General features: G+C 33.9%; 7 protein-coding genes and 4 pseudogenes across 12 annotated transcripts in view; 9 read left to right on the top strand and 2 right to left on the bottom strand.

Annotated features, from left to right (window-relative positions):
• The first annotated feature begins 29,437 nt into the window (after positions 1–29,437).
• LOC147388733 (uncharacterized) lies at positions 29,438–34,445 on the top strand. Its single transcript, XM_086418886.1, has 5 exons — positions 29,438–29,605; positions 30,040–31,153; positions 31,246–31,376; positions 32,254–32,593; positions 33,329–34,445. Exons 2-5 carry the CDS (start codon positions 30,080–30,082, stop codon positions 34,010–34,012), a joined length of 2,229 nt encoding a protein of 742 aa, XP_086275012.1. The 5' UTR covers positions 29,438–29,605; positions 30,040–30,079; the 3' UTR covers positions 34,013–34,445.
• Positions 34,446–39,736: 5,291 nt separating this feature from the next.
• Positions 39,737–43,616, top strand: LOC147388732 (putative glycosyltransferase At3g07620). The gene is made up of 4 exons (XM_086419390.1): positions 39,737–41,804; positions 41,907–42,037; positions 42,174–42,531; positions 42,623–43,616. The coding sequence occupies exons 1-4, from the start codon at positions 41,307–41,309 to the stop codon at positions 43,280–43,282; spliced, it is 1,647 nt and encodes a 548-aa protein (XP_086275516.1). The 5' UTR covers positions 39,737–41,306; the 3' UTR covers positions 43,283–43,616.
• A 9,543-nt stretch (positions 43,617–53,159) lies between these two features.
• Positions 53,160–87,977, top strand: LOC147388726 (putative glycosyltransferase At5g03795). 3 transcript variants are annotated; one of them, XM_086417477.1, is made up of 6 exons: positions 81,031–81,109; positions 81,523–81,583; positions 82,712–83,667; positions 83,760–83,890; positions 85,664–86,012; positions 86,823–87,977. In XM_086417477.1, exons 3-6 carry the CDS (start codon positions 82,759–82,761, stop codon positions 87,489–87,491), a joined length of 2,058 nt encoding a protein of 685 aa, XP_086273603.1. In that variant the 5' UTR covers positions 81,031–81,109; positions 81,523–81,583; positions 82,712–82,758; the 3' UTR covers positions 87,492–87,977. The 3 variants fall into 3 exon arrangements, with proteins under 3 accessions (XP_086273602.1, XP_086273603.1, XP_086273605.1); XM_086417476.1 differs by lacking the exons at positions 81,031–81,109; positions 81,523–81,583 and adding an exon at positions 53,160–53,231; XM_086417479.1 differs by lacking the exon at positions 81,523–81,583 and having other exon boundaries at positions 81,043–81,109.
• On the top strand, positions 55,969–59,297 carry LOC147388731 (uncharacterized). Its single transcript, XM_086418374.1, has 4 exons — positions 55,969–56,937; positions 57,016–57,146; positions 58,523–58,735; positions 59,024–59,297. Exons 1-4 carry the CDS (start codon positions 55,969–55,971, stop codon positions 59,295–59,297), a joined length of 1,587 nt encoding a protein of 528 aa, XP_086274500.1.
• Positions 59,128–59,865, bottom strand: LOC147388730 (uncharacterized; annotated as a pseudogene).
• LOC147388729 (uncharacterized) lies at positions 67,152–73,434 on the top strand. 3 transcript variants are annotated; one of them, XR_015170651.1, is made up of 4 exons: positions 67,152–69,509; positions 70,533–71,397; positions 71,500–71,628; positions 73,424–73,434. XR_015170651.1 is itself a non-coding variant. In XM_086418515.1 (4 exons), exons 2-4 carry the CDS (start codon positions 70,618–70,620, stop codon positions 71,831–71,833), a joined length of 978 nt encoding a protein of 325 aa, XP_086274641.1. In that variant the 5' UTR covers positions 67,154–69,509; positions 70,533–70,617; the 3' UTR covers positions 71,834–71,978. The 3 variants fall into 3 exon arrangements, 2 of the variants coding, with proteins under 2 accessions (XP_086274641.1, XP_086274642.1); XM_086418515.1 differs by lacking the exon at positions 73,424–73,434 and adding an exon at positions 71,767–71,978 and having other exon boundaries at positions 67,154–69,509; positions 71,498–71,628; XM_086418516.1 differs by lacking the exon at positions 73,424–73,434 and adding an exon at positions 71,811–71,978 and having other exon boundaries at positions 67,156–69,509; positions 71,498–71,628.
• LOC147388728 (putative glycosyltransferase At5g03795 pseudogene) lies at positions 73,437–74,263 on the top strand (annotated as a pseudogene).
• On the bottom strand, positions 74,168–74,668 carry LOC147388727 (uncharacterized; annotated as a pseudogene).
• Positions 87,978–100,487: 12,510 nt separating the features above from the next.
• On the top strand, positions 100,488–106,522 carry LOC147388725 (putative glycosyltransferase At3g07620; annotated as a pseudogene). Its single transcript, XR_015170837.1, has 5 exons — positions 100,488–100,603; positions 102,024–102,867; positions 102,961–103,091; positions 104,880–105,228; positions 105,342–106,522. The product of XR_015170837.1 is annotated as a putative glycosyltransferase At3g07620 (transcript).
• Positions 106,523–117,712: 11,190 nt separating this feature from the next.
• On the top strand, positions 117,713–129,801 carry LOC147388724 (uncharacterized). The gene is made up of 10 exons (XM_086417662.1): positions 117,713–117,735; positions 118,684–118,745; positions 124,948–125,080; positions 125,272–125,536; positions 126,329–126,433; positions 126,555–126,683; positions 127,701–127,750; positions 127,860–127,957; positions 128,139–128,423; positions 129,116–129,801. Exons 2-10 carry the CDS (start codon positions 118,698–118,700, stop codon positions 129,632–129,634), a joined length of 1,632 nt encoding a protein of 543 aa, XP_086273788.1. The 5' UTR covers positions 117,713–117,735; positions 118,684–118,697; the 3' UTR covers positions 129,635–129,801.
• Positions 129,802–132,785: 2,984 nt separating this feature from the next.
• Positions 132,786–138,198, top strand: part of LOC147388723 (uncharacterized) — a 6,454-nt gene continuing 1,041 nt past the window's right edge. Inside the window, exons 1-3 of the mRNA XM_086417981.1 lie at positions 132,786–133,116; positions 133,794–133,928; positions 134,040–134,110. Coding sequence (XP_086274107.1) covers positions 132,946–133,116; positions 133,794–133,928; positions 134,040–134,110 — 377 coding nt within the window. The 5' untranslated portion in view covers positions 132,786–132,945. The remainder of the gene's footprint in view (positions 133,117–133,793; positions 133,929–134,039; positions 134,111–138,198) is intronic.

Here is a 138,198-nt window from a genome sequence, read left to right as displayed (position 1 = left end):
TGAAAGAAATAATCCTATAATAAAATCTTGGTGTTCACATGGTACAAAAAAGCTTCCTTAGTCACATTTTTTTGTTAGAGTTTCGACAATATTTTTTATGCCTTTATGAGTTAGCTTAGCAATAAAACTAGCGACATGGATTTACTCACTCACGTCGTGTACTTGAAACTAGTTGGCCTACTAAATTACCTATTACATTTTGGGAAATTTCCATGGTGCTGGGACATGTGATTGTCCTAAAAAGGTGTGAGGAAATCTATGTTATCAGGGAAATTTTTTTTTCCTTTGATGGATTTATACTCAACATCATCTTGATAGGTGTCGTCACAAGGATCATGACACAAAAGATTTTTATTATAATTTCGGAGTACTTTTGTGGCAATAGAAATTGGAGTTAGTCTAATGGAGATGTGAAGGTTTTATTTAATTTTAAGGAATGATATTACCACACCATTATTTATGACTATACCCTAAGCTTATAATATAATGATTAGACATCATCCTATTATGAAAGAACAGCGTTATTACGACCCTTATTACGACTCACATTGCGACACACCATTTTGTCTTATATGGGCAAAAATGTTTGGAATGGGCTGATTTTTTGTGAGGATGATATCTGTAATGAGGGGATCATCCTGGCAAAAAATCATCCAATTCCAAAACTTCTAACCCCATCAAAATTGATTTACAAAAATTGGACGGTCTAAAATTTTTCAACTTGTAAATATGGGGCTAGGGGTTTCATAATGAGTTGATTTTTGGCAAGAATGATCTCCTCACCATAGAGATCATCCTCACAAAAAATCAGCCCATTCCAAACATTTTTGCCCATATAAGACAAAATGGTGTGTCGCAATGTGAGTCGTAATGTGAGTCTACGGAACCCGACCCATTATGAAATTATTCAATTTAGAGATGAAATAACTAATGACTTATTTTAGAATAATTTTGAAAAACCCATCCAAGTTTTAGTGTGAAAATTATATTACCGCACCATTATTTATGACTATACCCTAAGCTTATAATCTAATGATTAGACATCATCCAATTATGAAATTATTCAATTTAGAGATGAAATAACTAATGACTTATTTTAGAATAATTTTGAAAAACCCATCCAAGTTTTGGTGTGAAAATTAGAAATACTTGTATTTTCAAACAAATGACATACCTCTTGATTTCAATCTTCCAAAAGAAGATACTATTTTTTATTTTTTTTCGATGGGTAAGTTGGACTGGAACCCCCCGACCTTAAAGAATTGAAATACCCACATTTTCAATTTACATGGGAAACCCTTGATTTTTCTTCTAAAAATGCATTATCTTATGACACGAGACAAACAAATTTTATCTTCAACATAAATATTTTATCTCTTCCAACCATAAAACCTCGAGAATAAGATGAGATTTTGTGAGAGATTGAAGACGATAGACCTTTGACAAGAAAATTCAGGGTTTTTACCAAGAGGTTGAAGATAAGTTTGAATGAGTTCAATAGGTTAAAAAATTATTTTGCTAATGGGATTTTGGGAAAGAAAAAAAGAATCTAGTGTTTTTATCATGAGGCTGTGTTGGTCATTTTATATTAGTCTCTTGTGCACGATCAAAGTCAAAGAGTATGCTATCGTCTTGAAAATTAATATTTTTAAAATTTTAAAATATGTCTTTCTACTACTTTAATACAACATGAATACTTACTTTAGTAAAGAAAAATGCTAAATGGTCTAGAATTATCCGAATCAACCTAACCCGAATCAATCAATTTGGATCAGGTTGAGACATATTCAATTTAAGTGGACATGATTTTATCCAATAAGACCCGAGCCTTATTCTGATCTAGACAAAAAATTTGAATATAAACATACTCAAATCCACCCCGAATTTAACCCATTTTAAACCCTAGGAGAGGAAGATTTGATACGATAAGGAAATGATTACTTGCAAATCACCTAGGTGATTTGCCCAATATTTTGAAAATATCACACAAGTCAAATGGTTTTTTTTTAATGTAAAATAATCAATCTTTTATTATTTGAGTGTTACCTGTATAGAACAAGATCTCGTGATTAAGCATCTTTGGTGTGTGCTTTTGTGTGAACTGAAAAGTCATCAAATCTAGTGAAAATTAAGCCATTTGCTCTTCTAATGTGATGAACCTTTTCCTGTACTGTTATAAATCTCTTGCTTTTCCTTTTTCTAAAGGCAAGCACAAACAAGTGTAAATAAAGTAAAAAAAATTATATTGCCACACCAACTTTTGCTAATACCACCCCAAGATGTGTGATTTACATATGACTCGAGTTGATGTAAGCAAAAGTTGGTGTGGCAATATAATCTCTGAGAAAAAGCAAAAAATAAAAACAAATGCTAGAATGACATTAAAATTTACACTAATTCACACATTGTTGACATGAATGTGTCTAAGGAACCCTAAAAGCTTTTCATCAAGATATGAGTGAAAAGCATCTATAGTTGTGTGTGAAACGATGTCAATTTTCATGTCACTCCAACACGACTCAACAAAAAAAGAATAAGACATTTATTGCTTCAGCCTCCCACCATAATAGACTCCCATGTAAAATTTTATTTGCCTATCATTTGTATTCATTGCTTCAACTTCCTCTCACCATTCCAAGTATGGTGGATTCACTCATTTACATTATATTAGATCAATTGAGCTCCATCATCTAACAAGAGATGAGACTGGTGGTGGGTAAACTTAAGTGAATAAGATTGGTCCCACTTGTTTATTGATCCTACTTGATTTTCTAAACCTACCACCTTAGTAAATTAGATGAAAAGGATGAAATAACAAAACAGTAAATAAAACAACAAAAAAAAACATGAAACACGCAATAATTTATGTGATTCGATAGTTTGCCTACGTTCACGAATCAAAACCAATCTTTTTCACTAAGAAATCAAAGGAGAATAGTATATATAAAAAAATACTTAAAGTTTTAATTCCAAACCCAAGCCAAAAAATTCTTGTACATCCCTCTCCTTTTCTCTCTCAATCCCTAGAAGAAGAAAAACTTTTGTAGTTTTTTACAACCTTAAAGATCTCTATTTATAAATTGGGAGTTACTAAAACATGTCTCTCTCCCCCAAAAACCCAAAAGAAAATCTTATTTAATTTCCTTTTAATAATCTAAAAATAAAATACCTCAAAATTAGAATACAAGACAATTACTTAACAAAATATTGGATTCGGCTTTGACTTTCAATCACAGCATAGTATTCTTAGCATGCGATAAAGAAAATAAAGAAGCCAAACTTGTGTGGTTGGTTTCAACACAATAAACATAAAGAAAGTAAATAATAAGAAGTAAAAGAGAAAAAAATATTTAAAATGAGCATGTGTGGTATTTGATAGCCCCAAAGAGAGCCAAACACTTTTCAAATATATGGGTTAGAAGTTTCAAAATGGACTGATTGATTTTTATTTTTTTTAAGATGACCTCCACACCAAAGAGATCATACTCACAAAAAATCAGCCCATTCCAAAACTTCTAACCCTAATTTACAAGTTGAAGAAATGTGAACCATCAATTATTTGTAAATCACTTTTGATGGAGATAAAAGTTTCAGAATGATCTGATTTTTTCTGAGGATGATCTCCTCACCATAGAGATCTTACTCACAAAAAACATAGCCCGTTTCAAAATATCTAACCCATTTTTGAAAAAATGTTTGGCACAATATTTGGGGCCTTTGAATGCTCCCCATATCTATCTATATATATATATATATATATATATAGAATTGTTCAAATATCAAACTTCTTAGTTATCATTGGTCACATCTAAAATCAAAACATAACTAGTTACCCAATACACCAAAGCAACACAGATGGTGCCTCTCAAATCTTGAAAATTTTAAAAATAATTCCAAGAAAACAAATCATTAGTGTTTAAACTTTCATGATCTGCATAGAAAATCTCAAAATCAACTCTAATCGTAAAAGGAGTATCGAGGGATTTGAAATGTAAGAAATTCTTGGACTCAAATGAAAGAAGAGATGGATTAGACATATGCTTTCATTAATCTTCACCTTTAAAAATTATACTAAGGAAATTACAATAGAAGTCTCTCTTTATGGTTGTCAATCAAAAATTAAAATAACCGATAATTTACTATTTTGATTTTTGATTAAAGGTTTAGTTGGAATGGTGTATTAGAGTGTTGATATGTGCATATGAGCGTTTCGACGAAATAAGAGTTGTTGAAGTTGTTGATGTTAATGACTGGGATTTTCAATCAAAACAAGAACAATTCGCTTAAGGTGCACCTTTCTTCATGATTTAGTCTTAATCCAACAATCAAAATCAAGCAATCAAATATAGCATTAAACATAATGAATTATAGAAAGTCTACACAAACTCAAGAGACATGCTCAAAGCCAAGCCATCCCAATCGGATTGAATGGGATGACCGTTAATCATTTGTTGATTAGTGGATATGAAGATATAAATGCAAATGTGATACATCAAACTGACATGTCCAGTAATCCATGTGTGGTATTTGAGATGTCTTCCTTAATGTACATGTATAAAACATTAGACAAATAGAACAAAACAAAAATAAAACCAATATTACATTTAAAGTATTTTAACCAACCCATGCACTTTTTATTAATAAGTAAGCATGTTTTTAATGAGATCGATAACTTGGAGATGGCGGGAATTCAACAAAGGTCTCTAATATCATCGGCATCACCCATAGAGGCTACCAACTAAGCTAAAGTGAGATTCTCCCTCACATGAAAAATCTTAGTCGAGTCAATTGGGCTTTTCTTATTTTTTGATGTAAGTAGAGCAAGATTTCGAACATTTGGTCATTGAATGAACGATTAAATATACAAATTAGGTCGATTTGAAGGAAAGATTTGGGTGGGGTTAATATGGTTTGTTCCACGCCTATGTGAAATGTTTGGGATTGGGCAATCGCTCAAAAATGATGGTTATGAAGGAAACGATTGGGTCTCACATGGTGGTTTTGAAAGAAACTAAGTTGAGTAACATTGTCTTTGAATTATGGGGCTTCAACTTCAAATCTATGGCGTGGATTGCTCTGCCAGGATGACTCATGGTGTGTGAGTAGTGATTTCAATACAATTAGATTCTCGTCTGAGTGTGAGATTTAGGGAAAAACTCAAAGTCATCAAAGAAAATCTTAAATCTTCGAATAAGGTGACCTATGATCTGTTGAGATCAAGAAGCAATCCATTATGTAGGAAATAATGAAAAGAAGAGGAATCAGAGAGGTAGTCCACTAAAGATAGGGGTATCCCAAGTCAATTTAAGGGCGGAATTTTAGAAAATATCCATGTTTGAAGAGATTAGTTAAAGATAAAAACAAGTGTGAGATGGGTCAAAGAAGGAGATAATAATACCAAAATTTTCCATTAAATGGCTAACTCACATAAAATTCGACGACTTAAACTGAAGATGAAGATTGGTCCTTTAAAACTTATCCACAAAATCAATAACAATGCTTATATTGTTGATCTCCCAAGCAACTTGTCCATAAAAAAACTGTTCAATCTTATGGATATCTTTTCTTATCATGGTGATGACAATGTTGAACTAAGGGACACTTTTTTTTAGAGGTGGGGGTGCTGATATAAAACATCTAGCTCTCACTTTTCTAGAGACAGAGAGAAAAAAAAAAAAGACAAGAAGAATCAAGAAAAGTTCATAAATGGTTAGAACCAAACCAATCCAGTCGGTTGATTAGAACCAACCTAGATCCAGATTGAAACTGCAACCAAATAAACCTGTTTTGAACAGGATTTATATTTTGAGTTTGTTTTATTTTAGTTTCCTAAAAATATTTAGTAGTTGTTATTTGCTTTATAGACTCAATTAGGAATGTTGTTTACTTATTTTTTTCCTTTTTAGATTTGGTAGTTGCTTATTATTTTCTTGATTAATCAAAATAAATATTTATTAAAAATTATATATTCAAAGTGATGGAATGCTTATAACAAATATGATTACATTTTGCCTAGAGAAAAAAAATTTAAATTTTGGCATATTTTCACATCTTAAGGGGTTAGGTCATAACTACTACTTTGTTTTCATAGGACTATCTCACAACTACTCGGATGGGTGGCCATTGTATCCCCTATGAAGAATATACAAAATAAAGTTATTTTCAAGCTGTCGATGAATCAAACACACTTTTACTAAATCACAAATCTTTCAAACTGAAGACACAAATGGTATGGATGTGTGCTTGTCTGTCCCAACATTGTTCAAAAAACATGTATAAAAGATTATATGACACAAATAGTAGATATGTAATGATTTTCTGACCCCCCCCCCCCCCCCGCCCTCTCTGACATAGGCCCCATCACAGAATCGTAGATCATTTGCATTGGGATACGCATAACCACACATTTTTTTCTTGTGCATCTCGAGGCAAATGATCTACAATTCTGTGATGGGGGCATATGTTAGAAATGGGTGTTATATTATCATGACTCATTGGCCCTGCTTGGTACGAAGCAAATCATTTGCAAATGCAAATAATTTGTAGGAATCTAATTTACAGATGTTTGGTTACATTTTAAATTTTGTTTTTTTTTTTTTGCATTGCAAATTATTTGCACGAACCTCTTAAACCCTTCACAAATTTTTGCAAATAGTTTGCAGCTCAAAAAGTGATTCAAATCATTTGCGGTGCAAAAGCTTTTGGATTTGATATATATAATAATATAAGTATATTATATTATATAATAACTATTATATCTATTTGGGTTTGAATTGAATGTTATCGAGAGAGGATATTTCAATATCCGAATTCGAATCCATATCCAAAAACTTCGAATAATATTTGATTATTTGAATATCAATTTGGATAATTGACTATCCATTGATAGACCTACTAAAGGTAAAAAATTGGGTTTTAAAAGTAACAAATTTCGACTTGGATGGCCATCCAGTGGAGTGAAGCCTAACAACTTAAAATAATATAAAAATTGACTTATAAAAGTATTTAAAAAAAAGTAATTTCTATTTTAAACTAAATAAAAGATTTAATTTTATTTCTCCACAAAAATATTATGTATAATCAAATAACACGATCAAGTTTTTGATTTGACTTGGTGCATTTTCAAGTTTTACCAAGTTGATTACACTTTCCAAGTTGGTTTCTTTGAAATTTTGGGGCCATGTCACCTCAAAATCCGATCAAGTAACCAAGTTTGAAGTTAACTCAACGATTTTATAACTATGCTAAAATCAACTCTCTTTTTGATATTTTTCAATGTTTCAATCAAACAATGGAATTCATTTTCCCATGATCATTTTTTCAAGGAATTCTTATTCTTTGGAAAACGAATTTCATACAATGAAATAGTAGGTGACCTATGATCTGTTGAGAATTTCATGCCAGGAGCATTCAACTTTCTTGATGTCTTTCTTTTGACAAGGGACACTGGCTAAGAGTTAAAGTGATGACTTCTCTATATTTAGTATTTTAAACCTTTAAAATGTTTTTGTATAGTTTTTACAATATGTCATTAACAGTCATAAAAAATATTTGCTTTGTCTAGGATAAAGAGCAAATTAAAAGGATCTAAATTTTATGGAAGATGTTCCTAAAGAAGAAGTTATAGTTGTTGTCGCAAGTTTCATGGCTATCATCGTGTTTTAGACTCGTCTATGATATTTGATATATAGTTCAGCCTACACTCACGTTGACTGAAGCCCTCAAGCCAAGCTACATGGAGTCCCGCGTGTCATAGGATCATCTATTGCTTTGTAACGCATTTTTATGCTTTTGTAACGTGTTATCCCGTGTAATCATATTATATCAACAAAGTTGCCTCCAGGCTTTGCCTCGTGTTGCCTCATTTACTTGTTTGCTAGTTACATTTGTGGTGTACGATAATTTTTATAGGCTTGCTTGTGGATTAGCACCCCCTTGTACCGCACGAACTCGCTTCGAAAGAACACGACTGTGACAAAAACGTTACGTGATTTGATTTGTTATGTTTTTTTTGTGTCCTGTATTTTTATTAGTGGTAATGGACTATAAATCAAGAGAGATTCAACAGATTTAGCTTGTGATTTCTTCCAATATTTTCGTAACTTTTTTCCTATGGACGGCTTTGAAATCTTGTGTTAGGGATTTAAAAACATGTCCTCATTGAAGATTTGCTATAGTTGGAACTCAATATTAAAAAGATAAAATAAGTAGAGCATGATTTCGAACATTTGGTCATATTGAATGAACGATTAAATATACAAATTAGGTCGATTCGAGGGAAAGATTTGGGTGGGATTAATTATGGTTTGTTCCATGCCTATGTTACCATATTTTCTCTTGAAATATTTGGGATTGGGTAATCACTCAAAAAGGATGGTTATGAAGGAAATGATTGGGTATCACATAGTGGTTTTGAAAGAAACTAAGTTGAGTAACATTGTGTTTGAATTATGGGACTTCAACTTCAACTCTATGGTGTGGATTACATTGCCAGGATCAGTCGTGGTGTGTGGGTGGTCATTTCAATACAATTAGATTCTCATCTGAGTGTGAGATTTGGGTAAAAACTCAAAGCCATCAAAGAAAATCTTAAATCTTAGAATAAGGTGACCTATGATTTGTTGAGATCAAGAAGCAATCCATTATGTAGGAAATAATAAAATTTTATAGAAAAGAAGAGGAATCAGGGAGGTAGTCCACTAAAGATAGGGGCATCCCGCATCAATTTAAGGATGCAATTTTAGAAAATGTCGATGTTCGAAGAGATTAGTTAAAGACAAGAAAAAGAGTGAGATGGTTCAAAGAAGGAGATAATAATACCAAAATTTTCCATTAAATGGCTAAATCGCACAAAATAACCAATTTTATCTATAAAATTCGACGACTTAAACTGAAGATGAAGATTGGTCCTTTAAAAGTTATCCACAAAATCAATAACAATGTCTATATTGTTGATCTTCCAAGCAATTTGTCCATAAAAAAAAATGTTCAATTTTAAGGATATCTAAATGGTTCGAACCAAACCAATCTAGTCGGTTGATTCGTACCAACTTGGATCCATATCTAAACTGCAACCAAATAAACCTATTTTGAACAGGATTTATATTTTGAGTTTATTTTATTTTAGTTCCCTAAAAATATTTAGTAGTTGTTATTTGCTTTATAGACTTAATTAGGAATGTTGCTTATTTATTTTTTTCCTTTTTAGATTTAGAAGTTGCTTGTTATTTTCTTGATTAATCAAAATAAATATTTATTAAAAATTATATAATCGAACTGATGGAATGCTTATAACAAATATGATTACATTTTACCTAGAAAAAAAAAAGATTAAATTTTGGCATATTTTCACATCTTCAGAGGTTAGGCCATAACTACTCCTCAGTCCTCACAGGACTATCTCATGACTACTCGGATGTGCGGCCATTGTATCCCTTACGAAGAATATACAAAATAAAGTTATTTTCAAGTTGTTGATGGATCAAACACACTTTAACTAAATCACAAATCTTTCAAACTGAAGTATGGTTTGTTACTTCATTCAGTATGGATGTGTGCTTGTCTGTCCAAAAATTGTTCAAAAAACATGTATAAAAGATTATAAGATATGTAATGATTTTCTGACACCCCTCTCTAACATATGCCCCATCATAGAATCGCAGATCCTTTGCATTGGGATACGCATAACCATAAATTTTTTTCTTGTGCATCCTGAGGCTAATGATCTACAGTTCTGTGAGGGTGGCGTATGTCAGAAAGGGGTGTTTTATTATCACAACTCACACGCCCTGCTTGGTATGAAGCAAATCATTTGCTAAATGCAAATAATTTGTCGGAATCTAATTTACAGGTGCTTGGTTTCCTTTAAATTTTTTTTTTTTGCTTTGCAAATTATTTGCATAAACCTCTTAAACCCTGCACAAATTTTAGCAAATGGTTTATAGCTCAAAAAGTGAATTGAATCATTTGCGGTGCAAAGCTGTTGCATGGTACCAAGCGGACCATAGAAGATTGTGTAAATTTTGAGACACAAAGCAAAATCAAATTGAGCAGTACAAGATATGTGGCGCCCCTCCGAACACTAACACAAATCCCTATATCAGATCTCGAGGTATTATGTACCACCTCAAAATTTAGGCATGGTCCCCTCTGTTTATGTTAGCATTCCAAGGCGTTCAACCTGCACCTGATAAACGACATACAATCCTGCATACATATACAAAATATAATACTTGCGGAAGCTTATATACGTTTAATAACGTACAAAAGATCAGAGCGCGAAAGAATAACCGGAATACAGGATTATACAAAATTTCTCACTCTAACAAAAATCCTAACACTCAAGACAGAATCCATAAAACTACCTGGGGGAATTGACACCACTAGGGGGTATAGATCTAGTACTTACCAGGTGACGAACTCTGGTTGTCTATCTCACCAACCAGATGATCCTCATTCGTACTCTATACTTGCCTCGCCAAGCTCTAAATCTGAAACTAAAAAATAGAGAAGGAAAATGTGAGTAACAATGGTTACCCAGTAGGGAAACAAACAATTTCTGCCAATAACCCCTCCTAGCATGAACGAATAAGCAAACTGAATCATTTTAAAATAATCAAAGTTTTACATAATAAACTACGATTAACTGGTACATATAGCCAGGGATAAGCAACTAAACATTTTAAAACTGATATTACATCAATCAACAGTACTCATTATACCATTTTCTTTATATACAAATCTAATTGATCAAATAGAAACATTAAACATGCATTTCATTTTATATATCAAAGTAAAGCAACAGATACATAATACACAATGGTGAAGTATTAGAATTAGAGTGTTGGGATTCACGACTGGATCGCTCCCAGTCGGGACATGATGTTATAATTTCTCTCTGACTTTTAGTTCCTGATTTTGTGGCCGGTCGCTGCACTTACCACGTTTTGTTGACCATTTATCCGGCTCAGGCTGGCCGTTTGACGTGACCGTAAGCAATGGGTCTCTTTTCGATGTGTCAGAACGTTCGACTACTATAGATTGTTAGTAATCATTGACCAATCATCTTCGTCTATGCCTATCAGGCGTGCATGTGATTCCCAAATATACAAACCATTCGTATACGACCACCTTTACATTACAAGTTCACTGGTAAAGATAGAGAGGAATATCCCGAATTTCAGTTGTGACTCCACTCTCATACGCGTCCCATACCACGTATAAGCTTGGTGGTCCCTACCGTACATCCCAGGATAGTACACCACTCCGAATGATATGATGCACTATCCCTTCAGGCATTCACAGACTCATTAACAACTCACAAAATAGCTACATATATATATTATTTTCATTTGAAAATAAAAGAGAAATTAACAATATAAGGTTGAGAATATATATCCAGTTTCCTACCATGCAAGTGTGGCCACCCGGCCTAAAATAAATAACAAAACGAAAATGTAAACAACACCTCGCGCTAACAGAAATTTAAATAAACATGCAACCAACAATATTATCCCTGGATATCTGTTCACCAACCTGCACACAACACAACAACGTAAAATGCAGACATCACCCCTCGGGTGTGACTCTAACATTTTACCGTTTCATACCATTTTTCTCTTTTTTCGATTTTTACAATTTTCAATCTCTTCAATAAAACATATATTTTCTGATATTCATCAACTCAATATGAGTTCATTGAATATTAAATCACATTTTCCAACTAAAGAATTTATTTTTTTATCAATAATATTGAAAAAGAAAATAAATTTTATATCAAAACGGGGTTCGAGCAATGCACAAGACCCAATTTATGGAAATAACCCTTTAAAATACTCTACCCACGTATAATTTGTTAAAAATACAATTAAACATATCAAACATGCAATTTCTGACGTGAATTTTTGAAATAACAAAAGAATTCTATATTTTAGAAATACATCCAAATTTTTTCGATAAAATCCTAAATGCAATTTTCACAATCTACGATTACTAATAGAAATTGAAAGTTCCTTACAATGTCTAGGCGAAAGATTCAAAGCGTGTGTGTGGAAATCGAGGCGATCGGCATGAAAATCGAGATGGACTGAACTTCGAAGCGATTGATTTTCGAAATCGACCTAATGGTTTCGAAGATCTCGATGTGGTCGTCCTTTCTTTCTTCTGCGTCGGAGGACGGTTTGACCCCGAAACTGATGAAAATCGAGGTCGAAGTTACGAAATCTCCATATAAAAATACGACTGATTTTTTACTATACGGGGTGAAAGACACGAGAAAATTGAAGGAATTTGGGTGGGTTATGTAGAAAATGAGGTTGCGGACGTTTCTCCCTTCTGCGTCGGAAGACAGTTTGACCTAAAAACGGACGAAATCCGAGGTCAAAGTTTCAAAATTTCTGTATACAAATACGGCTGATTTTTGACGATATTGGATGAAATAGAAAGTGAAACGAAGAAAGGTTGGGTGGGTTTTGTAGAGAACGTAGCTACGGACATTTCTCTCTTCTGCGTCGATCGTCGATGGCGAGCCGTTTGTGAGAGATCTGAGGTGGAAGATCGAAGAGAAAAAAGAAAAAATTTGTTTTTATATGTCTCGGCTGTATGGACGCGTTGGGGAAGATGAGTTATATATAATAAAAAAATTAAATTTTATTTATGTAAAAGTTGGGACGAAATCGGTATTTCGCCTATTATTTTGATCGATGATAACTTGATCATCCAGACTCCAAAATTAATAAATGAATACTCTATTTCACCTAATTTTTTGTTTTGGATCTAATGGTGCAGTTAATTTCTACAATTTTTGTTTCCATCCAAAAATTTACATTTTTAGCCTGAGGTGACCCCTAAATTTGATGTCGTTTTCGTTTTGGACGATAATTCGACTTCCTGATCTTCAAAAATGGCAAATAAATAGTCCATGTTGAATAATTTTTCGTTATAAATCCAATGGTATAATCGAATTTTAAAAATTATTGCTCTAACAAAAAGTCACTATTTTAGCCTGGTCCGACCTGATAATCGAGGATTTTGTAACTTTTATATTCGGACTCGCATTTGAGCGTGCTTACAGGCTAAACTATGTTTTTTGATCATTTTGAATTTAATGGTGCGGTCAGATTCTATTAAAAATGATCAGAAACATCCTAAAGTTTTACCCCTAAATCCCATTTTCAAGATTTTATTAAAATTCCACTATTTATTTTTTCCTCGAGATACGAATTAAAAATTCGGAGTGTTACATTCTCCCCCCTTAATAAAAATTTCGTCCTCGAAATTAAAATCATACTTCTCAAACTTTGTCGCGATTCCACTAACACGATATGTATAATAAACACTACCTATTTTTTATTACTATCTATTCTTAGTCCCAAGCCAATCTCATTTATAACTCGTAGACTTATGTCTCCCATATTTTGTCAGTCCAATACATTCATTAATTAATCACTCTATTTCAAACTCATACTTCAACTAATCCATTATTTATATAATCACAAGATAATAATAAATTCACATTGTATCACTTCCCCACTATGTTTATCAACCACAATCCTTTCACATCTTCTTTATTCTTCATCTTTACTTCTCTCATCAATTACATCGTCTATTATGTTTTACTCATAATTCTTATGAATATTACTCCCCAATGCATAGTCTTACCGCAATGCACCACTATCCTTATATTCGATTCAATATTACATTTTTTACTTATTGCGATATTTCCTCAAAACCTCTGTCATAACCTTCATAATTTAATATCTTACTCGAGGGGATAAATTCTACATCTGTTTTCTCACAATTCTATTGAGTCACCATTAATGCAACATTGTCACAAGATTATTCTTTCTCACATTTTACATCGACCCCCTCTTAACTTATACTCTACTAAATCTCTTTAGGATGGATGTGGGCACAGACAGGTGGTAGTCGCTACTTCTAAGAAATTATTATCTTTACTTATAGCGCTTTCATTTCTATGAGTGAAAAGGAGCCACAATCGAAATCTCAAAGTGAGTGCTTGTCTGTAGAAAGCATTGATCATGTAACGAGAACGATAATAATGAATCCCTCTACTAGAAGGCGATCATGAAATAATAAGGTAAAAGAAGAGTTAGAGCCGACACCGAGGATAGAAAGATGAAAGGGAAATGATGATCTATCTTTTTAAAGAAGGAGAATCAATTCAAGAAGTCGTAAAGCAAGAGTTGCTTTATCTAATAGTTCAGTCGTTAGGCCTCCCAAAGTTAAGCCATCGTCAATCGAAAGGAAAGATACACGACTCCCTACGTCGATATTCAAGGAAGTAGCTCTCGACACGAAGAATATACAATTAACACCTGCTTATCTACTAGCGTAATATACGAGTAATTGACTAGACTATTGATATAAAGACTAACGTACCAATTGAACATCACTTGTCTTTTCACACTTTACAATTATTCTAATACCTATTTTGCAAGTTCTTAAATGATCTTCTAAAAATCTTATGCTTTCTTCGCAAGGCTTCCCAATGGTATAAATAATTTCATTACTTGACCTGTGTCAGTTGTTTCTAGCTCTAGTAAGTGTGCAAACTCTTCACAAAATTATATAATCTAGAGGAATCAATATTGAGTAAAACTCCACATTCTAACATTATAATTAGAAATTGTACCTTCCAAAACTTCGTTGGAGACAGGTACTTTCTCCTGGGTCACAATCATTGCTCGCAACTATGATAGAGGACATTCTCTCTTGATATGTCCAACCTGATCACACGCGTAATATGTCATCCATCTTGTCTTCGTAGGTTTCTATAGAGTAGGCAGTTGGTAAATTGGAGCCTGCATGTTCTGAACCTACCTTGTTGGTTCCTTCGGTTCTGTTAGCATCATTAGAGCTCCAACTACTCTATAACTCAGCGATTAGGGAACTCTACAACTTGATAGTGGAGGAGTTCTATATTGTGGATACACTGATCCGAGGGAGATTGATCTCGAATATATCAGCCTCTTGCCCGAATCTGATCTGGGAAGAAAAGAAATCTAAGGTCAACTCATTTGCCCCCTGGAGGTCTGTAACTCTATCTCCTCTCATTCTATCCTTTAAGTTCGATTTACCGTATGTCTATAATTGGTAATCTCAATCATCGACCTCCTGGCCCTTAGGTAAGTTTATAGTCCTCTAAAGAATTTACGGGCCTTCTACAGATCTGTCAGGATAAGCTCGGGCGCATATCGTGACAACCTAATGTACATCATATCTTAGTCTCTGTAATTGATAGATTACCCTGCACTAATCTCAAAAACTCTTAGTATTTGATTTCTCGAGCAATCTCGGATATAAATCTATCGAGAAATATCCTCTCGAAATTTACCTACTCAAACAATCCATCTCCCAATACATTCATCTCAAAATGTTACTAATGATTAGCATCCTCGTCCAACTAGAATGTAATCACCGTCATCCACTGATCTCTTGGGCACTACATGATAATCAAAGTCTTTCAGGTCTTTAAAACCCACTCATTGACCTCAATCGGATTGGAAAAGTCCCCAAATCTTGATAGACATAATCATTGAAAATTCTACAACCACGTCCTTAGATTTACATGTCCTTTGGGTGGGGAAATTTTCTTATTCTTCAAAGGCACGACCTTGTGGTAATGGTCTTTAAGGTGGAATAGTAATTGTTTCTTGCGAAGAAGTCCAACACTTCCTCATTTCTTGGATTTAGTGATGCACCTTGCAATTGTGGTAAGTCTTATACCATTTCTAGTTTCTGACCACTAGTTTTATCTATTCAGGGTGGCACGAATACGTTATCCACTTTATTAAAATCTGGTGGCCTTATTATTCCCTGAATTGGCTTGCCTACATTTTCCTTAGCCATGGATCTTTAATTGGTTGACGTCAACCTGAACATTGCTTTCTTTTATGTTTCAATTTGCCACATTCGTAATATATAACAACTCTTTCTTCCGATTGATTTAGTAGTATATGTTGTTGTTTCTTATAAAAGTCTTCTATCCATTGAGTGGGTATGTATATCATCTCGCTCCTCACGTATGATTATTTTTCCTATGAATTTGCTAGTTTTGTAATTATTTGTCTCTTATTAAATACTAATTGTCTTCCTTCCATTTGGCTTCGAGGTGGTGGTGGTGGTGTTATTCATATTTCTTCTCTAAACTTGTCATGAGACTTAGCCACATGTCCAATGAATGACATTAGCTGTGCTATCAGGTCAGTGGTCTAATCCAGAATCTATCTAGTCTCTGTTACGTTTCGGCCTCTACCTTGTCCATTCCTCTCGCTTGTGTTTATTCGTAACAAGGCACTTATCATAATAAGACCAAAACTACTCTTACGTAACTATGAATTACTATCATAGATTGGAACTTAGTAATGGACTCCATTTCCATTACTAAAGAATAAACTTAGAATCCTATCTTAGGCTTACAAGGCTCTATAAAATTCTAGACACGGAAGAACTCGTAATTCCGATACGAAACTACTAATGAGTTCAGATATCGAATTCTTAGTGACATTCTATGATTATCACTTTAATATTTGTGGTATCAGCCAAATCCTACAAACATAGTAGATCTGTATCCCATACGGATCTAATACTATGCTCTGATACCATCTGTGGCGCCCCTCTGAACACTAACACAAATCCCCATGTCAGATCTCGAGGTATTATGTAGCACCTCAAAATTTCGGCATGGTCTCATCTGTTTATGTTAGCATTCCAAGGTGTTCAACCTGCACCTGATAAACGACATACAATCCTGCATACATATACAAAATATAATACTAACGAAAGCTTGTATACGTTTAATAACGTACAAAAGATCAGAGTGTGGAAGAATAACTAGAATACAGGATTATACAAAATTTCTCACTCTAACAAAAATCCTAACACTCAAGACAGAATCCATAAACTACCTGGGGGAATTGACACCACTATGGGGTATAGATCTAGTACTTACCAGGTGACGAACTCTGGTTGTCTATCTCACCAACCAGATGATCCTCATTCGTACTCTATACTTGCCTCGCCAAGCTCTAAATCTGAAACTAAAAAATAGAGAAGGAAATGGTGAGTAATAATGGTTACCTAGTAGGGAAACAAACAATTTCTGCCAATAACCCCTCCTAGCATGAACGAATAAGCATACTGAATCATTTTAAAATAATCAAAGTTTTATATAATAAGCTACGATTAACTGGTACATATAGCCAGGGATAAGCAACTAAACATTTTAAAACTGACATTACATCAATCAACAGTACTCACTATACCATTTTCTTTATATACAAATCTAATTGATCAAATAGAAACATTAAACATGCATTTCATTTTATATATCAAAGTAAAGCAACAGATACATAATACACAATGGTGAAGTATTAGAATTAGAGTGTTGGGATTCACGACTGGATCGCTCCCAGTCGGGACATGATGTTATAATTTCTCTCTAACTTTTAGTTCCTGATTTTGTGGCCGGTCGCTGCACTTACCACGTTTTGTTGACCATTTATCCGGCTCAGGCTGGCCGTTTGACGTGACCGTAAGCAATGGGTCTCTTTTGGATGTGTCAGAACATTCGACTACTATAGATTGTTAGTAATCACTGACCAATCATCTTCGTCTATGCCTATCAGGCGTGCATGTGATTCCCAAATATACAAACCATTCGTATACGACCACTTTTACATTACAAGTTCACTGGTAAAGATAGAGAGGAATATCCCGGATTCCAGTTGTGACTCCACTCTCATACGCGTCCCATACCACGTATGAGCTTGGTGGTCCTTACCGTACATCCCAGGATAGTACACCACTCCGAATGATATGATGCACTATCCCTTCAGGCATTCACAGACTCATTAACAGCTCACAAAATAGCTACATATATATATATATATATATATATATATTATTTTCATTTGAAAATAAAAGAGAAATTAACAATATAAGGTTGAGAATAGATATCCAGTTTCCTACCATGCAAGTGTGGCCACCCGGCCTAAAATAAATAACAAAACGAAAATGTAAACAGCGCCTCGCGCTAACAGAAATTTAAATAAACATGCAACCAACAATATTATCCCTGGATATCTGTTCACCAACCTACATACAACACAACAACGTAAAATGCAGACATCACCCCTCGGGTGTGACTCTGACATTTTACAGTTTCATACCCTTTTTTCCTTTTTTCGATTTTTACAATTTTCAATCTCTTCAATAAAACATCTATTTTCTGATATTCATCAACTCAATATGAGTTCATTGAATATTAAATCACATTTTCCAACTAAAGAATTTATTTTTTTATCAATAATATTGAAAAAGAAAACAAATTTTATATCAAAACGGGGTCCGAGCAGTGCACACGACCCAATTTATGAAAATAACCCGTTAAAATACTCTACCCACGTATACTTTGTTAAAAATAAAATTAAACATATCAAACATGCAATTTCTGACGTGAATTTTTGAAATAACAAAAGAATTCTATATTTTAGAAATACATCTAAATTTTTTCGATAAAATCCTAAATGTAATTTTCACAATTTACGATTACTAATAGAAATTGAGAGTTCCTTACAATGTCTAGGCAAAAGGATCAAAGCGTGTGCACGGAAATCGAGGTGATCGGCACGAAAATCGAGATGGATCGAACTTCAAAGCGATTGATTTTTGAAATTGACCTGATGGTTTTGAAGATCTTGATGTGGTCGTCATTTCTCCCTTCTGCGGCGGAGGACGGTTTGACCCCGAAATTGATGAAAATCGAGGTCGAAGTTACAAAATCTCCGTATAAAAATACGGCTGATTTTTTACTATACGGGGTGAAAAACACGAGAAAATGGAAGGAATTTGGGTGGGTTATGTAGAGAATGAGGTTGCGGACGTTTCTCCCTTCTGCGTCAAAAGACGGTTTGACCTAGAAACGGACGGAATCCGAGGTCAAAGTTTCGACATTTTCGTATACAAATACGGCTGATTTTTGACGATATTGGATGAAATAGAAAGTGAAACGAAGAAAGGTTGGGTGAATTTTGTAGAGAACGTAGCTGCAGACATTTCTCCCTTCTGTATCGATCGTCGACGATGAGCTGTTTGTGAGAGATCTGAGGTGGAAGATCGAAGAGAAAAAAAAAATCGTTTTTATATGTCTCGGCTGTATGGACGCGTTGGGGAAGATGAGTTATATATAAAAAAAAAATTAAATTTTATTTGTATAAAAGTTGGGACGAAATCGGTATTTCGCCTATTGTTTTGATCGATGATAACTTGATCATCCGGACTCCAAAACTGATAAATGAATACTCTATTTCACCTAATTTTTCGTTCTACATCTAATGGTGCAGTCAATTTCTATAAATAATTTCTCCATCCAAAAATTTACATTTTTGACCTGAGGTGACCCCTAAACTTGATGTCGTTTTCGTTTTTGACGATAATTCGACTTCCTGATCTTCAAAAATGGCAAATAAATAGTCTATGTTGAATAATTTTTTGTTATAAACCCAATGGTATAATCAAACTTTAAAAATTATTGCTCTAACAAAAAGTCACTGTTTTAGCCTGGTCCGACCCGATAATCAAGGATTTTGCAACTTTTATATTCGGACTCGCATTTGAGCGTGCTTACAGGCTAAACTATGTTTTTTTTTATCATTTTGAATCTAATGGTGAGGTCAGATTCCATTAAAAATGATCAGAAACATCCTAAAGTTTTACCCCTAAATCCCACTTTCAAGATTTTCTTAAAATTCCACTATTTATTTTTTTCCTCGAGATACGTATTAAAAAAATTAGGGGTGTTACAAGATATGATTTTTCTAAAGCACATAATACAAGAGATGACAACTATCATTCCAGCTAAACTGCAATTCACCACACAAAATGCCAGCTTCACGTAAATAACTGACTGACTTGGTAAAACTTTGATATCTCTCAATAGGGTTATGCACATAAAACCCACTAAAACATTAAAATTCAAACAAAATGCCCTACAACATCGGTTTTATTTTCGGTTTTTCTGAAGTATATATGAGTATAAATAACATAAATCAGATTGAAAAGGTCAACAACACTCACAAAATATCAAACACCAAATTATTGAGGATACGTTCTGATATAAAACATGTTTGGACAAGTCCACTATTCATTACGGTGCAGTGATGGTTAGGGGGATTCAACTTTACAAAAAGAATAACCGCCAAACCATGACCTACTACGAATCACATTGTTGCCTTTCTTCTTGTATAGACCAAAAAATCCGAGCCACTGACTCAGTAGCAGATCTAGCATTGATAGGCACAACCCTTATCACTAGTGTCTGTTGGCTACTACTTGGAGTCTGGGGCGGTTGGTGCGAACGGAAAACCTCAACAGCTGGAGCCATGGGAAAGAGATGGAGTGGTGCATCCCGTCCTCCCAAAACTTGACCCACAACCGCTCCAAGTGCCATTTGTTTTGAGAGAAGGTATTGATACATGCATACATCCTGTTTTTCTATCTGGAATTTCATCATATGCTTGTGTGTGACTAAAAATGTACAGCTAATCCTTCTTGTACTTGCTACTAAATGGTGAATCTTTTTTCCAGATTTGTAGGGGGCTAGCTTATATTCACACTGTTCATGGAGTTTTCCATAGGGATGTGAAGCCACATAATCTTCTGGTGCGTACTTCTCTGAGAGACATAATTCTAATTGAGGAAATATGAAACCTATCATCGTTGCCCTAATATATACCTCAAATTCTACATTCATAGTCTTGCTTGTTTAAAATCCGACTTTTAGTGTTGTATCTAGTTTATAAGTAGGGCCGTAATCAGCCTTCACGAAACATGCATAACATTCAACACCATAAGAATCCAAATCGATTGTTAGTGTTGTTTGTTGTTTGGAATGTTTCATTTTCTTCAAGGTACTCTTTCATAGAATCATTTTGTTTGGCTGTAATATTTATCAATGACCCTTGACTTTATCTAATTAGCCTTAAAATCCAAATCGATTTTTAATCCCTTAAACTTTCCAGCCGCCTAATTGAATTTTTTAACTTTGTGGGTCAAGCAACCAGTATACTATCGCAGCTTAATACTTCAAAATAACAAATATAAATTCTTCACAGAGGAATTCCTAGATATATATATATATATATATATATATATATATATATATATATATATATAAATTGATCATTGTTGCTTGCATACCTTATAAAGCTTGAGATTGATTATATTGGGGCACACCACCTTGACCAATAACCTCTATTTGTGTATCAGTCTCGACATTTGATTCTTCTAATTTTGTCTCTTAGTCTTTCCCCTCACCCATTTCAACATCCTCGTTTTTTCTATGCTCAATTTATTAAAATGATGCTTCTTTGGATTACCCAACATTCAGCTCCACAAAGCATAGTTTAATTTAGTAATTGTTGAATGGATTTCAAGTCTTGATGATCCATGGTTAGTTATAAATTCTTAAAGCTACATCGTTTCTATATGTATTCATAATGATTTACTAGTTTGGTGTTGGAAAAGTTGAGATAAGACTAATCTTTCCTGTGTGCAATCATGTACTAGTTTTTTTTAGCTTTCCTTGAAGATTACCTTGTGATTGGGCTGAATTATTGTGTGTTTATATTTGCAGAGCCTAGGATTTGGATGGTACAGTTGCATATCTTCTGTTTCCAATTTTTAAGTTTTAGTTGTCCCATATGTCACCTCTGGAGTTTATTTAGGCCACGGACATACTTTGTTTGGATAAAATAAAAGAAAGTTATTTGAGGTAATTTGGACATTTAAAAAGATTAATATTCAATAGCAATACTATTGAGAATGCATGCCTGGTGCAAATGGTGTGGATGAAGGTAGTAGGAAAATGTGTAAAGGCATATGCCACACACTTGGATGGGGGCTACCTTAAAAAAATACTTTCATGAGCAAGAGACTGCATTGCTATTACTGCGTTAGTAGTAAATGTTACTTGTGTTATATTTCACTGAAACAATATATATATTTTTTCAATGGTCTAATATACAAAATTAAGGTCTTGAGTACATTGGAGATACTTTAATGCATATTTTCTCTTTACACATTTTTTTTTTCTGTTCTTAGTTGTCTTATGTCTTATTCGTTCAAATCAGTAAAATAGACTCTTACATGTCGTATCTTGCAGAATAGCTCCATTTAGAAACAAGTCCATAGATAAATGGCACAAGAAGATTCAGGTGGCAAGTAGTGTGGTTGGTGTTACAGGAAAGTTGCAAGCCTTTATTAAGGTTTGCCCTAAATACAAGACTGATAATTTCTAATGTCTCGCAATGACAATTTCTTCTTTGGTCGAAGTAGTTTTTTTTTTTTATAGATCTTTGGTTGGGATAGTGACCCATTACGCGTAGACAAAAGTAGATTGACTTTAATGTTGCAATCAAGGAAGATTTATTTTCTATTTCTTTTATTTCATTTTTTCTAATGTCGTGTATTTTTTCATAGAAAATTATTAGGCTTTCGTTGCGATTCAACAGTTGAAGACGTATATGCAATTATAATGTGTGAATATCTTATATTATCATCACAAGACTTGTTATATTGTAATAGCAAAGAAGTTGGTCTTGATAGAAAAGGTGGAGCGTGCGATTAACTTTTCAATGGATAAGAAAACGTGGAATTTGGTTGGATAGAAATCATGCATATGTTGAAATTTGAAGACCGGGGTACAATGTAAACAAACGCTTGAAATTGTTATATATATAGATCAATCAAAATTGATTTTAGTAAATTAATGATTTTCTCGATCAATTGTTTTTCCTATAGAAAATTTGGCAGTCATTTCATTCTAAAGTCTCCAACAAAAATAAAATTATGAATCATAAAGCTTGTTCTTTTCCTAAAAGACCTGGGCTTAGCAATTATAAAATTGAAGGGTATACTTGGAAAGAAGATAGAAAATAAAAGGCAATAAAGTTGGAAGGCTCACTTTCTATCTTTATTGTGTTAATTTTTGTGTTTTCTGAGCTTGGCTCGTTACCAATTTCCTTATGAAGAAAATAATTATGTGTATCATTTTATTGTTTATTGTGGGCTTTAAGAAAGAAATGATCGTGAAGTTTTCTAAGGGAAAAATAATAGATTTAGAAAGTTATTAGTTTAGTAGAATCAATTGTGTTTGGTTTATATAGAGAACAATTTGGAATCAACTTTGTTTACATTGCACCCCGGTCTTCAAATTCCAACATATGGGTGGCTTCTATCTAACCTAATACCATGTTTTGCTTTCCATCAGGGCCAACTTTTTCTGTATTGCAATCTAACAACTCATGTGGTGAGTTCTCATGTAAGTTTTCAATTGCTACAATTGCATCGAAAGCTTAATAAGTTTCTGTGATAAACATACACAAGATATTAAAGAATGTAACAAAAGTAAGAGAAATTAAATCTTTTTTGATTAATTAAAGTAAGACATTAGTATGTTAATATCGACTTATAAGTTAAAGAGAAGCATTTTGTTAGCTTGATATTTATTTTCTATTGATTGTAACATGAAAGTCCATCTACTTCTGTCTATGCTACTATCCCGAGTAAAGAAGAAATTGTTATTGCAAGATATGACCAATACACTTTGGCTCATCTATCCTGGACAAGGTTAAAGTTCGCAAAAAATAATGTAAAATACTTTAAACCTACATTTTTCACTTATTTGCAATTGTAAAAGTATTATTTTGTTTTATTGAGACACTTTTTTATGTTCCTTTTTAAGGATTACTACTATATGCACTATTTGAAGAATATATGAGTTTGGTTGAATTTTTTATACATTAAGTTACCTTTATTATGTTATGCCTTGAATTCCAATATCAAATTCAAACAGTATTGCAATTTAAATAATCACCATACTATTATAAATCGTTCACAATCGTAACTATCCATTACAATATTGTATTTACACACAACAATATCATAACTAGAAGCTATTATTTTGTAGTTATATGCTATAATATCATAACGACGCAATTCTATATCGTTGATACTCAAGTTCAAGTTTTCATCTTTGGCCTGTTGAGGTCCATGTCTCCTATATATGAACCTCCTCTTTGTTAATGTGTGGATCAAATCAACTTTCTCTTACCCAAACAACTCTAGATTCTACTTTTCTCATGTCATTAGCCACAACTCTCCACCCCATGAGATCCAATCCTTTTGGAATCAAAATGTAAATTCTGTAGTCTTTTTCTCAAGTCTTTTGCAACTCTTAGACAGTATGAGGTCTCCTTGGGAAACAACAATGTATCTATCTACTTTTTACTTCTTTCGAAAATTAAGATTGATTTTCTATTTTTCACCAACAAATGTCCAAAGTAAATGATTTTTGGTCAATCGAAATTGCCTCCAAACATCTATACAATGATCATAGACTAAGAAAACATAAAAATAAGCCTAAGATATTAACCTCAATCACTAAAAAAGATACTCTTAATCGTAAAATTAAATAGAACATAAAATTTAAATAAGACCCCAATGGAAAGGCCCATGATCTCAAATGTCCTCACCAAGAAAAGAGTTTCAATGGAATAAAGAAGGAGATGAAAACTTTGAATTTATAAAGGAAAAGATTTGTATAATACCTATCCTTAATTTGCTTTGCTTTGACAAGGTATTTGAAATGGAGTTTGACACTTTTAGAGTTGGTGTTGGGGCTGTTTTGAGTCCAGGAAATTGTCTGGAGACACTATGTGATTCAGCAGGAGTTTGTATTATTTTAAGACCAAGAAGCATTGAAGCATGTCAACCAAAAGTTGAACCGAAGGCATGCTCATTGGGTTCCTTATTTGCAAAGTTCACGTTCGTATTGAGGCACAAATCAGGAGCTAACAATAAAGTGGGAATGCATTTAGCCGATGAACTTTGTTTTGATAACTATGTCAACAGTGGTTGGGGTACTTGGGTTAGATTTCTTTAAGGATTTGTACCCAGCTGACCCGTACTTCGGACATCCTGGAGAGGATTGCTCTGGTTGGCAACAAGGAGATTATGTTCATCATAATGGATTTCTCAAGGGCAATCAACTGTGTACTAGATTGTATAAATTGAGTATTACTTCGGAAGCATGTTATACAAGATAAATATAATATACCGTATAAATTGAATATTACGTCAAATACTATCAAAACTATATATATATATATATATATATATTTTGGGTTATTACTAAAAATATTATTATTAATTTAAATAAATGTAAACTATACAAAAGTTGACTTGGTCCCGAACATGGATTACTACCCTTTCTTTTCTCCAGTCAAACACTATTAGAGCATTGCATCTATATACAAGACTTATCATCCGAAAATAGAATAATATACTTGTTAATTGAGTAATTAAACATAGCCAAATATTGACAATTTTTCATTTTGTTTTTATTTGTATATTAATACATCCTTTTAACTTTTATTAGACTGGCCATCTAATTTTTCATTTTGATGTTATAAATACATGATACAATATGACACTAATCGCCGCATGGATTCTTCAAATTATTGTTAAAACCATACGAACAACAATAGGCTTGTGTTTTCTACTCAAGATTTTCAAACCTACTTCAATGATCGTGGAATACTCCACCACCATCATTGCACGTGTATCTCTCAACAAAATGTGGTGTTTGAGAGAATACACAAGAATTTGGTTGAAACCGCCCGAGCTTTGAGATTTCAAGCCCAACATCACCTAATTACAAACACTCCTGCATACTTGGTTGTTTTTAGTATGCCTATAACTCCAATTGTAAGCATAAATTTAATTCTTTCAATCTTCCTTGTGTCTTCGTAAGATATTCTTAATTATGGCCAAAACAATTACAAATGCTATGCCCTTCAAACTTAAAAGGTACTTGTTTTAGAAATAATGCCTGTTTTCATGAAGAATTCTTTCCCTCACCCCAACAACTAGTTTATAATACTTATAGTGTTGTCAGTCCATTCCTATCCATGATCATCACTCGATGCTGTTACTAGAGATCCATTGCTGTTTATGTTCGACTTGATTTATTGGAATGTTTTCCAAAGTGGGTGACTTTTATTTTTTATTTTTTTATCGAAACGATGTCCTAAGATGCCCTAAGAACCAAAGGGAGTTACAATTCTTACATGCCCTTCATTGATCCCCTTCTACCCTAGCCATTCTTTCTTTAACTTATATGTGTAACTAGCTCTTTACCACATTGCACTTTGATCATCCACTGATGATCTCATGGCAATTTTAACCTCTGAAAGAAAAGGGCATCCGCATATCTTACTCCCTTGATCGTCTATCAGATTTGTCATCCCCCATTTTTTGAACAACTTTCCACCTGTCTAACAACTAAAAAATAAAGGGGACATTTATCACATAAAATTGTGGATTCCTCCAAAATTTTGAAGTATAGCTGCTTCAAAGTTGACTTGTTTTACATGTCAAAATTTCTAAGTTTACACTTTGCAACATACAACAATTTATAGTAGCATTTTTTTCCACCGAGTTTTATAAAAATTTATAAAAGTTGTAAAATTTTTTCAAGAATTAAACTGGAGATTGCTAATAAGGGTCTTGTGGAATCTTTGTTTGGAGTTTGGATTCACTATTGGCAGATCTTATACATAAACTGGAACTTGATTGGTGTCTTAATTAACATAAACTACAAAATCATACATGTAGATTGCATTTAATCGGATCACATTAGGTTTTGATTGAGTGAATATTTATTCGGTTTGATTAAGAAATTTAATGATTGATTTGGATTTGGATTATATAATAAATAAATAAATAAAAATTGGATCGGTAGCAATGTGGAATTTATAGTGCATTTGTTGTCTTTTTATTCATTATCTACCAAAAAAATTCAAAAGCAATGCTTTTGCATTTTTATTAAATGGTGTAAAACAAAAGTGGGCTGCTTTTTTATGAGAGAGATTTACCCGGCAGACCTAACTGTTGCATTTTTATTACAAAAACTCCGTTAGAAGGAACCGTACTTTATGATGTTTGTTACCCAAGAAACCTTATAGTAGGGATCCACATCATAAAATTCAAAGTGATGGTAGTTAATTTATTACTTAACATACCTTAGAGAGGATCTAGGACAAAATCCTAAGAAATTTGAAAAAACAAAATTGAAAAAAAGAAAAAAGAAAAAGTTTCACCGTTGAAAACACATCTAATGAAGTTAAAAAATGATTCTTTTTTTAATTTTGTTCTTTTGGAGCTGAGTTTTGCCATGAAATCTAAAAGAATGTGGTGTTAGATTCTACCATAAACAATTTTTCTTGAGTTTTCTATTAAATATGATACACACTAAAGTATTTAGAGGATGGGGGATAGCCCTTGCATGATAAAAGTACTTCATTGAACATAGAACATGTTATACTTGCAATTGCTAGGTTACTATATATTTTAGGGACAATGACCCAAAGGACCTATTTTTTGAAAATATGTATAAAAAAAGTCCCTTCTAAAAAATGACTACTATTTTCCAAATGGGTCAAAAAATATTGTAGAATTGGGCTGTAAATGGATCAGATTAACTTTGAAATCTGATCCATTTTGATAGTCAAATTTTGGGTCTAGATCAAGGATTTTGATTTTGATAAGGATCCTATCCAATAAGATATTGGATTGGTTTTGTCTCAATTTGATAAGGGTATTTTAGAAGCACCCCCCCTATTAAATATGTTATATAATTAGGTTTACTCTCTTGGAAAATGTAAGATTAGTTTGACCCCCCCTTGACCTTAAGTCAAGGTTGTGTTTTCATGATGATTTTGTTAGAATTTAGAGGGTTGAATTTGAAAATTCTTTAATATTCAATTAGTTTTAATCATATAGTAAATCAATTTATTAACTATATGATATTTTAATTCCATGTTTGCCTTTATACTTTATGCTTTTTATTTTATTACTTTAAATTTAGTTGATAGTTTTGTTTTTACTTTGAGTAATTTTAGTCTCACATCGACTAGGAAAAAAATTGATTTACAATTCTTAAATAGTTATGCTTCAAATAGCTTTAAAGTGGATAGAAGTAGTGGGCGGGCTCACACGCGCATACGGGAGCCCAAGAGGAAAACCCAAGGTTCCAATTGGAATTTGGATCCAGCGGTCTGAAAATCTTAATACGTGCGTGCAGGAAGGGGTGAAAAATCTCCAATTTACACCTCACGTGGGTGCACGCAAAGGCCCGTTTTGTCTTTAATTATCAAGGTCCGTTGTGAGATCACACAATCATTTAGTTTGAGTACCCAGAACGAACGCCTATAGACTGTGGTACCATAACATGGGCGAATTTCGTTTTAGAACAGTGCTTTATGCATGTCTCAACCATTTCTTTTTTAGGTAATATTTTCCTATTACATTCAATTTCAAAATCAAGATTTGTTCTAACTTTTTCTCTCTGTCATAAGAAATCAGTATTCAGTAACAACAGATTTAACGATGAAATTTTGATTTTTTTTTAAGTGCTCTTCAAATACTTAAAATACTAATATAATTTTAGAAAAAAAAATAAAAATAAAAATTTCACCGTTAAGTCATAATGAAAACACAACCTTAATGACTTAGGGTTAAGGGGATAAGCCTAATCTTGCATTCTGCAACCTAATATATTACCATTTTAACACGGGGTTGTTACTATGATACCCATTCAATAAAGCTCAATCTGACAAAATGTATAAATTATATTAGGGAAATGTTCAGCACCCTAAGTTTTACCACACACTTTAACAAACGTTTTTTGTCCTACATGGGTTAGAAGTTTTGGAATGAGCTGATTTTTGGTGAGGATGATCTCTATGATTAGAAGATCATCCTCCCCAAAAATCAGCCCCATTCCAAAATGTTTAACCCCATGTTTACATGTTGAAAAATTGTGGACCGTCCATTTTTTGTAAATCAATTTTGATGGGGTTAGAAGTTTTGGAATGAACTGATTTTTTGTGAGGATGATCTCCTCACCATAGAGATCATCCTCACCAAAAATCAGCTCATTCCGAAACTTCTAACCCATGTAAGACAAAATGCATTTGTTAAAGTGTGTGGTAAAACTTAGGGTGCCGAACGGGACCCATTATATTATATATTTGTTCTAATATACGATGATTATTTGAATTACATATGTCAAATTGGGTTTGACCCGATCTGTTGTGCATGTATCCGAAATCAAGGGTGTGTCATCACTCAAAAGTTTGAAAACACAGGTATCTCAAATATCTCATCAAATCCTAGGGGGTCATGTTCATATGAGTCATCATGGAAAATGCTAAAATGACTATATATTGACACTGCCTTACATACTGAGCTGAGGGGAGGATTCTTTTCCTCCAGATACAAGTCAAAAAAATATTTATGATTTTATGCACATCTCCACATCAGCTCAGTGTCTAACGCAATGTCCTGCATAGTCAATTTAGCACTACTCTAACAATGTAAGTTATAACTGCATTATTGCAACATAAATTCACTGGAAGCTAAAGCCACACTTGGTGGAAGCTAAAGCCACAGTTGGTTTGAAAACTAAAAGAGAAGTCAAATACTCATACAGTCATAGCTGGGACTGGCGAGCGAACGAGAGGTACCTTCTCAAACCCCCTTGTAGGGTTTCTTTGATTCCCTAGAAATTTTATTTTGATTCTACTGGGTTTTTTCGTTTTCACATAATTACACAAGTTCTGTTTTATTTTTATTTATTTATTTTTGTTTCAGTCGGTGGAGAGATTTTTGAAGTAAATTTGCTACTTAAAATGAAATTTTATGATATGGGTTTTACTGCTCAATTTTCATAAGCTTTTTCAGGTTGAAGCCAAGATATTGATTTTGGTAATTTGGGTTTTTTTTTTTGTTGTTTGTTTTTTGTTTTTTGTTTTGGCATAATTACACTAATTATGATTTTATTTTTATTTTTTTATAGTCACTCAATTTGATGCTTGAGATGTTTTACTTTGCAAATGGTACCTCAAATCTGTACATTTCTCTGCTTCAATAAGTTAGCTTATCTTTGTTTTGCAGTTAATGGAGTGATTTCTGAGGTGAATTGGGTGCCTAAAAAATGATATTTCATGATATGGGTTTTACTGCTCAATTTCAAAAGCTATGTCAGATTGAAACCAGGAGATTGATTTTGGTAATGGGGGTAATATTTGCTGCTGTTTTAGTATTTCAGTCTTCGTCGCTTCCGTATGGAAATGTTTTATCGTCTCTATTTAGTGTTAAATCTACAATGGTTGGTGAGTTGCCCCCTTTGCATGATTCAAACTCTGCTAATTCGTCTGTGGTTCTTGCAATGTCGAATAATACTGAGGATCTTGATAGGAGGAAAGAGAAAAATGAACAAGAGAATGAAACAAAAAGAAAGGATAGACACCCAGACGAGAATGTTGTAGTACTTGATAAGAATTCAACCTTGGAGAATGTTGGATTTGCGGACAATTCTTCTTCGCTAGAAAAGCGTAGGGAACCCGAAGAAGGATTTTCGCTAGAAAAGAATAGAAACTCAGATAATGAAGATATGGGTTTGAAATCAGAGATGGTTGGAAGCACAAAAACTAATTTAACGTCTCAACCACTCGCTTTGGCACCAGTAGTAGATTCGGCCAACTTGACATTGTTGGGTGAATTGGAGGCTAAAGAAGATATGGGTTTGAAACCAGAGACGGTTGGAAGCACAAAAACTAATTTAACGTCTCAAGCGCTCGCTTTAGCACCAATAGCAGATTCGACCAATTTGACATTGTTGAGTGAAGTGGATGCTAATGAAGATATGCGTTTGAAATTAGAGACGGTTGGCAGCACAAAAACTAATTTAACGTCTCAACCACTTGCTTTGGCACCAATAGTAGATTCGACCAACTTGACATTGTTGAGTGAATTGGATGCAAATTCAAGCAATACCGACATGTCTATGAACTCCAAAATATCTCCAGATGGCAATCAAAAAACAGAAACGCTTTCCAAGGGTGAACATTCTGTGTTGTTGCAAAGTGGTTTGGTTACTTCGAATAATAATTCAACCATAACTAGCGTTCCTATAACGAAGAAGAAGGGGAGGATGCAATTGCAACCGACATCAATATCGGAGATGAGTGATTTATTGCGTCAAAGTCGTGTTTCTTCCAGGTCAATGGTATGGATTTAGAAATGTAATTGAACATGGGGATTGGTTTGAATTATTTGAACAGAAATTGGTTTAACCCTTTGTTTTTTATTGGGTTGTAGAGACCACGATGGTCTTCAGTACATGATCAAGAACTTCTATCTGTGAAATCACAGATTGGGAATGCACCTATTTTGAAGACTGATCCAGAACTTTATGCTACAATTTTCCGAAACATCTCAATGTTTAAAAGGTGAGCCAATTAGTTGATGCACATAAAATGTTCTTTTTTGCAGAATTTTATTTTTATTTTTGTGGTTTCATAAGATATTTATTAACATTTATAGAGCTGACCTTGTTAACTTTGTGAATTAACCATCATCTGTAACCAAATCGATTTTTAAGCCATGCATGAATGATAGGGTTAATGCCAAATTATTGAAAATTACTGAATTTTCCATATGTTGGTAGATTGAATGAGCATAGAAACATAAATTAGAAATGAAGACACTCATGAAAATCTACAAGTAGCTCCAATAGATGGTAAAGTAAGAGAAAATCGATTGAGATGGTTTGACTATAACCACCATTGTTAGAAGGAACATGCAAGTTGAAGGTTCTAAAAGATCGAGTTAAAAAACAAAAGTTATGTGGATTGAGGTAGTTGGAGCAGATTTGAGGACTCTTGAACTAACATACGACATGGATTTGGATTGAATTAAATGAAGAAACAACATTTGTTCAGCTGACCGGACTTTTGGGATAAGACTTCGATGGTGATGACATCTTATGACATATATCACATATACTTAAGATGGGAATGAATGTTAATTTTCTACCGGTAAAATTTCAAGTTGAAATGATAGAAATTATCTAGGATAAAATGCTGATTAGTATCTTTAAATAAGGAACAAAAATAATTCGGGGTTGCTGCACATGAACTAGAGTCCTTTGTTTTAGTTCAGATCCATCGCGAGACTACTTCACTCTTATGGTTCCATGCAACATATCTTCCTAATAGTTTACAGATTATAAATTGCTTGGTTTGTGAAAACCCAACCATCGTTCTAATTATAAAGACTTTCAGATTATTAATGTTTCTTAAAAACTTCTAAATGACCAATTTGCAGGAGCTATGAACTGATGGAACACTTGTTCAAGGTCTATATATACAAGGAAGGAGAAAAGCCCATCTTCCATCAACCAATACTAAAGGGAATTTATGCCTCCGAAGGATGGTTTATGAAATTGTTGGAGAAAAACCAACACTTTGTTGTGAAGGACCCTCAAAAAGCTCACTTGTTTTACTTACCTTTTAGTTCGAAAATCCTACGTTGGACGTTTTATTCACTCAATCAGAAGCAATTATCTGAGTATTTGAATAACTATGTGGACATGATTGCAGCGAAGTATGATTTCTGGAACAGAACTGGCGGAGCAGATCATTTTCTTGCCGCTTGTCATGATTGGGTATGATCCCACGTGTTTCCTCCATATTTAAATTCCTTTAAGTTTAATCACTAAAGATTAGAGAGCTGTTATTGACACTCCAACTTTACTTATTACACCCCAATTTCTTAAATTATTTATAACATCCTAATTAAAGATTAAAACACACCAATCAAACATTACAAAAGTTTGGTTCAATTTATTACTTCAATAATACAAAACATTATAACAAGTTCAAAAAACTCAGCAGATGTTTACAATTAGGATTAGGCCAATATAAAATCCTAAATCTAACAAATATATATATCTTAAAAATGAAAAGGAGAGAGAGTTTCTATTTGCACTCCAACCTTTACTTATTCTCAACCATTGATTTATTATTATTATTTTTTATTTTAATTGGGGTGTAATAAGTAAAATCTGGGGTAACCATCTCAGGAATGGTTGAGTGGTAGACTTGGGTATCATTAGGTTTGCTCCCTAGTTGGTCTCAAGTTCAAATCCCAACAACTATATTCCTGTGGTGGCCATGCGCTGGCTTGGACCAAGCAAGCACCAGCCATAGCCTGGGTGCGGGGCGTAGGGACTAGTTAGGATGCGTGCAAGCTGGCCTGGATACCCTTTGTTATCAAAATAAAAATAAATAATAAGTAAAATCTGGGGTACCAATAGCAACTCTCTATATTATTCAAGGTGGGAGCTAAAATTATCATTATATATGACATTGATCTTTCTGATAAAACCGTGATTTCTCAGGCTCCACGAGAGACAAGTTACCGTATGGGTAATTGCATCAGAGCCCTCTGCAATGCTGATGTCTCCAAAGGCTTCAAAATAGGTAAAGATGTGTCCCTTCCAGTGACATATGTCCGGATGGAAGAGAAACCGTTAAAAGGTATTGGAGGCAAACCTCCTTCCAAGAGGCCAATTCTTGCCTTCTTCGCAGGAAGCATGCATGGGTATCTTCGTCCAATCCTTCTACAATATTGGGAGAACAAAGATCCCAGCATGAAAATCTTTGGCCCATTGCCTCGTGATCATGTTGATGGAAAAATGAATTACGTACAATACATGAAGAACAGCAAGTATTGCATATGTGCTAGGGGTTATGAGGTCCATACCCCACGAGTGGTCGAGGCCATTTTCTATGAGTGTGTCCCGGTTATCATATCAGATAATTACGTGCCTCCTTTCTTTGAAGTTTTGGATTGGGAGGCATTCTCAGTATTTGTTCCAGAGAAAGATGTTCCCAACTTGAAGAACATACTTCTTTCGATCCCGAAAAAGAAGTACCTCATGTTGCAAATGAGGGTGAAGAGGGTTCAACAACATTTTCTTTGGCACACGAAGCCCGTGAAGTATGATATCTTTCATATGACCCTTCATTCGATTTGGTACAACAGAGTTTTTCAGATAAATGCAGATAAGGATGTAGTGTGAAGGTTATGGATTATGGTAATGCGAGAGCAGGAAACTGAGCAACCTCGCTAAGAAGCATTCTTTCTGAGGTACAAAGAAGTAACCAGAGGCACGAAGGAAAACAGGATAGAATTGTAGCTAAGAGATGATTAAGCGACTCAGAAACTTGCTCAATAATCATCGGTCTTGATGTCCATGCAATAAAATGGTTGTTATGTTTGATTCTGAAGAAGAAGTACAAAAACAAAAGAGCCTGAACATGTTGCGAAGGTGTTGATCGGTATCCTCAACTCAAGGGCTGTTCTTTCCATTTGGTAGTCAAGTTGGTATTGGATCATAAACCAATTAAGGTATGGGCTCGAGCTCATAACCATCAAATTGCAACAATAAATTGATCTTGCTTTTCATGTGTATTTAATTATTTATTTATTATTATTATTTTTTGAGTGGTGTATTTAGCCCGTTCAAAATTTTTAGCTCTAAGTTGTTAAATGTGTATGTATCAGGCATCACTTATTTGCAATATTGGCTGGTAACTCCATTGTTTTTTGAAATATAATTAAGTCAATTTTGTTGAACTAGTTTGTTATTGAATTCAATGTTTGTAGATGGCATGCTTTTAGTGATGTTCCACATGGAACAAATTGCCACGTGCACACAACTTATAACAAGAATGCCACGTAAGCTGGTAGGTGAGGTAATTGGGTCAACTCCAAGGTCCAACACTCTTGGGACTAGATAGAGGGTATGGTTTGGTGGTTGAGATTCATTATGGATATCTTGCAATGTTGTGGGACATATTGGCAAAGTTGCGTACGTTGAATCACCCTTTGGGAAGGAGTTGATGACATGTCAAATTTAAGTGATTAGGTTGATATACTTTCCATCACCAAGTCTTGATACATGTCAGCATTGGTGAGGTTAGACATAAGGTGCTAAGGACATTATCGTGCTTTAACATCATCTTAAACTTCTATAAATAGGACTTGGGAATCTTTTTGAAAGGACAGAACGCAAAGAACAAAAGCTTTACTAGAATCTTACTTCATTTTTTCTTTCTGATTCTCTCTCTCTTGGGTTAAACCATTGCCTGTCTTCGTCTCTTGGTGACGCTATTGATGTATTTTTATCTAAGTATATATGCTTGGACTCGGGACCGTGTACAGGCTTGAGCTCTGTCCGAGCTACTAGATGAACTTGGGCATGGCAGAAACATACCACCTTCACTTGAAGGAGTGACGCACGTCACAATTCAACCAAAATTGGTGTGCATGCATCAAAAGCCAGGTGTCAGGTAGAGGCATGGGAGTGGTCCTCTCGAGGAGTGATGCCATCAACAACCAAGAGCCGCCAAAGGTGCTCATTGCAAAGGACAAACCTTGATCAACTGCTGCACATTGTGACCCCAAGTGGACTAGTCAGAGCTAATAATTGTCTTCGTAGCTCCCACTAGGTGGAAGTCAATACATGTTGCATGCATGTGACGAAGAAATCCCAAGGAATGACATCATAGCATGTGCACGCCCAAGAGAAATTATCTCTCCAAGAACCCAAATGATTTCGAACATGAAATCCATTACACTATAAATACAGACCCAATGCATGAAGGAAGGTATGAAATCTTTGTCTCTCAAGCCTAAATTTTACCGAATGATCATGGAGTGTTTTCAAGTAGAGGACCACCAGATGATTCTTCATAGTTGAGTGATAGCTGATAAATTTGGGGGAGCAACTCAAAACCAATTGACAATGAGGGGAGAGGCTCAGGAGCTTATAAGGAGAGAGATGGCAACGAGTGTCCGATGTGGGACTAAAATCAACATGCCTCTGCACGTGTGGGCCAAATTGGGCCAAAGCACGTGGAGATATGAACTGGGTTACGTCGAGGAGAGAGAAGCCCGCTCTGATACCATGATAAGTTTGGGGTTCAACTCGAAACCAATTGGCAATGAGTGTCTGATGTGGGACTAAACTCAACAGTAGCTATCATCATTCGGGAGGAAGAAGTATTAACCCACAAAACTACGGTTTTCAAATGACTGTAAACTCAATCTATGTTGGAATTAGACTTAATACATCACCCTACTACTTGACTGACGCATATAATCACATGCGGCTAAATACCAACATGTATGTGCATTCTCATGTACTCAAGACCTTATCCACACGCCTTACTTTTGGCAACTCTGCTGGGGAGGGTGACTTTAATCGCACAAGAGATGATGATGAGATGAATGAGATGCTCACTGGCATTAGCGAGGACTACCCCAAGACGATGCAACTAATGTAACAATGATGTTGGCTATCCATGCAACTAATTTGTATCACAACCATTGGAGACTCTAGTTCGTGAACAAGGTGATCGTAATGCTTGTACAACAAATGGCTCAGACTTCACGGTTAATACAACCCCCTAATCCAGCCTCACCACCAACACCAAGAGTTACTTCTTAGTCTACACTAGTTGGTCAACAATCGAATAATCCCAGAGACAACGAATTCATAACTATCACCATCTTATTCACAATCCCATTGTGAAACCAAAATAGATAGATATGGAAAGAAAGATGTCCAAATTGAATCAAATAAGCCTATGTTCGTGCTTGCTTGTTCGACCGTTGAAGTCACGTGCCCACATGTTAGATTGTGGAGGTCACATACGCTCGATTGGACAAGTCACTCAGTCTCAGCATGGCTGGCATTGTTCACACATTTGATTGTAGAGGTCACATGTCGACATAGTATAATACGTATGCCATTAGTTTGAAAACAAAGATGGCATCCCAAATATTCACCACAATGTGGACAAATATAAACGGTGAATAACTATTTTGTGAGCTATAATGAGTTATTTACGATTTTGGCTCATGGCTCACTGATCATTTTAATTACTAAAATGTGAACAGTCACATTTCATTAAAAAATATTCAGAATGAAGTGATTATTTCACAGATTCAAAGTGAAATAGTCACTTCAAACCTGCGAAATAATCACTTTGAAAATCTCCAAATTCGTTAAGGTGCACATTTTGGTAATTAAAATGAACAGTGAGCCAGAATCGTAAGTTCGTCAAAAGTTGATCACTTTTTCATAAATATGTCAAATATAACTCACCGCCCGAGTTGGTAAATTGAAAATATTCTCTGTTTGAGGGAGACGCATCAAACAACGTTTCAGATTTAAAAAGTCCATTACAATGGCTTTGACTCATCCCGTCAAACGAGAAAAAATCAAATTATAATGGCTGCTCACTAACCGATAAATTCCTTCTCTTCCCCACACCCCCCACCACAGGTTTTTCATTTTATTATTATTATTATTGAGAGTTGCTATTAACACACTAACTTTTACTTATAACACAAATCTATAGGTAAATAACTGTTTAATTTCAAACGGATTGGCATGTTAAAAGTAAAACTTGGTGTGGCAATAGAATTTCTCTTTATTGTTTGTGAATATTTCAGATCCCCTTTTAATGTTTCAAGCTGATAGGATGTTTGCCTCCTTGGTCTAGTCTAGAAGACTAATTGAAAAAGAATTAAATGCCTGATCATTCAATCTCTACGCAAAAATCCTTAATTTCTTTTAAAATCAGTCATTTTCAAGTTCTTCAATCACTTTTACAGTAAATAATTTTTAACCTATTCAGCCTAATCTTCAACCTCCTACGAAAAATCCTTTATTTTAACATAATGATTATGGATTTGTAGAGAAAAAAATTTAAGGGATTTTAGTTAGAGATTGAAGATGAGAGTATTTGTCACTTTCTATTTACCTTCAAGAGTGGACAGAGATCAAGTTTTTGATAAGATATTGAATATGATTTATCAGAAAAAGAAAGATGCCTCACCATTAAGCTATGATTATACATCAAACTTATATAATATAATGGCTGCTTACCAAAAATAATAAATAATAATAATATAATGGCCACACATCTCAAATTATAAAACCATATGACAAGATAAATAATTTTTAAAGATTATATAACCAATCCTTTGGATATTTTTGGAGAACCCCTCCAGGTTTTGTGAAAATTAGATATACCTCTTGTGTTTTCAATCAAGTGACATCCACAAGAGGCTAATGTAAAGTGATTGAAATGCCCTCATGTTTAACTTCGGGGGAAAAAAAAAAAGCTAAAAAAAATTATTTTTCTTGTGTATCCCAAGGAAAATGATCGAGGATTCTGTGATAGGGGCGTTTGTCAAAGGAGAGCGTCATATTATCATGGTTCTTTTTGTAATCATCAAATTTCATGAACAAGATGAGGTTTAGGGGGAGGTTGAAGATAATTGATTTTTGCTAAGGAAAATCAGTATTTTTGCCAAGAGATCATAAATGATTGTGTTGAAGTCAAGCTTAAAAGAGATTCAATAAGGTTAAAATTTATTTTAGAGGTTGAAAGCAATGGATTTTTGAAAAGAAAAATTAAGGGATTTTTGCCATGAAATTGAAGATGAGGGTGTTTTTGGTCATTTTATGATATTTTTTCATCTTCTATCCTCCTAGACGTACCTACAACACAATTTCTCTGACGTTCAAGTCAAACAAAAATAAAAATAACAAATAACAGATAGTGGGTGCAAAAAGCATTCCTTTGAATGTCATTACCCATATATTTAGAGTAATGGAATCCTGGAATCTCGTGAGATTTTGTCTATCAATTATATCCTTGTTTGATTTTAGAAAACGTATCTTAGAGTTGAGCGTACCTATCCAAGATCTTACCTCTATTCATTCCTTCATTTTAATGATTTTTCCTTATCAACTTCACCTTCAAAATCAAAGGATTTTAACTAGATTTGCATTCGACCAGTCCCAGATTTTTTAGGATTTGGGTTGACACCCTTCTTGTAGTATTCTTACGCTATATCCCAACTTTCGAGGTTCAAGTATCCGATCATGAATAGAAACATGATCTAAGCTTATTGTAATTGTAGGGATCTGAGTTATCCGAATATTAATCTTTTGTTAGTTGTCCATTGGCTTGACTTGAATCTTTCTTCTTTGACACGGATTTGTAGGTACCATATCTTTGGTCATGGGGCCTTGCAAAAAATATCATCCACAACACTCATTCAAACAAATTTAGTTGTTGTTTACTATTAGAATTGGGCTCATATAAAATCCTAAACCTAAAAAATAGAAATTTAACGAAAAAAAAAAAAAAGAGCTACGATTGACACTCCAACTTTTACTTATTCTCAATCATTTGCTTATACTTTTATTTTTAATTGGGGTGTAATAAGTAAAAGTTGGAGTACCAATAGCAGCTCTTTAATTTTTTTTTTTAAATTAAAAAAAAAAAAAAAAAAAACCAGAATTAGATTTAGGTTTGACGATTTATTTCAAGTTGAAATTTGAAAATACAAGGGTTTTATGAAAAAAAGATAGTTGAAAAAATGTATAGAGGTGAATTCAGTTTAATATCCGAATGTCTACTTAAATTAGGCCAAAATGGGCACATGATCCCTTTTTTGGATAAAAATATGTTAAAAAGTGGCGGATCCAATAATTTCGGCAAAATACTTCATGCCTTCGCTAAGATGCGCCGACTCTATGTTTGGTATTAATGTAATTATATGCAATAAATAAGGGCACTTTCAAGGGGACAACAAAAACTTCAAAGCTGGGTTCGCCACTTGTCATACAGAAACGAGTAACGAACAATATGAAAAGGAAGCTCAAACAATGGCGAGATCCAAACTTTCAGAGATACTCCCTCAACTAATGTAATCTCTCGAAGCTTTGGATCTTTGGGTTTATTTTTTTTAAATGATTAAATCCAAATTAGTTTCTGCAAGAATTGTTTTATATTTGGTTTACTTAAGCAGATCGAATTTTATTTTACGTAAATTGAGCTCCTCTTACTTCCATTTCTGTAGCTTAAGCTCTCTGTTTCTAGACCAGAATCTTTTATTAAATCTTGTAGGGTTCATTTTATGGAAAAAGATAACATTTTTCTTGATTAAATTACTTTAGTTTTAATTCTGTTATTTTGTCAGTGTTGAGAACATTTTGATCTTCTAGGGTTTTTCCCTAGATATTATATTGAGATGTGAGAAGATATGAGGCTTGTTTGATTTACCAAATAGGATTTTAGATAATTTGGGATCTAATTTAGGTTCAGAATTATTTAGATTTTATTTGAAATACAGTTATTTTTACATGGTACTTGAACACTAATTTGGAGATATATAGCTGTTATTTATTTATTTATTTATGGAAATTGGGTTCAAACTTGCAAGATAGGTTTTTTGAGGGAGGTTGAAGATGATGGATTTTTGGAAGAAACCCAAAATCATCATTTGTATAATTTCCAAAATTTTTATGGAACTTTCCATAACTTTTCAGAATTAAACAAAATGGACCCATACCGAATAAACAAAGAGATGGTTAGTATTTTGGATGGAAAATTATGCTTTTGAGGTTAATTTGTTAAGCTTCTGCTCCTCTATATTTGTTGTTCTTTGGTTCTATTTTGAGACAAAGAGTTGGCTTTTTTTTTTTTTCTAAGGAAGTTTGTATTGTTTTTATTTAGGTTTCCATGGTAAGGATGTGTCTTGTGTGTTGTTTTTTTTAGTGTGTGTGTGGAGATGAATGAGTGGAAAGACTAAAAATGAACTTATTTGGGAAAATGTAGGAGGAGATTCAATAGGCAATAAACTAAGAGAAAGTCGACTTAGATGGTTTGGGCATGTGCAATGAAGGCCAGATCACAGCCCCAATTAGAAGAAATATTCAATTTGAAGGTCTTAAAAGAGTGAGAAGAAGACCCAGAAGAACGTGGATGGAAACAATGAAATGAGATATGAACTCACTCTCATTAACAAAGTGGAATGGAAGAAGAAGAATCATTTAGCCGAGTTCAAAAAACTTTGACTCTTTTTTTATTTTATTTTAATTTTTTATAATTTTTATAAATGCATGTTTAGAAAGTCTTAATTGCTTGCAGATTGGTGAATTTATGTGATGAAAGGTAATGTTCTTGATATTGAACTCTTTTTATTTTTTATTTTTTATGACGTTAACTCTTTGTTGTCCATTTATTTGGGTTCTCTATTTATCTTCTTAAAGTATCAATTTCTTGTTTTTATGCATGTTCATGATTCTTATGCACATTTTGTAATAAAGTAAATCTTCAAATTTTTTATGTTCCTTAGATCAGAAGCTCTCTCATTTTCATTCTCTCAGACTGATTTTTGGGGTATCCAGTTGTTTTTCAGGCTTGATATTGGAGAGTAGAAGTCTGTGCTCCAAGATGATTGAATCATTTCTAAGCTAGAAGGAAAGTTTGTGCGTTCTGTATGACATGGATCACACATTTCAAATTCAAAATCTATGCCAGATCGAAACCAAGAGATTGGTTTTGATGATGGGGTTAATAGTTTCTGTTGTTTTAGTGTTTCAGTCTTCCGCTCTCCCCTATCAAAATGTTTTGGGGTCCCTATTTCCCTCTAGTAATGTTCAGAAAAAAGAGACGGATTTGACATTAGATAAGGTTGGAAGCTCAAATAGTGATGCCCCAGCCACCTCACCTGCATTACCACCAGTAGTGTCTTCGAATAACATGGTCTCAGTGGGAAAATTGGATGCAAACTCAAGCACTTCTGTCATACCTATCACCTCCAACACAACCTCAATTGGAAACCAACAAACAGAAATGTCTTCCAAGGATGGAAATCCTGGTCCGATTAATAATCATACAATGACCAATAATCCTGAAATGAGTAAGAAAGGGGCACCACAAACATCAATATCCAAGATGAACAATTTATTGCTTCAAAGTCATGGTTCTTTTCATTCGATGGTATGGGTTCAGAAATTTAAATTTAAATTTGAACAAAGGAGATAGAGTTAAATTTCTTGTCCATGGGAAAGATGTTTTATTTTTTGTTTCATTTGATAATAGAGACCACAGTGGTCTTCGGAACGCGATCAGGACCTTATATTTGCTAAGTCACAGATCAAGAATTCTCCTATTATAAAGAATGACCCAGAGCTTTATCCTTCTATTTTTCGGAATGTTTCCATGTTTAAAAGGTGAGTTATTAAAATTACATACTTTGTATTCTAACATGTTCTTTATGCAGTAAAATTTGTTTGTCCAGCATTTCAAATATGGACAATTAAGGTGTTAGATATTTCTCTTGTAGCATCTCATCTAAAGGTTTTGCAGGAGCTATGAACTTATGGAACACATTCTCAAAGTCTACATCTACAAAGAAGGAGAAAATCCCATCTTTCATGAACCAACAGAACCAATACTAAAGGGAATTTATGCTTCCGAGGGATGGTTTATGAGACAGATGGAAGAAAACAAACATTTCGTTGTGAATGACCCCAAGAAAGCTCACCTGTTTTACATGCCTTTTAGTACACGAATGTTACAGTTAACATTGTACGTACGTAATTCCCACAATCGAACGAACCTAGCTGAGTATTTGAAGAACTATGTGGATATAATTGCAACAAAATATACCTTTTGGAACAGAACTGGTGGAGCAGATCACTTTCTTGTTGCGTGCCACGACTGGGTATATGCTTCCCATACATTTTACTCTTTTACAATATTAAAACTTTGATCTAAAAAGTTTATTAGTTTACGGTGTAGAATTTCTTTCGCAGGCTCCATTTGAAACAAGGTACCATATGGATAATTGCATCAAAGCCCTTTGTAATGCCAATATTGCTAGAGACTTTAAAATAGGCAAGGACGTAACTCTTCCCGAAACACAAGTCCGCAAAATGGAGGACCCTCTTCGAGATCTCGGAGGCAACCCACCTTTGGGGAGGCCAATTCTCGCCTTCTTTGCTGGGGGAATGCATGGGGATTTGCGTCCAATTCTACTACAATATTGGGCAAACAAAGACCCCGACATGAAAATCTTTGGACAGATGCCTAACGGGTACAATGGAACACAGAACTACATTCAGTACATGAAGAGCAGCAAGTATTGCATCTGTGCTAGGGGTCATGACGTTAATAGTCCACGTGTGGTTGAAGCAATTTTCTATGAATGTGTTCCAGTTTTCATATCTGACAATTATGTGCCACCTTTCTTCGAGGTTTTGCATTGGGAGGCATTTGCGATATTTGTAGAAGAGAAAGATATTCCCAAATTGAAAGATATACTGGTTTCGATCCCAGATGAGAAATACCTTGAAATGCACATGAGGGTGAAGAAGGTTCAACAACATTTTCTTTGGAATAGTGAGCCTTTGAAGTATGACATCTTCCATATGATCCTTCATTCTGTTTGGTTCAACAGATTGAATCAAATATAACTCAAATGAGTGAGTGGTAAAGGTTTTGTAATATGGCTACTGAGAGGAGGAAAATCAACACTTCTACAGGACTCAAAAGGGCTATTCAGGGCTCATCAAAGGGCACCATATACAGGGCTCATCCTCATCCATCGATCAATACCGTTCAATGGCGGGGCTATTCTTTTTTAAACCACCAAATGAGAAATTCACACTGATAAGGTGATCCAATCTGCCATATGTATCTAACAATTTTTTTTCATCATTACTTAGCAGTCACAAAATTTTATTTCGACATTAGTTGTGGCACAAAGAGATAAGCACAGATAATGTTTAAAGAAAATTATGTAACAAAGTGTTTAAAATGAGTTTTGAATTTAAATTTTGAAATTATAGCTTAAATAATATAAATAATAACTGTAAATAGTGATATTATGTTGGGCAGTCGAAAAGTGAGTGTGTGAGAGGTGAGAATGATGAGATGGATTTGTGGAAAAACTAATAAAGTTAAAATTAGAAATGAATGTATTTGTGAAAATGTACAAGTGACTCCAATGGATCATATACTAGAACAAAGTCGATTGAGATAATTTGGATAATTTTGATGAAAATTGAGTTATACACGCACATATTGGCTTATAAAAGTAAATTGATATTAGACTGCCATCATTTTCTTAAAAATGGAATGGGTCTAGGGTGTTATTGTAATAATGACCATTATTTCCACTCAATATTTATGGTCAAAATTAAAATCATAGGTTTTTTTCTTTTTTTTTTTTTTTCAATTTTTTTCTTCTTTTTCAATTACGCAAGGTGTTCCACATTCAATAGGGTAAATTAAGAGATCACCCAATTTCTTACAGGCGAAACTGAGATGTCTATTAAGTTGAATCAACTTAATAAGCATGAGTGAATGAGTCATATAAAAATATATTAAATTAATTAGAATTGAAATATAGATTTTAATATTTTAAAATAAATAAGATATTTAATTTTTGTTCTCCACAAATATATATATATATATATATATATGGGAAATGTTCAGCACCCTAAGTTTTACCACACTTTAACAAACGTTTTTTGTCCTACATGGGTTAGAAGTTTTGGAATGGGCTGATTTTTGGTGAGGATGATCTTTATGATTAGAAGATCATCCTCCCCAAAAATCAGTCAATTCCGAATTGTTTAGCCCCATGTTTATACGTTGAAAAATCGTGGACCGTCCATTTTTTGTAAACCATTTTTGATGGGGTTAGAAGTTTTGGAATGAGCTGATTTTTGGTGAGAATGATCTCCTCACCATAGAGATCATCCTCACCAAAAATCAGCCCATTCCAAAACTTCTAACCCATGTAAGACAAAACACGTTTGTTAAAGTGTGCGGTAAAGCTTAGGGTGGTGAACGGGACCCTATATATATATATATATATAGGGAGCGGTTCAGCAGCCCCTTATGGTGCCACACATGGTGCCATGCATTTTTTGTAAATTACTTTTGATGGGGTTACAAGTTTTGGAATAGGCTGATTTTTTGTGAGGATGATTTCTACGGTGAAGAGATCATCCTCACCAAAAATCAGCTCATTTTGAAACTTCTAACCCAAGTTTACAAGTTGAAGAATCGTGGACCATCCAATTTTTGTAAATCACTTTTGATGGGGTTAGAATTTTTGGAATAGGCTGATTTTTGGTTAGGATGATCTCCTCATCATAGAGATCATCCTCACAAAAAATCAGCTCATTCCAAAGCTTGTAACCCATGTTTTGAAAAATGCATGGCACCATGTGGGACACCATAATGGGGCTGCTGAAGCGCTCCCATATATATATATATATATATATATATATATATAGGGTCCCGTTTCGGCACCCTAAGTTTTACCACACACTTTAACAAACGCGTTTTGTCCTACATGGGTTAGAAGTTTCGGAATGGGCTGATTTTTGGTGAGGATGATCTCTATGATGAGGAGATCATCCTCACCAAAAATCAGCTCATTCCAAAACTTCTAACCCCATCAAAAATGATTTACAAAAAATGGACGGTCAACGATTTTTCAACTTGTAAACATGGGGCTAAACATTTCGGAATGGGCTGATTTTTGGGGAGGATGATCTTCTAATCATAGAGATCATCCTCACCAAAAATCAGCCCATTCCAAAACTTCTAACCCATGTAGGACAAAAAACGTTTGTTAAAGTGTGTGGTAAAACTTAGGGTGCTGAACATTTCCCATATATATATATATATATTTGAATAACTCAGTGAAGTTTCAAATTAGACTAGGTGCATTTTTTAGTTGAGTCAACCGAGTTGATTTGATGATTTGCCAAGTTGATTCGACAAGTTGGTTCCATCGATCTTTTTGTCCGAGTCACCTCAAAATCCAATTAGATCAAGTTGACCCGACGAGTTCTAAAACTAAGATATGGGCACCTCTTTCTTTCATATTTTGCTAGGTTCAGTTATATAATGGAATTCATTTTCTCACACAATTCACTTCTCAATAACCATTTTCCCAAGAAGCTTGTATTTTCTTGAAAACGAATATTGTAATCAAACAGGCCCAAAGATTTGCTTTAGCTTGATTGATAAAGTCACTGGGTGATGATAGTGTAAGCTTGGGTTTGATTGCCTTAAGCACCAAATTATTGATCTCATTAAAAATAAATTTACTAATAAAAAAGTAAAAAAATAAATAAAGAAATATTGGTTGCCTTCTTGACTTGAGCAAATATTATCGATGAGATATAATTTATTTTTGTTGGTTGAGATTTGCTTCGCAACCACAAAAACAAAAAAACAAAAAACAAAACAAAACAAAAATATAAATGAATGAGCATGCTCATCTTGTGGGGAATGTAAATGACCCACAAGTTTTTCAATTTTTTTTAAAGTTACCTTCTTTACTATTACTAGTAAAATTCACGTGAGTTGCATGTGAACTCTTTAATAATAATTAACAATTACATTAATATTTTTTAACTTATGCATGAAAATCATTTTATTCTAAATAGGGTAAATTCTAAAATAATTATCAAAAATTTTAAAAATACTGAAAGTGTAACTTGAGTTGATACAACTGCTACATAATGTTGACAAAATGTTATCACTATCAACATAACATTAGGAGTGCAACTTGGTTCGGTTTGAGATCAAATTGGAATCAAACCAATATAGGTCGGTTCCACTAAATAAGAATTAGAACTGAACCAAATTCCATTGGAATCAAACCAACTCAAACTGAATTAAAGTTGGTTTGATTCTACGGATTGCCAATATTTTATAAATTTTAAGTAATATCTTTTAATGAAAAAGCAAATATATAATAAATAAAAAATTTCATATAATAATCACTAATCTATCTATAAAAAGTCATTAGTTTATCCACAAAAAAGAAATACTAATTTATGTCTTAACTCCTAAAATAATTCATAATAATCATTATTTACACATATATTTATTTATTGCATAGGGGTTCTGTTCTATACAAGTTTGATCTGAGAACCGAACAAAATTGATCGACTCTCCATTTTCGTAATCCAAAACTGAACCATAACTTGTTCCAAACCAAACCAAACCGCCCAAAAGCTATCAGTATGGTTTGGTTCTCGATTTGAACCAGTCTCAGTTGCACCCCTACATTACATGATAGCTATATCAACATTAATAATACTTGAGAAATATTAAAAACTTTTGTAATTATTTTGGAATGTACCCTTTTAAATAATGATACTAATTGAAGTTTTCGAAGCTACTTGTGTTTTTTTCATCCAACTTGGAAGTATGATTAGTACTTCTTTAAGCCTCCTCTTTTATTAATTTAAATTATTTGTTTGATAGAAATTACAGAGTTTTGGTCAATTTTAATCTTCCTTTTTATATGCTTATTAATATTAATTTAACATTCTCATTACAAAATTAATAAATTAATCTATTGTTTGCACGAATTTGTTTATATTTATTGTACAAGCTAAGAGTAAGCAATACCCATAATTTAGTGCATGCCGTCAACCATAGTTTTAAAACTTGGTTTCGTGTCTTGTTTGGTATATGCCAGATACCGAGTCATCTCGGACAAGTTTTCCGATATATTTGAGACATCTCGTCCAAAAATTTTAAAAATAAATATGAGGTATTAAATCTCGTTTTAAAAATTGATTTGTGCGTCCGTCTCATTCATGCCTAATATTGAGATGACTCCGACGGTACGTCTCGATCTTGGACGAGTTTTGAAATCATGCCTTCAATAGACCAAAAATGGCTCTAGACCAAATAGTACCAACGCATTTTAATAGTAATATGATAGCAAACAAATATAATCTAAAGTTTAATGTAATGTTTTTAATGATAAGGGGGGGTATTAGTAAATTTTGCCACGAAGTGACCACACAATGATACGTAATCCTGGATTAGAAGTAAAATATAAGTTTCAAATTAAAATTTTGAAAACCAAAAATAAAATACATTATCATAAATATATAAAAGTAATACTTATGTCATTTTTTCTTTGATCAACTATAAATGTCGCACCATGCTAAACCATATTAACATAATTAAAATGAATTACGGATTGGGTTTTGGGTAATTGACATAATTTCTCTCTCCAAGATAATAAGGTGAAGAATTTTTTTTTTTTTATAATGTATATAATTTTAAAATATTTTTGAGTCCAAGGCGTCATGAATTTTTTAATTAGTTTAATATAAATAGTAAAAAAAAAAAAAATAATACTTATGTCTTTTTTTCTTGGATCAATTACAAACGTGGCACCAAGCTAATTTATATTAACATTATTAAAATGAATTATGAATTGAGTTTTGGACAATTAATATAATTTCTCTCTCCAACAATAATAGGTTGAAGAATTTATTTTTTAATTATTTTGAATATATCTAATTTTAAAAATAATTTTTAGTCCAACTCATCACAATTTTTTTGATTTGCGAAAAAAGTTATAGGCATACACTCCACATTTTGGTGAATATTCGTGTTATCCTTCGAGCAGAGCTCTATGGGTGAAAATTGTAGTGGAAGGGGGGTACACTACCCTATCTTTCTAGAAAACAACGAATGCGATAGACGAAATAGCGAACTGGGTGATCTATCCATGACCAGGATGAAGCTTGGGTGATTTCCATCCAAAAACTGGGAGAATTAGGCAGTTTCTAGGTTTTTGTTCGTACGACAGTTTAGAATCTCAACAGTAGAAAAAGAGAGCTTGCAAAAATATGCAATTCTCCCTTCAATTTGAGACAATTAAGTAAAATTTTTTCTTAAAAAAAAATGTGGTGGGGACAATTTTAACGATACCTTAAATATTCTATAAAGACTAATGATTTTTGAACTCAACTTGACAATTAGACTCCAAACTCACTAACGTGTCATGTGCAAAGAACTGTAAATTCTTTCGCTCGAGATTCACAATTGCAGATGACAGGTTGATTGTGTATCCCGAGGTACAATATCTATGGTTATTTGATCATGCCACATCAATGAGTTTTTGAGTTTCCATGTCAGGTTGAGTTAAAAAATCAGCACTCTTCTATAAAACATGGAGTTGTGCATCTAAAACACCCAAGAAAAAGGAAAGAAATATCGTAAGCATGTAGTTTAAGTTAAAGGGTACACAATGTGAAAAAGCCCAAATTTGATGGCCCTAGGCCGTGAAAATTCATAAAATTCAACGGATCAAGGGGTCGAATTTTTCATTATCAATTTTTTTTTACGGGTCGAAATTGTCAAATTAATGAAGGATGAGAGAAATTCGACTACTCTAAGCCATCAAATCTGGGAAAATCAAGAATTTCGATGGTTCTAGACCGTCAAAATTTAGTTTCTGAAATTCGTGGGCCTTGGCCCGTCTATTTTTTCTATCGAAATTTTCAATTTTAACGTAGTGGTACAAGTCGTCATCAAATTGAGAACATGGGTTTCTTTATGACTTGGGTGGGAGTAACCTCAAGATTGGACCTCATACTGCACACCGTGATGTCACGGTGTGCAGTATAAAGTCCAATCTTGAGGTCACTCCAACATTGTTTTTTCTCATATTGTACACCGTGATGTCACAGTATGCGATATGAGGTCCAATCTTAAGGTCACTCCAACATTATTCTTTCTCAAATATTCTCCAAAACATGGTGGGGGCATGTCTAAACAATTACTTAAACGTGTTTTTTATTCTTCATCTTTGATTTGTCTTAAAAATAAATGTTGTCGGTTTGAAAAGATAGGGATTTCTCAAATAATTGCCAAAACATGGAGGGGCATTTTTGAAACATTCACTTAAACATGATTTCTATGATTTTTATTTATTTATTATTTTTTAATTTAATTTTTGACGGACGAAAAAAATAAAGTTTCTAATTGAATTTTAGTAGGTAGAGGATAATGACAAAAAGTTGAATTGGTGTTCGTTTGACACCAAAATTTGGAAGGTCAAAATTACCCTTATCTTTATATTTAAATATTATTAAATTAATAAAATTACAATAATATTATCCTATAATCAAATTGATTAGTTATTAAAAAATTATAAAAATTGTAGATGAAAATAATTGCTCATTAATCTAGGCCTTACACGTGTCTAAGTTGGTTAAATGGTAACATGTGCAGATCAGCATACGGGCGTTGCTCTTCAAACAGGCAGGTCAGAGCAAAGACCTTCCTAGCCTGGGAAGAAGGGCAACACAACATTAAGTAAAATCAGGTCAGCCAAACAAGGTAGGACTGGTCGTAAAATAATCGTAAGCCTGATATGCACACGTCAATCCTAGAGATCTCTACTACATAGTACGATCAATCCAAAAGATCATCATTAGGTAATCAACTCTGTATAGTCAGTAGATATTCCAGGATTACCACCAGAGAAGTGGGAAACCTTGATCCGCAGTAAAGCATTATAAATAGTACAATAAGCACTATTGAAGAGGATCTTTCGGAAGAACCAAGGTCTAACGAGTTTTAAGAGACTATTCCTCTATTCTTTTAACTTGAGTGTTGGAGTGATTTTAATAGGTATCACGCCGCCAAGAGGAGGGAGGTGCTTGGAGCAACTTCGAATCAGTGAGGCAAGATCCATCAGGGTCATCCACCGGATTTCGACTTCACAAAAATATTTTTTACTATCTAATCTTCAAACTCTCTTAATTAATAATTAAATTACAAATAGCCCTTACGATACATGTGCATTTAAACTTGGGAGCGGTTCAGCAGCCCCATTATGGTGCCCCACATGGTGCCACACATTTTTCAAAACATGGGTTACAAGCTTTGGAATTAGCTGATTTTTTGTGAGGATGATCTCTATGATGAGGAGATCATCCTCACCAAAAATCAGCCTATTCCAAAACTTCTAACCCCATCAAAAGTGATTTACAAAAATTGGATGGTCCACGATTCTTCAACTTGTAAACTTGGGTTTGAAGTTTCAAAATGAGCTGATTTTTAGTGAGGATAATCTCAGGATTAGTGAGAATATATATTTTATATATTGAAAAATGCTGAAGTGATGTTGAAATGCACATTGTTGGAGTGGTTGTTTATATGGAATCATAGATGCTTTTCATCGAGATATAAAGGGAAAAATCTATGTTAATGTGCACATCTCCACATCAACAATGTGTGGAACAATGTCAATTTCAATGTCATTCCAACGTGATTCTTAAATATTTTGATGAGTCATGGTGGAGTGACCTTACGATCGGATCTAATATCACACATATTGAGATACAACTAAAAAGCATTTATGATTCCTATCCAATTTCACATCAAAATGTGTGATATGAGATCCGATCTTAAGGTCACACCAACACAACTCTTAAATATCAAGATTAAGTCAATGGAGCACATATCAATAAATTAAAAAATTCGAGCTGTTGTACCAATTTGATTAATTAATGGGGTCAAACAAAAAAGTAAATAAATAAAATTCCATTTGGGGTAGAGTGTCCTAATCCCCACCTTTAATAACAACTAAATGGAAGTCTTACGTCAAACTCATGTGCTAAGTTATCGTGTTAGATTAGATTACTACTATGATCCTCTCAATAGTAAGGCTATCGATTGATCCCAAATCCACTTTGTTCGAATTCAATAATTTCACATTTGGATTGAAGATTTAGGTTTTGATAAAATTCGATCTCAATGGATCCAAAATTCTATATGTTCCAATTCGATAATTTCACATCTAGATTGAAAATTTGGGTTTAGATGAAGATACAATAAGAATTTGTTCTAAAAATCTATCAGAGAGATACGGATCAACCATGTCCTTATCTAATAAAATGTGCGAAAGTAGGTAAATCATATTGCATAATTTGTGGTCATAAAAAAATAATATATATTACATAGCTTGTGAAATTTGTTTATATTTTGTATATCAAATCATACTTAATCATCAAAATTGATCGGATCGGATTTGGATCATAATATTGAGATCAAATAATAACCTATTCCAGTAAGGATTGGATCTGATTTTTATAAGATTGAATCTTGATCAGATTCAATCCTTATGGGATTGTACCCTGATCAGATCCATTGAAAACCCTATTATCCAATAGCATTATTTGAAGGTTATAATAGTTGCATTTAGATGGGACAGTTTGGACGGTTGAGATTGATGAGTTTTGGATTACCTTTGTCTGTACTTTAAGCCATGTGGAACACTTTTTTGAGCCCACTAATCTTATACTTTTTTAGAAGAATTACTTAAAGGACTCTCGTGGAGGGACTTTTTTTTAAATAATCCATAAGTTTTTGTGGTAAGCTAAACAAGGCATCTGGTGAACTTTTTCTTTCTAAATGGTCCCTGAAGATCATTTTTATCTTTTTTGATGTGTGAAATGTTAACATTACCCTTTTCTCTTCCTCTTCACATAGTTAGGTTTTTCAACAGGGATTGCCATCATTTGATTATGAATGATGAATGGAGAATGATATTCTCATAATTTTGAACATTTGAATCTATATTTTTTCGATAATTTATATTAAAAAATATATATAAAAGAATGAAGTTGAGATTCAATTTTTTTAATGATTACATCGTAACTTTTCATTTGCAATCATCATTGATACATTGTTGGGTATTTCAAGGATATTAACTAAGTATTGAAGTTGAAAAAATGGAAAAAAAAAATGAAAAATCCAATTGCATTACAACGTCGAAAATGATCAAAGATCGTCGTTGAAAACCTAATTATGTAATGCAATTGTAATCAATCACCATTCTTGTCGAAAATTTGATCATTCATGATCAAAGATCGTCGAAAATAATGACAATTGCCGTTAAAAATCTAATTATGCGAAGAAGATGAGAAAAAAGGTAATTTCGATATTTCACATGCCAAAAATGGTCTTCAAAGACCTTTTAGAAGGAAAAAGTTTACTAAATGTCCTGTTTAACAAATTGTGAAAATTTAGGGATTATTTAGAAAGAAATCCGTTCACCAGAGTCCTTTAAATAATTTTCCCTAAATTTTTTGGACCACTTTTTTTTTTTTTTTTTTTTTTTTGGAGGGCCTTCACACTAAAACCATTAATTGGATCATATTTGGATAAAGACCTAAAATAAATTAAACCACGAAATAATATTTTTTTAAAATGGCTAGAAATTATCTAATTAAAATAACTAATCCATCAAAATCAATTTGGCACGTGGCATAACGTGTAATTTTGTCCATTATGGCAGCCAATTCAAGAGTCTCTCTCGGCGTACGTTAGCCATTCAAGTATTCGGTTTCAGACAAAAAGTCTATGTAGTGGTGACATTCATGATAGGAATAAATTAGTGGCATTCATGTTATATGTGGGAACAAATAAGGGCATTTCAGGTAATAAATCAAAAATATTTTAAGCTCAAGTGGACACGGGTTTGAACCTTGAAGTTTGAAGTTGAAACCAGCAATACTAATAAACAGTTGGAGCTTTTCAGCTTCTTCAACAATGGAGAAACTCAAACACAGAGAGGTAACTTTTCTTCAATAATTCATTTTATTATTCCTTTTTTTACTTGAATTTGAACATTATCTTTATCTTCATCATCATCTTTGATTGAATCTTAATTTTTTTTTTTGTTGATTTTTCTGGTCAAATTTGGTTTTTCTCCACTCTGAAAGAATTTTTTTTCTGATTGATCTTGTTAAGTAGATTGAAGTTTTTTTTTCTCAAAAATGTGCTTCGATTTCTCTTACTTGAGCTATCAGTTTGTCTACTGAGAAGTTACAGATCGAGATTCTAGTTCGAGATCCATTTTTTAGCTTTTAATATTTTGAAATTATTGCTGGAAAAGCTCTGATTTAGATTGAGATCTAATTAAATGTAATTATTCAACTTTTTTTACTTATCTTCTAATTGTAATTTCTGGTAAAGAACGAAAGAATTTCTAACAAGTGAAGGGATTCGAACGAATTTGATCCAACGGGGATTTGTTCATGGATTGAAGGCTGCGGGATTTTCAAAATTAAGCTGTTCTCTTTTGGAGAACGTTTAGAACTTATAGGGCTTCTTTGCATGTTTAGAGTTCAAGAAAACTTAATCAATTCTTCAGTAAAAATTTAATTGAAATTAGCTCTAAGTGTTTACTTCTCTGTTTAGAAGAGTTAGATTTCCTTGGGTTTATTAAATGCTATTGATTGTGGAGTTGTTTTCATAAATACCTTATTTTATTTTATTTTTAGTTGATTCAATTGTGTTGAAATTCATCTGTTCTTGTTTGAATCCTAAAGCTTTGGAGCCATGATATTGTATTTAAAAGATTTAAAGATATAAAGATTTAAGGAGTTACTCAAAATTCATCAAAGGCGTCTTGCATCAACGTCATTTATTCTATCGAGTATTAATCTAGATTCCTATTGTCTTTGCCCAGCTTTAGTTTTTCCAGATTTTTGAAGTTTATGTCAAAGATCCTAACATTTTCAGTTCAAGATGAAGGGTGCATTTCTGTGTTGGAAGATATGTTGTTAAAATTAAGCTGTTCTGTATTCTATTTCTCTGTATATGCTGTTCTTGCTTTCTATGCTGAGGCTGGTGTTGCATTTCCGTTCGTTCTTTCCCCACTTTTTAGAACTTTCTTATTTTATTTTCCAATTTTCTGTTCATTTTTCTCTAAGAAATATCTTGAGTACTGTTTAATCTAGAAGGTGATTATCTATCTTGCTCAATCTGGTAAGCATAGTCACTAAGTTGGAGTACGGGTCTAAAACGACAAGGAAAAACTTCGGAAAAAAGGGGAAAAACAAGAAATTTGGGAAAAACATGTGCCAAACATTTTTCAAAACATGGGTTAGAAGTTTCGGAATGATCTCTTCATCATAGAGATCATCGTCACCAAAAGTCAGCTCATTCCGAAACTTCTAACCCTAGTTTACAAGTTGAAGAATCGTGGTCCGTCCGATTTTTGTAAACCACTTTTGATGGGGTTAGAAGTTTCAGAATGGGCTGATTTTTGGTGAGGAGGATCTCCTCATCATAGAGATCATCCTCACAAAAAATCAGCCCATTCCGAAACTTCTAACCCATGCATTGAAAAAATATTTGGCTCTCTTTAGGGCCTCCGAGCGCCACCCATATATATATATATATGGGAAGCGTTCGGAGGCTCTAAATAGAGCCAAACATTTTTCAAAATAGGGATTATAAGTTTTAGAATGGGATGATTTTTTGTGAGGATGATCTCTATGATGAAGAGATCATCCTTACCAAAAATCAGCTCATTCTGTAACTTCTAACCATCCGATTTTTGTAAACCACTTTTGATGGGGAGATCATCCTTACAAAAAATCATCCAATTCCTAAACTTCTAACCCATACATTGAAAAAATGTTTGATACATTAGACATTTATTCTAAGTTTATAATATGGCGAAAATATTATTGAATATCTATATATGATCAAATGTTCCCACATATAATTATATATTTTATGATGATAAAAAAAAGGTCTAACCTTCAATGTATCTTTTAAGCAAAATAACACAATTGAAAAAAAAAAAAAACAGAAAAAACTATAACATCAAGCATTACATCAAATCCTACATTAAACAATGAACCAAAACACAAACAACCATAAGGCCATAGAAATTAACTGTAGACCTGCAAAAAATGGATCATTTTTGTTTTTAATTTTTTTAAATAACGTGTTTAAAATGTAAAAGTCGTGTTTAAAACATTAAAATGTTTTTTTTCCTGTTGAAAAAGTCAAGTTTTTTATTTTTTATTGTTTTAATCGTTAGAGGTATGAAACATGTTTTAAACGAGACTTTTTTTTTGAAAAAATGAAGTTTTTTGTTACTATGTTGGTGAGATGTGGATTAACATGTATTTTTTGCAAATTTTTGGAATGTCTATATTTTGGTGTGTCTGGTGGATGGTAACTTTTCGAAATTTATTGTTCCATTAGCCATTTCTCTGTTTGGGGTTTTTGGGTGGGTTGTGTTTGTGTGGGGGGGAGTTTTCTCTTCTTTTTTTTTTTTTTTCCTGTTCAGTGTTCCTGAAACTAATGCTTGAACTTCTTTACATTGGTTTCATTGCATTCTTATGATTGAAGTAAATACGATATCCCGGATCCACTGTTAAGCACCTCTTTTCTCACTGAATTTTTTGATTTTGCAGAATAGGAAGAGGTAGTAGAAATCGGATTTTCCAGCTGGTTTATTAATTCTAACTCCTAAGCTACTTGGCTTGTTGGTGCTATTTTTTTTTATGGTATGGAGTTTTCACTATATTTTCAGAAGCTATGTCATGTTGAAACAAAGAGATTGCTTTTGGTGATGGGGATTGTAGTTTCTTTTGTTTTAGTCATTCAGATTTACTTGCTCCCCTATGGAAATGTTTTTCTGTCTCTATTTCCTTCGGGTATGGTTCCTTTAATTGGAAAAAGCAGCTTCTCAGATGAAGATTCTTCTCCTAACTCTACAATGGTTAGTAGCTTAAATGATTCAACCTTGACTGATTTTTCTGTGGCTCATGAGGTGGTGCAAAATACTGGAGAATCTGATCTACAGGAGGAAACTAAGCATGTCAATGGCACAAAAAGAAACAACGAAGACCGAACTAATGGGTTGGCATTAGAGGAGGACATAGGCCCAGATGATGCTTTTGAACTAGATAATGATATAGAACCTGAAAATAAATATTTACCTGAGAAAGTTGTAGACCTGGATAAGAATTCCAGATTTGAGAATGTTAAAAATCCATATAATGGTTCTACAACAGAAAAAGTTTGGGAACCTAAAGAAGATTCTTCGTTAGGGAAGGATAGGAAATCAGGGAATGATTTCTCATCAGAAAATGTGCGAAAAGAAGATACTGGCTTGACATTAGAGAAGGTTGGAAGCGGTGATAATAGTTCTGTATCCCCTCCATCTGTATTACCACCAATAGTTTCTACTAATTTGACATTGCTGAGAGAATTGGATACAAATACGAGCACTTTCACTGTGCCAGTCAACTCCAACATATCTTCTGTTGGCAAAGAAGTAATAGATATGCCTTCCAAGGATGAAAGACCCAAGTTATTGAAAAGTGGTCCTGCTGCCACTTCAAATGATAAACCTACCATGACTAGCACTCCTGTAAAGAAGGGTAATAATTGGGAGCTCCCTCCCACATCAGTAATGTCAATATCTGAGATGAGCCTTCAATTGCTTCAGAACCGTGCTTCTTCCCATTCAATGGTATATGTTTGGACTAAGGAATTTTTATATTGGTTTCAATACGCAGATTTATCTTGACATTTTTTTATTGGATTGTAGAGACCACAATGGTCCTCTGTACGCGACCGAGAGATTTTATCTGCAAAATCACTGATTGAGAATGCTCCTATCACAAAGAATGATCAAGAGCTTTATGCACCACTCTTTCGGAATGTTTCTACATTCAAAAGGTAAGCTTTTTAGAATGCAAATGATTTTGTTGTCATCATCATCACCATCACCATCTTTTTCATCATCAATGCCTTGTCCCTTCTTAGTGTTGTAGTTTGTGGATCCTAATAGTACTGGTCAACAAGGAGGTACTGTAAATCAAGCCACGTGTTCATGACAGTTGAGCTCGGCGTTGAGCTTGCGGGGGGGGGGGGGGGGGGAGAGGGAGGTTCAGAGGCAAAGCCCCTGAAAGAAAATTTTCAAGGGTATTTTTGCAATTTCACTAATATTATGTAAAACCCTATTTAGGTTTCCTTGGGTATTTATATTTCTTGTTTTTGGTGAAAGGGTGTAATTTATAACTGCGAGTATTCTTGTCATAGTGGAATCGGTGTGATCCGTGGACGTACCTCAATCTTGAGGGAACCATGTAAAAATCTATGTTTCTGTGTGTGATTTGTGTTTTTTTTCAACTTGGTTCTTGGTTCGATTGTCCCTGTTTTTCTCAACACTTAGGTCCATCCTTATATCTCTTTCTAAGTGTTAGGCCTTGGCTACAAGACATAGAATAATGCCAAGAATATATCTTGCTTTGATGTTTTGTGTGTGTGTGGGTGGGTCTGTATGTGTGTGTGCGCGCACACATGTGTGTAGGAGAGAGAGGGAGGGAGCTTCTAGAGGTTGCAATGCCATTTATGTATGTAAGGAGTTTTGCTACTTCTTTATTCTTGTATACGTTTATTGTCTCTTTGTTTTCTTTTAAGAACTAAATGCACACATATGCATGCTCATATAAACAGACAAGATATCCTTTTCAGTTAGACTTGTGTATGATATGATTTTAAGTATTTAATATTAGCATTATATTGTTAGTTGAATAAAAAATATACATTGGGAACAGAAAAGTCTGACTCCAAGGGAATATGTGCAAGAAGCATTTGTGTGGAATTGCTGTCGAAAAAGTGGGTCTGAGTTGATGTAGGAATATGTGGAGCTCCTACGAAGTATTATTGAAACATTTATAATATTATCTGTGGTGGACCCACCATTACATTACTGTTATGCTCCCTGGCCTTTATGCTGTCATAAAGTCTGCTTTAAAAGCTTGATTTATAGTATAAATGATTTGGATATGATTTGTGTAAACAGCTGTACCTTTTATCCTAATTCTATACATTGATAACCATCTCTTTACATATCTGTTTTACTTTGTAAAATTTTATTTGCTGCACTAATTTTTGTTAGCCTGCCAATGTCTTATTATGGAACAATTGTACTTCTCTAAGCTTTCATAAATGTTCAGATATCTTTACTCCTGCAGTCCAAAATACAATTATTTTAAGGTTGCTCCTATGAACAACACTTCACTTAAAACTCCCTATAATTGCATTTGCAGGAGCTATGAACTGATGGAACGGACACTCAAAGTATACGTTTATAGGGAAGGAAACAAACCCATCTTCCATCAGCCAATACAAAAGGGAATTTATGCTTCTGAGGGATGGTTTATGAAACTCATGGAGGCAAACAAACAATATACTGTTAAGGATCCTAAAAAAGCTCACCTGTTTTACTTGCCTTTTAGTACACGAATGCTACAGTACACCTTGTATGTACCAAATTCACACAGTCATAAGAACATAGTAGAATATTTGAAGAACTATTTGGACACTATATCAAGAAAATATCCTTTCTGGAACCGAACTGGCGGAGCAGATCACTTTCTTGTTGCTTGCCACGACTGGGTATACTTCTAATTTAAATTCCATCAAAATTTGAAAATATTCAAGTAGAAAATTTATGTTAAACTGCTTTTTTTTTTCTCAGGCCCCATCTGAAACGAAGCAATATATGTCTCATTGCATTAGAGCTATGTGTAATGCTGATGTCAATGTAGGCTTCACAATAGGCAAGGACGTGTCTCTTCCAGAAACATATGTACGTGCTCAGAAGGATCCTCTGAGAGACCTCGGAGGCAAACCTCCAGGCCAGAGGAAAATTCTTGCCTTCTTTGCTGGAAGCATGCATGGATATCTCCGTCCGATCCTACTACAATACTGGGAGAACAAGGATCCCGACATGAAAATATACGGTCCTATGGGTCGTGGGGTCAAGAACAAAATGAGCTACATTCAGAACATGAAGAACAGCAAGTATTGTATCTGCGCTAAGGGTTTTGAGGTTAACAGCCCACGAGTGGTCGAGGCCATCCTTTACGAGTGTGTACCAGTGATCATATCCGACAATTACGTACCTCCTTTCTTTGAGATTTTGGATTGGGAGGCATTTGCAATATTTGTCAAAGAGAAAGATATTCCCAACTTGAAAGACATTCTTCTTTCGATACCACAGAAGAAGTATCTGACAATGCAAATGAGGGTGAAGAAGGTCCAAAAACATTTTCTTTGGCACGCCAAGCCTGTAAAGTACGACATCTTTCACATGATTCTTCATTCAATTTGGTACAACCGAGTTTTTCAGATAGAAGCTAGATAAGATTCTGGTACAGAGTTTTGCTTATTTCAAGTAGGAAGAACCCACGAGAAGAAGGAAAACAGCAAGGAAATAAAAAGATGCTAAGGCAGCACGTCGAGTGAAATTTGTTGAACATGTCATGGCATTTCGGTGAAGAGCCATATATACTCTCCCATAGTTGGATGGTGTGCTATCATCCGGCTTTTGTATATAATACCACTGTAACATTTCGGTGTAACATTCAGTCCATCAATTAGAGGTGTATCTGGGTTCAATAGACATTGTTCTCTGTATCATGGTCCATTGGGTTAGCTGTTATGCAATTTGCATTTATTCGATTGTTTCATGAAAATGTGTAGTCCAATGCTTTGTGACTTCCAGAGTTGAAGGAAATTTTAGAAGATGATGATAAGGCCAACTATGTTTTATGGAGCTTAATGTCAAGTGATTGGGATGTTGAGATGGTAGGAATGCATTCGGAAGAAAAATGATGGAATAGATCCTTTTAATGAAGATCGGTCATAGTCTCAATGAGAATGAACACGTAAGTTGAAGGTTCATAGGCTCGTGTTCTCTATCCTTTTTTTTATTTTTTTTTGGATAATGGGGGTGTCTGGACATACATTCGACTAGGGGGACTGGATGAGCCAAGGCCGGAATCAAGGCATATGGCATATGGGACCCTCCCCCGGCCACGTGCACCACCCACACATTACACGCACCAAGTAAGTGAGAGAATGCCCTCGCGGGTGGCCCCAAGGAAATATTGCTTATACTGGGCATCGAACACACAACCTATAGACTCTCATCGCTTATTGGATTCGAAACTTCCATTGAGTTGTTGTGTATGTGAACATCTTTGCAAAGCTCACTTAATAATTTGATCAAACACCTATTGGGTATTTAACTAAACACCTTATTTGCCACATCTTCCAAGATCTTGTTTGATAAATGAAAGATAACCCCAACTAATAGCAACAAATACAAACAAAAGAGAGAGTAAGAATACAATACCCACAACGAAAGATTTTATGTAGTTCACCTAAAGGTTACGTCCACAGAGGTATGAGTGTTAGAGCTCGATTTCACTATAAAGAAAATGGGGCAAATCGATATAAGAAAATACCTCTATCACTTAGCTTTACTTTCTTCTAGATCTCAATCTTCTCAAACCTCTTAATCTCACCTCTCTAGGTTTTCTTTCTCTCTACTATCTTCTTTAGAAAACTTAGACTTAGAGCTAGACTTATAATAATAATAATAATAAATCCTTTTAGAAACACTACAAAGTGGTCTACTTACATAACTAACAAGTCCAATTCAAAATTACCTTAGACCAACCCAAAGTATAAACATATTTGAACCGGGCCTAAATTTTTTGAGTCATACTTCAATATGAACCACCCCTTCATAGTTCTCTATCCTAAGTGAACCAAAAAAAAAAAAAAAATGTAAGTTGAAAGATCTAAACCAATGAGAGATAGATTTAGAAGAACTTGAATTGAGGTACTACAAGTGGATGTGTACTAACTTTCAATAATAAAAGAAGTGGCTTTGGACAATAAAATGGAGGAATACAATTTTATTAGACCTAGATCTTTGGGTTAAGATTTTGATTATGATGAATTTTTTTAAATTATTCATATTATTTTGCAACATTTGATAGTAATCCAAATCCAATTATAAATGAGTCGTGTTGGGGTGACACAAGATTTACTGTGATTCTCACAAGTCTAACATGGACATGCATACATAACCGTAAATGGTTTTTACTCGTATTGCGAGAAAACACATCTATGATTACGTGCACATCCCTGGTCAGACTTGTGAGAATTGCTGTAAATAATTTTTGTCCTTTCAGCATTTTCCATTATAAATATCAAAATAAGACCCACTTCAATCTCATAATAATTAATAATAATGCTGAGGTGATCTTAAGATTGTACCTCATGTTACACATCTTGAGCAAAAGTGTACAGAAATCATAAATGTCTTTCATCGAGATACAAATCAAAAAGCATTTATGATTCTTACACACTTTCATGTGCAATATGAGATCAGTCCAGCACGACTCAGTAATTAATACATAATATTTAGCATTGCAAGTCAATTCAATTAATCCAAAAATCAATGTACAATTTATACATTTACTTGGATAAAGTCTCTACCGGATTGAGATATGAATCATCCAAAATCATTCAGATAAATTATCAAATTGGATCCTTATCGCATCGGGTCATTAAGAATCAATTGGATTTTGGGTCTGATCCTATGCACTTACTTGATCGAACTAATGTCAATAAATTGACTTTTGAGATAACTCATTTTCATAGATATAGCTTATAAATCACAAACGATTGAAAATGCTTGCACGTCTTGTCTTCCTCGAGGGATTCTTCAATCTTTTATGTCCCACACGTGATAACGTGATCACATATTTTTTTAATAAAAAAATATTTTTTTATATGAAGGTAGATAGATTGTCAGCTGTTTTTCAAGGATCTCAATTTGAAAATTGAAAATTATTCTTTTATTTGAATCCCCATGTCTTTGTCTTCTTTTTTTATTCTTCTTTTATTTTTTTATTTTTATTTTTTTGTATTCTTACATATTTTCTAATTTTTGGAGATTCTTTTATATATATATACACACACACATAGGGTGGTGTTCGAAGGCCCTGAAAAGAGTCAAACATTTTGTGCCAACCATTTTTTCAATGTATGAGTTAAAGGTTTTAGAATTGACTGATTTTTTGTGAGGATGATCTCTACGATGAGGAGATCATCATCATAAAAAATCAGTTTATTCTGAAACTTCTAACCTCATCAAAAGTAGTTTATAAAAATTAGACGATCCACGATTCTTCAACTTGTAAATTAGGGTTAGAAGTTTCGGAATGAGCTGATTTTTGGTGAGGATGATCTCTTTACCATAGAAATCATCCTCACAAAAAATCAGCCCATTCTGAAACCTGTAACCCTTATTTTAAAAAATATTGGCACAATGTTTGACTCTCTTTAGGGCCTTCGAACATTTCCCATGTATATATTTGGACTTGATTGGATTATGAGGAATAATCTGTTTGAGTTTTGCAAAATTGGGTCATTCTCTTTTCTTTCTTGGCTTGAGTTTGGTCTCTTTTTTTGTGCTAGTTACTTGAGGAGTTCGTTCCTTGTTGATGAGTTGTTTTGTAGTGGAGCTAGTTTTGTGAGCAAATTATCAAATCAAAACAACAAATTGAAAAATTAACAAAATGGTATGCTATTTGTAGGCATATGAGTCTCAAGAGTTGGATCTCATCTACATGGGTTTAGGACTTTCCACCATTCAATGTTAAGGTGTGAATGATCACCATAAAATAAAATTTTAGAACTCTGATTTTAAATTTTGTAATGACTTACATTCAATGGAGAAGAGTTAGGTCTACCTAAGAAACTAGGTAGGGAGGTTCGGTTGAGGGACAATGAAGGTGTTAGGCATATTGTCTCACTTATCAAGTAATGATTGTTATTTATGTGTAGTTAGATTAAAAAAATATAAATAGAAATAAAATTGAAATAAAATAATAAAGAACTAATAAGTAAGAAAGATCGATTAGACTTAAATACTGATTTGAACAGAGTGAGACTTGTATTAGATACAATAGCTTAAATAGATTTTATTCATGTGACGTGCTTACAGTCTCTAGACATCTATCTCCCAAAATACAACACTCCATACATGTACAAGGCAACACTCTTACTGTACACGTACAATTGAACTTGTACTGTGATTTGTACTCTTGAGGACACAGATAATATCTTGAAAATAGAAGGCACTATGCAAATAAAAATTTGAAATATTGAATTATGCAAAAAAGAGAACAAATGAAAATTTATAGAATTAGAAGTGTCTCTCTAGACAGTCACCAAGAGTAGTGAAAAGTGTGTTTGGGTTATGACTGTTCGAACAGACACACATGTCTTTAGAAAATATCTTTTGGGTTTTAACACCACTTGTGTCTCTTAGAGCAATCATGAGTTGTAACTCGTTGAGTTCAACTCAGTGGATAAATTAATTAAAGTAAAAAAAGCCCAAATTTTTTTTAGCAAAAGTGGGCCTTTCACATGTACCCACATGAAGTTTAAATTTGAAGATTTGCACTCCCCCCTGCGTGCGCATCGCATGCACACACATGCATTAAGGTTTTTCAGATCAATAGGTCCAAATTCCTTTTAAAACCCATAGGCCCTCATGTGCGCATAAGCTTTACTCATCTCTTTCACACTTATTACACTATGTGAGAGCTTCCAATAGACACCCCAATTTGAATGGTCCTGCAAAAAAAATCAAAAATATTATGTTTTAAATCAAAATGGGCTTAAAACACAAAACCCTCCAAAATCATTTTTATTCAAAATAAAGGATCCCTAAGGCCCAATTGACCTAAAGGTCCACTATAAAACCCATTAAGTCCAATCCTTAACCTCATTTTTAATCCAATCAATTTCCAACCTCAACCTAACTTAAACCTAAACCTAAACTAATCCAATCCCATGGTTCCAATCAATTTCCAAACTAATATTAATCCAAACTCAAACCTAAGCTTAGCCTTACCAAACCACTAACTAATCTTAAGCCCAACATAGAAAAAAGCTCATCCTAAATCAAATCTTTATCCATTTATAATTTTAACCAATCACCACAAAAAATCAATGATTATCAAAAGGGACATATGTCACCTCCACAACTAACTTCCCAAAATAAATCATTCTCATCATTTTCATCACTATTCTTACACCTCAATCCACACCCCATGTCATAAATCTACTCCCATCATTTTCTCCAAACCCTTATTACAAAAAACACCTACACCATTTCTCCTTAATCAACTCACCGAACCCCTACACCTCCATACCCTTTTGCCATGTGTTACCATATCCTTCACCCTCCCAAAATTAAAATACATACCCCCCCTTACATAATAATTCTTTTAACGTTAACCTACACCCCTTAACCTTACTTAACATTCAATCCATATGGATTGAGAGCTCCAACCCGTATGGATCAAGTACTTCATTCAACTCCTTTTTATCAAGTTTATTATCCCTTAATCACAAATTTCCTACACCTCATTCACAAACCCAAAGTCATTTACCATCATTTTCTATTTTCACCCCCATTTTATCCTTAAAAAGTCCTTAAAATTTCTATAAAAGTCCACCCCTCTCTCATAAATCCCTCAAGACTTGAACCCTTTCTTAAGCCTCAACACTCTCACCTCATATGTTCTCAAGCCTCTTGAAAAATCTAAAAACTTTTCTCAATCTTACTCAACTTTCTCTATCTGCTCTTCTCCGAAAATCTAATACAAATATATCATTAAGAACAAGAATACTAAGAATTCAAGAAGAAGAAAAACAAATCCAACTTCAAGGTGGGTGTAGGAAATAATTTCCTTGTCTCCCCTCTCCATCCCTTTTTCCTAACCTCATCTTTTCACTTATTCATTTTTTATTTTTTTGGAAGTCTACTTCCATAAAAATGTAAATACTTGTGGTTTAGTCACCTTGGGGTCCATCTTTTAATGCATGAGGTGACCTCCATGATCTAAGCCCGAAATAAAATTTCTCAAAAATTGAGGGTACAAGTTTTATTTTTATCAATTTTCTCTTTTAGATTTTTTCAAAAAAATAAAAAATGACCAATAAATAGGTTACAATCTAAGGTGGAGGAAATATGGTGCTTAACACCTTCCCTATTTCTTAACTGGACTCCCTTACCTAGATCTTAGGTAGATTAATGTACTTTATCCATACGAGAGTCCCTACGATAAAAATTGATTTAAAAAAAATTATCTTTTAGTTGCCCATTCACACCTTATTATAAATAAAAAAATTAAAAAAAAAAATTCTGGGCTTTGCGTGTCTAGACCTAGAAAAGGGGGGGGGGGGGAGGTGAATAGATATAGAACAATCTTTTTATTTCTCCTAGATTATCTGGGTAAATCAATTGATAAGATCAAAATACCAAAATAATTTCACCATTCACGAAGTTAACTTAGGTGCTAAAGCAAGTAAATGCACAGGGATGCATAAGCTCAACTTAAATTATTCATGGCAAAACATACATATTTAAAATATGATGTAGATATTTTATTAAACATTTGATATGCAAGTCATGACATTCATTTAAAATAAAACATAGAGCATAATCGTAAATGAGAAGCAAGGTTTATAGTGATTCAGCAACTTGCTTACATCCACTACCAAGTACCCTACTTTAGGGTCTTGGGTTCCACTAACAAATGAGGTTTATGGTTCACCTCACAACCTTACAACTTAGATTTTTCACTAGGCAAAATTTAAACTTAAGGTTTGAGAAGAATGCTTCTTCCTCAAACTTGTGGATTTTGTCCCTAAAGAATTCACAACCTAATTCTCTTGAGTAGACTCCTTAACTCTTCCTAAGAACCGGGGACTTACAATGAGCAAATCCTAATGGATTTTTGAAGATGTTCAAATCGCATCGAATCCAAAAGATTTTGTGAGAATATCGACTAGTTAACTTTTAGTCGAAACGTAGTATAGAGAAAGAAATGATGTGATCTTCAACAAGTTCATGAATGAAATGATACCTAATACCAATATGTTTGGTCTGAGAATATTGGACAAGGTTCTTCGAGATATTGTCATAGAATAAGCTAATCATTTCTTGAGATAACTTATAGTCCAAAAGCATCTGCTTCATTTACAGAAGTTGTGCATAGTAACTTTTGACCACAATGTACTCGACCTCAGCGATGGACAAGGAAATGAAATTTTGTTTCTTGTTGTGCCAAGTAACGAGACAATTTTCTATATAAAAGCAATGGCCACTAATGGATTTTCGATTATCAATGTTTTTAGTCGAATCAACGTCAAAGTACTCAACAATAATTGAAGATAAATCAAAGGGGGTACTAGAGACCATACTTAGAATGTAGTGCAATACGTAAAAATTGGGGTGCCAATAACAGTTCTCTCTCATCCCTTTTTTCTAAATCAAACGGCTAGAAATTATCAAATTAAAAAAAAAAAAAAATCAATTTGGCACGTGCTAACGTGTCATTTTTTTCATTTATATAAGTTCATTCTCGCAGCCAGGCAACAACGTTCCCTCGAGTTCAAAATTTTGAAGAAACCCTCTTTGTTATTAGACACGTGGTATTATGAATTTGTTTAAAAAATCAAATATGACGTAGAGGAGTAAACAAGGGCATTTTAGGGAATAAACAAAAACATTTTATGTGCGAGAACCGTAGATCTGTCCTCCTCTAGATACAAAACGTCACATTCCCATAAACAAGTGCAGTTGTGGATTCGGAGCAGTACAGACCTACGATTCTAGCACATGTCACGTGACGTTAGGGAGAGACGATTGAGTATGCCACGTGGGGGAGTCATTTTATCACGATTCAACATTTTCTGCTCAAACGTGACACTGGTTTGAACTTCGAAGTTTAAAATGTTGGAGCTTTTCAGCTTCTTCAACAATGGTGAGACTCAAACACTTAACTTTTCTTCAATAATTCATGTTATTATTCTGTTTTTTTTTTTTTACTTGAATTTGAACAATATCTTCTTCCTCATCACCATCTTTGCTTGATTCTGATTTATTTATTTATTTATTTTTTTGTGGTGATTTTTCTGGTTAAATTTGGTTTATTCTCCACTATGAAAGAATTGGTTTCTGATAGATCCTGTTGATCAGATTGAAGTTTGTTTTTCTTAAAAACGTGCTTCGATTTCTATTTCTTGAGCTGTCAGTTTCTCTACTGAGGATTTACAGATCAAGCTTCTATTTCGATCCATGTTTTAGCTTTTAATTTCCTGAATTTTTTACTGGAAAAGCTCTGATATTGATGGAGAACTAAATAAGTGTAAACTAATTATTCAACTTTTTTTATTTATCTTCTAATTGTAATTTTCTAGTAAAGAACGAAGAGTGAAGGAATTCTAACGAATCTGATCCAACAGGGATTCGTTAGTGGATTGAAGGCCGTTGGATTTTCAAAATCAAGCTGTTTATGTTCCAGATTTCTCTATTGGAGAAGGTTTAGATCTTATAGGGCTTCTTTGCATGTTTAGAGTTCAAGAACACTTATTCGATTCTTCAGTAAACATTTAATTGAAATCAGCTTTATGTGCGCACTTCTATGATTGGAAGAATTGGATCTTCTAGGATTTATTGTCTGCTACTGTTTGTGGAATTCCTTTCATAGATACCTCATTCTTATTTGTTTATTTATTTATTTATTTTTAAGTAGATTCAGTTGTGTTGAAATTCATCTGTTCTTATTTTATTCCTGAAGCTTTACAGCCAAGATGCTGTATTTAAAAGATTTAAAGATTTAAGGAGTAATTATTATTTGAGTAAGAATAATGGCACCCACTTTTTGAGACATCTACACCCACTTAAAAAAGAAAAGAAAATGATGAATGGGTCCCATTCGTATTAGTACTTGGACCCACCATTATAACTAACCATTTGAAATCTAAAACCCTAAACTTCTGCTCATGCCATTGGGGAAGACGAATAGAACTCCTCTCAGTTCTTCCATTTTCTGTTGATTTTAGGGTTTAGAAGGTTCTAAAAATCATTATTTCGACAAATTAAGGAAATGGAAGTTGGTTACTTTTGAAATCTCATTTTATTTTTAGATTTTCTCATTGATTTATTTCATTTTTTTTTTTAACTCAACTGAATGATTCTTAAGAACTCAATCTAAAAAGGAAATTACTCAATCAAATGACCACAACTACAATGAATAGGATAGTTCAAAGTTGTAGATAAAACTTGTATCTTTCCATGCATTAATCAATCTTTGTTGTTGTGTTTTACATTTTACTAAAAAACTTGTAGATAAAACTACAATGAATAGGATAGTTCAAAGTTGTAGATAAAACTTGTATCTTTCCATGCATTTATCAATCTTTGTTGTCGTGTTTTACATTTTACTAAAAAACTCTATGTCAACAGGACGCATCTAACATAGCTTAATTCATGTTGCTCGAGCCTTGTTGACATGGCTTAAGCAATATCGCTTGTGTCCTGTCGACACAATTTTTTTAGGTATAAAAAAATCAGTTGAAAGGACACATTTGACATAGCTTAATCCATGTCGTCCATGTCCTGTCGACATGGCTTAAGCCATGTCGCTCGTGTCCTATCGACACAGAGTTTTTAGATATAAAAAAAAAATTGTTGACAGGACATATCTTACATGACTTAATCCATGTCAGATGTGTCCTATCGAAATGGCTTAACACATGTTGACCTTTCCATGGTAGACATAAGCAAACAAAAAAGCGATTTTTTATAGATTTAAGGCATTATCAACAAGTTCTTGTTATCAATACTTTCTAAAAACATCTATATAATCAAAGACAATTGAGTTGCTACAGTTTTGTGTTTTTTGAGATGGGGATAAACGTCCCCTCAGCTATAGTTTTGTTGTTGAAAAAATGTTCCATCGACCTACACCACACTTTTTTGTCTTTCCTCTTCACTCCTTTCAACTTTATTATATTATCTTTTTAACCCACTTTATTAACTCTAGTTTTTCAATGTTATTAATCACTCAAATGTTGTTCATTAGAGTTTTAACCATAATCGAAATCAATTCCTACCATTTTCCCTAATTTTTCTACTATTTTTTCCCATTACAAAGTAGAGATGATAGACAAACAAAAAAGAGCTTAAGTTTGATGTCTTGCAAGGTTCAGAACAATCTTGGCCGAAGATGAAGTTCTCTGTGGGATGACGACGTCGTGAGGAAGAAGTTCGAACGTAACTGACAAAAACGTATTCATGTGGGTATATTAACAAATTTGTTATAAATTCCGGGGTTGCAACTACTAAGTGGGTGTAGATGTCTCAAAAATAGGGTGCGAGTATTCTCACTCTTATTATTTTTAGATACCTTTTGTCTTTTCTCAATTTTTTTTTTTTGAACTTATTTTTATGATGTTTGAAGTTCATCCCAAGGTCTTAACATATTTGGTTTGTGGATTTATTGCCTGCTACTGTTTGTGGAGTTCTTTTCATAAATACGTCATTCTCATTTGTTTATTTATTTTTAAGTATATTCAATTGTGTTGAAATTCATCTGTTCTTATTCTATTCCTGAAGCTTTACAGCCAAAATATTGTATTAAAAAGGCTTAAAGATATAATGAATTAAGGAGTAATTATTATTTTTAGATACCACTGGCTTTCCATTAACATTTTTCATTTCAAGATAAAGGGTATATTTCTTTGTTGGAAGTTCTTATAATTAGGTTGTTCTGTATGCTATTTTTCCATTATATTGTTCTTGCTTTCCATGCGGAAGCTGGTGTTTCATTTCCCTTTCTTCCTTCCCCAAATTTTCAACTTTCTTCTTTTATTTTCCATTTTTTCCTGTTCATATGGACCATGAGTTTTCCTCTAGAAATATGCCGGGTACTGTTTTATTTTGGAGGTAAAAGATTATCTTGGTATTAATGGTGACATGTGGATTAGCATGTAATTTTTGCAACTTCTTTGAACCTGAATTACCGTCAAGAGTTGGTATATTTTGGTGTTTATTGTGGATTTGTTGAGTGTATATTTTCCTCCACTCTCGGCCCTGTGACTCTCTTATATTCATAGTTCTCTCTCCCCCCCCCCCCCCCCCCCCCCCGGCTCCAACATATCGGTCTTTTGGAGAGGTTGGCTTGTTAACAGGGTGGGGGTTAACTTCTTGAAATTTAACATTCCATTATCCATTTCTCTGTTTGTGGTTTTCTGGGGGAATTTTTTTTGGTTGTTGCATGTTTAGTTTTCCTGAAACTAATGCTTGAACTACTTACATTTGTTTCATTGCATTCTAAAGATTAAAGAGTGGTGCATAAAGCACTTCTTTTCTCACTGATTTTTTTGATTTTGCAGAGTAGGAAGAGCTAGTGGAAATCTGATTTTCCAGCTGTTTGATTGATTCCTAAGCTACTTGGCTTGTTGGTTCTATTTGTATGATATGGAGTTTTCACTCTATTTTCAGAAGCTATGTCATGTTGAAACGAGGAGATTGGTTTTGGTGATGGGGATAGTAGTTTCTATTGTTTTGGTCGTTCATATTTACTTGCTCCCCAATGGAAATGTTTTACTGTCTCTATTTCCTTTAATTGGAAAAAACAGCTTCACAGCTGGAGATTCTTCTCCTAACTCTGCAATGGTTGGTAGCTTAAATGATCCAACCTTGACTAATTTATCTATGGCTCGTGAGGTGGTGCAAAACATTAGGGAATCTGATCCACAGGAGGAAACTAAGCATGTCAATGGCACAAAAAGAAACGACGAAAGCCCAACAAATGGGTTGGCATTAGAGGAGGACATAGGCCTAGATAACGCTTTTGAACTAGGTAAGGATATAGAACCTGAAAATAAATATTCACCTGAGAAAGTTGTAGACCTGGATAAGAATTCCACATTTGAAAATGTTAAAAATCCTTTCAATGGTTCTTCATTAGGGAAGGATAGGAAATCAGAGAACGATTTCTCATCAGACAATGTGCGAAAAGAAGATACCAGTTTGACATTAGAGAAGATACCTTCTGTTGGTAAACAAGCAACAGACACACCTTCTAAGCATGAAAGACCTGAGTTACTGAAGAGAGGTCCAGCCACTTCAAATGATAATAAATCTAGTATTCCTGTAAAGAAGGGTAATTGGCGGGAGCTTCCTCGTACATCAGTAATGTCAATATCTGAGATGAGCCTTCAATTGCTTCAGAATCATGCTTCTTCTCGTTCAATGGTATGGGTTTGGGCTTTGGAATTTTTATTGCCAGAGAGGTAGGTTGGTTGGTTGGTTTCAATACATAGATTTATCTTGACATTTTTTTATTGGGTTGTAGAGACCACAATGGTCTTCTGTACGTGACCAAGAGATTTTATCTGCAAAATCACTGATTGAGAATGCTCCTAACACAAAGAATGATCAAGAGCTTCATGCACCACTCTTTCGGAATGTTTCTACATTCAAAAGGTAAGCTTTTTTAGGATGCAAAGGATTCTGTCATCATCATTCAAATGATTTTGTCATCATCACCATCTTTGTCTTAATGTCGTTGATAATGCCATATTCCTCCCTAGGTTCATCCTTATCTCTGTTTCAACGTGTCAGGGGAGAGCTTTTTGTGGTCTTTAAATCCGTTTGCTATTTGTCAGGGCGTATGGAAAGGATGATGTAGCCACTTTTTGGTAGGGAAGGAGAATGTCACCCATGAGGTCCTTATAAGCATTTTAGGACTCATTTTCTTTTTGAGCAAATCATTCAGAGGAGTTTAAGGGTGTACTTTTGTGAGGTTTGTCTTTTCAATGGGAGCTTATATGTAATGGGAGATTGGGGTTCTGGGGGTATTGGTTGGTGAGTGCTGGTTGATTTTATTTTCTCTTTCATTTTTTTATTTGTTTTGGTAATAAATTTTATATGCATAAGAAAAGCCTTATCCCAAAAATTTGGGGTTGACTAAATGAATTTTGTAACTCCATTCAATTCTGTCTAAAGCAGTCAGTTTGTTAATTGAAATGTATTCATATATGTTCTCAGTACCTCAGCCCATGTTTTTTGGGTCATCGACTTGCAGTTTTACAACCTTCAATTCACATTCCTTCTAACGGTAGTGCAATTGGTCTTTGTTGCACATGAAAAAATCATCTCAATTGTGTTGTGTTAATATCTTGTATTCTGTTGCGCTATACAGAGCTGCGGGAGTGCAGGGGGCAGAGCCCCTGGCCCGAATTTTTAAGGGTACAAAAAGGGCAATCCTGCAATATTTTCTTAAGGTTTTTCTATTTTTGGGGAGCTTTACATGTTTTGGTAACTCTCGGTATTATAAATAGAGATCTCTAGGGCCGTAGAACTTATGAGAAAATAGTGATTGTTCTTGCTCTGTTCCATGGACGTAGGAGTCAAAAGGCGTTCATTTCTAATTTTATCTTTCTTAGTTTTCCACAGTTTATTACTTTGTAAGATGCAATTAAATGTGACCTTACTATATTTATACATTGTACAAGTGCCAAGGTGTGTCTTATCCTTTCTCGAGGCTTCCATGCATGTATACCAGCTAAGCCTCTGAATTCTTCTTCTATTTCCTTGCCAGAAAATCATGTAAAATAAATTTGTAGAACTGTCTTACAGGACATAGCATAATGCCAACTTCATATCTGCTATTTTTTTAGTGTAAACTTACAAGACATCCATTTCAGTTGTACTTGTGTATGATAATCATTTTTCGTTGATTTTTAAGTTTTTAATTTTATCTTTGTAATTTTGGCTGGATACAAAAAAATACATTGGAAGAAGAAAAACAAAAGCTGCCACTCCAAGGGAATATGTGCACGTGTGAAATTGCTGTGGAAAAGTGGGTCAGAGTTGATGTGGGATCGGAGCTCCTATGAATTGTTATCGGAACATTCTAATATTATCTATGTAGAACCCATCGTTACATTACTGTTACAACGGAAAGAATATAATGCTCCATAGCCTTTACACTGCTTAATGTCCACTTTAAAACTAGATTTATATTCTAAATGATTTGGATACGATTTGTGTAAACCTCTACTTTTTATCTTAATATATGCATTGAAAACCTTTGTCTAAGTACATTTTCTGCATTAATTTTGTATTGTTGAGCTGCCAATATAGAACAGGTATACTTCTCTTTATGCTTTCATAAATGTTCACGTATCTTCACTCCTGCAGTCCAAAACTCAGTCATTTTAAGGTTGCTCCTATGAACAACACTTCACTAAAAACTTCCCTATGATCGCATTTGCAGGAGCTATGAACTGATGGAACAGATACTCAAAGTATACGTTTACAGGGAAGGAGACAAACCCATCTTCCATCAGCCAATGGAAAAGGGAATTTATGCTTCTGAGGGATGGTTTATGAAACTAATTGAGGCAAACAAACGATTCACTGTTCAGGATCCTAGAAAAGCTCACCTATTTTACCTGCCTTTTAGTTCGCAAATACTAAAGTACACCTTGTACATACCGAATTCACATAATCGTCAGCATATAATAGAATATTTGAAAAGCTATTTGGACATTATCTCAGGAAAATATCCTTTCTGGAACCGAACTGGTGGAGCAGATCACTTTTTTGTTGCTTGCCATGACTGGGTATGCTTCTGATTTAAATTCCATCAATTTTAACCATTGCAACTTTAACCCTTGTGATTTTGTTTGAAAATATTCTATTAAATTTTTTATTTTAAACTGCTTTTTTTTTCTCAGGCCCCATCTGGAACAAAGCACTATATGTCTCATTGCATCAGAGCTATGTGTAACGCTGATGTCAATGTAGGCTTCACAATAGGCAAGGACGTGTCTCTTCCAGAAACCTATGTACGTGTTCAGAAGGAACCTCTGAGAGACCTCGGAGGCAAACCTCCCAGACACAGGAAAATTCTTGCCTTCTTTGCTGGGAACATTCATGGATATCTCCGTCCGATCTTATTACACTACTGGGAGAAAAAGGATCCTGACATGAAAATCTATGGTCCTATGGTTGGTAAGGTCAAGAACAAAATGAGCTACATCCAGCACATGAAGAACAGTAAGTATTGTATTTGCGCCAAGGGTTTTGAGGTTAACAGCCCACGAGTGGTTGAGGCCATCCTTTACGAGTGTGTACCCGTGATCATATCTGACAATTACGTACCTCCTTTCTTTGAGATTTTGGATTGGGAGACATTTGCAATCTTTGTCGAAGAGAAAGATATTCCCAACTTGAAAGACATTCTCCTTTCGATACCAGAGAAGAAGTATCTGACAATGCAAATGAGGGTGAAGAAGGTCCAACAACATTTTCTTTGGCACACCAAGCCTGTAAAGTATGACATCTTTCACATGATTCTTCATTCAATTTGGTACAACCGAGTTTTTCAGATAAAAGCTCAATAATAGTCCGGTACAGGATTGTGATTATCTTGAGTAGAAAGAACCCACAAGAAGGAAATAAAAAGAGAAGCAGCCTGTTGAATAAAATGTGCCGAATATGTCGTGCCATTTTCATGAAGAGCCATATATTTATGGCAAGAGCTCAAAGAAAAAGGTGGATGGGGCTGAATGCGAGAAAATAAGAGCAAACAATTAGAGGGTGTGCTTGTAGTTGGATCATGGATGGTGTACTATCATCTGATGTTTGTATATAATACCACTGTAACATTCGGTACATCAATAAGAGGCACTTCTGGGTTCAATAAACGCAGCTCTTTGTTTCATGGCCCCTTGGGTTAGCTTTCCTTGCATATATTCAATTGTTTCACAAAAATGTGTAGCCGGTAGCCCGGCCTCACTATTTCAAGAGATAAATGAAAATTTTATAAGATGATGATAAGACAAACTATGTTTTATGAAGCTGAATGTCGAGCATAGTAGAGATGAGGAAGATGTTCGTACTTATTTCCTCCTTATTTTTGGGGAATATTTGATAATTTGTTTACGACATTTGGCTATATATATTTGGGATTTGATCAGATTCTGAGGACTAATCTGTTTGAGTTTTGCAGATTTGGGTCTCTTTCTTTTCTTTCTTGGCTTGAGTTTAGTCTCTACTTTGTGTAAGTAACTCTGCGTTTTGACTTCTTGACTCCTTCTTGATGAGCCGTTTTGAAGTTGATCTGGGTTTAATTTCTCAATAGGTGTCTTAGTTTTCATAACTTCTAATATCGGTATTTGCTTTGTTCATCTAAATTTCATTTGTTTTTTCTTATTTTTGTGATATTTTTGAGTGATTTGATTCCTGCTTGATTAGTTGACACAAATTATAGTCTCTCTTTGCTTTCTTGGTTTGCTTTTGGTCTCTTCTTTTGTGTAAGTTACTTCTTGTTTTGGATTCTTGTTGATGAGCTGAGCCATTTTGTAGTATTTTAATTTCTCAATGGCCTTTATTTTTGTAGTTTCTAATCTGAGTATTTTCTTTGTTCATCTAAATTACCCTTTTTTTTTCCTTCTTTTTTCTTCAATTTTTATTTGATACCTTCTTGGTCAGTTGACACAAATTCTTATAGTCTCTCTTTGCTTTCTTGGCTTGATTTTGGCCTCATCTTTTGTGTAATTTACTCGTGTTTTGTACTCTTGTTGATGAGCTGAATCAATTTGTACTAGAATTGGGTCTAATTTCTCAATGGGTTCCTTAATTTTTCATTATTTCTTGTCTGACTTTTTTTGCTTTATTAATCTAAATTTCCCTTTTTCTTGTTCTTTTTCTAAGATTTTTTTTAGTAATCAAACCTGATTATAGTTATGTCTTTTTTCTCGGATTAACAATAAATGTGGCACCAAGTAAAATAATATTAACATTACTAAAAAAATGATGCATTGGATTATGAATAATTAACATAATTTCTCTCTAAAAAATAATAGGTTGAAGAATTTATTTTTCAATATTTTTAATATTTTTTAGTCTAACACATACAAATTTTTTTATTTGCAAAAAAGTAAGGCATACCCTCCACATTTTAGTGAATACTTGTGCTATCTTTGTAGAGTCTTGCTGGATTGACCTCACTGGGAGACCTTGTCGTTGTGGCATGTGCATGTTTGTAGATGCGTTTTACTTGTATCTCGGAAAAAATGCATTTACGGGCATGCGTGCACCACCACATCAAGATGTCCCCGGTGTGTCCCCCACTAAGGTCACTCCAGCATTAATCATCTTTATATTCTCAGATTGATGACATGTCCCACCAACCTACGTGTGGATGTCCTTAACATTATTTCTAGACTGTTGTTTGACCGTCAATTTGGAACCGCAACAACAGGGAGAGAGAGTGAACAAAAAAATTTCAATGCTCCTTTCAATTTGAGACAATTAAGGTTTTCTAATTTTCTATTTGGAATCCTAAGTTTTTTGATGTACTTGAGCTCCCTCACCTTTACATTTAAATTTAATATTTTGAGGATTATTTTTGTTAAAATTTTGTAAAATTGCTATCTCGCAATCCTTACAATCACGTTACATTTTTTTTTTTAAATTACAAAAAATATCATTTTTTTTTATATGTTATTTTCAATCTCTTTGATATTTTAAATTTCAAAAGATTTTTATAGCACATGCCACTAACTACCTACTAATTATAATAGATAATATTGTGATTTTTGTAACAAATTTTTATCTTCAATAAGAGTCGTGTTGGCGTGACCTCAAGATTGACCTCATTTCACACTTTTCTAATATGGAGGTGGCCACATAATCATAGGTTCTTTTTACTCGTATCTTGATGAAAATCATTTATGGTTCCTAAACACGTTCACACAGAGAAGTGTGAAATGAGGTCAGCTTGATGTCACTTCAGCATTATTCCTTTATAAATAAGAGCAATGAATCTTATTTAAATATTTGGGAAAATTACTTAACAGTCCTTGCAAAAGATTTTCTTTCTAATTAATCCTTGACTTTTAGGAGTTAGTTAAATAGTTCATTTAGTAAATCCTTCTTTTATAATCGATCCATGAAAACGATTCTAGAAATTTTGCACGATTGAAATGTCGAAACTTGGACCCATTCAAACTCACCATTTTCATCCCAAAAAATTGAATTTCCAACATTCTGGTTGAGTTTTAGAGACTTCATTCTCATGGAAAGAATTTGAGAAGAAAAAGAAGTTATTTTCAAGGATTTTTTTCAAATATTTTGAAGATGTATGTAAAAAATTAGGGTTTTTCAATTGTTTTGTTTTGTTTTTTTGACGAAAATCAATCAATGATGATTCTTTTGATTTAAAATCATCTACACAAAGTCGTTATGTCAAGTTTTAAGTTGATCTTTTCATTTATTTTAGTTTGAAAAATAAAAAAAAAAATAAAAAATGAAATTGAATAGGTTTTACAATGTCGAGTTTGATATATATATATATATATATAGGATCAGGTTCAAACGACAACCATATAGACAACCATATAGACAACGCGTTTTGTCTTATATGGGAAAAAATGTTTGGAATGGGCTGATTTTTTGTGAGGATGATCTCTATGGTGAGGGGATCATCCTGGCAAAAAATCATCCCATTCCAAAACTTCTAGACCGTCCGATTTTTGTTGAAAAATTATAGACCGTCCAATTTTTGTAAATCAATTTTGATGGGGTTAGAAGTTTTGGAATTTGATGATTTTTTGCCAGGATGATTCTCTCATCACAGAGATCATCCTCACAAAAAATTAGCCCATTCCAAACATTTTTGCCCATATAAGACAAACACGTTGTCTATATGTGTGTCGCAATGTGTGTTGCAGGAACCCGACCCATATATATATATATATATATATATATATATATATATATATATATATTTTTTTTTTTGAGTTTAATATTTTATTATCGAGTTTGACATTTTAAGAAAAATTCTCAAACTTAATGCTGTAAAACCCACTCATTTTCGGTTTTTTTTTTTTTTTTTTTTTTTTTTTGGAGTTTTTCCAACTAAAATAAATGGAAGGATTGACTTAAAACTTAGCATAATGATTTGTGTAGATGATTTGAAACCAAAATAACCATCCTTGATCAATTTTCATCCAAAAACAAAGAAAAAAATTTGAAAAACCCAAACTTCATTTTTTGTTATAAATCATCGAAATAAATAAATAAATTATACATCTAAAAATTCAAAATGAGAAGTGTATCATTTCCATTCATCATTCACGATACAAAATCGTTGTAAATAATTGGAATCGCCATTGGAAAATCTAAATATATGACGAAGATGAAAAAGGAGTAGTTTTTGTATTTCAAAATTATTATAAAATGAGATGAGGTTAAGGGACCATTAAGAAAAGAAATTTTTACTAAATGGACTATTAAGAGAAGCACTAAAACTTAGGGATTAATTAGAAAGAAAAACTTTCATCAGGGATCATTAAGTAATTTTCCCTAAATATTTTGATCATTTTTAAAAATTCCAGCTGTTCTACCAATTTGATCAACTAATCGGGTCAAACCAAAAATAAATAAATAAAATCCATTTCATTATTTTTAAATTTCGGTTACAATGTCCCCATCCTAGCAAACCAACACATTTATTGTGTTATCCAGTCCAAAACTTGGAAAAAACTTTGAAGCTGGTAGTCTGCTTCAAAATTTCGATAGAACCCTCTTCTTTGGACAACACGTAATGTATTCAAGGAGGTGTCTCGAATATTGATGAAAAAATAGGGGTGTACAAAGAGGATTCTATCAAAATTTTAAAGTGGGCTGCCCGCTTCAAAGTCGGACTCTTCCACCTTACCCATAAAAAAAAAATTAAAAAAAAACTGTTATTTATTTAGTGAATTAAAATATTAAATACAAATAAACATTTAGTGGTGATGATGGTGATGAACCACCCTTTCTTCATGTGATGATCCACATTGAATCAACACTGTTAAATTGTGGGCTAGTTTTCTAAATCACAAATATAGGATGCTTCTCAACTACTAATTACTATGATCCCCTCAATAGTAAGGCAATCAATGGATCTAAAATCTGATCCATTCAAATTCGATAATTTCATATCGCGATTGAAGATTTAGGTTTCGAAAAAAGTTTGGCTGTCAATGGATCCAAAATCCAATTTGTACCTATTAGATAACTTCATATATGGATTAAAGATTTAAGTTCCAATAAAAATTAGATCTGATAAGAATTTGATGCAGTAACTTATCGGATGGAATATGGATCAACCGTGTCCCTATACGATAAAATGTGAGAAAGTAAGTCAATTATGTTACATAATTGTGAAACTTCTTTGTATTTTTATTTATTTTTTGGAATGTTGCTTCTTTGTATTTTATATATTAAATCATACTTATAATATGACGAAAATCAATTGAAATATATTTTGATCATATTGAGATCAAATAAAAACCAATTCCAATAAGGGTCGATCCAATCCAATTTTGATAATATCTGTTTTTGGTTAGATTCGATAACATGATTGTATCAAATTGTACCCTGATCCGATCCATTGAAAACCCTAAAACTCAATATAATGATTGATGACTTTTGGACCACGTTTTTGGTGGGCATTCACACTAAAATCATTAATTCGATCATTTTCATAGGGCTATCAATGGATCGGGCCTTGATTGGAATAGGGTTGATTTGATACCAATGCAATAAGGATCGGATTAGATTTGGGACTAATTTGAAAATTATTGGATGGTACACTTGTCGGATTGGGGTTTTTTATTAGATCTCAATATTATGATCTAGACCAATCCATTGACAATTGGATTAGGTACAAATTGGGACAAACCCAATTTTATATACAAAATCTAAATAAATTTTATACATCTTGACAAATATATAATATAATTTATAGGTCTCGTTCAAGTGCCAATTATTTGGCCAACGTTTTGTCCTACATGGGTTAAAAGTTTAAGAATAAGTTGATTTTTGGTGAAATTTCGTAATGTATTGGCCAAACAGTTGGGCACTGGAATGACTCCCTAATTTATATACATTCTAACATATTATCGGATTGGGTAATTGTCGAATACGGATATGGTTGATCCAGATCCAATCCAATAAGATATAAGATCGAAAACTTAACGAAATCCAAAATGTCAATCTAATCCTAAAGTTATCAGATCGGATTTTGGGTTGGATCTGATCCATTGACAGCCCTACATTTGTATAATGTACTTTAAAAAAAAATTAAACTTTTTTTTTTTTCAAATCGTAACTAATCCATCAAAATAAAATTCGCACGTGGCAATCGCATTTTGTCATTTATATAAAGGGTATTTTAGAAGTACCCCCTATAAAATTGGTGATATTAGGCGTACCATCTTGCAAAATGTAATATTAGACTCACCCCCTAAGTCAACGTTGCGTTTTCTTAACGCTGTGACGGTGAAATTTTGATTTTCATATAGAAAAAACAATGTTGACCGTAATTCAAGGGGGCAAACGTAATTTTATATTTTTCAAGAGATAAACCTAATATCACTAATTTTAAAGGGGGTGTTTCTAAAATACCCCTTTATAAAAAGTCCATTCGGGTAGCCGCCAGCCGGGCAACAATATCCTCTCAGAGTACTTCAAGTGTGAAGCTACAGACAGAAATGTCCAAATAGTGGCATTTATGTAATATAGCGAAGTAAACAAGGGCATTTTATGAATAATGATTTCTGGACTCTCCAATCTGACATTAACTCCCATACGCCCCCTGACGTGGTATGGGTTAGAACCACTTTCTTTCTCCTCGGGATACAAAAATGCACATCTTCATAAATATGTGTACTTGTGTATCCCGAGAAAAAAGATCTATAGTTCTAACCCAAGCCACGCCAGGGAGTGTGTGTCGGAGGGGCGTCCGTAAATCACGACTCTTCAGAGAATTAAATAAATAATAAAAATTATTTAAGTTCAAGTTGACACGTGTATTGGTATGAAGTTGTAACTTGAAACTTGAAACAGGTTATAAACAGTTGGAGCTTTTCAGCTTCTTCAACGATGGCGAAACTCAAACAGAGAGGTAAATTTTCTTCAATAATTCATTTTCTTACTCTCTTTTTACTTGAATTTGAACAACATCATCATCATCATCTGTTTTTTGAATCTGAGTATTTTTTTGGTGATTTTTTTGATTAAATTTGGTTTATTTTCCACTCTGAAAGAATTGGTTTCAGATAGACTGAAGGCTGTTTTTCTCAACAAAAAAAAAATGTGCTATTTTTTGTTTGTTTTGAGCTATCTGTTTGTCTACTGAGAATTTGCAGATCGAGATTCTCTAGTTCGATCCATGTTTTAGCTTTTAATATCCTAAAATTCTTGGTGGAAAAGCTCTGATTTAGATTGAGAACTAATTAAGTGAAATTATTCAACTTTTTTTTTAAAATAATTATCTTCTAATTCTAGTAAGGGATTATAACGAATCTGATTCAACAGGGATTTGCTTGTGGCTTGAAGGTTGTTTGATTTTCAAATCAAGCTGTTTCTGTTGGAGAAGGTATAGATCTTGTAGAGCTTCTTTGCATGTTTGGTTTCAAGAAAACTTATTCGATTCTTCAGTAAAAATATTGTAATCAGCTTTAATTGTGTATTTCTCTGCTTAGAACAGTAAAGAGTTGCTTTCATAAGTACCTCATTTAATTTAATTTAATTTAATTTTTCGTTGGTTCAATTGCGTTGAAATTCATCTCGAAGGCATCTTGCATTAACTTTATTTGTTCAATTGAGTAATTAATATCTAGATACCAATTGTCTTTGCTGAGGATTAGTTTTTTTTGGGAATGTTCGAAGTTTATGTCAAAGATCCTAACATTTTCAGTTCAAGATGAAGGGTGTATTTCTTTGTTGGAAGATATGTTGTTAAAGTTAAGATATTCTGTAATATATTTCACCTTGAATTGTATACTGTTCTTGCTTTCCATGCTGAGGCTGGTGTTAAATTTCCCTTTGTTCTTCCCCCACTTTTTGAACTTTCTTATTTTATTTTCCAAGTTTCTGTTCATTTTTCTTCTAGAAATATCTCAGGTACTGTTTTATCTAGAAGGTTAAAGATTTTATGGTCTATCTGATGAGATGTGAATTAGCATGTATTTTTTGCAAATTCTCAGAGTTGCTATATTTTGGTGTGTCTATTGGACGGAGGATAATTAACTTCTTGAAATTTAACGTTCCATTATCCATTTCAAAAAGGCGCTCACCGTATTAATAAGGGCACCCACTAACTATTGAAAACTTCAGTTTTTAAGTTAAGTTTTACCATGATTAGATCACCCCCACCTTTGTCGACATGTTGACACTGGCATGTCGACATGTTGACACTGGCATGTCGACATGCCTCCAAAAGATTTTTTTGGCCTTTGTTGACATGTTTATGTCGAGATAAAAAAATAAAATAAAAGGTGGGGTGCTCAAATCATAGAAATAAGTTTAAAGGGCACCCTTACTAAGAATTCTGTGCCTTTAACACGGGTCCTTTTTTTTTTTTTTTGGCATGTTCAATGTTCCTGAAACTAATGCTTGAACTTATTTACATTGGTTTCATTGCATTCTTATGACTGAAGTAAATATGAAACTCCGGATCCACTATGAAGCACTTCTTTTCTCACTGATTTTTTTGGTTTTGCAGAGTAGGAAGAGGTAGTGGAAACCTGATTTTCCAGCTGGTTGATTGATATGGAGTTTACAATTCATTTTCAGAAGTTATGTCATGTTGGAACGAAGAGATTGCTTTTGCTGATGGGGATGGCACTTTCCTTTGTTTTAGTCATTCAGATTTACTTGTTCTCCCATAGAAATGTTTTACTGTCTCTATTTCCTTTGGGTATGGTTCCTTTAGTCGTAAAAAACAGCTTCCCAGCTGGAGATTCTTCTCCTAACGCTACAATGTTTGGTAGCTTAAATGATTCAACCTCGACTGATTTATCTGTGGCTAGTGAGGTGGTGCAAAATACCAAGGAATCTGATCTACTGGAGAAAACTAAGCATGTCAATGACACAACAAGCATGGACGGAGATCCAACAAATGGGTTGGAATTAGAGGAGGATATAGACCCTGATAACGCTTTTGAACTAGATAAGGCTATAGAGCCAACAAATGGGTTGGCATTAGAAGAGTATATAGACCCTGATAACGCATTTGAACTAGATAAGGAAGATTATTCATTAGGGAAGGATAGGAAATCAGAGAATGATTTCTCATCAGACAATATGCAAAAAGAAGATATCAGTTTGACATTAGAGAAGGTTGGAAACGGTGATAATGGTTCTGTATCCCCTCCGCTTGTATTACTACCAGTAGTTTCTTCTACTAATTTGACATCACCGAGAGAATTGGATGCAAATACAAGCATTTTCATCGTGACAGTCAACTCCAACATAATTTCTGTTGGCAAGGAAGTGGTAGATATGCCTTCCAAGGATGAAAGACCCGGGTTACTGAAAAGCACTTCAAATGATAAACCTCCCATGACTAGTATTCCTGTAAAGAAGGGTAATTTGTGGGAGCCCCTTCCTACATCAGTAATGTCAATATCTAAGATGAGTCTTCAATTACTTCAGAACCGTGCTTCTTCTCGTTCAATGGTATGGGTTTGGACTTAGAAATTTTTATTTGGCCAGAGTGTTGGTTGGTTTTAATACATAGATTTGTTTTGACATTTTTTATTGGGTTGTAGAGACCACAATGGTCTTCTGTACGTGACCAAGAGATTTTATCTGCAAAATCACTGATTGAGAATGATCCTATCACAAAGAATGATCGAGAGCTTTATGCACCACTCTTTCGGAATGTTTCTACATTCAAAAGGTATGGTTTTTAGAATGTGAATGATTCTGTCATCATCATCACCATTGTTGTCGTCAATGCCTTATCTCTCCCTATGTCCAGCCTTATATATCTTTCAAGTGTCAGGCCTTGGCCATTACTTGTAGGAAGAGGATTTTGTGGTCTTTAGACCCTTTTGCTATTTGTCGGGGTGTAGGGAAAGGATGATGTTTCCACTTTTTTTAGGGAGCAAGAATGTCACCCATGAGGTCATTATAAGCATTTTAGGGCTCATATTCTTTTTGTGCAAATTGTTTAGAGGAGTTTAAGGGTGTACTTTTCGAGGTTTGTCTTTTTAATGGTAGCTTATATGTAATGAGAGATTGTGAGTGTGTCTAGATTATTTTTGTTATTCTACAAAAAGAAGAAAATGTCAAAGAGGGAGGGGGGGTTGGCAAAAATTGGGGAAGGGAGTAGGGTGGGGGGCAACTCGGTTGAAGGGGGATGCCAACAGCTGAAAACACGGGTATCTCAAATTATCACCAAAGTTAAGGGTGTAAAAAATCAATTAAAAATTGTGGGGTGGGTTTGGGGGGGGGGGGGGGGGGGGGGGGGGAGGGGGCTTATATGCATAAGAAAAGCCTTAACCCAAATATTTGGGTTGACTACCTCCATTCAATTCTGTCTAAAGCAGTCTTTTGTTAATCTAAATGTGTAAATATATGCTATCACTACCTCAACTCATACTTTTTTGGTCATCCTCTCACTCTTTTACAACCGTTAACTCACACATTCCTTCAAATGGAGCTGCAATTGGTCTTTGTTGCACATGACCAAATCATCTCAATGGACTTTCCCTTAATTTATCATCTATTGGGGCTACTACATTTTGACGAATGCGATCATTTCCAATTTTATCTTTCTTAGTTTTCCAAAATTTTATAATTTTATAAGATGTAGTTTAATTTGACCATACCATATTTACATAGTGTACCAATGCCAAGGCATGTCTTTATCCTTCCTCTAGGCTTCCATACAGAGCCTCACATACCAACCAAGCCTCGGAATTCTTCTACTATCTCCTTGCCATAAAATTATGTAAAATAAATTGGTAGAACTGTCTACAAGACATAGCATAACGCTTGGTTCATATCTTGCTTTGATTATTTTTTATTTTTAATATAAACTGACAAAACATCCATTTTCAGTTGTATTTGTGTATGATAATCATTTGTGGTTGATTTTAAGTTTTTAATTTTAGCTTTATATTGTTGGTTGGATAAAAGATTAATTGAAAGCAGAAGAGCAAACACTGCCACTCCAAGGGAATATGTGCAAATGTGGAATTGCTGTGGCAGCAAAGTGATTCAGAGTTGATGTGGGAATATGTGGAGCTCCTACAAAGTAATATCGAAACATTTCAAATATTATCTATGAAGGACCCACCATTACATTACATTATAACGGAAATAATATAATGCTCCCTAGCCTTTACACTGTCATAATGACCACTTTAAAACTTGATTTATAGTATAAATGATTTGGATACGATTTGTGTAAACATTTACTTCTTATCCTAATCTATGCATTGAAAACATGCCCTTCGCAATTCTATTTTACTTTGTAAAAGTTCATTTTCTGCATTAATTTTGGATTGTTGAGCTGCCAATATCTTATTATGTAACAGGTACACTTCTTTATATGCTTTCATGAATGTGCACATATCTTCACTCCTGCAGTCCAAAATACAATTATTTTAAGGTTGCTCCTATGAACAACACTTCACTTAAAACTTCTCCATGATTGCATTTTCAGGAGCTATGAACTGATGGAACGGATACTCAAAGTATATGTTTACAGGGAAGGAGACAAACCCATCTTCCATCAGCCAGTACAACATGGAATTTATGCTTCTGAGGGATGGTTTATGAAACTGATGGAAGCAAACAAACGATTCACTGTTAAGGATCCTAAAAAAGCTCACCTGTTTTACTTGCCTTTTAGTACACGAACACTACAATACACCTTGTACGTACCAAATTCACATAGTCGTAAGAACATGATAGAATATTTGAAGAACTATTTGGACATTATCTCAAGAAAATATCCTTTCTGGAACCGAACTGGTGGAGCAGATCACTTTCTTGTTGCTTGCCATGACTGGGTATGCTTCTGACTTAAATTCCCTAAATTTTCATAACTGCAACCAAAGTATTAAATTTCAACATATTTCCATGAAATATACTACGATATTTCCATTTCCACTAGCTTTGATACGAAATTTAACTGACAATTTCTTTATGTATGTATTTTGGTAGAGATCACTTCATTTCATGAAATATTTCGGTGAATTGTAAATTTCGATTGAAATAATCAAATTTTGGTAAAAATGCAAGATTTCAATAAATATTAAAGTTTGACCGAAATATTCATCAGTATACACATAGTAGTTCATGTTCTAATAAGTTAGATATATTATAAACTTATTCATACATAACAATGCCATATTGTGGTACATAATAATAGTTTGTTCATGCAAAAAAGTGGTAGACATTAAAGTATTTTTAATTATGTGATATTATTATTCTCATTTCCTAGAAGCATATATTTGTTTTAGGCATATACTTACGCCAACATGTAGCGAAATGTTACCAATTGTCATTTACATAGTCCATATGGCTGTTTATTATAGTTTGATGACTTATGAGTGTTTTCATGAATGTTTTATCATTTTCATACACCTTCAATGAAAACGTCCTCAACTTTTTATCATTTCTTTATATTTTCATCATTTCCTTGAAAATTGTATTGATTTCCATATTGGTCAAAATATTTGCAAGAAATATTTCCGTCTCCAAGATGATTGAAATAGACATTGAAATCGGAATGTAATACCTTGACTGCAACTTTAAACCTTTTGATTTTATTTTCAATTTTCAATTAGAAAATTTATGTTAAAACTGCTGTTTCTCAGGCCCCATCTGAAACAAATCGCCATATGTCTCATTGCATCAGAGCTCTCTGCAACGCTGATATCAATGTAGGCTTCAAAATAGGCAAGGATGTGTCTCTTCCAGAAACATTTGTACATGCTCAGAAGGATCCTCTGAGACACCTCGGAGGCAAACCTCCTGGCCAAAGGCAAATTCTTGCCTTCTTTGCTGGGAAAATGCATGGATATCTTCGTCCAATCTTACTACAATACTGGGAGAACAAGGATCCTGACATGAAAATCTATGGTCATATGGGTCGCGGGGTCAAGAACAAGATGATCTACATCCAACACATGAAGAACAGCAAGTATTGTATCTGTGCTAAGGGTTTTGAGGTTAATAGCCCAAGAGTGGTCGAGGCCATCCTCTACGAGTGTGTACCCGTGATCATATCTGACAATTTTGTACCTCCTTTCTTCGAGATTTTGGATTGGGAGACATTTGCAATCTTTATCCAAGAGAAAGATATTCCCAACTTGAAAGACATTCTCCTTTCGATACCAGAGAAGAAGTATCTGACAATGCAAATGAGGGTAAAGAAGGTACAACAACATTTTCTTTGGCACGCCAAGCCTGTAAAGTACGACATCTTTCACATGATTCTTCATTCAATTTGGTACAACCGAGTTTTTCAGATAGAATCTAGATAAGATTATGGTACATGGTTTTGATTATTTCAAATAGGAAGAACCCACGGGAAGAAGAAAATCTGGAAAGAAATAAAAAGACGCTCAAGTGAAATTTGTTGAAAAGCCATATATACTCTCCCACGTTTTATGGAAAGTACATAATGACAAGGGTGGATGGATATGGCTGAATGCAAGAAAATAAGAGCAAACACTTAAAAGAGGGTGTGCTATCATCTGGCTTTTGTATATAATACCACTGTAACATTCGGTACATCAATTAGAGGCACATGTGGGTTCGATAGACATTGCTCTCTGTATCATGGTCCCTTGGGTTTAGCTGTCTTTGCCTTGCATTTATTCAATTGTTTCATGAACGTTCGATAGGCATTGCTCTCTGTATCATGGTCCCTTGGGTTTAGCTGTCTTTGCCTTGCATTTATTCAATTGTTTCGTGAAGGAAAATTTTATAAGAAGGTAGTAAGACCAACTATGTTTAATGGAGCTGAATGTTGAGAGATCGATTTTGGTAGAGATAGGGATGTTGAGATGGTTGACTGAAAAGACGAAGATAGATAAAATTAGGAAGGAATGCATTCAAACAAATGTTGGAATAGCTCCAATAGGGCAGTGAACTAGGGAAGATTAGGAACTTTTTGTGAGGAATTCAACCCGAAATTCCCAACCTGTGAGAAATAAAAAATAGAGAAAAACACACGTTGAAAAAGGAAAGTAATCACACGTACAAGATAATATTTACGTGGTTCCACAATGTGCCTATATCCATGGAGTTGCAGGGATTTCACTATTATCAAGAAAAATTACAAAGTGCGGCCCAAGTCCCAAAAACAACAACCAAGACCTTAAAAAATTCTAATCACAAAAAACGGCTTCTATATACTGCGCACAGAATTCACAATGGATTACAAAACAGGTCCAAATTTTTTTTCCGGAAGCTTGTCCATGAGCGCTCTGGCTTGGGCATGGACTAAGTCTCAGAAAAATTCCCATCAAAATACCAAGCAACATTATTCGGGTCGGGTCGGGTCGGGTCATCAATTGGATCAAACATAACTAGATTCCACAAAGCCCAACACTTTTAACAAAGATCGATCATAGCCAGAACATGTAAGTTGAAGGCTCGTAGGCACATAGTTCGCAATCTTTAGTACCTAGAGTTCTCTATCCTTGATTTAGAAGCTAAATCAAGAATCAATAATTGGATTTTGGGTCTAATCCTTTGCCCTTACTTCATCGAACTAATGTCAATAAATTGACTTTTGAGATGATGAATCATTTTTGTGGAGGTGATTTTTGTGATTGCCTTACAATGTGAGGCACAACATTTCTGGAAAACTTCCCTGCTCCCTATTCCAGGGGGCCTCCGATGCCCAACTTAGATTTTATGAAATTCTTTAGAATAGAGTTATTACAGAAAGTTTACTTACCTTTGATACAGGATCCATCCCTAATTATAGGGAAAGGATTCTTGTCTTACATGTTTCCAATCTTATCTCATTTTTTATGGGATTTGAGTTGTGTATGATCTTTTTTCCAAGAGTCCCTTTTATTCTATCGTCCAAATCCCATGATCTGGGATTAGATCTTTTTTGTTCACGGACTCCAAACTCCCAATCCATATATTCTCGCTAAAATACCGAATGACTGCTTACTAAGATGGGAAGAAAGGAAGAAAGTGAATAGTGGACTTCATTATTTCTGAATGACATGTGGCCTTATTTCATAGATCAGAGAATTTATCCTCCACAATTTGATTGGATAGAGCTTATCAATCACAAACAGTTGGAAATGCTTGCACGTCCTGTCCTCTTTGAGGGATCCATTCATTTAAAAGGATTCGTCAATCTGTTAGGTCCCACACGTGATAATTTGATTGCAACTTTTTTTTAATAAAAAAATATTACATGAAGGATGATAGATTGTAGTTATTTTTCTAAGATCTCAATTTGAAATTTGGAAACTCGTTCTTTTATTTCTCAATCCCAATGTCTCTGTCTTCTTTTTCTATTTTTAATCCTTTTCTTGGTATTCTTACGGCATTTTGGCTATATATTTTTGGGATTCGTGATTTTTGCAAGTTTGGGTCTCTTTTCTTTCTTAGCCTGAGTTTGGTCTCATCTTTTGTGTTACTCTTTTTATTGAGTTGTACTCCTTGTTGATGAGCTATATTCTAGTGGAATTGAGTTTAATTTCTGCATGGGTGCCTTAGTTTTCATAACTTCTAATCAGGGTATTTACTTTGTGTTTTTTTTTTTTTTTTAATTTATTTATGATGATCGGTATTTGCTTCATTCATCTAAATTTCAATATTTTTTTCTTTTGTGATATTTTAAGTGATTGAATCCTGGTAAGTGAGTTGAAACAAATTATAGTCGCTCTTTGCTTTCTTTGTTTGATTGAATGATCCTTAAAGTTTTGGGCGGTGTCTAAATAATTCATTTAGTTAAGACTTTAGTTAAGAGTCATGATGAATACATGCGGTTTTTGTATGAGGCAAGGGCTCAGAATCACAAATCTTTTTCTTTGCCATACAGAAGAAAAAAATCTACGGCTCTATGCCCTTCTCACATCAGCCAGGTACAAAAAATGGTGTGCATTCATCATTATTCTTTAGGAAAACACTTCTTTCTAAATGTCTCATTCCTGTCATCTTCAATGTGTGAATTATCAAAATTACCCTTAAAACTCAAAGAAGATGATATCAAGTCTCAGTGGCTTTCTAATAGATCAATTTTTCTCGCATTCTGTCCATAAAATCTCAATTTATTGTTCTCAATCTTTTATATGACAGAACCATCACAATAGATGAGTGTTAACATTTTTTTACTATTTTTCTATGAATATAAGAGATCTAGGGTTTGGTTTCATGAAATTAACTTCAAGTAAGTAGAAAGGGTTTACGGTTCATCCATTGTGTTTTATATGTTATTTTGATGAGAATATTGTGTAGGAAGGAAAATTGCAAAAGCTGAGTTACAATATCAAACTCATTTCTTTATCAACACGGGTCAATAATCTAGTCACTAACTAGTAACTAATGAGATAACCAACTTGTGGCTATTGCAAACTAAGGATGCCTTGAAATTACAGATGAAACATTCAAGCTAATGACATGAAATTTAAATAATTACAAGAGAGGATAATGGCATTCAATGTCATCCTCATTTGCATAATCTTTCTTTGATACTTAATCAGTAAACTGGTCACTATCATCTTCATCAAGGTCACCTCCTCTTATTAGTGCACTAAGGTTATATTTCATTTTCCCAATTTAATCGCAAAGTTCGTAAAAATCGTGGTTTATTTAATCACAACGTTAAATAGGTAAATAACCGCTCTTCCATTAATCATATAAAAGACATACCTTTCTATTGGATCCTCGAGAATAACCTTATCTCCAAAATATATGATCTGCAAAAAAATATACAAAAAATAAATCACAAAAAGACCAATACCACCACTACAAACCGATAAAATTGTATAAATTGCAAACTCGCCTATAAATAATAAGCACTCAAATTCTTTGATAAAAAACAAATTCAAGTAGTTCTCAGTAATTCAAAATTTAACAATTTAATTGTTTGGACTCTAGTTAATGTTAAATAACTCAAACAATCATAAATATAAAAAATATATAAAATTTGTCTTCATGTGAAAAATAAAAAATAAAAACTACATCCAAGTTCTAACTGAAGAACCGATCCTGATACCTCAAATTCACCGAAAGCCTGTAACCTGTCCAAGATCTCTGCCATTTTGCTTTATCTCCTCTGAATCCATCTCTGTTACTGATCTTTCTCGCTCAATCTTTATCTTTGCGAACAGAGAAAGTACGAATCAATCTGAATCAAAAAGTGTTGTTTTTCTAACTCACCTAATCTGCTCAAATCAAGAACATTAATAGAAACATCAATGATAGAGTAAGAAAAACAGATTAAATCACCATTAAAAGAACCACAAAGAGAGATCGACAGCGAGGCAGATAGGCTCTATGTCGAATAAATCCTTAATTTGAAGATCTATTTCAAACAAGATCTTTGAGTATGAGATGAGAGACAGTGAGATCAGCGGAGAAAGAGATCTTCGAGCTTGAGATCTGTTTCAAACGAGATCTTTGAGTATGAGACAGAGGCTTCGTTTTCAAGTTTGAGATCTGTTTCAAACGAAATCTTCGAGTATGAGACAGAGGCTTCGTTTTTGAGCTTAAGAAAGAGATTATTTTCGAAAGAGAGAGAGAGATCAGCGGAGATAAGACTTCAAGTTTCAGAAGAGAGAGAGACTTCGAGTTTCAGACGCGAGAGAGAGAGACTGTTCGAGGTTCAGACGAGAGAGAGAGTGAGTGAGTGAGTCAGTGAAAGAGTTGGGTATCTAAGGGTATTCGATTTTGTAAAAGAAATTACCCATACCGACGGTCAAGCTTTGACCGACACTAAAACTTGTTGTTGTAGCCAACTTTTCCTATAGTGTTATTTAAATCGTCGACTTCAATGATAATATAAGCAATATCAAATTCTACGATTATAATGAAAATCTCCGAACTTGATAGTGCTCATATTATAAAAATGCTGAACGTGATGGTATCTAAGTTCAATAATAATTTAGTTTAAAAAAATCATCGAGTTCGACAATAAATATTTGAACTCGACATTAGTATCGTTAAGGTTGATACTTTTTATAAGTTATTGTTGAACTCAACGATTTTTTTAAATGTAACTTTTTACTGGATTTTTTTTTCTTTAATAATAATAATTACTTTTTGATGCAACATAAATAATTACCATGTCTGAAAATAGTTTGTATGTTATTTTGAGACATTCTAGTAATTTTTTCAGTCAATGAGGAAGATGGTTCCATGACTTACATTGAGGATGAGGGTAGTTCTGAATTAAAAACCATTCACTGCAATGAAACATTCTCATCTTTTAAATAATGGGTAGCTAAATTTTGATCAATTTATTCTCAGAAACAACAAAATTTTGATCAATTTATCAACGGATGGAATATTGTCTTCCTTGATTGATTTATGTTGGGTAACATGAACCATGTATATGTATGTGGTAACCAGATCCTCCTCAAAGATTCCAAACCAAAGTTCAAGAGCTACAACATATGTGGTTATAGTGGATAGTGAAATGGAAGTCATTGATAGTAACAACCACCACCACCACTACCACCAGAAAATAACTAATTGGCCCTACCTTTGTTGACAAAATTAAAAAAAAAAAAAAAAATTCTTGGAGTGGGACAATAGTTTAGTGACTAAGAATTTTGTAATGTATTGAGGCAATACACAATACCTTACAAATTTGTTTATAACAAATGACGCAATTCGGATAACTATGAAATTCAAAGTCGATAGGTGTCTATAGAGGTTACATGCATTAAGGGTGGTCCCAATTACTCCAAAGTTCACAATAAAGATAATGACAAATCAATATACATGTGATGGTAGAATTGTTTCTAAGATGGGTCACCCTAATGCAAGTAAGAAAGTAGTCTCAAGTTGGTGATAAACAAATTGAAAAACAATGCATAATGTAGAGCATGTGACATGCTCAAGGACACAAGGAGAGATTAGGGTATCCATCTTCAGTACATAAAATGTTGGAGAGCAAAAAAGATTGTAATAAACAAATTGCATGAAAATTAAAGGGAGGCATATAACTTTTTACCTTGGTATCAATGTTGTAAAAATTGATTGCATATGTGATATTAGAAGACTAAATCGCATATGCCATAGTGGTATAAGCAAAAAATTTGAGGCTGCACAGTATGTGATGGCATAGGAAAAAAATAGGCAATTGCATATAACATATGCACTCGCAAGTGTCCAACCATTGGACAACAACTTATTATAATTTTTTTTTTTAAATTGCCTTCTCATTTGCTTATAAATATCCTACACTTATATTCCTCTTTTATTCTGCTTCAAATATAATTTTCATTGAGCATTCTACGAGTTTAAGCATCAAAATCATCAAAGACTATTCAAGAATCAAGATAAAACATTTATATTCTCCATTCCATTCTTCTCTCTCTATTTGTTATAATCTCTACTCTAGTCTTTATACTTTTTTTTTATTCTTCCAAATTCAAGAAGATTCTAAATCAAGACTCCAAATTTCAAGAATCGAGAACAAATTCAAGAACCAAGCTTTTCAAGACTCAAGATTAAATATCAAGAATGAATAAGCTTGGACTTGAGGTATTTATAAAATTATTTTACTACTTTTTTGTTTGGCATTTGAAGAACCTGAATTCTTTATCGGCCAACCTAAGGCTCAAATTGAATGAACCCGATTAAAAATACAATCATTACCATAGTTCCACTGAAAGAAAAAAAAAAGTGGTTTGTGAATTGTATAGCTACATAAGCCAATGAGGAATTGCACTCCACAAGAAACACCATGCTCACATGTCGGGGTCAAATCCTAGGGTATGCCCAAAAATTAATCTTGAAATCAAACGAAAAATAATGGAATATTTAGACAAAACTTCTAGGAAAAAAATGAGATGATGCCGATATATTAGAAGATTACATGGAAGGTGGAGGTAGTGGTGGGATTGATGATGATGATAACATTTATGTACATGATATTCCTCCTATGACGACATTGATTGAGCACTCTAAACCACCTATTGCACCATCAAGAAAAGCCTTTAAAAGAGCTCATGGTCCACTAGATAGATGTTGTAGGCCACATCCCGAAAATAAGGTACCCAGAGAGAAAAGGGCAAATACCCCACACAAACTACAATCAAAAGCCGTGTAAAGGATATAAAAATTAATATCCAATACTTAACAAATTAGCTTTACCAAGCGAATATTACCTTTAATACTTTTAAATTGAAAAGTTTTAAGGTCATGGTTGATGCCATAGGATAATTTGAACTAGAATTTAAGGCACCACTTTACCATGCAATTAGGGAGATGTGTCTAAAGAAAGAAATAGAGTTCACTCAAGATTTCCTTAATAAATATTGAGAGAAATGGAAGACATGTGGGTGTATTTTAATTATCGATGGATGGACTGATAGATCTGGTTGAACAATAATTAACTTTTTAGTTAATTTCGACTGGAATTATGTTTTTTAAATCTATTGATTTATCGACCTATTCTGACACAATCAAATATCTTTTAAAATTACTAGATAGTGTAATTGATAAAATCGGAGAAGAGAATATTGTCCAAGTGGTCACGGACAATGCAATTTCATATGTGACTACGAGTCGTTTGTTAATGGACAAGAGACCTCATTTGTATTGGTCGTCTTGTGCGTCACATTGTATTGATATTATTTTAGAAGACATTGGCAAGTTACATATTAAAAATGTTGATAGAACTAGAAAAAATATTTTTTACATGTATAAGCATGCTTTACTGTTGTAAAGAATGAGAAAATATATTGATGGAAACTTACATAGATCGATTATTACCTGATTTGTAACGGTTTTTTTTTTACTATACAAAACTTGCATGGAAAGAAAAGTAAACTTAGAAGCTTTGTAGTATTAGTCGAATGGAATAATGGACCTTGATCAAATAAGATTAAAGAAAAATTAATTGTTCAAATCATTCTTTCTCAAATATTTTGGACAAAAGTTTGTAAGGCCTTAAGAAATGTCAGACTACTAATTACTATCCTAAGATTGGTGGATATATAGTGATGACAAACCATCAATGAATTACATTTATGATTATATATAAAGGCTAAATTAAAAATAATAGAAAATCATGCATTTAGATAAATGAGTTATAAGCCTTTAATTGACATTATAAACAAGAAATGAGAAAATCAAATATCGTTTGTCTTGTATTTAACTATGTATATTCTCAATATAATCATGTACTTTTACGTTATTGATTGTGATGAAAAAAATTCGACACACATGATTGGATTCCTTAATGCTTTGGAACAAATGATTTTAATGAAATATGAAAAAGACATGATATCGTCGCAATTAAATCGATACAAAAATAGAAGGAATCATCGGGAGGGAGATCATCATCAAACACAGAACAACAAAGACTCCCAGTAAGAATAATATAAATATGATTTAATGTTTTATTGAGATTCATTCAAGTCTTCAATTTTAAATTACTAAAATATTTTTGAATTAAATATAATAGTTGATTGATGGGCAACCTACAGAGTAGATCCAATTTCAAAAGATCCATGTTTGAAGAAATTGGCCATATGAATTCCTGGCCAAATGTGTTCTGCATCCGGGTGTGAGCGCAACTAGAGTACAGTTGAGATGGTAAATTTTTTTTTGATATATATTTTTAGTCTTCGTGTAATACAATCAAAAGATTGTGTGAAAGATTTTTATAAAGGAATGAACAATTGGGGTTCTAAGACCTCATCTCCTATGATGAGCTTAATGAAGATCATCCATGAATTTTTTATGCATTGGATGAGTTAGTGTTTGAAGGAGAAGATCTCACTTGGGTACAAGTTGAGCAAGTTATTTTTGCATCGACACCCGAGAAGAGTTTAAACCAAATAATAAGAGGTGGTTGATCGAGTCAACAACTACTTAATGAAGAAAATAAAATACAAGAAAAATAAGATGTAGGTCAAGATTCTTTGGATGTTGATAGAATTTTGATTAGATCAAATGAAGATGAAACTAAAAAAGACTATGAATACGTTGAAGAAGGTGATGATTCAGACGACAATGGGAATAAAAGTGACGACTATAACGACAATAACGGAGATGGTGACGCCGGTGATGTACCACAATGAATTAGGAATGGTTGTGTGGAATACATGGCAGGTTATCATCAATAAAATTAGTTGTTCACTTGTTTCGTGTTTTGAATATTTCAAATTTCTATGTGTATGACTTGTATTAGATATTTTATATTTAGATTAAAACTTATTCTTGTGTTTTTTGATATCTATGTAATTTTGGACAATATTTCTAAGTTAATCAATATCTATTTTGATTCTTTTTTTTTATTATTATTTAATTTTCTTATTTTTATTTAATTTTTTCTATTTTTTAAGTTGTTGCATATGTCACTACATATGCTAGCTGGCATATGCAATAGCATATGATATTTGAAAATACTGCTTGGTATTGTGACAAGGTACAAATGACAAATCTCGGGAGCATTGCAATGTATAAAACTAGATCTGGACGTTGATTTCTTCGATGTTTTATATCTTTTCATGCTAGTAGGGTTGATTCTGATAACTATTGTCAACGACTTATCTTCTTGGATGGAATCCACTTGACCCCTAAGGTTAGTGGATGTTCACTAGCTGCTATTATTATCGATGGCGACAATCATATATTTCCAGTTGCATATACGCTTGTGGACAATGAAAATGACGATAATTAGACGTGATTTCTCATGCCATTGAAATTCGTAGTGTTTGACTCACGAAAATTGACTATTGTATCAGACCATGATAAGGGTTTAAAGAATATAATTACAAATGTACTCCCAAAACCATTCCATGCTTATTATGTACGACATCTAGAGCATAATTGGAAAGATTATCTAAGGGGGTCCATGCCGATATCTGAAAATGTTGAAATTGCATATTTAGTATGGCTCCTTGCTTATGCACTTGACATGAAATAGATAACTTTGACAAGGTGAAAGTTGTCTAAGGTGAGTCATACCAATGGACATTGAGTAGTGAACCTGAATATTGATGTAATATTTTCTTTTAAAGTGAGTAATATAACCACTTGGCTTTTCTAGCATAGTTGAAAGTTTTAATGCATAAGTTTTGGCCCCTAAAACTTTCAATTATTCACTTGTTGGATGATATCCGAACAAAAGTATTGGTTAAGATGCATGAACATAGAGAAATGTCCACCTAATGAGAAATTCTTTTGATTCCATCAATTAATGATATACACAATAATACAATTCATAAATCTCAAGTTCTTTTTGCTAACTTGAGATTGTTCGTTGTGTGAAAGTTGACTAACAAACATGTACATGCAAAGAGTGTCAATTAATAGGTATCCTATGTGTACATGCTTACCCTGCGATTAGCATCCTTAGTCGATCCATATCAAAATATTGTACGGACAATTATTTCATAGTCGACAATTTTGTATGACATATGCTGAAATTATTCATTTGAGTTCTGATCATGACAAGTGTATAAAGACAACACTACTGGAAGTCAGGGTACTACCCCTTATTGTATGACAACCAACAGGATGATCCAAGAAAAGATGGATTGAATCTTAAGCTCTCCTACTTGTCCAGTACAATGTAGTCATTGTTCAAGTTATATCTTAATATGACTACTTGTAAGAAACCACTTCTCTAAATGCAAATGTTATTTTGTTGAACAAATTACTTGATTATCATCTGAGTATTTTATGCAAATCTTATTTGTTGATGTTTACTTGTGATTTATCTATGCAATTTGAATAATATATATTTATGAACATAAACTAAAGCACATTTAGTATAACACAACATGTACATTACTTAAATTTTTTTTTTTAACATAAATCAACAATGTTTAATACAACATTAAAAAAAAAAAAATTTGCACAATAAATTGGTCCAGAATCACAAAAAAAAAAAAAAAAAAAAAAATTGTTCCTCAACCCTTAACTTCTAGTATTTACCCTATAATCAGGGAAACCACTATCTTGTAGCGTATTTCCTTTATCTACTCTTCAGTAAATTTAACATCAACCTTATCTCCCTCACTCAAACACTCCACATATCTCCAAAAAAAAAAAAATAATAATAATAATAAAATAAAATAAAATCCCTCAGTCATCACCATTACTTTGTTGGAGTGCATTCAAATAGTTTATGATTATTCAAGAAGACCATGTCTCTAAAGTGTTAATGACATTGATACTAAATAAAATCTAGTTCCAATAAAGGTCGGATTCAACTTTTATCTTATCGATTTTTGGTCAGATTCGATTTTTAAGTAATTACCCTAATCCAATCCATTGAATATCCTAATACTCAATACAATATGGTTGATGAGTTTTGGACTATCTTTTTTTGGAGGGGCTTCATAGTTCACACTAAAACAATTAATTAGATCATTTGCATAATGGACTTTAAAAAAACTAAATCAAATAATAATTTTTGAAAGTTGTTATTGGCACCTCAACTTTTACTCATTACACCCCAATTAAAAGTAAACAAAATAAATGAACGGTTGAGAATAAGCAAAAGTTCGGTGCTAACAAAATCTCTCTCATTTATTTGCTAGATTTCTATTTTGGAAAGTCTTATTCAAGCGGCAATAAACTCTAAGGCCCTCATATTTTTATGGGCATCTTTAAAAATGAAAAGTTACTTTGGGCACTCCATATCAAAGGGTACCTCTATTATAACCCTTGCATTCTTGTCATCCTTTCATTTGATACGGTTCCAACAATTTCTTCGACTCCACGAACCTGGTGGTGAAGAGAGATTTTAGCGACTCCATCGATAAAGAAATAAAGAAGAAGAAAATAATCAACTATGTTAAAAAAATCATCTAGCATTTATAAAGTCATGTGAGAGGTTCCATTCGACATACTTTGAACTATGTCGAGAGGGTCCATACGACATTCATAGAGCCATTTCGAGAGAGTGAATCCGACATAAATTATGCCTAAAAATAACCCACCGTGTCGAGAGTGCCCATCCAATGTGCGATGAGCCATGTCAACACTGTACTTCCAATATGACCATTTTTTTGGTCCATAGTTCATTACTTTGAAGGGCATCTATGGAGGATGAGAAGTATGACCTAAATCCTTTATATAAAAAAATTAATTTGCTAAATTTCAAGGGTTTACCACAAAAGATTCATCGATATTTTTCATATTTTTTAAAAATATAAAACTTTTTGCTAAGATTTCGACTACTAATATTGTAACCTGAACTTTCTGATGTATTGGTTCATCAAAGAAGACAACAAAAGTGTAAATTAAAAAAAAAAATGATTATAGAGAGAAGATTAAGGTTATGGTGGTGCCCTTAGGAAAAAAAAATTTAAGATTTTTTTTCTTTGGCCCGCCCTTAAAAATTAATGGTGTGCGAATATAACTCGCCTTCTATTTTTGAATTTAAGATTTCATACAAGCCTAATCATAATTGTTTACATCTACTGTTTGAATGAGTGTTCTAATGTTGAGATTATAATTTGAGGCAATCCTTTGTAATGTTTGAAGAGTGTGCTTCAATTTTTAATTGGGATGTGATACATAATTTTAAAAATTTGGGTGTAATATATAAGAGTTGGGGGTGCCAATGTGTCACGGTCATGTTCTTTCGAAGTGAGGTCGTGCAACGCAAGATGATGCTAATCCACAGCAAGCCTGTAAAAATGATCTTACATCACAAATGTAGCAAACAAACAAGATAACGGGACAACATGAGGCAAAGTCCAGAGGTAATTTTGTTGATATAATATTGATTACACAGCATAACACGTTATAAAAGCATAAAAAAGTGTTACAAGTAATAGATGATCGTATGACATGCGAGACTCCACGTAACTTGAGTCGAGGGTTTTAGTCAACGTGGGTGTAGATCGGAGATTGGGAAGCTCTAGACACCCCTCTTACAAGGTGTATAATATTCTTTTCCTAGATTTCCAGAAGGAAATATCAAAAGTAGAGGCCGACCATACTCATTTATTACAAAAATACCACTAAACTAACATATATGTCTTGGCACGAGACTGATATGACTTCATAGTGAGCCTTACATAATGTTACATGGGTGCTCCCGGGTGATTTCGAGGTGAGCTACACCTAAAATTTAAGTGTCAGAGTACATGACCATTACAAAGTTCTCTTTTTTGTTTTTAAATCGAATAGGTAGAAGTAATGAAATTGAAAAAAAAAAAAAAACAAAATCAATTTGTCATATGTCAAATATGCATTTTTGTCATTTACGTAAGTCCCATAATATCCTCTCAGCGTACAGATAAGAATGTCAAAAATAGCGGCATTCATATCATGTGGTTAATAAAGAAGGACATTTTAGGGAATAGGCAAAAACTTTTTAAGCTGAAGTTGACAGTTGACAGTTGACACTGGTTTGAACCTTGAAGTTGAAACAGTTAGAGCTTTTCAACTTCTTTAACCATGGCGAAACTCAAAACACAGAGAGGTAACTTAATTTTCTTCAATAATTCATTTTTATACTTGAATTTGAACAATATCTTCTTCTTCATCATCATCTTTGCTTGAGTCTGAGTATTTTTATTTTATTTTATTTTATTCTCCACTATGAAAGATTTGGTTTCTGATAGATCTTGTTGATCAGATTGAATTTTTTTTTCTCAAAAACGTGCTCCGATTTCTTTTACTTGAGCTATCAGTTTCTCTACTGAGGATTTACAGATCGAGATTTTATTTCCTGAAATTATTGCTGGAAAAGCTCTGGCATTGATGGAGAACTAAAGAAGTGTAATTATTCAACTTTTTTATTTATCTTCTAATTGTAATTTTCTAATAAAGAACGAAAGAATTTCTTATGAGTGAAGGAATCCTAACGAATCTGATCCAACAGGGATTCGTTAGTGGATTGAAGGCTGTTGGATTTTCAAAATCAAGCTGTTTTTGTTCCAGATTTCTCTATTGGAGAAGGTTTAGACCTTTTAGAGCTTCTTTGCATGTCTAGAGTTCAAGAAAACGTATTCGATTCTTCTGTAAAAATTTAATTGAAATCAGACACACTTCTCTGTTAGAAGAATTACCTCATTCCTATTTGTTTATTTATTTTTAAGTAGATTGAATTGTGTTGAAATTTAAAAGATTATCTTGGTCTCAAGATGATGCTGTATATTAAGAAGTAATTATTAGTTTTAGATACGTATTGTCTTTTCTCAAATTTTTTTCTTGTTAAATTAACTTCTGTTTAGAGTGTTCGAAGTTATTTGGTTCAAGATAAAGGGTATATTTCCTTGTTGGAATATTTGTTCTTAAAATTAAGTTGTTCTGTATGCAATTTTCCATATATACTGTTCTTGCTTTCTATGCTGAAGCTGGTGTTACATTTCCCTTTGGTTCTTTCCCCACTTTTTGAACTTACTTATTTTATTTTTTATTTCTTCCTATTCATATGGACCATGAGTTTTCCTCTAGAAATATGTCTGGTACTGTTTTACTTAGAGAGCTTCTATTGCCACGCCAACTTTTGCTAATGGCACTCCAAGGTGTGTGCTAATTCTTTGGTGATTTACATTTGAATTGGGGTGGCGTTAGCAAAAGTTGGTATGGCAATAGAATCTCGATTTTATTTAGGATGTGAAAGATTATCTTGGTCTCGCAATTGTGAGATGTGGATTAGCATGTGAATTCTTGGTTTTTCTAGTGGATCGGGGTTAACTTATTGAAATTTAACGTTCCATTATCCATTTCTCTATTCGTGGTTTTCTGGGAGAGTTTCTTTTTTTTTTTTTTACATGTTCAGTGTTTCTGAAACTAATGCTTGAACTGCTTTGCATTCTTATGATTGAAGTATATATGAAATTCCATATCCACTATGGAAAGCACTTATTTTCTCACTGAAGTTTTTGATTTTGCAGAGTAGGAAGAGGTAGTGGAAATTTGATTTTCCAGATGTTTGATTGATTCGTAAGGTACTTGGCTTTTGGGTTCTATTTTTATGAGATGGAGTTTTCACTTCATTTTCAGAAGCTATGTCATGTTGAAACGAAGAGATTGCTTCTAGTGATAGGGATGGTAGTTTCTGTTGTTTTAATCATTCATATTTACTTGCTCCCCTATGGAAATGTTTTTCAGTCTCTATTTCCTTTAATTGGAAAAAACAGCTACCCAGCTGGAGATTCTTCTCCTAACTCTGCAATGGTTGGTGGCTTAAACGATTCAACCTCGACTGATTTACCTATGGCTCGTGAGGTGGTGCAAAATACAAGGGAATCTGATCTACAGGAGGAAACTAAGCATGTCAATGGCACAAAAAGAAACATCGAAAGCCCAACAAATGGGTTGGCATTAGAGGAGGACATAGGCCAACATAATGCTTTTGAAATAGATAAGGATATAGAGCCAGATAATAAATATTCACCTGAGAAAGTTGTAGAAATGGATGAGAATTCCAGATTTGATAATTTTAAAAATCTATACAATGATTCTACATCAGAGAATGGTTTCTCATTAGGAAATGTGCAAAAAGAAGATCCCAGTTTGACATTAGAGAAGATACCATCTGTTGGCAAACAAGCACCAGATATGCCTTCTGAGGATGAAGGAACCAAGTTACTGAAAAGTGGTCCAGCCACTTCAAATAATAAACCTAGAATTCCTGTAAAGAAGGGTAACTCGTGGGAGCTGCCTCGTACATCAGTAATGTCAATATCCGAGATGAGCCTTCAATTGGTTCAGAACCGTGCTTCTTCTCGTTCAATGGTATGGGTTTGGACTTTGGAACCTTTATTTGGCAGAAAGGTTGGTTGGTTTCAATACATAGATTTGTATTGACATTTTTTTATTGGGTTGTAGAGACCACAATGGTCTTCAGTACGTGACCAAGAGATTTTATCCTCAAAATCAATGATTGAGAATTCTCTTATCACAAAGAATGATCAAAAGCTTTATGCACCACTCTTTCGGAATGTTTCTACATTCAAAAGGTAAGCATTTTAGAAGGCAAATATTCTTATTGTCATCATCATTACTATCTTTGTCGTCTCAATGCCTTATCCCTCCCATGATCCATCCTTATCTCTCTTTCAAAGTGTCTGGCCTTGGCTATTACTTGCAGGAAGATGTTTTTGTTGTCTTTAAATTTGTTTGCTATTTGTCGGGGTGTATGGAAAGGACGATGCAGCCACTTTTTTTAAGGAGAATGTCACCCATGAGGTCATTATAAGCATTTTAGGATTATTTTCTTTTTGCGAAAATCATTTAGAGGGGTTTAAGGGTGTACTTTTTTTAGGTGTCTTTTCAATGGGGGCTTATATGTAATGAGAGATTGTGAGAACTACAGGTCTTGGTTGGCGAGTTCTCTCTTGCTCTTTTTTTTTTTTTTTTTTTTTTTTTTTTGAGACCAGATCATGTGCACCCAGGTTGGAGGAATGAAACCCTCCTCCCACATCTCAATGCATGCCACATAAACCTCAAACCGAGGAAACTATGAAAAGAAGATATTTTAGGCTTTAATTTCTAAGAATATTACTTACGTGGCATGTATTGAGGTGTGGGAGGAGGGTGAGACCTTGGGTGCGTATGATCCAGAATTTTTTTTATTTTTTTTGGGTAATAATCTTATATGCATAAGAAAAACCTTATCCCAAAAATTTGGGGTTAACTAAATGAATCTTGTACATCCATTCAATTCTGTCTAAATCAGTTCTTTGTTAATTAAAACGTAGTCATATATGTTCTCACCACCTCAACCCATGTTTTTTGGTTATCGTCTCGTTCTTTTACAACCTTCAACTCACACATTCCTTCTAACAGAGCTGCAATTGTTCTTTGTTGCATATGATCAAATCATCTCAATTGACTTTCCCTTAATTTATCATCTATTGGGGCTACTACATTTTGAGAAAAGCGTTCATTTCTAATTTTATCTTTCTTAGTTTTCCATAGTTTATTATCTTGTAAGATGCAATTTAATTTGACCATACTATATTTTCACATCGTACAAATGCCAAAGTGTGTCTTATCCTTTCTCTAGGCTTCCATACAAGGCCTCATATACCAGCTAAGCCTTGGAATTCTTCTTCAATCTCCTCGCCAGAACATTATGTAAAATACATTTGTAAAACTGTCTACAGGACATAGCCTAATGCCAACTTCATATCCTGCTATTTTTTTTAATGTAAACAGACAAGGCATCCATTTCAGTTTTACTTGTGTATGATAATTACTTATAATTGATTTTAAATTTTTAATTTTAGCTCTGTATTTCTGACTGGATAAAAAATAATACATTGGAAGCAGAAAAGCAAAAGATGCCACTCCAAGGGAATATGTGAATGTGTGAAATTTCTGTGCAAAAGTGGGTCAGAGTTGATGTGGGAATATGTGGAGCTCCTATGAAATATTATTGAAACATTCTAATATTATCTATGAAGGAAATTACTGTTATAACAGAAATAATATAATGCTCCGTAGCCTTTACACTGTCATAATGTCCACTTTAAAATTTGATTTATAGTGTAAATGATTTGGATATGATTTGTGTGAACATCTACTTTTTATCCTAATCTATGCAATTAAAACCTTTGTAAAATTTCATTTTCTGCATTAATTTTGTATTATTGGCAACATCTTATTATAGAACAGTTATACTTCTCTATATGCTTTCATAAATGTTCACATATCTTCGCTCCTGCAGTCCAAAATTCAATCATTTTAAGGTTGCCCCTACGAACACCACTTCACTTAAAACTGCCCTATGATCGCATTTCCAGGAGCTATGAACTGATGGAACGGATACTCAAAGTATATGTTTACAGGGAAGGAGACAAACCCATCTTCCATCAGCCAATAGAAAAGGGAATTTATGCTTCTGAGGGATGGTTTATGAAACTAATTGAGGCAAACAAACAATTCACGGTTAAGGATCCTAGAAAAGCTCACCTGTTTTACTTGCCTTTTAGTTCACGAATACTAAAGTACACCTTGTACGTACCAAATTCACACAATCGTCAGAATATAATAGAATATTTGAAGAGCTATTTGAACATTATCTCAGGAAAATATCCTTTTTGGAACCGAACTGGTGGAGCAGATCACTTTCTTGTTGCTTGCCATGACTGGGTATGCTTCTGATTTAAATTCCATCAATTTTAATCACTGCAACTTTAACACTTGTGATTTTATTTGAAAATATTCAATTAAAAAATTTATTTTATACTGCTTTTTTTTCTTAGGCCCCATCTGAAACGAAGCTCTATATGTCTCATTGCATCAGAGCTATGTGCAACGCTGATGTCAATGTAGGCTTCACAATAGGCAAGGACGTGTCTCTTCCAGAAACCTATGTACGTGTTCAGAAGGAACCTCTGAGGGACCTCGGAGGCAAACCTCCCAGACACAGGAAAAATCCTTGCCTTCTTTGCTGGGAACATGCATGGATATCTCCGTCCGATCTTATTACACTACTGGGAGAAAAAGGATCCTGACATGAAAATCTATGGTCCTATGGATAGTGAGGTCAAGAACAAAATGAGCTACATCCAGCATATGAAGAACAGCAAGTATTGTATCTGCGCTAAGGGTTTTGAGGTTAACAGCCCACGAGTTGTTGAGGCCATCCTTTACGAGTGTGTACCCGTGATCATATCTGACAATTACGTACCTCCTTTCTTCGAGATTTTGGATTGGGAGACATTTGCAATCTTTGTCCAAGAGAAAGATATTCCCAACTTGAAAGACATTCTCCTTTCGATACCAGAGAAGAAGTATCTGACAATGCAAATGAGGGTGAAGAAGGTCCAACAACATTTTCTTTGGCACGCCAAGCCTGTAAAGTACGACATCTTTCACATGATTCTTCATTGAATTTGGTACAACCGAGTTTTTCAGATAGAAGCTAGATAAGAGTCTGGTACATTGTGATTATCTCAAGTGGAAAGAACCCACAGGAAGGAAATAAAATGAAGAGAAGCATCCCGTCAAATAAAATTTGTTGAACATGTCATGGCATTTTCATGAAGAACGATATATACTCCCCCATATTTTTGGCAAGAGCACAAAGAAAAGGGTCTATGGGGCTGTGTGCAAGAAAATAAGATCAAACAATTAGAGGGTGTGGTTGCAGTTGGATCGTGGATGGTGTACTACCAGTTGTGTAAATGTCTTGTATTCTGTTGCACTATGCAGAGCTGCAGGGGTCCCGCTGCCCGGTCAGCCCTAATGTTTTAAGGAGTATGAAAAGGGCAATCGTGTAATATTTCCTAAAGGGGTTTTCTATATTTTTTTAGGGGGGGGGGTAAGTTTTACATATTTTGGTAACTCTCAATTATATAAATAGAGATCTCTAGGGTTGTAAAACTTATGATAAAATAGTGATTGTTTTTGTTTTGTTCCGTGGACATAGGCACACTACCGAACCACGTAAATCCTTGTGTTTTGTGCGATTATGTTATTTTTGCTATTTCGATTTTTCCACAATATCATCTGGTATTTGTATATATAATACCACTGGAACATTTCGGTACATCATTAGAAACACATCTGGGTTCAATAGACAGCACTCTATATCATGGACCCTTGGGTTTGCTTTCCTTGCAAATATTCAATTTTTTCACTAAAACGTGTAGCCCAATGCCTGACTATAATGAAAAGTTTATGAGATGTTGATAAGACGGACTACGTTTTATGTACCTAAACGTTGAGCGTAGTTGAGATGAGGAAGATGTTCTTACTTATTTTGCCCTTATTTTTGGGGAATATTTTAATAATTTTTGGATGACATTTTGGCTACATATATTTGGGATTTGATCGGATTCTGAGGAATAATATGTTTATTATGAGTTTTGCAGATTTGGGTCTCTCTTTTCTTTCTTGGCTTGAATTTAGTCTCTTTTTTTTTTTTTGTATAACTCTGTGTTTTGACTTCTTGACTCCTTGTCAATGAGCTATTTTGTAGTTGATCTGGGTTAAATTTCCCAATAGGTGTCTTTGTTTTCATAACTTCTAATCTGGGTATTTGCTTTGTTCATCTAAATTTCATTTTTTTTCTTCTTATTTTTATGATATTTTTGAGTGATTTGATTCCTGCTTGGTCAGTTGACACAAATTATAGTCTCCCTTTGCTTTCTTGGTTTGATTTTGGTCTCTTCTTTTGTATAAGTTACTCCTTGTTTTGGGTTCTTGTTGATGAATTGAGCCATTTTGTAGTATTTTAATTTCTCAATGGGCGCTTTTAATTTTTCAAAGTTCTCCAAACGAAAAATGGGTGTCTTAAATAAAAGAGTTGACATCATGTGTGGAGGGATAAATTCTCTGACCTAGTCTCATTTAGAAATAATGGAGTTCATTATTCTGACAATACCTAAGTAGTTGATTGGTGTTTTAACGAGAATATAGGGATCAAGAGTAAGGAAGTCCGCGAATGAAAAGGACCTAATCCTTGAGATCTCAAAATTTGGGCATTAGAATCAAAAAGGAACTCTTAGAAAAAAGATCATATACGATTCCAATCCCTCGAAAAAAGGAGATAAGATTGGAAACGTGTAAATCAAGAATCCTTCCTCTATAAATGGGGATGAATCTCCATATCAAAGGTACGCAAACTTTCCGTAAAAACTCTATTCTAAAGAATTTCATAGAATTTAACTTAGGCAACAAAGGCTCTATGGAATAGGGAGTAGGGAAGTTTTTCTTGAAGTGTTGCGTATCATACTAAGCAAGAGCAATCTCGAGAAAATCACAAAATTGACCTCTACAATTGGCACCGTTCATGAGAACGAAAACAACAAGCATGACATACACACGACAAACACAAGGAACAATAGCAGGAGCTGGAGCGGAAGCGACGGGAGTTATGGCGGTGGTGTTAGTCGTGGAAAACCAAGCGCCTATGGCCTAGGAAGCACAAGGAAATCAAAACCCTGTAGATGATGTTTGAACTCTACTGGTGCAAGTTAGGGTAGAGTTCTAGCAAACTATTGATTGGTAATCTGATGAGATTAGAGCTCTTGGGAAGGAGAATGGGTAGTTAGGGTAACAGAGAGCTAAAGGGTCAGAGAACAGAGGGGGAAACGATGACTCCACGTGCCAAACTGGGAATCATGACCTAGAGGTGCAATCGAAACCAAATTAAGTCAGCCAGGGGCACAACTTACCATCGAACCCTCTAACTCTCAGGGAGGTGGAGGATTTGCTAAGATAGGGAGAGGACACTGCAAACAGGGAAAGGCAAGTAGGATGACTCGCTTAGTTGGTAGTCAGAGATCTGAGAACATTGCCATTCACGAAGGTGATCCTGAATACCAAGCCACCGAGGAAGTTCCACATGCTGAAGTTTGATTCCTTCAATGAGACCAAGGATACTGTTGAACATGTCATGCAATATAAGAACCTGATGATCCTTTATTAAGGGGATGATGTGCTCACCTGCAAGATGCTCCTTTCTACGCTAAGGTCGGGAGCCATCACTTGGTTCTAAGGATTACCACAAGGCTTGGTCGAGAACTTCCAACAGTTGGAGGAGTTGTTCGTGGCCTAGTATATCCATAACAGGCATAGGAAGGTCAAAGTCAATGTCCTATTTTACTTAAGGTAGGAAGAGAAGGAGTGCATTTGCTCGTTCGTGGCTCACTTTTGTACTCAGTTGTTAATGGTAGAAAATCCTAAGGATGGCATGGTGATTCAGGCTTACATCAACACGGTTATGTCAAGGACCAAGTTGCACGAAGAATTAATTATTTACCCGCCATAACTGTAGAAAAATGCATTACCCTAGAGGAAACTCTTAAGAGTAGGTCTTGGGAGGTGAAACCGATTGTACATGCCATTACCCCAACCAAGGCAAAAATCGAGAACAAGGGGAAAAGAGAAGAGAAGGTAGCATGTAGAAAAAGGACGAGAGAAGTTATAAATTGGAGTTTGTGAAACTCAAGAAGAGTCTTGACGACATTAACCGAGATGCCCTCCGAAATCTTGAAGCACATTAAGGGAGATCTGAGCTTCGTGCCACTTCCTCTGAATTACCGAGGGAGGCCAAGAAAGTTGTACTGTGAATACCATAGTGCAGAAGATCATTTGACCAATGATTGCTGGAGGTTGAAACGTATAATCCAGGATATGGTAAATCAGGGAAAACTCAAGCGATACATAACAATAACAACAAAGGAGCCCATGAGGCGAGATCCCCCACTTCTGCCTCTAAGGAGACCACTACCAACATAGGATTACAAAGATCGGAGAATCCTTAACACAATCATCAGGGAGTTCGGGTCTAATAGGATCATCAGCATCTCACATCGAACTAAGGCCCGAAAATCGTAGTATGAGATAGAGGTCTACCAAATCTAGGAAAAAACGGTCGTGGCACAAGTACCTGAAATAGTCTGGAGAAATAAAGCAATGGTATTCACTCAGAAAGACTTGGAAGGGGTGAAAAGTCCACACAATGACACCTTAATATTACATTGGTTAGTAAAGATAGTAAACTTTTATGCAAATCTCAAGGCATTCACCACCGATACCACCGCATCACCCAAGTTGACCAAGGCACTACGATCCATGTGGGTCTAATGGATCTAGATTTTGGCCTGTGACTTTGGTTTGGATCCTGGATCTCAGTGGATGCTTCGAATTCTATTGATTCTTTTTCAAAACTTTACGACTTTTTCACTTACACGAAAATAACTATAATTAGGTCTAAAATACACCATTTATTTGAAATCTATAATAATAATAATGGGCTAACAATGAATTATATCTAATTAGTGTATAATTTACTCGTAAAGTCTATGTAATTAGGGCTCTAGAAATCACTTTCTAGACCCTGATCACATCCCCAAACTTAAATTTTGCTAGTCTCGAATAAAAATTAAGTAAAAACTAAATTATAAACCACTTTCGTAGGTCACATGACTACATTTAACGAATATTGTAAGTCCTTAAACCCTTAGATTCTCCTAGTAGATGAGTTTGACTCGTGAGGATTTGTATTAAATATACCCACAAAATTCTAACACTTTATAAAAATATCAAAATCAAAGTCAAAGTATATAAGATGAACATAACAACATTTCACAAATCAGTCAAAGGTCATTTATGTTTGAGTAAAATAATAAGTTTTCATTCCTCAATTTAGAAAATTATAAAAATAATAATTTAAGTGCCCGTGAAAATTTTATAATTTTAAAAGCAACATCTTTTTCAATAATAAGATTTTACCTCTTAACTATTAAGAATGGTCGGTTTTACCTAAGTTCTAATTCAAAACTAAGCATCCTGTCTAGGATTGTAAAAAGTGTGAATATTCACTTTAATACCTCTAAGGGGATTTATTTGTGATATTCCAACTTACTCACATTTTTACCATTTACGATTTTCATATTACTGCAACTACTTTATTGAGTCTCATTGTACCTTTTTCACTTTTGTATTTTTTAATTCAATCATTTTTTGCTTTGATTTGATCTTTTCCATATTTTTTCTATTTTTATTTTTCAACTTTTTTCACACATCATCATTTTTCTGGTATTCTTTTTCAAAAGTATGTATCCATTTTCAAGGTATTTAGTCTAATCATATGGTTGTTCTTCAAGTCATACTAATCCCAATTTTGTTTATCTTCTAACCAGCCAACCAAAGGATAATGAAGTCATAGTTCACTAGACTAGGTTTTTCCTAACACTCTAGACAAAAAAAGGGTCAACTCTTGTTCTATAAAATCATATTTTTCCAATAACTCAATCAGAAATGTCGTGAATTTTTCAAAGTAATTTTTTTTATGATTTTCTTAATGAGAAATAACCAAAAAGAACTTATGAAAAAAAAAATAGGAATGAGACTGAAATTTGAAATTTATATGTAAATGTACATATAAAGATTTTGAAAAAAATATTTTAAAAGTGTTATATTTTTTTGTTTTTTGATTTTTGATTTTTTTTTTGAAAACTTGCAAATTAATTACAAATAAATTAACAATACAATTGTGAGCCAACTTAATACCCCCAACCCTAAATGAAATATTGTCCTCAATATGCAAGCAGTTTGGAAATAAAGAGAAATGTTAGTTCACACTTGAAACAGATTGATCATTAATGTGCAAAATATTGTTACGATTAATCTGAAAATATTTAAAGATAACAATGATAATGTCCAAAACAATTGTGCATAAAAGAAATCCTACTTCAAAATAGAAAAAAAAACTTAATTACGAAAATGAACACATCTTAATTGAAGAAGAAAAAAATCTTTCCTAATTACACTATTCATAAAAATATATGAGTTGTCTCCCAAACAGCGCTAAAGTTAACGTCTTTAGCTAGATCTATCTATTCATTTGATTTATAGGAATTTTCTTAATTAATTTGACGGACATGACGATCGACTTCTTACCCCAAATGATGATTATGCAAATTTGAATCATCATAAGGACATGAAAATGATTTTGTAAAATAATCAACATTCCTCATTTGTCCTCAATTTTTAGTGTCATCACATTTTCAAAACAGTTCTCAACCATCGTATTCTTTAGGAAAGTGAAATTTGTAAGACAGTTGGGATATTTACAATCTTGTAAAAGATAGACTGGATGAGATATGAAGTTTGATTTTTCGTATTGACCTTCAAAGAACTTTCGCACTTGGTAATGGTTAAAGTTTCATAATTGTTCCTTGATTCCTCTTAGATAACATTTTCCTCTGATGGTGAATTAATTTTTTTAGTCATTTGTACAATCATTAGGAACTTGACACACGGGTTGGCTCTCAGGGGCTATCTCATTTGAAAATTAATCATTCTCTCTTTTTTTTTTAAGGGCATGATTAGTTGGCCTAATTAGAATTCAATTGTTGCTATGATTGGATCTAAAACCTCATTGATTTATGTTTGGACTTCAATTGTTAAAGGTTTATTAATCATTGATAGACAATCATCGAATTCCTAAAAATAATGAAACTGGTACCTAATGATATTTTAAAAAAATAGTGGATTTTCTGAGATTGAGATATCCTCAGTTTCTAATTGATCAATTTTCCCTTCTTCTAAAGATAGTACTAGATGACTCAATTGAATCTCCATTTTGACTAAGACTTGATCAATGTCCTATTTTTGTTGGATGAGTTGTTATTGTTGATTTAACAACTCAGTCATCAATGACTTTAATGATGAAAATAGAGGGGAAGACAAATAAGAGTTAAATGTTGACTCTAGCTCTACAGCTCTATAATCAAAAATTTGTTGAGAATCATAAGATTATTGAGGAATTATGGTTAGATCATTCATCGAGGTGTCGTGCATATAAAAATTTTCATGATTACCAAAGTGACCATCTTAAGTGAACTCATTCTAACTAAGTATGATATCCGAGGGAAATCAATTATCTACATGGTATGGTTGATTGAACGTGCTAGGTGTCAGCATCCAATAAGAATTTTGGGAATTGCGCATATTACCCTATGTAGCATAGAGCATGGGCAGACTTGGACAACGCTCGAAAGAATGACCATAATTATCACATAGGACGCACATGATCCATAATTTTCTCCTAAACTTCATGATGATGTGAATCTGCTTGAGGATTTATACCTACTTTAACATACGTTACAAACTTGCACAGAACATATGGAGGAATTCATACAGTATTTTATGGGTTCTATAGATTAGATAGCCCCTAACTATTTCAAAGGAATAATTTGAGTTTCCAACCCAGTTCTATAAAATCATAATCAGTCAGTTTAATCCCTAAATGAGAGGCGATGTACAATACGGAGCAAGGGCACTCTTAAATCACATCTTCGTCTAGGATAGACGTAGCCTATCCCCCTAATACAACAAGATATAGTGGGGAAAGATCTCGCTTAGGCACCGACCATGATCAAGAAATGCAATTGGAGCAATTCATACTAGCTTTGCTTATTGAGCTCGATGGGACTTAGGTTCAATTCTAATCATATTTTAATTAATTTTGGCTTATTGTGAATTCAATTTCCTAATAGGGAAAGAATTTGGTGATGAAATCTGACTCTTATCTTATAGTGTCATCCTTGTAAGGGTTCCCTCTTTAACTAAGTGCAATCCGATGTGTGCAAATATTCACCTAAAGTCAATATAGAAACCCACTGATAAGATTTACGTGAGAGTTTTAAACCTTACCTCTCATACTGGATAGGGGATGAACGAACTTAGTTGACTCAGGCCACTGACACCAATTTCGATGTACGAACCCGAGAGGCCGAGACAATTATGTCCTACTGTCATCCTTCCCTAATTTTATTACAATTTGAGCCTTCTTGGATCAAATCAAAATTAAAATTTGTTTACAGTCAAATTAAAACCTATTACAAGTTTGATATAAAAGAAAAGAGATGAAAATAAAAGAAAATAAAAGAAAGTGGAGATTTGTTGTCTCTTCGTCAAAGAATCAGATTCGGACGATTGAGTAAAACTTTAACTGAGTTGCTCTTTGTCAACTCCTTCACCTGAAAACAACAGAAAAAATCCAATCCAAGTCAGAAAATCCAAAAATAAAATATTATATTACAATCATCAAATTCACAGAAACTTATCCCAAAATTTTGATATGCATATCCCGAGGTTTTACCCGCCCTTCTGTAGGGGTCACCGCCTCACGGTAAAATTCAAACAAAAATGAGAAATATTTTTGGGCGTGGTTCTTGCTTAATCCAGAAATGTAATAGAAATATTTTTAATTTCTTTTTGTTCGTATATGTTTTTTTCGGCAAATCGAACTCAGATCTACATAACAAATCCTTGTCGATTTTTGTTAAAAAGAAATTGGATCAGACTATTGTCCCCGGCAGTGGTGCCAGTTTATTTGGTGTAGATTATCAATACAATAATGAACAAAATAAATCGTGGTAAGCAATGATCGATCCACAGAGACAACGTTGATTTGACGATTCTTTCAACTCAAAATCGATTAGGATTCGAAGGTAACAAATTAAAACAATTTTTAGAAAAAAATTTAAACTAAACTAAAATGGAATATAGAAACTATAAAAGAAAGGTTAGATAAGTCAAATCCACCATATCATTAATCTTAAATAAAACAAATATTGAATCCTTTTTATCTCAATTTACTCAGACAAAGCTAATGCTCGTAGATCTGAAAGTGAATTTGGTTTAACACAAATAATAATCAAAGATTATGCTTTTCTTTTAAAGAAATAAATATTAAAATTCTAAATCAAATTACCAAAAATTAAACATAATTTAACTTGATCTTATCTAAGATTAAACCATGAGAACTTATGATAATTTAAAATAATTTCTAATAATTACTAATCAAAAGTGAAACACATAAGACCATAAATCAACATGGATTCATATACAAGTTTTAATTAAAATAATCATTTGACTTCATTGATCTCTCTAACAGAGGTTTAGCCCATTAACATCACAAGAACAATAAAATAGAAAAAGGAGAGAGATGAGAGAAAGAAAAATTATCTTCTTTTATTAATCTTGATCTAAAACTGACAATGTCTTTTTACAATCTTGAAACTAAGAAAAAAATAAAATGTGAAAATATAAATCTAAAATAACAGAAGAAGAGAGGTTGATCTCAGAGGAGATGAGATGATTTAGCTCTGGTTTGGTCTCTTATTTATAGAGACCAAATTAGGATTTCTAGGGTTCGAGATACTTTCATAACCACGCGACTTCAAAACCCTATTCAATATGATGATTTGGTAGCTGCCAAGCTTATGTGAAAATCTCGAGGAATGATTCGTTGCCACCACTGTATCGCACTAAGGGGCCACCGCTCTGTGGTCCATATGGGACCAATGGGCCTGAATTTTGGTCTTGTTTTGGATCCTGTATCATAGCGGAATCTTTGAATTTTTCTAATTCGCTTTGAAACTTTACGACTTTCTCCAGCTATACATAAATAATGATAATTAGGTCTGAAATACATAATTTAATTGAAATCAATAATAAATATGGACTAATGATGAATTATATCTAATTAGGGGATTTACTGTATAATTTATCCGTAAAGTATATGTAATTAGGGCTCTAAAAACCACTTTCTAGACCCTATCACATGCAATAAGCATATAATTGAATTAAATCGAGGTACAGGCTCATTTGTTTCTTTAAGGCGTTTTCCACCTCTTCAAAAATTAAAAAAGTGCATGAAGAGTATAGGCACGACGCCCCCAGAAGACAACAACTCGATGTCACCAAGAATTCTTATGTCTACTGCGCCTTAGTCAAGTATCGATCAACCCACACTAAATATTCTTTCCCCGGAATAGAAATTATTACAATTAAAGATGAATAAAAAAAAGTCAAAAATCACAAATAGAGAATGAGTTGTAGAAGCAGAGAATGTAAAGGAAGAAAGAAATTATTTATTAAAGATATTTTCCTCAATGGTCCAAGACCATACATATAAAAAATAAAGGTAGCCCAAACGGTTAATAGATTTTAATACCATAATGGATGGAAGACAAACGGCTTGTAAGATTTATCCTCAAATGAATTAGTTTGTTTAGATTGTAATTAAAAAAATTAATTAATATTTATTAACTAATATAAAATAAAATTTGTAATAAAAATATAACCGCCTGATTCGACTTGACTTAGCTTGGTGTAAGTGCGTGTGTTATTGAATTGACTCGATGGAGCAAGGTTTTCCCCCTTGGGGGAAAAACTTGTGGTTCTTGGGGCCTAACCTAATGACTCAAAACTAGTTTTTAGATTGAAACAAAAGAAATTTGAAATTCAATATTCTTATTAAAAAAATCAACAAAAAAAAAAAAATTGTAACAAATCAAAATTAAGGTGGATTAGATCAAGCAATCAAGAAGTTAAAAATAATAAAAATATTTTAAAAATATCCAACTCTTTTCCTTGAATCATTTCCTATTTTGATTTGGAGTTAGGAAACTGGTCTATCTTATTTAGTAATTAAATCAAAATCAAGATAAAAAATATAAGAATCTCGAATCTCTCATTAGTCTCTCATGCATTCTGCTTTTTCATTAACTCATAAAGTTACACCAAAATTTTCTGACTTGTTTCCTCATTGTATGCTTGAAGATGAAGAAGAAATTGAGAGTAAAGAAGAACAGCACAAAAAAAAATAATAATAATAAGGAACCAAAATTTTCATTAAGTTTCTTAATCAAAATAATCAACACTATAATTGATCAAAGAAAGAAAGAAATTGAAACTCCTTATAAGTAATCTCAAATAAAACCAACAGAAAAATCATATATATTTTTTTTTCCTAGTCTAACATAAATTTACTAATCAAAGAATTGGGATTACACCGAATCAAATATAAATAATAGATCAAGTAAATAAGAAGATACATAACATTTTTTTAATCTCAAGAGAATCGAAACAAATTGATCGACATTTATAGCTAATACCACAAACTCTAAACATTCGCACAAGTACAATTGAGAGATTGAAAGAAGAGTCAAGAGATTGATTTATTTGTTTCCGATTCCCATGTCAATTGATTGTAAAGAAATCTAAAAGAAGGAAAAAAAAAAAAACAAAAGAGAGAATGTTAAATAATGATTAAAAAAAAACTACTTGTAGCAATCAATAAATTTATCCACCGTTATTTTCCTTTTTTAAAAATAATTTTATATATAATTTTGAATTTTTTTGGATGGAACATGGTCCCTAATAGTCTAGAGATGTTGAGATGATTGAGTGGGAAGACCAAGATGAGATAAGAACTTATCAAGCCATATCCAATCTACCATTTTTCAGAGTGAGTCGATCCAATCGATCCAAAAAATCAAACATTTATAACATTTTTTCACATTATTGGATTGGGTCTCTAACGAACCGAGATATGATTCATCCAAAATCATTCAAATAAGTTATCGATTCGGATCCTTATCGGATCGGGTCTTTATGGAAACCAAATCCTGTGATCTAAAACGTCAATAAATTGACTTTCAGTTGATGACTCATTTCCATGGATAGAGTTTTTAAACATAAATCGGACAGTTGGAGATGCTTGCACGTGTTGTCCTCTTTGAAGGATCCCTTTTACTTCAAAGAATTCTTCAATCTGTTATGTCCAAAACGTGATAACGTGATCATATCTTTCTTTAATTAAAAACAAATATTTATTTTACACGAAGTTGGATAGATTGTCTTTGATTACAAACCCATTTGTGTGACTTCAAGGTGGTGGGGCCCAAACCTTCAAATTGAATGGTAGGATTGACTGCATAACGATGATCATCTAGTTGGTTACGTTGGATCAGCTTTATTGAAATTTGAAAATTCTTCTTTTATTTCTCAATTCCCACGTCCTGTCTTTTTTTTAATTCTTCTTTTGTTGGTATTCTTATATATTTTCTCCCTTATTTTTGGGGAAATTTTTTGATAACTTTTGGACGGCATTTTGGCTTATATACATTTGGGATTGTTTGGGTTCTGAGGAATAATCTGTTTGTGAGATTTGCAGATTTGGGTATCTCTCTCTCTCTTTTCTTTCATGGCTTGATTTTGGTCTCTTCTTTTGTGTAAGTTAATCTGTGTTTTGGGTTCTTGACTTCTAGTTGATGAGCTGAGCTATTTAGTAGTGAATCTGGTTTAATTTCTTAAAGGGTTCCTTTATTTTCATAGTTTCTAATCTGGGTTTTTTTTTTTGTTCATCTAAATTTCATTTTTTTTTTCTTCTTTTTGTAATACTTTTGAGTGATTCCTGCTTGGTAAGTTGACACAAATTATAGTCTCTTTGCTTTCTTGGCTTGATTTTGGTGTCTTCTTTTGTGTAGTTACTCTGTGTTTTGGGTTCTTGTTGATAAGTTGAGTCATTTTGTAGTAGAACTGGGTTTAATTTCTCAATGGGTATTTTTTTTTTTAAATAAAAAATAATTATTTTCATTGTTTCGATTATGGGGATTTTCTGTGATCATCTAAATTTTATTTTGTTTTATTTTCTTCTTTTTCTAAAATTTCTGTCTTATTTGATTTCTGCTTAGTTAGTGGACACAAATTATAGTTATTGAGCTCTATTATAGAATTCTGTATAGGTGATCTGCATTTTTCTTCTGTAATTGCTTGCTCAAATTTACTCTTGTTTTGCTAATTTGGCATTGATTGAAAATTGTCGCCTACGTTCAAATCCCATTTCATTCAGCCTGGATAATAACTTAGAGCAAATGAATCACATTTCTTACTTTTGACCCTATTTTGTTATTTGTTATATGTCGATTCGAATTGCTATGGATATGGATGTTGTTTCCAGGGGAACCAAACAACTTCTCATTAGATTAGCCGTGAAACTTTGTTATTCCATATCGAAGGATATTTGATCCTTGTGAATTACATTGACACCATAGGTTTTATTAGTAATTTTTTTATAAGAATCTGCCTAGGTTTGATGCTTTTGGAGGTTTATTTGGAAATTCATAGTTGTTAATTATATCACTGCTCTTTTTTACGTGTTTATCCCTAAATAAATCTAAATTTGTACTGTCTTAGTGTCATTCTTGAAGGGACTCTGTTTTTTCTTATTGAAATGAGCTTAACTAGTAGCCTAGCATTGTGTATCATATAATTAGTCATGTTGTGTTCTTTCAGGATTAGAAGTATTTATGGGAGATTTATTTATCAATGGAGAAATAAACACCATCCCTACAACAGTAAGTATTGATATATTCATGCATATTTTTACATTCAAGAGGATTTGAGACCCTACATATGCCTTTGTATGGTTCTTAATATTGTCATGCCATGGTATCTCTGAAAAAAATATTTTGTTATAGTCGCAACAGATTGGACTTGAATCAAGTATTTTTTACCTCTTTGAGAGACATGGAGAAGAAAAGAAACATGTGCTGTGACTAAAGTTTCAGCTCATTTACTAGGGAAAAGGTTGTACGTGAGATGTCTGGTTTAAATGTCCATGTCTCAAGATCCAGCATGATAAGAAGTTATCGGCATGATTTATTATCCTTTTTATCTACTCTTTTGTTAACAGATAACGTTCAAGTGAAAGAGAACACGGTGTACTTTCTTGAATCCATTATTATGTCATTTTTTTTTTTTTTTTTTGTGGAAAAAAATGAGTCATCTTTCTTGATTTAGCAAATTCTTCATACCTAAAGTTTCTCTTGATGAGAAATTCTGAGTGTCTTGAAAAGCTCAACTACTTTTCATTTCCTTTTGTTTTTTATTGTGACAATTGGCTTAACATTACCCTTACCTAAGCTATCTAGCATCTATTTTAAATTCACCATCATGTCAAAAGATTCTATGCCCTATTTATATTCCCAAGGTATATTTGTTGTGGTACTAAGTATGCATGAGAAATTATCTAGCCTACAAATAAATGTTTTAGTTTGACGGTATCAAAAATAAATTATACTACTTTTCTAGATACACTAAAGGGAAAGATGAGAATCTTGGTTAAAGATGTATTGGTTAGGGTAGTAGTGTTTATTTCCAGGAATCATTAACCGAATACCGACATGACAATTAGGAGTAGGATGGACACATGTGAGACTATAGAGCACATATAACTCCATAGAATTAAGGTATCAGAAGTGAAAATAATCTAACCAAGATGAAGACATGTTGGACTTTAGGACCAGATGGCATTCCAATAAATGTTTGGAAAATGCATGAGAAGTATAGATGTTGCTATCTGCTCTAATAATGAATCATTGGTTTAACTGAATAACTAAATCAAATTGAGACCTTTCTCTCATCTCAAGCCACCCTTGTGTGATTCCTCTTGAAGCATATACTCGGGTGGTGGGTGTAGGGCAGATGATTTCAAGGCAAACTCCCCATTCATTGGATAGAGAAGATCATCGAGATTTCGTGATCCGCTGACGAACTTATTCCGATTCCAACAGCTCGGACTTGAATCGTGGGAATCGCCTATTATAGAACAAAAAGGACATACAAAGCTTTGCTAACTATGGAAACATCAGACTTATAAGTCACACTATGAAATTATGGGAAAGAGTAATAAAATAAAGATATTAGAGAATCAATGCGATTTTATACTAAAAGTATCAAGGAGTCAAAGCAAAACTAGAACTTTGAGGAGATTCTTTGGAATCAAAGGGATTTAGTATAGATAGGACGAAGAAAGAGCATTGGAGTGCACCTTTAACAATGACACCCATAGAGAGAGGGCTAATAAAAATTGATTGCCAAGAAATACCCTAAAGTTACCATTTTTGTTTCATTGGTCATATTATCTAAAGGATGGAGCTTGCGGAGAAAGATGTTCGTCAAAAAAGAGATGGATGGTTAAAGTTGGGGCATGCTTCTAGATGATATGTTTCTAATGCATCCAAATCAAACTAAAAGGAAACTTTATAAAATAATAGTAAGATCGGGTCATGCTCCATGGAGTTGAATGTTTGGGAATCAAGAAACATTGCCATATATTGAATGCATTAGAGATTAAGATGCTAAGATTCATGGGTGAAAAAATTGGAAAGTGAACCACATTTGGGAAAATGTATGAGTTGTTCCAATGGATGATAATGGTGAAGGTTGATTGAGATGGTTTGGTCATCACAATGAAGATCAATGCAGCCTCAATTAGAAGGATCCAAGTGCCTAAGGGCAAAACCCCTTATCAAACTATACAAGTTTCTTCCAAAGCATATGGCTTTCTCGATGTATAAGATTATATGTAGACACATGGAGCTTATATGAATCATTGCTGAAGTACCATCTGAGTGGATATATAGGAATTCAAATCTTTTGAAATACTCGTGTTATGATCTACATCCTAGGTCTCCCTGTTCCGTTATTTGACTTATGTACTTCATATAGCATTCGAGTCGAATGATTATATGAAATTACATTGATATTTCCACATATTACGGATAACATTAGAGACATATAAAAAGAAAGTGTATTGAGGTAGTGAGAGCAGATATTAACAAAATACATGGCTTTAGGCATAATGAATGGAGGAAAAGGGTTGTTTATTAGTGATAATGATGATGACAATGATGCTATGGATTTGTTTTTATATTGTGGCCTTTGTTTATTGTTTCTAGGTAAGATGCTCATATATAGATTGAAATCGACACAGCATACAGCTTGGGATATGACACAAAATCATCTAATATGTTGATACCATGCTTTAATTTTTTTAATATTCTGAGCTAGATATTACATTGTGGAATTGGCATCATAGAAAATTTGATACTTCTTATACTAAAACTTTTTTACAATCTGTTATACATTTGATTAGTAAAAAAAAAAAAATAGAAAATAAAAAAATGCCCAATGTACAACAAAGTCGCAAGTGAGAGTCTTCCTATGCCAAAGATTCATAACTAACTACAGGAGAAAAAAAACATACAAGTCAGATACGAGTTTGCTTGTATAATAGGGTTATTAATTTTTTGGACAACCACCTCTGAAGAACAATCCTTATTGTTGAAGAGGTAATCATTCTTTCTTCCCATAGTTCCATAGCCAAAGAAAAATAAAGCATCCTCAACAATAAATTCCCTTCAAACTTTTTAGGAATCTTCTCTATGACTGGATCCCAAATTAGCTCCACTCTAAATCGAGCTCCCAATGGTAGGTTGAGGAAAGAATAAGGAAGTTTCATTATTTGACAACCCAAAAGTGACTTTTAGGCTTCCCATATTTTCCACATCCCCTATTCATCCCTCTGTTAGGACCAAAGCATGGAATGCTTTACTTGCTCAGGAATTGCATTATACCACCAATTGTCCACCAATCGATAAACCCCTGGGTGATACTATTGAAAGCAGTTTGCTAAATACGTCCTTTTTGAATTACTGCTTTGATGCTGACAATCATGAGGTTGATGATGACCCTGACTTCATCACCATTCTTGTCGTCGATACACCAAGGATAAATGGAAGAACCGTCAAAGCCACTAAATCTAGTGGGTCAAGATCCTTGGGAGAGTTCAATGGGCACAGGTCGATTCTGTCTTCGAAGAGTTCAAATCAATAGTGTGTTTGCCTCTTCATCGTCTGATGAACTTGGGTAGGTTTCCTATGTTAGGCTACCAATATATAGGTTCTTCTGCTTGGAGCACTTGGGGTATATTTCTCGTTAAGTCATAGTTAGACACGAATTTGAATCCATCTACAATTGTTCTGTGTACGGAGGAGGTGGTTCCATTCATAGGCTCTTTTTCTAATCTTGGTCTTGACTGAGTATGCCTTGAGAAAGATGGTTGGGTTGCGAAGCTTGGAGAAACACTGAGCTGATTTCTCTCTGCCAACAAACTAACTTTGACAGGGATAGATGGCTCAACATCAGAGTCATGTTCTGAATATGATTTTAAAGAGATCACTGTAGATTTTGGGATCTTCTCTATGGAGAGCTTTAGATCCTGGATGTCTTGATGAAGACCGATTGGAAAATTGCCAACTCTCTGTTAGACCGATTTTTTTGAGGGGGAAAATGCAACAAAGCTGTGGGGTTGTCCATATAAGTAAAAGTATTCCACCGCCACTTGTCTTTAATTTTCATTTTCCACAAGTATGTCCCATTTGAGTCATTTGTGTCTTGAGACTTTTATTGGAGTCTAACCTACCACCTATTACCCTCCACTTGAGTCTTTCTAATAATTAATTTTCTTTAAGATATCCATTTGAGAAATTTGTTACCACGTGTCCACTACAAATTACCTGAGTGGTTGTATCCCCCAAAACCATTTATTCTCCATTATTTGAATCTTGTGTCATCATCTACCCTCCAATTAGTCTCCACCCAAGTCACCATCCATTATAATATACATTCTCATCCACTTGAAATTTGATATTGATTTATTTTGTTTGAATTGTCCCCACAAGAAGATCTTGACAATGAATGTATTGAAATCTTCTTGAGAACTACAAGAAGATTTCAATACCTTCATTCTTAATATTTTTTTCCCTGAGAATACCATGTCTTTAGACATAGCCTTTGAAAGACAAAGCCTACTTCAACGCTCTAACATGTTCCTCCAGAAATAGATTATAAAGAAGATCCAAGACAATGTGAAGGACGTTCTTCACTCAGCCTAGAAGATTGTGCATCCATCAAGAAGCAATGGATAAATCACTGAATCCATAATCAAGATTAGATCACCATTATGGATTGTATCTTTGATAATAATCATGGCAAGAATATCTTGGTGGGAAACTATTGATGGAAAGGCTTTGGGATTTACCATCTTCCCTCTATTCACACCACAATATGAACCGAAGATGACATCATTGCCACTACCATGGTTCGACTTCCCCAATGTTTCGATAAGCAAACCCCCAATGAGTAGGTATACTCATTTGGATTATAGTGGCCATCTGATCTATCAAATTCTTTTAGATGCTTGGAAAAATAGGTCAAATGATTAGTCATTCAAATGGGTTCATTTTGGCTTGGGAGATAACCCATCAGATGATAGCTCATCACATTTACTGAAAAACATGGCGCGTGGAAGATCGTCGCGAGGAAGTTGGTTGAAAGGAAGATTGTTGAAGCTGCCATTACAATCTTGCAATGGCGCTGTTCTAGTTCAAGTGGATTTAAAGATGTTCGACCTGAAGGTGATCTGGGTGGAAAATCATAGAGGAGTGAGTATTGTGGAGGGGTGGAGAAAGGGATGCTGAACTGCAGTGCTCGTTTGAAGAAGCTTCCTTGATAACATGGACTCTGGAAAAAGCTGCTCTCTGGAAGGAAGGAAAACCCTTTCCTTTGAAGTCTACAGTGGATAGGAGAACACTCCTGGCAGCAGGTGATAGCAGGAAATCAGGATTTCCAATTTCTGAATTTTTGGGTGGTCTACTCGTGTTCTCATTCCAGAAGGTTTTGAAGGTTATGGTTGGAGAAATCTTGTTGTGGAGCTGCGCAAAGTTGAGACCACATATCTACTCCTCCCGCTGTTGGGAAAGGGGCAGGCCCCTTGCAAGTTGGGAATCTTGGTTCACCCCTTCTGATGGTGGTACAGATGTAGGGCCCTTGCAAGTTGGGGATCTTCATACAGCTCCTCCTGCTGGTGGTAAAGTTGAAGGGCCCCTGCTTGTTGGTGCTGAAGATGGACCCCATCTGCGTGTTGCTTCTAAATTTCCACAGAAAAGTGCTGCGGGACCCTCGGTAGTCTTTGGCCCTTGGACCAAGGCAGTTATCTGCACGATCCCAGATATTGGTATAGATTGGGAAGAGATGAAGCTGGCAAAGATCTTGACAATGGATAATGTTATTAAGAGAGAGGTCATCCCAGTAAACTTCTGTGGCACATGCAAGATGGATGGGGAATCAATGGATCACTACTTCTTGCATTGCAAATTGGATAGGGAGATTTGATTCCACTTCATAGGCTTGTTTGGCATTTTGTGGTGCTTCCCCATCTCCATTCGCATGTTGTTTTAGCGTTGCCTTTCACTTGGCTATGCCTTCTTACATTTAAAAGGAAATTGTGAAGCATTCTTCCCTTTACTGTTTGTCGGGCGATTTGGAAGGAAAGGAATGTTAGGGTCTTTGAAGCCAAGGAGAGCTCGGCTTAAGAGATAATTATATCCATCTTGGGGATTTCTTTTCTTCTTTGGTGTAAAATCTTAATGAATCGAAAGGGGTTTTCTTTGAAAACTTTATGGGGTGATGGAGTACCGTCTACAATATTTCTGTGTAATTGTGGTTTTATTTGGGCTGTTTTTTGGCCTGTTTTGGTGTGCTCATCTCAATCTTGCCCCAATTTCATAACAATGGATGGACATCCTACTAGGAGATAGACCTTCTTACCTTCTAAGACATCAAATGCTTTAGTCTATTGTTTATTGTACAGTTTGATTTTAAAGGTTGGCCCTCTAAATACATGTAGTGTCTAATGCAAGCTCTCTTTTCCAGGTCTGCTATGATGACGTGGGGACAAGAAGTTTTCTTTCTGAACATCTTGTATTTCGTTCATTAAAGGATGAAATTTTTGTTCATATCTTTACCTTGACCTCAAGTATAAGCCATCGATTCCTTCATTTTATAGGTGAGTTTCTTATCCTTAATAGATTTATATAAACAATGTGCGATCATTATCTTTCACGACAAGAACCAACTAATTGTTTTCTTGTTACATTATGAGGTTCTACTAAACACTGTTCTTTGATCTACAGTTGCTTTGTGCTATCTGTATTTGTAAACATTATGGCTGCATTTGGGAAAACAATGTTATTGCAGAGGATCTTGTGTTTAGGGATGTTGGTAGATGCTCACAAAATTCAGTGGTCTCGTCTTCTGGACAAAACCCAAGATCTTCGTGTAACGGCATTTGTCCATCCGTTCTTGATGGTTGTTCGACATCTTCTTTTAAACCTTCTGATGCAGGCGCAAGCCTCACAGTTCGTGAAAGGAGGACGAACCTCAAGGAGAATTTTCCTGTAAATAGTTCCGAAAATGTAGAAACCAACCACAGCTTCTGGGGTGGCCCTTCCATTTTTCAAGGGTATAAATCAATTTTCCATCATCTTTTGAGCAATATTATTCAGTTTTAATGAGTCGGCAATGCATTTTTAAACCTTTTAGTTCAGCTCTTCCCATACTTGTTTTCAAGATAAAACAGTCATGTATCAAAAGGGCTGATTTGTAATTTAAAATATTGATTAAAGGTTTGTTTTAAAGATTATTTGGTATAATCATAATTCGGAAAACTATCCGATATAGGATGACGGGTTACAATTTTCTTGGTTTTTGACCAAAATGACCCTGATTATATTAAATTTAAATATAAAAGTGGGGTATTTATGACTAAAATTTTGGCGTCAAACCACTTCAACTCCGCCTTCTCTCATTGTAATAGTAAAGATATATAATTAATAATCACTGAGTCCCAAGTGCACACATGTTACACATATTCCTCTAGAAAATGTCCTTGGTCCCACCTCTAGCATTTAAACCTCAGTAGGTGGCATGTGCAATCGCACATGTATCAAAAGGGTTTATCTGTAATTTAAAACATTGATTGAAGGATGTGTGAATGTTGCATAGTAAAAAAAGGATATTTTTGTAATTTTGAAAACTACTCTAAGGTCGGAGCTACCATTTTCTTGCTTTTTGACCAAAATGACCTTAATTATATTAAATTTAAATATAAAAGTGGGGGTATTTGTGGGATCCAAAATTTGGTATTGAACCACTTCTCCGCCATAAAAAATTACCTGTACAAGGTGGGGTGTCATTTAAATATAGTGCTTATCTTTATTTCCATTCCTCTTACAATTGACTCATTTGAGTGTAGGTTGATGCACCCACTATTTGGTATCAGACTTGCCTGGAGATTGGCAGTTGTCTGTTGTAGATGTTCTTTATTTCATGTCAGACGTATTCAAATTCAAGTTCAGAGGTAAAAAGTGTAGTCAGTAGTTTGTCGTTTTCCGAAGAGTTTCCTATAGCCTTCATTCATTTTTTATCTGTTTGTTGTGCTCGGTTTACTTATTATCAATACCCATTTTTTGTGTGCCCAGCCTCGTGTCTCGAGTGCAGAGAACGCTGCATGGATCATCCGATGATATTGGGTGGTTGCAGAGAACTCCGGAAATGCCACCTGTGGAAGATGGTACAGCCAGATTCATGGAGTTGCTTCAAAGCATAAGGTATCAATTTAATGTGATCTCCGTTTTTTGCCTTTTTAAAAAAAAAAAAAATTGTTGACGGGTAAGCTGGACTTGAACCCACAACCTCTAAGTTCATAAAATTTATTTTTCCCGGATAAGAACTTACTTCTTGCCAGAGTTAACTAAAAGTTATACCGATGTCAGAAGTTCATCGATGTATTTAGTTAACTTGCTGAAAAGGTAATATGGTCCAATAATCGTGAAAGTTCATTGTTTTTCTAAGATAGCAAGAAAAAAAGATTATTATAATTTGAGGAAACCCAGGATAGCCTTCTAAAGTTGGGAAGTCCTGTCTATCTACGTCAAATAGTACATGTAAGGGGAGGTGAGACCCCAGTACGAGAAAAAATATGGCCTGCGAAGAATTTGGATTGGTTTTGGAATGAAACAATACGATCAAAAGGGGGAACAACACAATGGAGATTTTTCTCTTCTTGTTTAATGCATTAAAATGTGAGATTTTGGAAGGGTAATCGGTTTTCATGTTTTAAGTATTGTGAGTAGTTTCACCTCGTAAAACTATGTTTTTCTTCCTCTTTGTTTTGGGTGAGTAGATGTATGGTACGTAAAAAAATATTGGAAAAGTTGTTTACACAATATAACATGATAGCCTTTAAGGTATGATCATTGTACCTAAACTACAACTCTCTTAGTACTAGAAAGATTTCTTTATGGGCAGTGAATGAAATGTATTGAATTTGTTTTTGAGAGATACTATTGCCACACCAACTTTTACTATTGCCACCCCAATTCCTATATAAATCACCAAAAAAGTGCACACAGTTGGTGTGGCATTAGTAAAAATTGGTGTGGTAATAGCATCTCTCTCTCTCTCTCTCTCTCTCTCTCCCTCTCTTTTCCATTCAGACATGTAGTTATTTATGAAGTTATTGGATGTACGTGGGGTGGAGAATTGAATTATTTCTTCTTATGATTAGATTACATATATATATTGATCTAATTGCTTATTTTTCTCCCTTGTCTTTGCTTTTTCAGGAATGGCAAGCACACTCTGCCCAACTCATTCGTCTATTTATTAATTCCAGGTGAGAAGATTCCCCATCTTCTCATCATTAAACACATTTTTCAGCTCATCATTCAACTCCCTAGACCATCCAATAAATCACCCCGGCATTGTAATTTTGTGTTTGGCAGGCCTTTTTAGCAACCATGGTCCCTTGTATTTCGTGAACACGAAGCTGTTTTTCTCAAAGATGGGTCTTGCTTGCCATATTGCAAAGATTCACAGCGAGGTACGTTACCATTCCTTGTAAACATTACTAGATTCATCAGCATCAATGCCTTATCCAACTATTTGGGGTCACAAGTCGCAACAAGAATCCAATCCCACAATTCAAGAATATCTAGAGCCTTATCTTCCGTTAATTTTGTCATCCAATTTAGAGTCTCGTGTCTTTAAAATTTATTTTGAAGGCATCAGTGGAACACAATGCATGGGAACTGAAGGAATACATAGAGGAGCTCTATTGGGGGTCTGGAAAGCTCATTATGCTGTTTGGGCACAGCAAGGGTGGGATCGATGCTGCAGCCGCCTTAGCAATTTATTGGTCGGACTTGAAAGACAAGGTTGCTGGATTGGCACTTGTGCAAAGCCCATATGGTGGAAGTCCCATTGCATCCGATATCCTCCGTGAAGGCCAGATTGCCGATAAGGAAACTAGGAGGATCATGGAGCTTTTGATATGCAAGCTGATCAAGGTACTTCTCTCCTCCAATGAAAGGTTGAAACATGTGTAACATATTCCATGACAAAATTGGTCTTACTTGATGCCACTAGTCACAAGGTCGGTATTCGAGAAAATTTGACAAGGGAAAAGGTCGGAATAAATCGGGAAAAAAATAAAAAATTTCTATTACTTAACATAATTACAAAATTTTGTATTAAAATATAATATAAAAAATGTAATTTTCAAAGCTGTGACTAAGTTGGGATAAAATTGCCGATTGAAAGAATATTGAATTAATCGTGACTTTTTAACAAAATTGGAGATTTTGTCACTATGCTTAGTATTGACTAAGCTATGAGTTGGTTCTGGCCGAGTGTGTACCGACGAAACTGGGGCGACAAGATTGATTCACACATTTACACTCAACTTGGCCCATGAAGTCCTTGATTCCGCCACATTTAGCACGTCATATTTTTGTTGCAGTAACCAATTCAAAAGCTTCATGATGGTTAAATTATGTTGCATCCATAGTGACAAAACTCTCCGATTTTTTGAAAAAGTCACGATTAATTCACTATTCTTTCAATCAATGATTTAATCCCGACTTATTCACAGTTTTGAAATATACGTTTTTAGGCACAATGGTTGCATCCAAGTTATAAAACCTCGACTTTGTCACTATGGTTGCATCCAAGTTATAAAAGCTTCAGATTTTCATTGTAGGGTGACATCCAGGCCCTAGAGGATCTCACGTACGAGAAGCGAAAGGAGTTCATCACGAAGCACAAGCTACCCGAACACATCCCTATGGTCTCCTTCCACTCTGAAGTAAGCATTGCACCAGGTGTTCTTTCGACATTGTCCCACATTGCCCATGCAGAATTTCCATGGCTCCCCATTCCTAGTTTCAGCTATGAGGATTCTGACTCTATCCAAGCCGGTTTTAGGGTGCCTGTGGTCATCCCTGTGTCTGCTGCCATGGCCGTGTCTGCCTTGCACCTCCAACTCCGGTATGGAGAGAAGAGCGATGGTATGGTGACTTGTCGTGATGCAGAGGTCCCTGGGTCGGTTGTAGTCCGACCTGACCGGAAGTTGGACCATGCATGGATGGTTTATTCTTCATGGAATAAGAATTCTAGTGAGGCCGATGCATTTGAGATGTGTGAGGCTCTATTGACTTTGCTTGTGGAGATTGGACAATTGAAGCAAGACCAAGGAGCAAGAAATTCAAATGAAAGATAGATTTTATTTTATTTTTTTGTAAACAATTAAGACTAGGAAAAAAGTTGGACAAGTTTGTTATGATCTTTGAAACTGATTTCAACATGGATTGGTTTGATGGAAAAGGTTTTATTTTTGTGCATCCCTCTGTGGTGCACAGATACCCCACCTGTTTAGTGTTTGTTGTATGTTACATTGCCACACAGATACCCCACCTGTCTAGTGTTTCTTTTTATGTTACATTGCCAGTCCCAAGCCTAGATAAAGGAAGGTTGCATCAACCACCACCACTCTCTTCACAGGAATCTTGATTGGAGGTACAAGATCTGATTAGCCAAATCCAAATCTTTTTTTTTTTTTTTAATATTTTTAAATGATGAGTGTAAATATAGTACTGTATTAAATATAATGATCAAGATGAACATCAGAAATATCTTTACTTTTATAACTAGAGAAACCAGAGTAGAAGTGGTTCGACACCAAATTTTGGATCTCACGAATGCTTTCATCTTTACGTTTAAAATTAATATAATGAGGGTCATTTTGGTCGAAAACTAAGAAAATCACAACGCTTATAATGTTAGTGGTTAGTTTTCAAAATTGCAAAACATATCTTTTTTACCATGTGATCTTCAAAAATATTTAATTACAAATAAGCCTTTTTGATATATGTGCATATGCACATGCTACCTTCTAGTTAAATATAACGACCGACATGAACACTTGAAATGACAGAAGTAAAAGAAATAAGCTCTCCTAGTTACACATTCTTTGATCAGAAAACGAGGTCTTCAAAGAATATAGTCTTAAATTCTTTCAAACACTTTACACCAAATATATAAAACTTCCAAAATGATAAGGGTTGCTCTATTTGCGTACATTGAAATGACCATAGCAAAATTTCATTTTACCCTTTCGTTATTACTAATTGCACATACCACTACCTACCGAACAAAAACCTCACTTCTTCCTTCCTTCCTTCCTTCCTCCCCTTTCTTCATATTCATCTCCTTCTAAATTTTGTGAGAGATTAAATCAACGAAAATTATATTTTAGATTAAATTCTTTTTTCTTTCTTTCTTTCTTTCAAGTTATCTTATTTCTTTGAAATTTATTTACTTTTTTTGCATTTAATTATCAAAGAAGATGAAAAAACCACTATTAAAATCTCAAAATAACGATTTTGAATCAAAGAACTCAGAGGTTTTTTTATAGATTTTGTTCGATAGATTTAGATCAAACTTGTTTTAACAAATTCAGTACGTACCTACCAACATTACAAAATTGATTCAAATTTCTTATGTGGACAGTTTTGACTTGATTGAAAGTGTTAGAGTAAGGAAAACAAGTAAGATCAAAGCTAAAAACCCTCATTGAAACCTTTATAGATGCAAAAAAGAATAAAAAATAAGAGAGGAAGAGGAAGAAAAAAATTGTTTGGTACCTTTATGCTGGTGAAATAAGAAATTTAGGTCAAAGTACATTTATTATGTGTGTATAATTATGTATTTTAAAGTTAAGATGAGTGTCGACTATAAATTTCACAATCTACCTCGAGATATGTGAAATAATATCACAAATGATTTTTTTTTTTCTTGTTGATTTGATGAAAATGGGAGTACAGATCTCAATACATTTGTTCAATAAAGTATTCCCCTCTGATCAACAGTCAAATAACAGAAAAATGATAATAGTGCGTGTAGCTTTCTTTTTTCTGGGCTTCATGCTTGATTGGTTGAGAATGATTTATTGACTTTGATGGTGATTTTGTTGTGTTTGATTTTTTATAGGGTCTTTGCGTAGATTTATTCTCTCCGGATTTTGCGCTTGATCAATAAGAAAGATTTCTTGGCTTCCGAAGAAATTTTTTTTAGGCTTGATCTTCTCTTTATTTAGAGTCTAAGTCTCTCTTAAAGAATCTTGCTTCATCTTTGAAAGATGGCTTATGAACTTTTTCTTCTCTAGATGAAGAATTTCTGTCTTTTGAGAGAAGTGATCCAAGTGATTCTCCTAAATGAGAGAGACTTTGATATTTATAAACTTAGGGTAATAATCTTTTCAACTATGTCTTTGACTTAATGAGCTCTGATTAATTAGTCTAAGGTTAATTTGACCAAATTCCAATTTTAAGGACTATATGGATTTTTGGTGGGTTTCACTTATCCATTTGGGCGTAGAACCATTTAATGTAGATCACTTGAACTTTCTTGGATCATGGGTTTATTTGTGAAAGTTCAAAACCCAATCTTTAAAATACTTATCCCAACTAATGGGCCCAATTTAGATGTGTCGGTCTAACTTTGTCTTTTTAGGGGTTCTCTTGTAATTAAAAAAAAATGTAAAGTTCATTTGAGAATTTCGATGTCTACTATGGGTACAATTGAGCATTTTGGTATGTGCAAATAGAGCCATTCAAATGATAATGATAATCTCTCGAATGGATTACTCCTCCCTTAGAATACTCGAGATTTTCTCTCTTTCAAATAAAATGTCCCAGGTAGTAAATACCATTGAATCTTATCAATTCTTTGAAGACCTGACCATGCAAACCCTCTAACATCGACTATCTTAATAATCATTTTTTTTCTTCCGATAATTGGAATATTGACAAGAAATAATACTTCAAAACACATGCAATATTGGATTAGAATATGATTGATTGTGTCTTAGTAGAAGACTTGCACATAGTGAAAAAATTAATTGAAATGAGATTTTATTAGGAGCAATAATGATCTAAGGTTTGATCAAACATTTTGTAGGTCCACTACGACAATCTACAACTAAATCGACTTAATCACATGTGGATTTCTATCAGTCACACGATCTATATACCATATTTCTTTCTTGTTTGATCTGATCTGATCAGATCTATCTGATTCTGAGTGTGTCATAAACTGTGATAGTATCTCATTAATAGAAACTGAGGGGTATTTTAGTCATTTCAGGGATGTTTTTCTTTAATAAGATTTCATTAATCTTGTCTGTAAATCAGAGTCAATCTCTCGGAAATGTAAAACAGACAAGCCACATGACACGTGGCAAAAAGAAGATGGTTGTGTCTGAATGTAAGTGAAAGTTGTTGGATTATTCGAATAATTTGACTATTTTGCCCCTAATATGTACTCTAGCAGAAGCCATCGATTTGTTCAACAGTTCTTTTGACATCTCAAAAGCAGTTAAACAAAGTTTAACTCAGCGTTTTTTTTACCTGAATTTTCACACAAAGAGAGACAGAGAGAGAGAGGTTTGATGATGAAGTTCAATGAGAAAATTAAGAGATCAAAATTATAGAAGGAAGAAAAGGGTTTCAACATAATTATAGGAGGGACGACATGGCTACAGAAACCAAAGCTAATTTACAGAAAGTGAGACCAAATCAAGATGGGTCTTCAAAGGGGAAAGCGGTTTTTTTACCTGTTAACAAGAAGAAGATTGAGAGCTCATCAAGCAAACAGATTGTTGATTCAAAGAACAAATCTGTTATTTCTACTCCAAAATCAGAGGTACCATCTCAGACAAATTTGATTTTTCGGTTTAAATTTGCTGTTTTTTTGTGTTTCATTGACTACCCATTTAAATTTATGTTCTTTACTGCTTGATTTGTTGATTTGGGTATCTGAATCTCTGGGCTGTTTTTTCTTAATTTGGTGATTTGAGTGTGAATTCTGAATTTCGGATTAGATCTGCTGGGATTTTTTGTCTTTGATTGATTACCGATTAGAATTTTTGTTTTTTGTTATTGCTTGATTAGTTGATTGGATATCCGAATTTCTGAGATTGTTTTTTTGCTTAATTTTGTGATTTGAGTGTAAACTCTCTGCTTCCTGATGGATTTGGATTCAGGGTATTTGAGTTTTTTTTTTTCACACCCATTTGAATTTTTGTTCTTTATTATTGCTCGATTAGTTGATTTGGGTATCTGAATTTCTGGGTTGCTTTTGCTTAATTTGGTGATTTGAGTGTGAACTCTGAGCTTTCTGATTGATTTGCATTCTGGGTATTTGAGTTTTTTTCTTCCATACCCATTTGAATTTTTGTTCTTTATTATTGCTTGATTAGTTGATTTGGGTAGTTGCTTTTGCTTAATTTGGTGATTTGAGTGTGAACTCTGTGCTTTCTGATTGATTTTTTTGTTTTCGGTTAATTTGATTTGAATGATTATGGGTGTGCATATATGTAGGTGGGAATGAAGGCTAGGGAAAAAACAACAACATCAAGCTCATCGAAAACTGTCATCAAGACAACTACTGTTAGAGTAAAATCTCAGAAGAAAGTTTACACTTTGCCCGGTCAGAAATATGATCCTCCTGAAGAGGTTTTAGATTCTTTAACCCTTTTCTTTTTGTTTCCTTCTGTGAACGAATGTTTTCCCATCGCCAAGTCGCCATTGTTACTCTCAATTTTGTTGTTTTTGTTTTCTTTGCAGAGAGAACCACTGAGGATATTTTACGAGTCTTTGTCGAAACAGATACCATCAAGTGAGATGGCAGCATTTTGGTATGTTTTTTCTTCATTTTTTAAAAAGTATTTTCATTTTCTTTCAATCATGTTGAGATGCTACTAAGCATCTTTCTTGAACTTTTATTGCTGCTAAGATCTGAATCTTGTTTGACTTCGGGTGCAAACCATGGCTTTTAACCAAGATTCAAGGTGTGATGTTTTAGGAAATATCAATTTCTTGATCTTAACTTGATTTCTGGTTTTTGTATCAAGACTTAAAGATGTATGTATTAGTCTTGGAAATTATTGCCCTATTCTGCACTTACGATATGTGAGTGGAATTCGAAGGGTGAGAAGTTGATTGGTTTATTTAGTAAGTAATTTTTGGATATTTCGCTGATGTAACTAGCAGAAATAAAAGAAAACCATGTAGAAATTTTTTTTTCTCATGTTCAAAATTAGGAATGATGGAGTCAGCTACAAGACTTATACATCAACACTAGAAACGTATGGATTTGATTAACTGAATCTATGACTTGTGAAATTAGGAAGTTGACCTAAAACAAGTGCTATAGCTTTTTGTTTTTTTCTTTTACTTATGTCTGCATTTATATTTTAACTTGCCTTCATTGTTCTACGAGAGTTATGCCTCAAATGTGTTGTTGGCTCTGATATCTACTTTCTATGTGTTGTTCACTCTTTGGTTACCAAAGGGACATGATAATGGGATGACTAATTGAGTGCATAAGTTGTAGTTTCCCATACCAAATGTTGTCTTCTAGTAATGTATAAGACATGTTGTGATATTTTCTTCTTCCAACTTCTAAGAGGCTGAATGTTCTCAGCTATGCAATAACTTGTTTTGAACATAGAGTCTTTGATTAACTTTCTTAATTTGCTCCTTTTCTGGTTGTAACTTTGAGAAAAATCTTCTCAGGAACAACCTTCCTAAGGTTTGAAGTAATATGGCTAAATACTTGGTATCAGCCTCCATATTGATTATTTTGGTTTAGACATAATAGGCTGATTGCAGCCTCAACGAATAAGATATCATTCAAATTCTTTACCATACATTATACCACCTTCAATTTAACGATCCAAGTTGCCAAATGTGATGGTTTCCTCTATGGAAAATTTCTTGGAGAAGTTTGATTTTTTTTTCTTTTCTAGGAAGGTCAACCTTCAAGGAAATTTGGTTTTATGCTAGGGAGGTCAACCATTGCAACATTCTTTTTTTACTTAGAAAAGTGGGAGAATTTTAAGAGAAAAGAGGAATAATCTCTACGAGTTTTATTGACTTAGAGAAAGCATGTGACAAAGTATCTACAAAACTAATTTTGTGCATATTGGGAAACGAAGTACTCCTAAGTTGATATATTGACATCCTTTAGGACATGTATGAGAGAGTTGTGACTGGTGTGAAACAGATGGAGAGGAGATAAATGAGCTAACACTAACAACTATTTTACATCAAGGATTGACATTGAATTTGTATTTGTTTTCTCTAGTTATATGTGAAGTAAATACTCACATTCAAGAGTATGTCCCTTGATGTATGTTATTTGTTGATGATGTAGTGTTAATTGATGAGAATAGAGTGGGAGTCATTCATTATAAAGCTTTCCCACTGTTCAATGTATATTTCTTTGATTAGCTCTCAATTCAAGAAATTCGTTAACATCCATCTTATAGATGACGAGGTTATGGACAAAAGATAAAGCTAATAAGAGTCTAATAGTTGTGAATGTTGCGATGGGTAGGTGTCAAATTATTCAATTCTTTTTTTTCTCCCTAAAGCTTTGTAAGATCCACTTACAACCTATTGGTTTGGAACCAAAGGTTAGTGCACTAAAATTCAAGTGTTGTTAGGTAAAATGGAACCCATATCGTCATCAATACGTTCTTTATAGAAAGGTTCACTTATAGATGGTAATCCATCATGAAGAGAGGTAAGGTTACCCCCAACATTAAATTGGGGTAAAAGTTTGGTCGGAAGGAAGCTTCTTTCCTTGCTCTTTTATTCCTTTCAGGTTCTATAGATTCTTTAAGTTCCATAGACTCATTGTTCTCTTATTCAATGTCTTTATTAGTGAACTAGTGTTACACAAGTCACCTTTAGAGTTCTTACATTTTAAACTAAGTGTATTCTAAAAACGATCAGCATCTCTAGATTTCATATCATATTAAAATTTTAAGCTAAAAATACATAGGCCTTATTATGGTGAGAATAACCTATACTCACATTTAATTGTTCTAGGACCTAACTTTGATATGCTAATATTGAGAATTCTCACTTAAGCAAGTCATTCCCGCATTTTAAAATATCCTAAGTTACGTTTCTGATTAAAGCAAAGTTCAAGTGGTGTTTTATGACATTCCTTATTCGGCACCCTATTGAAAATATAATAGGAAGTAAGCAAAGCTTTTCACCTTAATTTAAAGGTAAACCAAAAAAAATTAGTACAATATTTAATATATCTATTAAGGGGTCTTTTTTATATTATTTTATATCTTTGCTGCACCATTTGCTAAGGTATATGAGGGGTAGTGACCAATGAATAACACCATGAGTTTCAAAATAAAATTTAAAAAAAATAAAAAAAAAAATCATCAAACTCATGTGATAGGTATTTTCCACACGTATCACTCCTCAACCTTATAAATCTTTAATTTATCAATGCCTTATGAATCTTATATAATTGATAATTGTCATGGCTCCAAATACAAGTGTATGTGCTCTTTTGGATAACGTCTTTGAAATTAGTGTTCCCATCATTGAATAGTGGCGTATCTCTCTCTCCTGTTGTTGTCACACTTTTGCTATTTTGCTTGGGAACACCTATACTCAGCTGCCACGTTGCCTTCCTATTGTGGCCAATCCTTGCCTAGGGTGTGTTGCCTTCCCATTGGTCTATGGTGGCCTCTTGACCATTGGCTTCTTCGTCCTAGTCAAGCTCACCTTTCCACTAGGCTCCCTTGTATTCGGCCATAGTTCCACTCCCTGCCTGTAACCCCTTTTGCATTCTTTTGGTAAACGGCACCCCATCATCCATTGACTACCAATTGGATATTGCCAGGTGTCGTCATAGAGCGACATGGCCTCCATGTCATTTAGCACCTTCCACAATAATCAATGTCAACCTTATAAATCTTAAATTTACCAAAGCCTCATCCTTAGATCTCATCAAGCATACATATGCATACCTTAAAAAATTGCAGATGAAAGAAATGAAATATTTCTTCCTCCCAACCTTTTTTGGTCACATACATTAGTATAAATGAGTCCTAGGATTTCTATATTTCTAACTATACTTGAAAAATGGTTTTCGAGCCATCTTGGCTTTCACAAATGCTTCACATTTATCTAAAGTATTTGAAAGGTCACATTTGAAGTATAAGAACTAAATTAATAGAACTAGAATTCTAGAATTTAAATTTCCTAATCTATAGCACCGTAAATTAAATTATCCAATCATACAATTAGAAGAAACTGACATTTGTATTGACTGCATTATTTACATTCTCTTTAACCATCTCATTAAGAGAATAGTCATTTCCTCTATAACAACCATTCTTAAATAAGACTAAATTATTGGATTCATAGACCACTTTGATGCCACTTTTGATCAAAATGTCAACCACCCCCCCCCCCCCCCCCCAAAAAAAAAAAAAAAAAAAAAAAAACAGAAGAAGATTCTTTCTCGTATCAGGCATGGTGAACCTTGGTGGAAGTGTGCCTGATGTGAATTCGAGGCCTACAGTACCCATTTGAACAGCATTTGCTATGAAGTTCCAAGTTCGGCTGTTCCATAACTCATATGTCCATAAGGTGTGAATGCACTTCTATAGTGGGAAATACTAATTGTAGGCTAGTATCCAGCTACCATCCTCCATCTTTCATTGCTAAATTAACTTCAATAATCATGGCTATGATCTTCCTTGATGACATTCACTTGACATGCTTGTTGCTTTCAATGGAGGCAACCTCTTGTGTAATGGGTAATCCACAAGGGTAACAAGTTCCTTTTTCATGGCGTTATTCTGGTTTTTCTTATTGGAATCAGGTTTCTTCTTCTTAAACTAATCTTTCTTCTTATTGGGTTCTTACCCTTATTTGATTTGGGAACCTTAGGTTTAGCACCGCA

The sequence above is a fragment of the Akebia trifoliata genome, chromosome 12 (genome assembly GCF_017979445.1).
Source record: "Akebia trifoliata isolate Shusen 1 chromosome 12, ASM1797944v1, whole genome shotgun sequence".
In the NCBI taxonomy this organism is placed as follows: Eukaryota; Viridiplantae; Streptophyta; class Magnoliopsida; order Ranunculales; family Lardizabalaceae; genus Akebia; species Akebia trifoliata.
This window is presented reverse-complemented; position numbering and strand designations above follow the sequence as displayed.

What these genes read in the sequence shown, in the direction of transcription:
- LOC147388732 (XM_086419390.1), top strand. Translation starts at nt 41,307, where the DNA reads ATGGATCACACATTTCAAATTCAAAATCTATGCCAGATCGAAACCAAG. An exon ending in ATGGTTCTTTTCATTCGATG is followed by an intron (nt 41,805 to 41,906) that starts GTATGGGTTCAG and finishes ATTTGATAATAG; the next exon opens with AGACCACAGTGGTCTTCGGA. An exon ending in AATGTTTCCATGTTTAAAAG is followed by an intron (nt 42,038 to 42,173) that starts GTGAGTTATTAA and finishes AAGGTTTTGCAG; the next exon opens with GAGCTATGAACTTATGGAAC.
- LOC147388729 (XM_086418515.1), top strand. Translation starts at nt 70,618, where the DNA reads ATGGAGTTTTCACTCTATTTTCAGAAGCTATGTCATGTTGAAACGAGG. An exon ending in ATGCTTCTTCTCGTTCAATG is followed by an intron (nt 71,398 to 71,497) that starts GTATGGGTTTGG and finishes ATTGGGTTGTAG; the next exon opens with AGACCACAATGGTCTTCTGT. An exon ending in AATGTTTCTACATTCAAAAG is followed by an intron (nt 71,629 to 71,766) that starts GTAAGCTTTTTT and finishes TCAACGTGTCAG; the next exon opens with GGGAGAGCTTTTTGTGGTCT.
- LOC147388726 (XM_086417476.1), top strand. Translation starts at nt 82,759, where the DNA reads ATGGAGTTTACAATTCATTTTCAGAAGTTATGTCATGTTGGAACGAAG. An exon ending in GTGCTTCTTCTCGTTCAATG is followed by an intron (nt 83,668 to 83,759) that starts GTATGGGTTTGG and finishes ATTGGGTTGTAG; the next exon opens with AGACCACAATGGTCTTCTGT. An exon ending in TTGTTGCTTGCCATGACTGG is followed by an intron (nt 86,013 to 86,822) that starts GTATGCTTCTGA and finishes GCTGTTTCTCAG; the next exon opens with GCCCCATCTGAAACAAATCG.
- LOC147388731 (XM_086418374.1), top strand. Translation starts at nt 55,969, where the DNA reads ATGGAGTTTTCACTATATTTTCAGAAGCTATGTCATGTTGAAACAAAG. An exon ending in GTGCTTCTTCCCATTCAATG is followed by an intron (nt 56,938 to 57,015) that starts GTATATGTTTGG and finishes ATTGGATTGTAG; the next exon opens with AGACCACAATGGTCCTCTGT. An exon ending in CGAATGCTACAGTACACCTT is followed by an intron (nt 58,736 to 59,023) that starts GTATGTACCAAA and finishes ATGTCAATGTAG; the next exon opens with GCTTCACAATAGGCAAGGAC.
- LOC147388724 (XM_086417662.1), top strand. Translation starts at nt 118,698, where the DNA reads ATGGGAGATTTATTTATCAATGGAGAAATAAACACCATCCCTACAACA. An exon ending in ATTCAAATTCAAGTTCAGAG is followed by an intron (nt 126,434 to 126,554) that starts GTAAAAAGTGTA and finishes TTGTGTGCCCAG; the next exon opens with CCTCGTGTCTCGAGTGCAGA. An exon ending in CGTCTATTTATTAATTCCAG is followed by an intron (nt 127,751 to 127,859) that starts GTGAGAAGATTC and finishes TGTGTTTGGCAG; the next exon opens with GCCTTTTTAGCAACCATGGT.
- LOC147388733 (XM_086418886.1), top strand. Translation starts at nt 30,080, where the DNA reads ATGATATTTCATGATATGGGTTTTACTGCTCAATTTCAAAAGCTATGT. An exon ending in AACATCTCAATGTTTAAAAG is followed by an intron (nt 31,377 to 32,253) that starts GTGAGCCAATTA and finishes ACCAATTTGCAG; the next exon opens with GAGCTATGAACTGATGGAAC. An exon ending in TTGCCGCTTGTCATGATTGG is followed by an intron (nt 32,594 to 33,328) that starts GTATGATCCCAC and finishes GTGATTTCTCAG; the next exon opens with GCTCCACGAGAGACAAGTTA.